At 40.2% G+C, this 144,179-nt stretch overlaps 3 protein-coding genes across 11 annotated transcripts in view; all 3 read left to right on the forward strand.

The window, feature by feature from the left end:
- Positions 1–513: 513 nt before the first annotated feature.
- On the forward strand, positions 514–18,718 carry RIPPLY2 (ripply transcriptional repressor 2). The gene is made up of 4 exons (XM_081140719.1): positions 514–641; positions 14,881–14,956; positions 15,296–15,351; positions 18,449–18,718. Exons 1-4 carry the CDS (start codon positions 598–600, stop codon positions 18,594–18,596), a joined length of 324 nt encoding a protein of 107 aa, XP_080996845.1. The 5' UTR covers positions 514–597; the 3' UTR covers positions 18,597–18,718.
- Positions 18,719–20,741: 2,023 nt separating this feature from the next.
- On the forward strand, positions 20,742–73,429 carry CYB5R4 (cytochrome b5 reductase 4). Of its 7 annotated transcripts, none has more exons than XR_013999048.1 (17): positions 20,777–21,003; positions 23,782–23,900; positions 25,048–25,201; positions 31,492–31,592; positions 32,523–32,604; positions 39,389–39,418; positions 42,611–42,671; positions 44,075–44,132; positions 46,327–46,420; positions 48,513–48,545; positions 50,384–50,506; positions 54,038–54,178; positions 55,618–55,770; positions 59,001–59,151; positions 59,460–59,546; positions 68,296–68,434; positions 72,049–72,734. XR_013999048.1 is itself a non-coding variant. In XM_081140717.1 (17 exons), the coding sequence occupies exons 3-17, from the start codon at positions 25,075–25,077 to the stop codon at positions 72,101–72,103; spliced, it is 1,461 nt and encodes a 486-aa protein (XP_080996843.1). In that variant the 5' UTR covers positions 20,777–21,003; positions 23,782–23,900; positions 25,048–25,074; the 3' UTR covers positions 72,104–72,737. The 7 variants fall into 7 exon arrangements, 4 of the variants coding, with proteins under 4 accessions (XP_080996842.1, XP_080996841.1, XP_080996843.1 ...); XM_081140717.1 differs by having other exon boundaries at positions 68,270–68,434; positions 72,049–72,737; XR_013999049.1 differs by lacking the exon at positions 23,782–23,900 and adding an exon at positions 66,325–66,370 and having other exon boundaries at positions 20,789–21,003; positions 68,270–68,434; positions 72,049–72,640.
- Positions 73,430–120,152: 46,723 nt separating this feature from the next.
- The window catches only part of MRAP2 (melanocortin 2 receptor accessory protein 2), a 32,271-nt gene continuing 8,244 nt past the window's right edge, over positions 120,153–144,179 (forward strand). Inside the window, exons 1-4 of one of the 3 annotated variants that reach the window (XM_081140988.1) lie at positions 120,153–120,448; positions 127,703–127,871; positions 136,546–136,679; positions 143,790–143,889. In XM_081140988.1, coding sequence (XP_080997114.1) covers positions 136,553–136,679; positions 143,790–143,889 — 227 coding nt within the window. In that variant the 5' untranslated portion in view covers positions 120,153–120,448; positions 127,703–127,871; positions 136,546–136,552. Of the gene's footprint in view, positions 120,449–127,702; positions 127,872–136,545; positions 136,680–138,206; positions 138,308–143,789; positions 143,890–144,179 lie in introns of those variants that run through there. The other 2 variants (XM_081140987.1, XM_081140989.1) reach the window with 2 other exon arrangements.

Raw genomic sequence — 144,179 nt, forward strand, 5'->3', positions numbered from 1 at the left:
GCAAACATGCTCAAGGGCAAAGAAAAGAGGAGCGAATGGAGGGCTAGTAACTGACACATGGGGGGGAGGAAAGCGACGCCTAACCCAGCAGCGGGAGAAGGCAGCAACCAGCAGCAAGCTGAGTCATGCTGCAGGGCCCAGGGAAGCCTCCGGAATCCGAGGTGCCAGGTACCTTTGAAGACGACAGTGTGGGGAGGTGCTGAAAACAAGAATTAGTTTCAAGTCCATACTTGCGGCATTTAGACGACGCTCCCCCTTCCCCAGCACATGCACCAGGCAGTCGCCCCTCCCCCGCCACAGCTGGACCCTGGCAGGTTCTGGGTCCGAGGACCACAGGCGCGGCTGAGGGGTGCCTGAGGCACTGTGGGACATGAGGGATTCAATGCAGCGATTACAAGGACAAGTCCTACACTCTAGATACTTTAGACAGGCTGTAAATAATCAGTTGCCATATAAGTTACAAAGTTTTTAATATTTATGTGTCTATCTTAATATAACCTTTCTTAGCTATCATTTACAAATATAACTTCGGGTCCTCCTCTGGCTGAGCCCTGCCTGGCTCTTGATGATCCTCTGCTCTGGGAACAGCATGAATCCATGACTATGAACCCCAGCCCAGGAAAGGAATCCTGCTCTCCAAGGTGAGCCACACAGACACTGTGCATTCTAGTGAGTACTTCCAGTGTTCAGCTCTGGTCATTAATTCTTTATAACCCAGTGGTTACAGAGCACAGTTTCTGGAGTCGAGTTGCTTGGGTTCAAACTTGAGCTCTGCCAGTTACCTGCTAAGTGATCTTAGACAAGTTACTTAACTTTCCAGTGCCTCAATTTCTTTATCTAAAATATTTTTTAAATGCTTGCAAATCTTTGATAGTTATACTATGTCAAGAACTTACCTCAGTTTCCTATAAAAAAGTACTCATAAAAATTACATTATGCTCAAAGGCAGAATTTTAAGAACCTCATGTTTGTATCTCCTCAAAATTCAGATGTTGAAATCCTCCCCCCCCCCCCAGTGTGATCTTAGATTGGATCCTGGGCCAGGAAAAGAAACAAAAGGTATAATAGGCATTATTGAGATAATTGGTGACATCTGAATATGGACTGGGGATTTCATAATTGGCATTGTAACAATATAGGATTTCCTGGTTTTGTAATTGTGCTGTGATTATGAAAGAAATTGTTCTTGATTTTAGGATATACACACTAAAATATTTAGAGATAAACGGGCATGATGGAGGGTGGGTGGGGGAGAAAGCAATAAACCAAGTGGGGCAAAATGTTTAACAATTGGTGAACCCAGGTAAAGTGCATATAAGAACCTATGCAACCTTTTCATTAGTTTAAAATGATACAATATTAACATTTATAAAAAAACAAATATGCTGTGGACAAAATATTTCCTCCATATATAATCTTCTCCAGGTAACATTCAATGATTAAGGCTGATCCCTGTAGGCCAATTTATCCTATCATCTTACCTTTCCAAACCTAGAGAAAACTTGATTTCAAATCATGCCTAGTGCTATGATCAAAAGCAAGTTAGCTCAAGGCTCCAGAGCCCACTGACTCTGTGGGTATGAAGGAAGAAATCAACTAGTTTATGAATTATTCTTCTGATAATATTTCCTGCAGGTAGTTTTAAGCAGTATCTGCTATAGAACAAAGTGTGGCAGAATCTGCTAGTAGTCACACCAATATTCATTCCTCCTTGGTAACAAACCCCCTGATTTTTAGGTAAGGCTAGGGTTGCTTATAATAAAAGCTAAATTTCCCAGCTTTCCTTGCTGCTAGGTGTGGTTATGTAACTAAATTCTTTTTTTAAAAAAATATATCTTTATTGATTTCAGAAAGAGGAAAGGAGAGGGAGAGAGAGATAGAAACATCAATGATGAAGGAGTCATTGATCGAGCCCGCAACCCGGGCATGTGCCCTGATCGGGAATCGAACCCCGATCGCCTGGATCCCAGGTCGACGCTCAACCGCTGAGCCACGCCCGGCCGGGCATGACTAAATTCTGACCAAAGAGACTAAAAAGAAAAGTTAAAAGGCAACTGCCAAGACATCTCCTCAAAAGACATCAGGCATAGGCCCTTTTCCTTTTCCGTGCCTCTTCTACCACATATAACCTGGAATACAGATGGGATGCCAGGATCTCTAGCAGCTGTCCTAGGCAACAAAGGCAAGCTCCACACCCTAAGGAGAGTGGAACAGAGAGAGAGAAGGAAACGGTGCGGGTGCCTGAATAAAAAGAGCTATCATAACAACCCTGGAATGTCTACCTGGTAGACTATTTTATATGAGAGAGAAATAAACTTTCATTTTGTTTAAGTCACTGCTAACTTACGTTTCTATTATGTATCATAAAACAAATCATAATTTTAAAAAAAGGAGATAAGGTCTGATGTGGACTCATAATTTCTATGAAGTTTTCAAGAGATGATTCACTTCACGAGTGTGGATCCCATCAGTGTATCTCTCTAGAGCCTAGCAGACTCTTCACATAGTTTCAGTTGATGAATATTTTAGAACGAATAAAGATTCTTTTTATAAAAAAAATGTTGCTTACTACAACATATAGTAAATATTGATAGGTATAATGCACATAAGTCAAAGGTCTTTTGATTTTAACTTTCTGTTTTAAAATAATTATCCTCAATAATTTTTAAGAGTGTAAAGAGTTCCTGAAACTAAAATGTTTGAGAACCACTGTCTTAGATAATAATACCGTGCTTGGTAAATTTCAATTTTCAAAGGAAAGGACTACTAAATAGCATTTTCTCTACCATGAGGATTTTAAGGATCAATAATATAATTGATCCATTACCTATACAAGGATTGATGTGTTTACCTATTCAAGGAGTATGGCATTGTGAAAACTCAGCCCATTGTTGGAGAGAGTAGTTTGACCATACCAAATCAATTGCACATTCGGGTTACAAAAGAGTATGTTCATTTAATCTACTGAATACTACCTGAGCATAGAACCAGTCACTGAATGAAGGATACATAAAACTGGAAATAACTAAAACTCACTTAAAAAAGGTTAAAAGTAAAATAAGAAAATGCATATTCTCATATAAGAAGTCCATATATTAGATGTTTCCACAGATGGTTATTTGATAGCCTCATCAGCATCAAAATATTCTGGGATCTTTACATCCTTCCAACCCACTAGTTTCAGGGTCTTGGCTCATGTAAGCTCTTGTTAGCTCAAAATCCTGATATCAAACGTAAATACAAGATCAAGAGTAGAACATGGAGAAGTACTGTGTTTCTTTACATGATTTTTTTTGGCAGCAAGAAAGACTTTTCCCAGAAGGACTCTGACACCCTAACACTGATTCCTTTTCAAATATCACTGATCAGAACTGGATCACATGATTGCTCAATCCAATCATTGGCGAGAGGAATGAGGTTACCATGATTGGCTTAGACCAATCACGATTCTCTCTTTGTGGTTGAGGAAGGGCCTAGCTTTTCCAAAAGCACTTGACTTCTTGATATCTGCACAAAATTAGGGTGCTCTGAGCAAAAATGGGGTGGGGCATAGCGAAGGATAGGCAATCAGTAGGTCCTTGCACAATCATGACAACTGAAATTTCTCATTATAGTAGCTGAGACTATTATGGGATAATGGGTAAATTTCAGAAAAGTTTTATAAAAATTATACTTGCCTGTTTTCTTTCTTTCAACTAATCATTAGTCATTGAGAGCCTAATGAATTTCTAGCAGCATTAAAGATATTCAAAGTCTCATTTTCTTAAATCTTCATTGACAGTTCATTTTTTAACATTTAGTCTTTGCTAAATCCCCATATATATTTCATTCAATAACAACAAAAAGTCAATTCTACTCAACCTCACACTACTACATTTTTGTTTTCTTAAATGATCACGTATGTGTTGTTGCTAACATATTATAGTATCACATCTTTTAAACTTAATACTTTCAGTTAAAATTTTGCCCCCGATTAAACTGAGAACCATTCACATATTTAAAGAATTTAAATTTGATTAAATAGTAAAATAAATTATCTAAGTAGTTAATACAAGTCAGAAACAAATGCAAAAAGATACTATTCAATATGTCCTTCCCTTTATGGAACAACCACACACCAGCTGTCTGGTCTCCCCCTAATAGTATGAGCCAACTGGGGAAGGTACATATTTTCTGCTGATTTTGTGTTGTCTGGCTATAGCAGAAATGATTTAAAGATCATTTAGGAAATAGTCCTCTGTCATTTTTCCTTCAAGTTCAGCTTAAATGTCATCTCTTCAGAGGCCTTCCCTGACCACCCTATTTAAAAAAGATCTCCTCTAATTACTTTGTATTAAATCAGCCCTCTAATTCTACCTATAGCACTCATGCAAATCTGTAAAGATCTCCTTTTGCATTTGTTTATTTTATGTTTCCCTTTTTTATTTTAAAATTTTTGTTCAAAATATTACAGATGTCCCTTTTTCTCCCCATTGACCCATTCCATTCCGCCCCACCCCCCTCCCCAGTCCCTCATCACACCATTGTCCGTGTCCTTGGCTTGAGGATATATGCATATAAATTCTTTGGTTACTCTCTCCCCCTCCACCCACCCACCCTCTTCCATCCCTCTGACATTCGTCAGTCTGATCCATGCTTCCATATCATTGAATCTATTCTAATCTATTAAGTTCTTTAGATTCCACATATAAGTGAGATCGTGTAATGTTTGTCTTTCTGTTCCTGGCTTATTTTGCTTAGCATAATATTCTCAAGGCCTATCCATACTGTCTCAAATGGTACTGTTTCCCATTTAGAATATAAGCACTATGAGAGCTGGAAAACATGTTGGTCGTATTCTATACTTTAAGCGCAAAGCTTAATAAATGCCTGGCATGCAGGGGCTGATCAAAAGATATTTGAGTCTAGTTTTCCTTTCTGAATTGTCTCTATTTTATGCTACATTCTGAAAGCAAAATTTAAAACCAGATCCTGGTATTTATCGTATTTTGGGCATTGATGTTTAATAATATACAATATTAAAATTTTATAGTTAATAGGCACTTAACATAAGGTGTCATATGTGGTGAGACACGGTAAAATATAGTAAAATATAGGTCAATTTCTTTTATGTCAAATGAATATTTTTTATGTACTTTATTTTTATTTTATATGGTTTATTAGGTATGAAAAATTAACCTGTTTGGGGTCAACACAGAAGTTTAGAAATGTCTAGAAGTGAAACCTTCAAGAACTCAGAATAGTTTATTTGCCCAAATCTAAACTTCTGCAAGAACTGTGTATCTTCAATATAATTGGAATTGAAACCACCTTTCAGGACTCTCATTGTGGTTTTAATAATATACATCCAACTGTAACTATAATATAAAACATGAAATATTTTAGGCCTTTTAATAGTATACGTTATTGTTGTTATTAACCAAGTAAGAAAGTTAATTGAAGGGTACACCAAAATCTGGCTGTTTTCAATGGAGATATTCCCATGTATGAGTGTGATTAGCACAGACTTGCTAAATCTCTCTCTGGGCCATCTGTGAGCACCTTCTTGGTTTAAAATAACACATGCTAGCTCTGCTCAGTTCTAAGCAGTTTTAACCACAACTGTTATCTTTACTTAAACCTGGGAAGATTCTCAAATGCCTGAAACTTGGAAATGCCACCTTTCACTAAGAATCTGATCCTCAAATTAAAAACAAGTCTTCTATTAAGTCAACTATCTCAAACAAGATGTTTGGGAGGGATTAAAGTGTTGACCACAGAAATTCCCATCCAATTGTAAGGCGAGGGTGGGAAGAGTATTTTAGCTTACTAATAAGTTTAGAACACATTCATGTGTTAACTTTCTAATGATGCAAAATAAAATTCCTAATAATTTGAATATTCTTGGTTGCTCCTTAGTTCAATCTTAAATTAGGGGGATGCAAATGCTCCTTTTATATTGGTCTCAGTGTGAGCTGCTGGGTTCTGGCCTGTCAGCCAATCAGCAATAGTGGAGACCTCACTGGCAAAGACCTGACAGTTTGCCACTGCACTCAATAGTCAGAGGCCTTGCTCCTTACTGCAGACCCAATATAATCTTTTCTGAAGAACTGCTTTGATCAGAGCATCTGATGTGGAGCCTTGGGAGGCTATCCTGCAGTAAAACTACCTACAACTGCCTGGAGACCAGTGTAAATGCAATGGAGGCCTTCAAACAAATTCTAAAGTTCTAATAGACATTATAACAATCACTTCTCCTACCAAACATGCATGTTCTTAAAAACCTACAACCCAGAAACATTTAAAATAAGCTTGATTCTGACTATGTTGTTTAGTTCTTCAAGTCCAGACTGAGTGTGGTTAGAAATCCTTTAAGGTCATATTTAAAGGTGGTTTTTTTTGAGCTATACTTTGAACACTAAAAAATTCACCCATTTTAACTGCACAAGATAATGACATTTAGTAAATTAGAGTTGTGCAGCTGTTACTACAGTCCAATTTTAGAACATTCTCGTCATTCCAAAAAGATCCCTCATACATATTATGTTTAGGATTTTTTATTAGATTTTTCCCCACAACTTTTCTGCATAAAAACAATTACCTATTTGAAATAAAATACTAAAAATGTTAATAAATTTGACTCTGTTGGCATTTGGACACAAATGAAAATTTTCCTACAAAGGGGCATGTTTTGTATGTACAATCTTTTTAAAAGAAGGCTAATTAGGCATATATTAGAGTTTTCCTTAAATAGCTTTCATAAAATCCTGGATAAAAGGGGATGTGTAGGAACTGAGACTGGCCCCACTTTTGTACAAGGAAAATGGGCCTTATTATGTGCCATTATTCAGAGGGCACATGGTGGCAACAGCAGCTGTGAGTCATTATATTCCTCTCATTCCTTAACACCTCTGTTTCTCACCACAGTCTCTAAGTGCAGACTATGTCATACTCTAGCTGAGGTCATCCTGTCAATCAAAAAGGGCAGGGCAACATCAGGTCACATTTAAAATGGGAACCTAGTTCCAGCTTCAATTTTCCTTTCCATTGGTTAATATTTTCTGGGTATCAGGGAGAAGCACATACACATTGCTTTTATGTGCTCTTGGTCTCTTCCATTCTTTATCCTCAGGGAACATCCCCTAGCACCCTTTCTTCATGGCCTGCTTCTTTTTTGTCATTTTATAGTCATGCAAAAATCCAAAGATTAAACATAAAGCATGTTAGGTACACATGCATCATGGGTAAGGTGAATTTATAATATTTTCTTTTAGTAAACTATAAAAGCCGATGGCTTAGATGTCTTAGATCGTAAGCTCCATGAAGGTAGGAAGTTGCTTTTGTCTTGTTTACTGACATACGTCAAGCTCCTGGAACAGCTCCTGGCAGACAGGTGTTCAGGAAATGCTTGTTGACTATATCGAATAAAGTTCTTTTTTAAACAAAGTTTTTAATATTTTTAATCCTAAAAGATTGGGTAGATTTGTCTACCTCACTAGTGTGTTATGAAAAATGTGTTGATATGTTATATAAAGCACATGTTATAGAAATGGATAAATTCCTAGAAAAATACAACCTACCAAGACTGAATTATGAAGAAAGAGAAAATATGAACAGGTTGATTACTAATAAGAAGGTTAAATCAGTAATCAAAAACCGCTCAACCAACAAAAGTCCAGGACCAAGATGGCTTCACTACTGAATTCTCCCAAACATTTAAAGAATTAATACCAATTCCTCTCACACTGTTCCAAAAAATAGAAGAGGAAGGGCTAGTTCCAGACTCATGTTTGGAAGCCATCATTACCCTGATACAAAAGCCAGACAAGGAAACTATAAGAAAAAGAAAATTATCAGTGGATATCCCAGTTGAATGTAGATGCAAAATTCTTCAACAAAATATTAGTAAACCAAACTCAACCATACATTAAGAGGATCACACCATGATCAGTGGGATTTATTCCAGGGACGCAAAGAAGGTTCAACACCTTCAATGTGATACACCACATTCATAAAGAATAAAAATCATGTGATCATTTCCATATATACAGAAAAAGCTTTTGACAAAATTCAACATCCATTTATGATAAAAGCTTTCAACTAAGTGTATATACCACTAACATCATACTCAGCAGTGAAAAGCTTAATGCTTTTACTCTAAGATCAGGAACAGCACAAGAATGCCCACTCTCACCACTTCTATTCATCAAAGTACTGGAAGTTCTAACCAGGGCAGTTAGGCAAGAAAAAGAAATAAAAGACATCTGCATTGGAAGGGAAGAAGCAAAACTGTTTCTTTTTGCAGATGACATGATATTACATATAGAAAACCCTAAAGCCTCCACCAAAAACTATTAGAACTAATATACAAAATCAGTAAAGCTGCAGTATACAAAATCAACACAAAAAACAGTTGCATTTCTATACACTAATAACAAACTATCAGAAAAAGAAATTAAGGAAATAATCCCATTTACAATTGCATCAAAAAGAACAACATACCTAGGAATAAATTTCACCAAGGAAGTGAAAGACCTGTACACTGAACCTGTAAGACACTGATTAAATAAATCAAAGACATGAATAAATGTAAAGACATTCTGTGCTCATGGATCAGAAGAATCCATATTGCTAAAATGTCTGTACTACCCAAAGCAAACCACAGATTTAATGCAATCCTATCAAAATTCCAATGGCAATTTTCACATAAATAGAAGAAAAAAAATCCTAAAATTTGTATGTAATCACAAAAGATCCTGAATAACCAAAATAATCTTGAGAAAGAACAAAGCTGGAAACATCACGCTCTTTGATTTTAACCTACATTACAAATATAAAGTAACTAAAACGATATGGTATTGGCATAAAAATAGACACATAGATCAATAGAACAGAATAGAGAGCCCAGAAATAAACCCATGTATATATGGTAAATTAATTTACGACAAAAGAGCCAAGAATATACAATGAGGAAAGGGCAATCTGTTCCATAAGTGGTGCTGGGGAAAATGGACAGCCACATGCAAAAGAATGAAACTGGACCACTATCTTATAGCTTACACAAAAATCAACTCTAAACGGATTAAACACTTTAACATAAGACAAGAAGCCATAAAAATCCTAGAAGAAAACACAGGTGGTAAGCTCCTTGACAATGATATTGGTGATGATTTTTTTGTTTTTGGGTTTGACACCAAAAGCAAAGCAAAAGGCAGGAAAAACAAAAATAAACAAGTTGGACTATATGAAACTAAAAACTTCTGCACAGCCAAGGAAACTATTAATAAAATAAAAAGGCAACCTACCAAATGGGAGAATATATTTGCAAATTATGTATCTGATAATGCATAAATACCCCAAATATAGAAAGAACAAATACAATTATAGAGCATGAAAACAAACAATCTGATTAAAAAGTGGGCAGAGAATCTTAATGGACATTTTTCCAAAGAAGACATACAGATGGCCAAGAGGTACCTGAAAAGTTGCTCAATATCATTAATCATCAGGGAAATGCAAATCTAAACCACAATGAGATATCACCTCAAAGTGACACAATGGCTATTATCAAAAAGAAAAGAAATAGCAAGTGTTGGTGAGGAGGTAGAAAAAAGGGAACACTTGGCGCTGCGATTGGAAATGTTCATTGGTGCAGCTGCTATAGAAAACAGTATTGAGGTTCCTCAAAAAAATGGAACTACCATATGATCTAGAAATTTCACTTCTGGTATTTATCCAAAGGAAATAAAAACAGAGTATCTGCACTCTCATGTTCACTGCAGCATTATTTACAATAGCCAAGACATGGAAGCCACCTAAGTGTCCATCAATGGACACTTCATCCATCGATAAAGAAGATACACAGACATATGTAACGGAATATTATTCAGCCATAAAAGGAAGGGAATCCTGCCATTTGTGATAACATGGACAGGCCTTGAGGGCATTATGCTAAATGAAATAACTCAGGCAGAGGAAGACAAATATTGTATGATCTCACTTACATGTGGAATCTAAAAAACTAAACAAAACACCAAACTCACAGATATAGAGAATGAATTAGTGGATGCCAGAGAGGCGGGGGTGGGGTGAATGAAATGGCTGAAGGGGGTCAACAGGTGCAAAAATAAGTCCCGGGGATGTAATGGACAGCCTGGTGCCCATGGTTAATGGTACTTCAATGCATATTTGAAAGAAGCTGAGAGAGTAAGTTTTAAAAGTTCTAATCACAAGAAAAAGGAATTTGTAACTATGCATGGTGATGCATGGTAACTAGATTTACTGTGATGATCATCTTGCAATACATACAACACATACAAATATCAAATCATTGTGTCATACAGCTGAAACTACTATAATGTTATATGTCAATTATATCTCAATTTTAAAAAGCACATATTTTAAATGCACTAGTGGGACTCACGTAGAATACTAAAATAAATTTGAAATGTAACATGAATAGGTTATACTGACCTGCCCACACTGGAAAGCAGGTTCAGCATCTGTGTAAATAGGTGGCATAAACAGAAATTATAAATGGAAAATTTGGGATTTTATACTCTAATAATCCATAGTTATATGTCTTGGTTTACCTAAATTTGGCCAATTTGGCCAAATATTTATTAATTGATTCTCCTTTTTTTTTTTCTTTTTAGTAATGCAGTCTTTTTTCCCACAATTTTAAGACAATTAATGTTCTCTCAGACTTATGTCTTATTATTGCATTACACCATTCCTCCACACCAGATCTATTCCCCCTGATTAAACTTCTTTCTCAGATGTACATTATATCATTTATAAATCCATCACTTATACATCACTGATGCAAACCCTCCCACTGCATGAGAATCTTCTTCAGGGCGACTAACCTCACTTCTTCCTTCCTCCCAGGGGCCCATAAGCCATCATCCAGTCCCTCCTCTTTAGAGGCTCTGTCCTCCTGCCTCCTCTCATCATCTTATCCTTTCTCGCACCCTAAAAAGAAAGCCCTTCTACTGACTCACCATTCCCTTTCTCTCTCTTTCCCCCTCTCAAATGGTAGCCTCTTCTCGTTTTTATTTCTTCACCTCTCCAGCTCAACTTATGGTAAAAACGTTTCTGTCACATACACTCAAGATGTTGTTTTAAAGTCACTTAAACCCCTTAGTTGCCAAATTCAATTAACACGTATCCTTATCTTGTTGATCCCTTGGTGGCACTTAATGTCTTGGACCTGTCCTTCCTTCTTGGAATTCTTTTATCCCATGTTTCCACCACACCTGCTCCACGAATGCACCTTCTACCGTCTTCACCATTTCTCTTCAGTGAGATCTTATTTTTTAAATTTATTTATTTACTTATTTTGCATGCTCTCTCAGTTTACAATCAAATACTGCTCTCCAGAGCTCTGTCCTTGGTCCTGTTTTCAAGCTACAAAATTTCTCTGGGAAAACCAATCAATTCCTATGGTTTTAGTTACCACCTCTTCTATTATGATTCCCACATATAAATCTTTAGCTCTAAACTCTACTGAACTCCATATCTCCTATCTCTGGTTGTTCCCTGGGTATCTTCTCTGCCTATGTGTTACTAAGCCTTCTAAAACCTGTTAGATCACGCCTGGGTTCCTTTCTTTGCAGTGACTGTATTTTACATGCAAGAAGGAGAGTTAACTGAATATTTGGTCACAAGAAGGGCAGGTTATGCTACTCTTGTAATGCTGTTTATTTCTGGTTCTCCTCTTTCTGGATACATGGTGAAACTGTACATCTGCTCCTTTGAAATTAGCTGTGTCATATGACTTGTTTTGGCCAGTAAAACATATTGCAGGTGATGTGTGTAACTTTTAGGCAGAAGCCTTTAAAAACACATAATTTTATTCCCTTCCTCCTGTTATGACAAGTGGCAACATTGCAGAGGAAAGTGGCTCCGTCAGCTGTATCCTTATGTGAGGGTGATGTGGAGCAGATCTGCCACCAACTGAAAGTGGACATAAGCACGAGTGAGAAATAAAGCTCTATTAAGTTAAGCCTCTGAGATTTTGGAGTTATTACTGCCATATAGCCTAGCTTGACCTGATTCAAGATCCAAAACCAAATTCATCATTTTCCCCCCTGCACCCTATTAACAGATAAATCAATAATAAAGCATCCGACCTGCCTTTCCTCCTATATTCCCTGTTTTCCTTGTCTTTGAGCCATCCCCACCTCTATCCACTTAACCAGGCTAGAAAACCTGGAAGCATATCTCATCTCCACTTTCATGCATCTCATGATCTGTTGCCTGAACTACTGTGGTGACTTTGTAAATGATCTCCTTGTCTGTATTATCAGCCTTCCCCAAATCCATCTTCCATAGGGCTGCCAGAGTGGTTTTCATAAAATGCAAACTTTGACCATTCCTCTCTTCTGCTTAAAAATCTTCACAAGCACTTACAGAATCAAGCCGAAAGGCTTTGCGATGGCACACGAGGCTCTTAATAGTCCAAGTCCTCTCTATCTCAACCACATCTCTGCTCTAGCAACACCTAACCCTAGGAGCACTGTTCCTTCTGCTCCCACTCCTGCACACACACACACACACACACACATGCACACACACACACACACACACGCTCACTATACTATTTCTTGACTGAACCTTCTAGAAATTCCAGGTTAGGTCCCATTTACTCTAAGAAGGCTTTCACGGTTATCCCAACCAGACATATATATTTCCTCCCTCATGCCACTTCTCTGAGTAAAATGTGCTTCTGTTACTGAATATGGCACTTTTTACAAACTTTTGCTTATGTGGCCATTGTGATGGCTACAGATAGCGATGACCATAATCCCCTTACAGATGGGCGAGGTCTCTCGTTCACCACCATATCTGGAAAGCACAGTACTTAGCATATTACAGGTACCTCAGAAGATGGTTACACAATTGAAATGATAGGCCATTTCATCAGATAGCTCAACATCTGTTAAAGGCTTATGTATTTTAAATAGCTTAAAATTTGTTGGAAGTTCACTATGTGTTAGGCACTGTAGTAAGTATTCTATATGCTTTATTTTATTTAGCCTAACAATAATTCCAGAGCAGCGATTTTGAACTGGTGTGCAGCAAGAATTTTTAAAACATGCAATATCTGACTATTTAGTCAGGGACACTGGACTCTTTTCCCTTAGATTGTCAAATAAAAAAATGACAACAGCCAACACAATAGCCGTCTGGTGTGAGTGAATAAAAATTATACCTATTTTTTTGTCAGATTGGGAAAAAATATATATTTTTTGGTGTGCTGCAGAATTTTAGTAATTAGTTTATGTGTGCTGTGAGATGAAAAAGGTTGAAAATCGCTGTTGTAGGGCATTGTGACACACATTGAGTACCTGTTGATACTGATTTCATTATAGGAAGCAAACCTTATCTCACCTTCCTGATGGGCAGATCCTTATATGCCCCAGGTGGATTATTCAGTGGATTATTTTCCTATGCAGTAACTGAATGAACAGTAGAGACACTACAGCTTACATTCAAGGTTTTAAAATTTTTTTACCTACAACTTTTACAAGGAAGTCAGCTCTATTATTGAAAACATTTTGGAAAAAGTGGCATTTATATATCATCTTTCCTTTGAAGCATAATACTTTTTTTTTTTTTTTACCATGTTTAATGGACCACTGTAGAAGGTGACGGGTAATTTAAACAAGAGAAACAGGGCACAGAGAAGTTGACTAACTTGTCCCATATCATAACTTGTCAAGATTTCATTATCATTTTACACATACTCCACTCCCACAAAATATTTTTCTAATTATCATTGAGTGGCAATGCCAAGTAGTGACCGAATTGTATAGATGAAACTCAAGCCTTATCTTCTGGGGGCTACTAAGATGTTGGGGAAACTCACATTATATTATGAGAAGATAATATAAAAAAGCTCATGAGTCCAATCTCTGGCCCTCTTGGCTGGAACATTCAAAGTTTTACAATTCATCTCTTATGAATTCTGTATTACCTTCAAATGATAACAGGCAGATATGCGAACCCAGACTGTTAATGCATTTTTAAAAAGCCCGACATTCTTTTCATAAGGAGTCCCTCCACTCGCCCATCTTTGTACTGTCCCCTGAAGAGAGTTAAGGCCATTCCTTTTAATATCCTCAGCATCTCCGCTTTTAGAATACAGGGCGCAGGATCGGTTTCATCTGCCAAAGGCTAAAAAGCCAAGAGACTTGGGCGAGTCAAGCAATTACCAACCACCCGGCCTTTCTGCAGAAATACACAAAACGTGTAGAATCAGTTAATTTTATCCCCTCCTAACCTTTTCACTTGGAAATTGGCTGCTCGGGCGAATGTTGTTTTTCTCCCCGCAGCCAAGTGGGAAGAGCGATTAACGCTGGCCGGACAAACGCCCTCGCCGGGCCATTTGGGAGCCGCACGCGCTCACACCGCCGGGCCGCCGCGCCTTCGCGCGCAGCCGTTTTGTTTACGCGGCGAGCGGGGCGCGAGGGGCGGAGGGGCGCGAACCTCTCCCCATGCAGCAGGCCGCGGGCGCTATATAAGCTCGGGGCCCCGGCCGGGTCTGTGGAACCCACAGGCTGTTCCGCGAGCTGGCGGCGGCCGGGTGCCGAGCCCCGCGGCGCCATGGAGACGGCCGAGCGCTCCGAGGCCCGAGCCCGCGACTGTGCGCGCGGCCGCCGCCCGCTGCCCGCGGCCCCCGACGGCCCGGCGCGGCGCGGGAGCGCGGACTCCGGGTACCGCGTCTCGGCGCCGCCCCGCGCCTCTCCCACCCCGTCCCTGCCGCCCGCGCCTCCCCAGCTCCTCCTCTCCGCTCTCCGCCCCTCCCCACCCTTCCCCGGGTCCACGCTTGGCTGCGATCGGTTCTGCTTGTTCTGGGCTCACGTCTCCTCTGCGCATCTTTGCTCCACCCCGCAGATCCGGAGGCTTCTGGAGGCCGTGGGTTGACGCCGGAGGCCAGCAGGAGGAGGCCGGGCACCGAGTCGCGCAGGCGGTGAGTGAGGGCGCGTGGCCGGCCGAGCCCCCGAGGGGCGCCGGTGGCTCTCCAGGGCTGGGGACCCAGGGCCCGAGGGAGACACGCGCCCGGCCTGCCCCTCGCTTAAGATCGCGCCTGCCCGTGGCCCTGCGGTGGCCCTACCGGGGGCCATGCCGGTGCTGATGAGGCGAGTGTGTCCTCCAGAGCAATTGCGACACGGGGGTCGGACCGCGAGCGAGGCTGCGGAGAGCCCTGGGGCCACAGTCCCCGAGGCCGCGAGGAACGCTCGGTCGCTCGCGTTTCCAGCTTCTAAGAAAAGCTGAGTGATAACTATGATTCATCTCCTTACGTCCGCAGATGCCCGGAATGACCGAAGCCTCTGGAAAGCTTTCCCGATACAGGCACCCGGTCAGGTGAGTGACAGGCCACACGGAAGGTCTCCTGCTCCTCCAGCCCCAGGGAAGAGCCTGGACTTCGCACCCCCAGCTCAGCAGCTCGTCCTGCAGTTTTTCTGTTGGAAAAATCTATCTTCAAGGTTATTTTATCTTCCCAGCCCCAGAGGTCCTTTACTCATCGAATTGAAAAATGTAGCTCACGCCCTTACTGAGAACTGTTAATCAGTGCATGCTCTGCAGGAGCTTAAGGGATACAGTATAAAGGGGGAAAGTGGATTATGATACTGTAAAAGTTGAACGTTGATATCTTGTGGCTGCAAAACAATGTTGTTTTTTATGCCAAGGGCTCCGGTTGAAATTGACTTCATACCAGGCAGAGTGTGTGTATTTTTATTCTCTTGCAAACCAGAAAGAAGAAGGGTGTTCACAGTTGCAGCTTTATAGCAAATCGAGCAAGCTGAGCTTGCCTTGTAAGAGGACAGGGAAATGCGGTGGAGATTCTAAAGGCTCCTAAGGATCATCAAAGGGATCACAAGTTGTTTCGCATAACAAAGAGCTGGTTTTCCGTTCTAGTCCCAGGAAGTCAGCCTTTCTGTAAGGGTTCTTCCTAGCTTTTATTCAGATAAAAGGCTAATTTTGCAGTCTGCCTGCTTCAGAGAGCTGTTAGGTGAAGAGCTAGATGATGTTTGTAAAATGTGTGCGTGTTTATAAATAGCATGTTGATTGATTTTCTACCCAGTGCTAGCAACTAGTGAAGGACACAGGAAAAAAATAACCCCAGCCCCGTGGGAAGTGTGAGAGAGTTCAGTTTGGTCAGTTTTACACTTCAGGGCATGACGTGTCTAACTCCAACAGAGGGAGTGGGGAAGGGTGGGGAAAGTGTATATTATAGGTTGCGGTCTTGAAGTTAGCCAAATGGACGGTAGGTGGGGAAGGCCGGGACAGGGGAAACAGCATGGGGAAAGGGATAACAGGCTCCTGGAACAGCGTGCTCCTCTGGAAGCATCGCGTTGCTGGAATTTGGATGTGTGAAGCTGTGGTCATTCCCGCACAGAAGCGAGAGGCCAGGTCCTGTATACCTTGGCACAGAGTTTTGTCCTGCTCCTGTAGGTAGTATTGGGGATTACTCAAGGGATTTTAACCAGAAGAGTGGTGTGATCAGATTTTATATTTCAGAAAAATCACTAAGGAAATGGTTTAGAGTTGTCGTTAGGACACCAGAAATGAAACTGGAAGTTATTGCAGTTGTTCAGGCAAGAATTATAAAGAGCCATTCTAAGGCAACGGAAGTGAGGATGGGACTGGGTGAATTTGGGGAATACTTACAGGACAGTAGATCAGGCTGATAATGTACTGGATATGGTGCATGAAGACTAGGCAAAAAGATAGGATGGCTCCCAAGTTTTCGGCTGATTACCAGGTTAAATAACGGATTGGAAATTAGGGCTAAAACAGATGTGAGGTGCAAGACAATGAGCCCAATTTTCCGTTTATGGTACTTAATGTGCCTGTGGGGCATCCAGCTGACACTGTCCGTTAGAGAACTGCATGTATAAATCAGGAACTCAGCGTCAGTTTCTTAAGTGGAAATGTAGAGCCGGTAAATAAACAGTTGGGGTAATCATGGCAGTGGGTAGGGCATCCTGGGGAGCCAGAGAGGAGAGGTGATCACTTGTGTAAAACCGTGGGTAAGGCCAGCACCCCAACTGCATACAGAGAAAGAAGGCCCATAAGGGAGACAGAAGAATCTCTCAAAACGGGGGTTCAGGGAGGGATCGAGCCTCTGGAAGAAAACGGCTGGTGAGAAAATCTCGAGGCAATACTGTAACAATTAAACAACATTCTTTTGGTTTGGCAGTTCCAGTAACACATTAAAAAATCAACTGCTTCCTATATAAGCAATTCTTTCCTTTTCATTATGATTGTACTTCTCCTAAGTTTATTTTAGTTTTTAAAATTTCTATCTTGAGTAGTATTATGTGTTTCTAATTCTTTTTACTCAGTTATCAACTGCTTGAGTGTAGGGATCATGATTTAGTCATCTTTGAATTATGAATTGTATCTGGCACAAGAAAGCACTAAAATATTTATTGAATGACTGAATTATCCATGGTTACTAATTTGACACCAAAATTATAAACTATTTTTTACCATTTTGCTAAAAAAAGTTATAAACTATATTGCCTATTTTTTTTGCCTTTTAAAATGGAGTATACCAAGCATAATGTACCATCTCTTTGTCAGAATCACTCTATTATATGAATGCATGGGGTTATTTACACTGAAATGACTAAACTGTAGTTGGAGATTCAGCCTTATCCCCCCTCTTTTCTTTTCATTGGATGAAAAATAATAGAAGACCAGATGGCAAGTTTCATATTTTTCAGAAATTTGAAATTCTGAGGTGAACATGTTTACATGGGAATTATTTGTATGAAACCAGTGTTATTCTCAATATCTCAGTATGGTGTCCCCAAATTTAATTGGATGGGGAAAGGAAAGGGAGATGGAATCAAGATTGGGCTTAGAGGTCACCTTTCTGTACCTCGAGTAGCGAGTGCATAGACAAACTTTAAAAAGAATTGCTTTTTGTACTTGTATGAACTTCCATTGGCTACATCTGTAGGAGTTAAATGTGTGAGCTTTAAGCAAGATTCTAGGTGATTTCTGTCTCCGCATAAGGGCATAATATTTTGTTGTTTTTATGCAGTTGGATATCATCAGAATTTTAATGTAGTGGTAGGATTCATTTTCTTTTCCTAAAAAACTGGTAAATTGGAAGACAAGCCTTCCGTTTTTTAAGAATAAATATATCTATAATGCCTGAAGTAAGCTAAATATTGATCTTAGTCTTACACAAGCTTCAGTATGAATTTGTTTGCCTCAATTTACAACTTGGATAAAGATTTAAAGTAATCAACCAGTTATTGATGCTTTGGCAAGTAGACTCCACGAAAGCTAGGATAGTAGCATTTTAAAACTACATCTTAAGGCTGTGTCTAAATGCATAAGTCAATTGTTAAATACAGGAACTCTTGAAATTTGAACATTTCATGAGTATAAGAATTCTAAATATGAAAAAGTTAAAGTGTATTATGTTATCTGCTTTTTTCAGACTATTTTGGCCAAAATCAAAGTGTTATGATTACTTATATCAAGAAGCAGAAGCTCTTCTGAAAAATTTTCCAATTCAAGCCACAATTTCATTTTATGAAGATTCTGATAGTGAAGATGAAATTGAGGAACAGATCCGTGAAAATTAATCTAATTAGTTACTTTTGATGACATTAAACATTTGTAGGATTTAAGTTTAGTGTGTAAATGTATCATAATCCTTTAAACTTATTTATTTGTATGTAAATTATTAATAAAATGAATATTTTGTAAATACTATGGTAGTTGGGCCTTTTTAAAATCCCTACACTATTATTCAATGCTGGAATTTAAAAGTAGGTGACATTTACAGATGTCCCAATTTTATTGTAAACATTTGATCATTTTGATCTCTTCATCAAATTACAAGTTTATCTGTAGTAATAATTTTGCAAATAGTTATAACTTTTCATAGAATGACAATATTTTCAAATTGAACCTTATAACATCTGCTATTTCCTACTGATTTCCATTGGATATTGTAGTTACAGATGAATATTATTAGATAACGAAGAAAATCACCTTATGTTGCCAATTATACATTATTATTATGTACTTGCTAGCAGATGGTGAAAAGCACTTTAAATCATTGTCAACAATTGAGAATGGGAGTCATTGTTAGGGCTATTACATTTTAGGCATTTTTAATGAATGACAAGTCCAGTAATTGTCTTCTGCTGTCCTTAAACTCAGTAGTAAGATAGCATGGGTGTTCAATACTTACGGCAGTACATTGAGGAATCCCCAGAATTAAAACAAAATGTTTAAATGGGCATGACTTAAATGGAGTCTAAAACAGGGCAGCCAAAAGGCAAGATCGTGATAGTATTTATTCCACTTCCTGTCCCAGAGGCATTTTGGCAGATATGAAACATTCTCCAACAACATCACCTTTCTTACCTCTGGTTCCCTGCTCCTCATGTAAACATTTTCTTATGGGAAGTGAAATAAGAAATTCTCAGTGATTAGTATTTTAAAGTAGATTTATAGGAGAATACGTAATCTTTAAATGGGAGAGAAAAGGAGCACTTCTCAAGGTAAAGGTGACATTAAACTAGGGTAATGAAGTTCTTTTTAGCTCAAAATTTTTTCACAATAATCATTTCAATTGCAAATAAAGAATGTTTCTATAATATTTCAGAATGATAATAGCCAGAGATGGTTACCTAGCTAAGAAATGCCTCTTACTTGAATGGCTACTTATATTCCCACACTTTTCCTTCTAATTGAAAAGATCTGATGGACATTAATTTACAGGCACTTTAAGTACAAGACAAGTGACATAGGGCAAGTTCAAACAATGGTTCAGACTCAGGAAAAGTGAGTAATGGAATGAGGCTGGGGAGAGCTATTTAGAACTGTGTCTCTTCTGAAAACTCTCCCCCTTCACTGCATTCTATTCTCAGGATGTGTGTGTTTCCCAAGGAAAATCCATGTCTCCAGTCTGAACCTTGAGCCTTAGAGACTATTGTTTACCTCCCCAATATTTGTGCTTCTCATTGACATGTTGGAATAGTTTGAAGAACCACTGCCATTTATTGAGTGCGTACTTTTAAACCAGGTACTGTATTCTGTAGTTTATATATGACATCTTATTTAATCCTTACTAAAACCTAAATTCATTATGCAGATGGGAAAATGGGGCTTTGCAATACTAAAGTACCTTGCATCAGGCTGCTCACGTGCAGAGATGGCATCCAAACTCAACCTGACTCTTAGATCCTCCAATCGGGGTGGGCTGCAGCAGCGTACGGTTTCCTGTATCTTTCGGGGAAGTTAGATGGGGAGGAAGAACTTGCGAGCTGGGGAATGGAGCAGAAGCCTTTACTAACGCCTTTGACTCATAATGTCAGTCATTAGCGAGGGTTCTTAAAGATGAAGTTTTCTCTTCATCCCACAGGAGCAGCTGTTTGCATTTGACACCTTGGCTTTTAACGTTTCTCTTTCCTGTACAGCCTGGTGCCTTAGAGGAGAGAGTTTCAGAGAAATCAGAATTCTCGAATAGCATTATTGTATTCCGTATTTTAAGCTGTGTAATGGTAGTGCTTAACAATGGGCAGACCCTTGTGGGTCTGTCTGCAAGAATTTATCCTCAGATTCGGTCAGCACCAGGGCTGAGGAACAGCATCTCTCTTTCATCTTTCCGCGGAATAGCTGTCACCTCCTGGAGGTGCTGAAGTTCAGGGCTCAGAACCAACGGAGCATGCGTACGTTCCCCTGGTTCCGCCCTCGGCCCAGTTGGCCCCGCCCATCGCGACTCGACGTGATGCGACGTGATGCGTCATGACGCGCCTCACCCCCCGGGCGACCCCGGAAGTGGGTCGGGGGCTTGGCCTCTGCCCGGCCTCGGAGCCGGAGCGGGAGGTGTAACCGAAGAGGGGCCCAGCCGAGCGATCCCAGCGGGCAGCGGACCCCGGGCAGGGCCCGGCCCAGGGGTCCAGGATGCTGAACGTCCCTTCCCAGTCTTTTCCGGCCCCCAGCTCACAGCAGCGCGTCGCCTCCGGGGGGCGTAGCAAGGTAAGCGGCTGACACCAATGGTCTGGCTCGGAGCTGGCGGCGGCGGGCGTTTCGTGTTCCCGCCGCCTCTCCCACCTCCGGTTCTAACCTGTGGCCCTCCCGCCCTAGCTGGCGACTTCTTACTCCGCCGCCTCCAGTCCTCTAACTCTTCTAACCTCCCTCTCACCTCCTCGTCGCTTTTCGTTCCCAGCCCTTTGGCCCTTTCTGTCAGGTCCCTTCGCCCCCGTGTCCCCGCCGACTGAACGGAGGTGCACGGGGTAGGGCCAGGCTGCGCTCGCGGGATTGTAGGTGCCGGGTAGTAGCTTCCTTCCCTCTCCCTGTCCTCCTCTCCGGCCTTTTGTTCTCCGCTTTCCCGGGAGCTCTGAGTGGTGTGGGTTCCCCAGCGGAAGTGGAAGGTTGGGCAGCGGCGACGGCGACCAGGGAGCGTCGCTCCGAGCGAGCGGCGGGGACTCCCCGCGCCAGGGGAGACGGGGACGGAGAGCAGACGTCGGCGGAGCTCCCGCTGGGTGGGCGGAGGCTGCTCCAAGTCTGGGTGGGCGGAGGCTGCTCCAAGTCATGCTGCCCTTCTTCCTCCCTTCCTCTGGTACTTCAGTGTGTGTTTGTTTTTTATCACCGCCTTTTCTGCTGATATCACTTGATGACTTCGAAGCTACAGTACTCGAAGTTTTTGTTGAACACAGTTACCGTCAGCAACAGGTGGAATACAAACGTATTTTACATTTACACAAGTTAATAGAATTGTCTCCTTTGTTCATGGCAGCTTGAGTCGCTTCCTCCTGCTGGATATGTTGGTTCCTCATTCTGTCACCACATCATGTTTTGTTTTTGAGATGTCCATCTGCTCGGACATCTCAAAAACTCCTTTTTCATTTCTGGACTCTTGGGTCTTAGCATCGTTTGGGACCTTTACTGACTTTCTTTTTTTTTCTTCTCCGTTAAGATCTGGTGTTCGACTCTAGATCAGAATTATGGGTTCAGGGATCTGTAGCTTTCATTAGCTTTTCAAAAGTCTGTCATCCCGACTATAATAATAATACAGCTGAGATTTATTCAGTGCTTCCTGATGGCATGTATATGCTAAGTGTTCTCGTTGCTTTTACGTGTATTAATTCATTTAATCTTTACAGTGATCCTGTTAAGTGGGTGCATTTGTTATCCCCATTTCACAGAAAAGGAAACTGGTAAGGGATATTGCCGTAGATTTCATAGGCTTTATGTGATGTGACTCCGGCTGTGACATTTTATTTATTGCTCCACATATCATCCAGCCATGTAATCATTTGTCCCTGACTTCTTGCTGTTTGACCTATTTCTCTCCTGAAAGCTAAATGTTTGGCTGAGTAGTATAGCCTCCCCAGAGAAAGAATCTATGAATTAGATTATGAGTTTCTGCCCTTATCCATTAAAACTACCAATCATGTTCTTAGCATCCATCTAAAGGAGAAATTTTAGAGCAAAGACTAAAGGTTCGTAGGTCGTGATGGCAAAGGGGTGAGTCTTTGGGTCCAAAAAAGTAACAAAAGATTATTATGAAATTCAAAGGGAAGCTAAGACTGTTGTGTTTGTTTTTTTCCCTTTGAGGAACAAGCTAATCTTGATCATGTTAGGATTGTATGAAATGGGCAGATTGAGAAATAGAACCTAATTGGGGAGGTTGTATATCATAATTGTTAAAAAAAACCCCACACACTTTTGAATGAGAAAGACCCAGATTCTTTTCCCAACTCTGCCACTTAAGCTCTTTGACTCTCAGTTTCTTCAGGTGTAAATGGGAATAACAGTACCCATTTTATGGGGTTGTTTATAGGATTAAATGAGATAATGTTTCTCTTAGCACAGTCTTGGTATATGGAAAGCACTCACTAAATGTAACTAAATACCTCTCATCTTTTATTAAATATCATGGACTGTTGTGTAAAACCCTTGGCCTGGCTAAAGTGTGCACTCAATGTATGATATCTGTTAATTATTTCTACTAACACTAGTAAATAAATATTTATTGAGAACCTACCTTTTCTACAGATATATCTCTATTTTCAAGGAGTTTAGTCTAGTAGGCTGCATGAACTAGTAAACAGGCAGTTATAATGCCATAAATACTGTAATAGTGTGTTAGGACAAGTTGGGGTCTGACAAGGCTTTTGGAGGAAATAATGTCTGTTGTGTGTGGGGGGGGGTAGGGGAGGGTAGGTCCAGGCATGGGGCAAGTGTTTCATAGCAATCAAGGAATCTGTTTCCGTTTTCTCATTTAGCTAAAGCATATAAATGAGAAGGAGCAAAAGTTAGAACATGGCGATGGTAAGGTAAACTATGACTAGATTCTGAAGGGCCTGTAAACCACTGTAGGAATTTAGAGACATTATTATAAGGTAATGTGGGGAACTACCAGAGGAGGGAGGGCCCATGATTAGTTTTGCATTTTCAAAATATTACTTTTAACTACCATGTAGCTTATGGAATCCACATAGACAAGAGAGACAAGTGATTTTGGTTTGGGATAGGAAATACCATATTCTCACAGTTTACTTTGTTTCTTGGGACCAAGAGACCTAGAAAGTTTCTGTGATGGTAAGAATGAGATGATTTAGATTGATAGGAAGGAATATAAAATTGGGTCACCATAGACCTGTTAACTTGGTTATTTTGGGAGTAAATAAATGCCTAAAATAGGTATGTCTCAGTAAAGTGAGGTAAATACATGTCTTAGTTGGTTCAGGCTGCTGTAACAAAGTACCATTGGTTAGGTGGCTGATAACAACAGAAATTTATTTCTCACAGCTCTACAGACTGGGAATTTCAAGATCAGTGCACCAGCCAATGGCCAATTCTGTGTCTCGTAAAGGCCTGATTCCTGGTTCATAGATGACTTTTCCTGGGTCCTCAAAGGGCTGGAAGGGGTAAGGGATTTCTCTCAGGCCTCTATTGTAAGGACATTGATCCCATTCATGAAAACTCTGCCCTTATGACCGAATCACCTACCAAAGGCCTCACTTTCTGATTACCATCACATTAGGGTTTAGGGTGTCAACATATGGATGGGGGGGGGCACAAACACTTAGTCTGCAACAATAAACTTCCTTGTATGTGCCTGGTGCTTTGTATAACAAACTAGTTTAGTTATACAAGTTTAGACAGTAGTCCTATTCCACAGGGATGTCTTGAAAGTTTCTACAAGGTTGTCTTAACTGGTTAGAACACTAGTAAATACCTGTTATCTAAAAGTCTTGAAAATGTATTTTGAGAACAAAACAAAACACAAGAAACCAAATATCCTGTTATTAAATCCAGACATTTTGTTATTAAATCCTCTGGGAAAGAGTAGGCAGACTTTTCTGCAAAGGGCCAGATAATAAATATGTTAGACTTTGAGGGCCACATAAGGATTGGGGCTCTACGCAACTCCCCCCCCCCCCCCCCCGCCCGCCTGCCTGTGAAAGAAATTCTTAGCTCAAGGGCTATACAGAAACAAGTACTAGCCAGTTTGCCAGCCCCTTCCCTACAGTGTTACAGCTTTATTATTTCCATTATTTGATTACTTTTGTTTCTCAGTGGATTCTTAGAAAATTAGCTGCTGCTTAGTGATTTCTAATGTTCTGTGTATATTGACACTCCAGAAAATCAACTTTAGCCAGTTGTTTATATTCTATCAAATCTCTCTTGATTTTCTAGGCAAAGAAATTTTGGTCCACATTGGTAAGTGAATATAACATTAGTGACAGAGCCAGGACCAAAAGTGTTTTCTGACTCCAGGATTAATGCTATTCTTGTTACCATTATGATGAACATTTGTGTGACAGAATTTCTAAGTCCTGCCTCATAGCCCAGGTAGTTTATATAACGTTCTGTTTATAATTCTAGTTGTAAAACATGAATTTGGCAACCCCCTAAAGCTGTAAAGAATGTTTGTAAAGTTGTGAGATTTGTGTTTTCTTCTTCTTTTGAATGGGAATAAATGAAGTAGCCTGAAGACAAGGCAGCAGGAGGGGAAGAGGGAGCCACTAACTTGAAGATGCCACATTTACTTCTTCCCTTTAACTTTCTTAGGTACCTCTAAAACAGGGCAGAAGTCTTATGGATTGGATCCGATTGACCAAAAGTGGAAAGGACCTAACAGGATTAAAAGGCAGGTTAATTGAAGTAACTGAAGAAGAACTAAAAAAACACAACAAAAAAGATGATTGTTGGATATGCATAAGAGGTAGGTGGTATTTATGAAGTACTGCAAAAAATTTGTGCTGGGCCTTCCTCTTGTAATACTCCTGTTACTAGGTGATACACTGTATATTGTAATAGTTCCTGTTATTTGGTGAAATGATTCACAATTAGATAATAAAAATGTGAGTAAAATAAGATTACTTTTTTCCGTTTTAAAAAATGAATGACTGTTTAAAGCAGGGGTGGGGAATATCTGGCGAAATCATTCGGCCTGGCCCTGTCAAGTCCTCACCAAAGAGAAGCACTTCCAGCCATCACATTACGGGTGAGTTAATTAAATGTTTGACCAAATAGAGCAGGCTAATTTTTAAGTTGATAATTTCGTATGGCTCGTGAATGATGTTATAAATACCCAAATGGCCCTTGGCAGACAAAAAGTTCCCCATGTGTGGTATAAGCAAGAATTGCATCTTTGTATTGTGACGTTACATAAAGTATAGGGATGGAGAGTGGTAAGTGGTCCTTATATTAAATGTAAAGGGATATACAATATTAACTCAAGTAAACTGGTTAAAGTTAAGGATATATATTGTAATTCTTCGAACAGCCACTTAAAATATAATGCAAGAGGTATAGCTAAAAAACCAATAATGTGGAATTCTAAAAAATAAAAATAAAAATTGGTGAAACCAAAAGAAGTCAGGGAAATTGAGGAACAGAGACACAAACAGAAAATATGCATGGTTGGGGTGGGGAAGAAAACCTGGGGCTGGGGAGGGAAGCTAATAAAATGATAGCTGTAAATTCATAAAGAATGTTTATGCCTGATAAAGTTTCACAATATATGAAGCAAACATTAATAGAATTGAAAGATAATTAAAATGCACAGTCATTGTTGCATATTTTAACACCCTCTCTTAGCAGTTGTTAGAAATAGCAGACATAAAATAATAAAAATAATGTGCAATTTCTCTACTGAACACAAGATGGCATAGTAGTCATAGCGCTTGCAAAAATGGATCTGTGTATTTGAATACAGTGAAATAAGCTGTTCCTTTATTATGTGAACATACCTCTTTCCTTCATTTGTTTTAGAGCCAACAAAATGAACAGTGGTGATTCATGAAATAAATAGGAATACTGTAGCATAATGCAATAATACTTGGCACATAATAGGCATTAAAGACATTTTGAATGAATATGTGAGGCTTTGAAGTTAAATCTGTGGTTAAGTTTTAAAACAAAAAATATTTAAAACTTGAATTACAAAAACACTGCTTTTACTTAGAGCAGTAGTTCTCAAATTTTTTGGTTTTGAGATCTCTTTACTCTTTTAAAAATTATTTCAAGCCCCAAAGAGCTTTGTTTATGATGGCTCTGTTGACGTTTACGTTTCAGAAATTAAAATTAAGAAATTTAAAGAATATTTTAAAATTAATTTAAAAGTTAAAAATAAACTCACTATGTTATAAATTATTCATATTGTATAAAAATAACTACATTTTACAAAAACAAAAATAAATCAGAAAATTGGTATTATTTTATATTTCACAAATATTTTTACTGTATAGCTTAATAGATGACAACTGTATTCTCATGTCACCTTCTGTATTTAATCTTATGCACTTATGAAAGAATGAGCTTTTTAAAAAATACAGATAGCGTCTTAGTATTACTATGAAAAGGTTTTGGTCTTGGACAACCCAGGAGTCTTGAGCTCCCTCAGGAGTCCCTGGACCATACTTTAGACTCTGATTTACAGAACAGGACAAAGTAAAAATGAAAAATTATTGCTGACTGTGCGGCCTGAACCATGGAGATACAGGTCACTCCTCATTGGAGGGCCGTTAGGGCTCCCATGTATGGTTGCCTAAACTGCAGAATTGTGGTAGTCTCATCTGGGAGATAGATTAAATAAGTAGGTACAAAATGTCACTTAAGTCTAACATTGTATTGTCTCATATAGAGCTGGGGGTTAAGAATAAGTTGGAGCATGCTGTAATCCAGTTCTGAGTTCAGTTATCTGAGAAATGTTGTGTGATTCAGGTTCTATTGGTGGGAAAAGATGTTTCCTCCTATGGGGAGTTGGAGTAGTGACTGAAAAAGAGCTCTCTGAAATTGGAACCTTCACACATTGCTGCTGAGAATGGAAAACAGTCTGGCAGTTCCTCAACAGGTTCAACATAGATTACGACGTGACCCAAATAAATTCACCACTAAGTATATACTCAAAAGAAATAAAAATATACATCCATACAAAACTGGTACATGAATGTTCATAGTAGCAGCATTATTTATAATAGCCAAAAAGTGGAAACCACATAGATGTTTGTCAACTGATGAATGACTAAACAAAACGTGGCATATCCATACCTAGAATGTTATTCAGCCATTGAAAGGAATGAAGTACTGTCACATGCAACAACATGGATGAACTTTGAAAATATTATAGTGAGTGAAAGAAGGCAAAAACAACAGACCATATATTGAATGATTCCATTTTTATGAAATGTCCAAAAGATGCAATCTGAAGAGGCAGAAAAAGTACATTAGTGGTTACCTAGGGCTGGGGAGGGTGGGAGGAATACTGTCTGAAGAATGTTTCTGCATATTGTTAGGTTGTACTATCTGTTGTGGTCAATGGCTCCTACGTAAGGACTCATAATTCTTAACGATATCAGTAGCAAACACTCAAAGGGAGTTTCTCCTTTTTAAAGAACTAATGAATCTCTCTTTTTTTGTTATTTGTTTGCTAGTATCCTTCTAATGCTTTTTAAGATCAGAAAATGAGACCATTGTTACTAGTGTCTCTTTTGGCTTTGGCTGCTAGGAAGTTCAAGACTGCTAACAATCATAGTGTTGTTAGCTAGGTTAGGCAGCTGGTGTATTTTCTTTTCTTTTACATGTTTTGGTATGGTTCTTTAAATTTTTACACACTAACTTAAGTATTTTATTGTAAGATGCCTGTGGTCTTTTTCAGTAGCAGTTGGGATTTTAAATACAACAGATATAAAAAGTATATGTGAAAAACTAGAGGTAACATTTGTCAAGATGGAAACGAGTTCTTTCTGTGTAAAATGGCAAGTTTAGTTTTCAGGTATAAAAGTAATGTTGATCCTTTAAGTTATTAAATACGCAGTGAGCTCCTAGAAACTGGTACTGTTCAAGCAGATTCTACATGGTGGTCTGTCTGTAGATTATGCAGAGGTGAATCCTGTACTGAATGAGAGATCAGACTGAAAATTGCCTTTAGAGATCTCCCAGTCTTAAGACTATCATTCTGTGATTGAATTGGCAGTATAAGTTTCTGACAATACAAAGCACTGAGTGGTAATTTTAAAGTGGGTAATTTTTATTCTAAGAACTTATTTGAGTGCTCAAAGTTCCAGACATATAACACAAAAGAAATAATTAAGTGTGAAACTATTAGAACAGGTACTACCAGGACATTGCCTAAAGAACTCAGTATAACTGTAGTTCTGAATGTGCATTTTCAATTGCGCTGTAACACTCCTAGGATGAACTAGCTATAAAATGTACCCCTGAATATTGCTAGGGCATTTAAAACTGATGTATTTAAACATTAGAGTATATGTTCCTAAGAGAATTGTTGTATTTTAATTTTAATAAGTTGCTGCTGACCCCTTCCTGCACCTTTTCTCTTCCTTTATTATTAAAATACTATTTTCCCCATTTTCCTTGAGATGTGATTGAAAATAACATTGTACAAATTTAGGGTATACAACATTATTGTTTGGCATATGTATATATTGTGAAATTAAGTTGCTCTTCTTGGCATTAATCAGTTCGTTTATTGTATCTACTCCTGGTTAGAGCTTAAAAAACAAAATACAAAACAAAATGAAGTATTAGCATAAAGGAGAGAGATAGATAGTAGATAGGTAAATAGGTAGATAGTCAGACTCCCGAAATCTCCCTCTGCCACTCAAGGTCACCCATGTAAATGATCTAAAAGCAACATTCATGATGTTTCATGAATCTATTTCTGCCTGTTTTTGTTTTTAATGTCATTATAAGGATTTAGGTTTTGCTGAATCAATAGCTTAGCATCAAATTGAGATTGTGTTTGTGGATCCATAAATACAATTTATTTATATTTAATGGGCAATCAGTTGTGCAAATCTGCCACAGCTGAGCCTTTAGAACTGTAGGAAGAAGTTAATTGTATCATTGCAAAATTAAGAGAGTTGCAGAATTAGTTTCTAAAAACCAGGTGATAACTCAGGAAGCAAAAAGCTTGCACAGGAGAGATCGCTGTCTAAAAGCTGTGTGTAGTACTCATAGAATACAGTAAAGCATAAAGGCAAAGCATAAAATTAAGTTCTTTGCATTTGTTTTCTTCTGCCACATTCAGGGGTCCAAGTCTTAGCTGATAGGAAATGATTTGGAAAAGGGAAAAAGGAAGGAGATCTTAAGAGGGAGGAAAGAGCCTCTGGACCAGTGGAAATGCACCAGTTGCCTCAGGGGCAGGGATTACGTGTCCTAATCAGCCAATCACTAACACTGCCAAATGTGGTTGGAGCTAAGTCCTAATTCCTTATAGTGAGGGATTTTATAGGCATTCTAGTTTTTCTGTCTGAAGAGGATGGGAAGTTCTTTAGGTCTGGATCCTAGTCTATCAGAAAGGAAAGGAAGATTACGGGAGGATAAGTGTCAATCTAAAGAGTCTGGAGGAAGCAGAGAGCACATGTGGGACATTTCAGCCTTTATATGCTGATCACTGGTAGATGTGAAAGCTCCCTGTTATCTTCTGCTGGTTGCTGAAACACGTGAGATTCCATCAGGGAAGGTTAGCTGACCGTGTGTTGTAGATTTCATGTTCCTGAGAAACCCTAGAACTCTAGTCAGGGTTTGGTGGCAGAGAAAGTTTGGAATTCTTTTGTTTGGAAGGGTGTTCTCTTTCTCTTAAAATGTTTGTTGGGAATAATTTTGATCCTTTATCTCATATTTGTGGTCAGTAGATTTTGGAGCATTAAACAGTTGGTAAATTCTTTCTAAATTTGGTAGGGAAAGGTATATAGGCAGGAGAAAGGAGGGACTCCACCAGTTGTTTTTTTTTCTCTTTTTCCAGACTTATTTTGAGGACTACTGTAAGAGAGGTTTTGTGAATTTACTTCTTTTTGTTGCTTAAATTGCCTTTGAGCAATTTAATGAAGAAATCCTGACTGGATGGTTATTTTGTAAAACTAAATTGGTGGAAAAACTGCAGTAGCTTTCTTGGGTCTGAAATCCAGTTTTTTTCTTTCCTTCAAAGATTATTATATAGAATGAACATTTTAAATCATCCTAAGTTATTTAACTTCTTGGAAGTCTTCATGAAAGTCATCATATAAAGAGGAAATAGTCCTAGATATAAGAAAACCAGTTGTTCTCATTGCATTTGTGAGGTGTCTATAAGGCTGGATTTGCCTGTTATCTAGTTTTCAAGTAAAGGATTAAAAAGCAACTTGATTCCTTGGTAAGGCTGTTCATTGAGTCATTCTCTATTTGTTGTCCCTGTTCCTTTTTCTGAAAAGATAAAACTATAGTTATATATATGTACAGATGAAATTAATATTTTGGAAAGATAAAAGGATTATTAAGATCTAAACAATAATTTTTGTTCCTTGGACAACTGCGGAAAAGAATTATGCTTGCTTTTACAGAGCAGTGCCTAAGAGAGCTCAATTCTTTTTCATCAGACTCTTTGGCCAGGGCAGTAGAAGATGATGGAGTGGAAATGAGAGAGAGAGAGAAAGGGAGGGAGGAAGGGAGGGAGGGATCCATCGATCTTGCAAGCAGAGGCACTGACTGTCTTTGTTCTGGACAGTCTTTTCAGGAATGTTTGTACAGCCTTGTATCGTAGTAGAGTTAGTGTCTTCCTCTGACAGGTTTGCTTACTGCTCAGTATATTAACGTCTCCCTTCAGAACAAAGGACAGACATATTTACTTCCCATTACAAAGATTCACGTTTCCTAAGCTCAGGGTATCTCTCCTGTCTTGTAGCATATGGAGTATACAGGGATTATCTGGCCCTCTTCACAAAGCTCTGTGAGAATTGGGGTTCAGGGAACTGATGCACATGCTGATATGAATACTAAATGGTCTTATGTCTCTGATTTAGGAGTGTCATGTTTTCTTACAGGACCTGTGAAAGAGGCAGGCTAACTTACTGGCTTGCAAGTGATGTGAAATCTCAGACCCTTTATATTCTTAATACTTTGACATAATAAATAGGATATATTTGGAAAGATTTATTGGAACTTATAATTGTAGTTTGTGCAATTTTTAAGAATTTCATTTAGGTATTATGTCTCCTTGCTTTGAAATAGGGTTTGTATATAATGTCAGCCCATATATGGAGTATCATCCTGGTGGAGAAGATGAACTAATGAGAGCAGCAGGGTCAGATGGCACGGACCTTTTTGATCAGGTAAGGTGCTGAAAGTAATCAGTGTATTACAATGGAAGAGTACTCTCAGATTTAGCAGTGTGATAGTTGCAGAAAAAAAGGAAATAGTTGCGTAGATTTCAGATATGTGGGCTTGAAGTTTGGGAAGATGCTCATGAGTAACAACTGTTCATTTGATTTGCCTTTGAATTATTTTACTAAAAATTTAAAGATTTCAAATCTGTGTCTAGGAGTCTACTTTTAAGTGCTTGCTGCCTCTGCTGGCAGTTGTTTACTCAGTTTTGATCAATTTTAATACTGATGATGACTGACTTATGGGAGGCAGTGACAATCTGAGGAAAGCAAAAGTCACTTCGCTTCTTTGCTATTAGTCTTTTCTCATTTGGGGATTGCTGTGTAATCAGCCTGTCTTGCTATATTGAACCTGCGCGTATCATGTAGAAAGTTAGGTGACTCATGAAGTAAAAAAGATCTGTACTCAAGAGTTGAGATGTAAGAAAATTAATAATATTTTCTACTGAAGGATGTTCTTAAATGAAACCAAATCCCCACCCCCACCTCCCATGTGTCTAGTGAAAAATATAATGATTGAAATCACTGCCTTAATTTCTGCTAAGATGAAAGCAGTTTTACTCACCATTGCACTTTTGACATTAGTGCAAATGTCAACACAGTGAAAAAGGCAAATAAATTTTAGTATATTTTGAAACAAATCAAGACCTCATGGATATCTAAAAGGGCATCAAGGAGCCACCAGAGGTCTATAGACAACACTGTGAGAACATTGTTACCCTATGTATGCTGCCTTCCTGTCACTCCCTCATTGGCAAATTGAATCTGCCTCTTCATTTTTCAGGGCAGTGTAAAAATGTTTAGTTTTTCCCAGAATAAAATCAGAGCATCTCATGGAGTTAGTCATGTTGCTTTTCTGTCATTTCTATCCCATACCAGGTTCATCGTTGGGTCAATTACGAATCCATGCTGAAAGAATGCCTGGTCGGCAGAATGGCAGTTAAACCTGCTGTTCCTAAAGGTAAGTGGTGCCAGTGCTAAGCTGGCATTGATGTGTGACACACATATACTTTTTTTTTAACTTGGGTTTCAACAAATAGATTTAAGAAAATCACTGTATTGTTCTCATTTTCACTGGCCTCCTGGTTTAGCTACTGTAAAGGTTTTACTTTAGTTTTTCTTTAGAATGAAACAATGACTTTAACCTTAAATTTTGGACATGTTTTGAGAGAGAACACTCATAGTGTGAGGATTAAGCATTATGGAAAGTAAAGAACTTTTTTACTCTAAATTTAGTTTTCACTAGTCTTTTATTCTTTTGTTATATAGACAGATTTTCTAGAGCACTTGGTTAGAGTTGATTTTTAGACTAGTTTTTTAGAATTTAATGTTTTGAATATGTAATATACTCACATGACTCAAAAATGAGGAAATATAAAAAATGTTATACAGTGAAATTTTTTCTCCCAGCTTTGACTTCCATTTGCCTTGAACCTTTCCACTCCTTGTTTCATTACCGTAGAAAACCCATGTTCTGATTTCAAACTACTTATAAAATACAACCATTTTCTCCCTTACCTTCTTACCTGTGACTCTGTGATCTGTGTGGTGTTGGAGATTATCTCTTTACCTCCTAAACTTCATTCAGAAGAGTACTCTGAAAATTTTAGACATGCAGTAGGAGTAGCAGGAATACTTTGCCTTAATCCTTTACTACGGAAGGAATGCAGTTTTTTGTTGTTGTTTTTTCAGTAACTCCTGACGTTGACCCCCCAAATTAGGAATAAGTTGGCTTGTTCGACCTGAGTTCTATTCATTTAGTTCAGTGAGTTTTGTTATTCAAGAACTTCTTGCCAGAGGCCTGCATCAGCAGTGTAGAAATAGCACAGGCACACCTAGATTTGAACCCTAGCTTCAAGACCTACTGGCTATGCAAACTTTAGGCCAGTTTCCATGCCTGAGCCTCAGGTTTTTAATCTGTACAGAGATTCATAGGGCTAAGAATTAATTAACATGTGTAAAGTTCCTTGCACGGTGAGAGTAATAGATGCTCAAAAAAAGGATTCTTTTTGTTCCTCTTGCTACAAAACAAATAAGCCATATGTGTATATACCAAAAGCAAACTAGTGTGAACTTTAGTGTTTGGAAATTCTTCCAAACAATTTACTTTTGTAAGCCAATCCCTTTCTCCTCTTAATTGGTTCCTAAATTCACTGATTCACTGCCCGCAGGAGATATGATCTTAACTGAAGTTTCTAAATGAATAATTTTACTTCATCCTGAATGTTATATATCTTATTTGCACAATCTGGTACTAAAAATTCTTCTGTAATACCATTCAAGGTAATCAGAAAGTATGTCAGTCTCCTTAGTAATGGGTTCTGCCAATTAGTAAAAAGACTTTTCTGGTTTCTTTCCTTCCTTCCTGTATATGAAAGACAGATAATCCTCAAAATGCTTCACAAAATATAATACACACCATTTAAAATGAACAGATTAGTTCACAAGGAAATCTCCAGACATTCATAAAAAAGGGTAGTTAGAAGCAGCAATCCAGAGTGATAAGCTAGTTCTGAAGCCTCTGTTCCCCCAAGCACTTACCTAGATGCTCAGAACTTAGAGCTACACAGGAATTTTAATGGTTATACAGGGAATAGGAGACCAGATATTGGGTCTGTAAAGGCAGGAGATCCCTGCCTATAGCTTGGACTCTTGAAGCCTATATGATCAGTGAAATGGGAGGGCTTGGAAAAAAATCTATCGAACAAGAAATGGAACGTCAGGGTGTCTTGTCTGCCTTGACCTTGTTTATGAGGTGATGGGGGAGAGAAAAGAGAAGTTTTCTCTGAGAATTTATAACCACAGTTCTGCCTGTGTAAGAGCTGGGAACTTAAATATATATCAGCTATGAAACCTCAGAAACCTCAAAACAAGAAGTAAAATGGCCTCTTCTTACTGGTTTCCCAGGCTTCTTGGCAAATACGTATACAAAATTTTAATGGCTTTAACCTAAAATCCTCAAAATTCCCACGTACACATCAGACAATTACTAGTGCACAATAAAAAATTAGACAACATGAGGAAATAAACAGAAACAATAGGATTTTACCCTTGGGATTTCATTTTCATATATGAATAAAAATTACTGTATTTGAAATGTTTACGAAAATAAGAATGAATTGGTCATATGAGTAAAAAACGAGATTGCTAAAAATAATTATGTAGAATTGATTAAAAAAACAAGTAGAACTTATAGAAATGAAAAATAGAACTGGTGAAATTTAAAAGTACACAGCATGAATAGTCAAAGAGTTTAGACATAGAAGAATACATTGAACTGCCAGATTCAATAGCAGAAAGTACGTAGAATGTGTCACAGAGAAACAGAAAGATAGAAAAACATGCAAGAGACACAATGGACAGAGTAATAAGATCTAACATTTGTAATCATTTCCAGAAGGAGGTAGTAGTGAGAATGAGGAAAAGGCAACATCTGAAGGGATAATGGCTGAGAATTTTCCAGAATTGATAAGTCACAATTCCATAAATCCAGCAAATTCAGCAAAACTCAAGCAAGATATAAAGAAATTCTCACAGACTCTTAGTAGTAAAACTACAGAACATCAAAGGTAATGAGAAGACATGAAAAACAGCCAGAGAAAAGAGATAGATTTACTAACAAACCAATGATCAGTAAATTGATAGCTACTTTACTAGTGTAATTTGCTAACTATTACAGCTAATTTACTAGAACAACAGTAGAACAGTACCTTGAAAGTGCTGAGAGAAGAAAACTGACAACCTAAAATCATTTGGTAACAAAGATGGATAAAGGTAGTTAAGACTAGAAAACAAAACAAAACAACATCCACCCTCCATGAAACCAAAATCAGAAAGGTTGAGGAAACCAAGGATTTCTAACTAAATCTTAATCATGAGTATTCCTCCTCCTCCTTACCTCTTGATTCAGGGGAATATAAACCCATTTTTACCCAAATGAGATATGGACTCTGAGATACTATGTATTCATAAATTAAGAGTTTCCTTTTTAACACTGGCTCTAGCCCTCATACTGATTACTGAGGCAGCATGATCTATAGAAAGAGCACAATTTCATAAAAACTTTATTTTATTTTATTTTATTGAATTTATTGGGGTGACATTGGTTCACAAAACCATACTGGTTTCAAGTGTATAGCTCAACAAAACATCATCTGCACACTACATCGTGTGCCGAACGCCCAAAGCAAAGTCCATAGAGACTTGATTGACATGGCTTCAGATCTCATCTCTGCCACTCAAAAGCTGTTGTTTGGCATCAATTACCAGATCAGAGTGTTTTTCCTTAGCAGTAGACTGATAAATTAATAGCTACTTTAATAATGTAATTTGCTATTACAGCTAATTTACTAGAACAACAATAGAACAGTATCTTGAAAGTGCTTAAGCATGAAGCATCCTAATGTCATTGTGAGGATTAAAGTAATGTTTGCTAACTACCTAGTGCATAAGATGCACCATCTTTTAGGTGGGGTGGCCTGCCAGACACGCGTGCGGGGGGATCCAGAATTGGCATTTTGTGCCAAGTTCAGTTTCTACAGAGTCAAAGTTTTCTTTCCTAAGAGAATCAGTTTCCTCATGAGTAAAATGGGGACAATTCAGGGCTCAAGTGGGTGGGCAAAACACAAACTCAGAGGCTAATGGTAGAGGGGACACAAGACAGTTACCAGTAGAGGGAGAGGGGCAGGGTGTCATGATGAGATGGCCTTTATTGAATGGGCAAATTTGCTATCTTAGGTTCTCTTAAGTTGCTTTTGCTACTAGAGAGTCTCTTGCGCAAGTTTGATCCTGGCACTTTTCAGGGTATGTATTTGAACTATTTAGTCTTTACTTTGGTTCTACTGGTAAACTGCTTCTAGCATAAGGAGTAATTCGCAGCCTTGAAGTGTGAGAGGTGTGTAACAGTTAAAGATGATTCAGGAGAGGCGTACAAAGCTGAAGGAGGAAAGTGAAAGGTAAAGATAGTTAAGGAATATAAAAATTATTAAATTTTATACGATGTGAGGAATGAGTATATAACTTTTGAAACAAAATCAAGAATTAGGCCTAAGTTGTGTTATGAGGAGTTCTGTTGAGAGATATGGGAGAATTTCTAGAGAAAAGTGCTGTTAAACACATTTTAGAGAGCCAAAGAGCCTTCTGGCAAGGCTAAGCAGTGAAGGGAACACAGACTAAACTCATATCGGATGGTTTCGTGATATCAACCTTTTGGAGTGAGAAGAGAAGAGGAGATGTGTAGCTACAGAATAACTGTACAACATTCTGATGTAAATGCTCAGTATTTGACTTCCTAAAATGCTTTTTTCAGGGCCTTTCTGATGAATGCCTATATAGTTTTAAAGCATAGCTAAAATGTTACTTCCTTAGTGGAGTCATTCAAATTCCTTGTAAGTTCAGATGCCCACCCTCTGTAGGCTTCCATAGCACCTTCTACACACCTCTTTTACAGCGTTTATCACATTGTGCTAAGAAGAACATACTGATGTTTTATTTTTAATTAGGTTTACTTAATTTTTGAGTAAGTAATGCATCTACACAGTTGAAGAATGAGAAGTGCCCTCATCATACTTGTCTCCCTTCTACCCTTTCTCCCTTCCATGCACACATGAAGGTAACCACATTACTACTCTTACTATGAATCCTTCCAAATTATCTTTATGCATGTCTAAGCTAGCTGAATATATATTCATATTTTCCCAACTTTTTATCTAGATTGTTTCTTATTATGTCAGTATCCCTGTTAAGATGATGATCACCAGATACGTGTTCAAAGAATGAGCATACTGGTGAAGCAGAGTTTTTCTTTTTTTACCCCAGGGATCTGTCTGTGGCTACACTCAGCAGAGGTGAACTAGATTGGGGTCACAGTTAAAAACCCTTACCCTCTTACCAAAGAAGAGTAGAGTGCTGATGGATCACAGCGCTAGCCTTCCTAATGATGTTGGCCTCTCCAGGAAGCAGAGGTTCCAATCAGAGTAATGTAGTTCAGACAACACTATGAGGAAAGATAAATGCTCTAGGCCATGGAGCCAACCAAGTGATAGAATTAGTTATCAAGACAGAATAACATTTCTAGTCAGAGAGGAAAGTGTCTCGTGACTAAAATTCAGTTGTAAATATGCTTTATAAGCCAAAAAAAAAAAAAAAAGTTTTTTATTTCTGTGACTCAGTTTTTGAAAAGAGCTGCAAAAGTAGAGTAGTAGAGTTTTTAAAGGTAATTTAGATCATTGAAGTAGAAGTTCTCCTCCTACTGATACTTTTTGTATTAAAAAAAAGACCCAGGAAAAAATTAGTAATTTATCAGGATCCAGAAAATTCGGACAGATTCAAATCAATTCATATCAGGCAAGAAGTAAATACATATTTTTCACTAGAAACTAATTACCTGGGGCAGTTTTTCAAAATCTATGAACCTCTTAGATAAAAAATTATTTTACATGATAAATGAAATTCATCAAGCTGCCAGCTGTGTGGTACACTGAAAGTAGATTTACTTGTGATACTGCTGTTTGTCCTAAGATAAAACAAGTAATTACAACTGCAGTAGCAAAGACATGAAACTGACTGAATGAGAGTAAGTGACTAAGCAGGGACATCAATGATCCCTTGCAAATTGTCATGACTAGATTTTTATCAGGCATTTGATAAACAAAGCTCATTTTGAGGTATAATTTAAATGTTTTTTAGGTCTTTTGTGTTTTCACTATAAGCATTAACTCTAGCAGTGTTATAGTAAGAAGTATGGTGCTAAGTTTCAGAAGAAATGAAATGTCTAATCTTGACTTTGCTGCTCAAGAGCTGTGGATTTCATTCAAGTCCTTGACCTCTGATTTTCAGTTGGAAATAAGGGGATCACATGGTAATTTGCTATATGATGTTAAGATCCCTTTCAGCTATAAAATTATTTTGGAAAATGGGGAAAATCAAGAAAAAGGCTGGCCCCCTTAATCATGATTATTTTATGACAGGTGAGTGAAATAGAGGTAATTATAGGATTCTCTGGTTGATTGGAAATCAGATCATAAAACATTTGAAAACTCTGTTTTAAGTTTCTTTTTCTATAAAACAAGGTGTTATCACATTAACAGATGATGTCTTTCAACTTACTGCTTGGATATTTTGTGTTGGCTTGTCATTCAGTTGTTTTTTAAACCCTGGCAACTTGCTGAGGGTTTTATTTTGACCACATGGTATAACTCTTATAACTCAGATATATAGATTTGTGAGTTGGCTGCCATCCTGCAAGAAAATACCTGTTAAAATTTTTTCTAGGTTGTAACTAATAATTGCATTGTATATTTATGTATATACATGTGAAACTCAACATATTTTCACCATTATGGCCATTTAAATTTGGAGTAACAGTACTGAGATAAGAGAGAAACATAATAAATATTGGTCTTTGGGTTGTTAATATGGATGTTTCATTTATAAAATGTAATCTAATAAATTTTGACTAATTTAGAATATGAAAACTTGGGTTTTTATATGCTTTCTAAAAAATTAATGAAGATATTAGAAAAAATATCCAAAGAAGTAGGAAAAAGTCCAATGAAATGGGAGACAAACACCTGGAGAGATGGCCTGCCAATCTTCAGAGATGAAACTTGTTTGAAACATCGGCCTTAGAAGAAAACCCTTCAAGAAAAAAGGGCTGATATCTTTAAATCAATAATATTAACTGATATTCTCTTTGGCGTTATAATATCCTCATCTGACTTTTTTTTTCCTAAATCACTGTACAGACTATCATGAGGAAAAGAAAGTCTTAAATGGTAAGTCATAAATTTATAGTAAAAAATGAATCATACTCACATGATTATACTGTTGCTTCACAGAATTTTTTGGGGTATTTAGATATTTTTATACTAATAATGTCTTTACTTGCCCAAAGTTAGAGGATTTGACAGAACTTTGTAGATCCCATATTCCAGCCATTACTCTTATAGTAGTCCCTTCTATGACATCCCTAAACATATGTTCATCTGCCCTCAGCTTAAAGACTTGTAGTCATTAGGAAGCAAGACTGAACAAGTCACCTCCCTGAGACATGTGAACTCAACCTCCAGTGTTTGCATGTAGATGCTCAGAGCCTGTTAACCTACTCTTCTCTGGGCTTAGCAGCAGTGGCTTCTTCAACCATTCAGTATGACTTGGAATTATGACTGAACTATATTAGTGCATGTTTAGTAATAGGGTTTTTTTCTCTCTGCAAAAGAAAGTTTTAGAAATTCAGCTAATAAACTAGGTTACCAGATGAGTTACGTTTTTATAACTAGAGAAAATAATCTGTATTGTAGACTAATGTATGCAGTTTGCAATGTAATAACTGAAGTTGCTTGTCCAATATTATAATGCTGCATAAATGAGGCACTGATCCTAAATTTCACCGGATGACTGGGTCTTTTGTGATATTACTGAAACAACCTTCACTTAGACTAATTACTGATGGACTGGGCATTTCATTTTTCATCACATATGGCTTCTAGAACCTTTACTTTCCTATTGCCCTGCTTTGGATGCAACTGTATTTAACTACTATTTCAATTAAAGGTGGCCCTCAAAATGGACTATAGGATATCAGTGGTCTGGCTAGCACAGTTACCTCTTAGACCGTAGATCTCTGAGATTGTTTTTATATATAAATACATACACAAATACATACACACATACATACATACATATATATACATGCATACACACGGGTGGGAAAAAGTAGTTTTACAGTTGTATGGAAAAAGACATGCAGGTTATAATAATAATGATAATAATAATACAAGAATAAACTTTGTTTCAAGTACTCACAACTGTAAACCTACCTTTGCTGTATTAATGCCTCTCTTGTTTGTCTCGTTTAAGTCTATGTGGTAAGTCTATATTTGCAGATGTGATCTAGCTGCCTTCTAAGTCTTTATTTATACAGTTGTTTAAAACACTGAATGGGATAGACTACTATAGTATTCCACTAGAGACTTGATCCCTTCAAATTGATATCAGTCCATCAATCAGCATTTTTGGGAGGGAAAATGTCCATTCAGTCCAGCTTACTTTACCTAATTATTTCACTCCACCCCACATTAATCTCGGATTAAGCTTATCCCAAGGATGTTATGTGTAAGGTGTTGTGTATTATTTGGCCTATGGCATTATTCTCTTCTAATAATTTATATTTGTATGGCACTGTGTAGTTTTTAGAATGTTTGGGCATTGTCTTATTTGCTCTCTATTGAGATTGCAGGACAGATTTCTTTACTAGTTTGAACTTGAGGAAGAGGAAACAGTGGTTTTCATAAAATCACAGTGCTGAGACTGAGCTCAAACGCAGATTTCCTGGTCCTCATCAGATTATGTAAGATCAGAATTGACTAATGATTTATTAGTTCTGTTGATAGCTTCTGCTTACTGAAACTCTTAGGTTGTAATGTGTTCGTTTTTTATTTATATAAGAGGCCTCCAAAAGATTATATATGTCGCTTAATAAAATATCTTTTAGAGCTTCTCAAATAATTTAATAAGATTTTTTGTGTGTCTTCTTAGAAATAATACATTTTAATTATTATAGTCTTATCTCTTTTATTATACCTATAGTTTTGTGGTGGAGCATTTTTCTTTTTTTTGTGGTGGAGCATTTTTCTGCTACTTGCTTCATGTCTTTGGCTTTGTTATGTCATATCTCAGAGACTTCCTTTGTTTATCTGAAAATTAAGTGTATTCTGCAGTTACATGGGAAGAGATGGGCACTGAGTTGAGTAAGGCCTAAATTCAGGGCTCACAGTCAGCCTCATCCAAAAAATATGGCTGTTTGACACATGTGCTTGCACTGAAGCTTGTGTTTCAACAGAAGATTCTCCGACTAAAAAGAAACTTGAAAACTTCTAAGCTAGCTTGTCTTAAAGGTGCCTCCCAACTCTAATTTTATATAATTACTATGACTTCTCAATTGAGAATTTCAAGACTCACCAGAGGCTAAACATTAATTTTTTTTTCCTATGCAGTTTGAGAAATAATAATATAACCAGTGCAGTGATTTTCAAAAGTCTTTTAGCAGCAGTACTCTTTTTCCCAAACAAAATCCCATAGATACAACAATATTCTTCTGTTGTGGGAGGAAAATATTTAATGTTTAAAGAATCTACAGAATTCTCAGAGTTTTCTAATACAATTTGAAAACCACAGCTTTAGTGGACTTTTAGAATATTTTGTTGAAGTATGCCCACAAGAAGGACTGAAATGGAAAAAAGCAATACCACATGTCAGTGAGGTTGTGGAGCAATTAGAACTCAAACACTTCTGGTGAAAAGTGTAAATTGATACAACCACCTTGGAAAACTGTTTAATAATATGTACTAAAGCTAAGCATATGTATACCCTATATACCTACCAGAAATATAGATATATATTTTTAAAGAATATTTTACAAGAATATTTATAACAGCACCTTGCATAATAGCTGAAAACTGCCCAAGTGTCCATCAACAGGAGAATGAAGAAATTCTGGTATATTTATACAATGTAATACTCAATAATAAAAGGGAACAAACTACTGTTGTATTCAACAGCCTTGATAAAATCTCAGAAAGCTCCAAGTTTGACTTACTGCATGATTGTCAAATCATGCTTATTTGACATAAGAACTATAATGTCTATGATGCCGGATTAAAAAAAAAAAAAAAAGCCAGACCAAAAGAGAACATATCATATGATTCCATTTTTAGAAAGGTTAAATACAGGCATAATCCTGATGTTAAAAGTCAGAATAATGGTTATCCTTGGAGGCGTGATGATCGGGAGAGGGTACAAATGGTGTGGCTGCAAGGGTATGTTTTACTTTATGGACATTTATTGAGTAGTAGATCTGTGATTTGTGTCCTTTTATAATATTTCAATAAGTTTACTGAAAAGATTAAAGGAAAGAAAAATGCTACATCAATGAACTGTGACCATTTTGTTTATTTTTCTTTATGAAGGCATGCCTCCCAAGAGTCAAGTGACAGATACACTTGCCAAAGAAGGACCTATTTCTCCAAGGTATGCATTCTTGTTTTACTTTTTTAAAGCTGAATCAGTTCTAGACCAAAATATACACATTAAAAAAATAAAACAGCTATGGGTTTGATTTATTGCTTACTATATTAGTCACGCGTCTCTGACACAAGAACTGTAGTGCTTTATTTATCAGGAATTATTGGAGAATGAACTATTCTGTAAGCATGAGTTTTTAATAAAACTGAAGTTTTATTCATTTTAAACAAAACTTTAATAAAACTATCAAAATACATTTTTGATTATAAAATATACATGCATGGTAGAAAACTTAGCAAATGCAGAGAAATACAAAGAAAGTGATAAAAATCAGTTGTAATCCCATCAACTCTAGGTATATGGTCTTAATATTTGATTTAGTATACCCAGTTTGAGTCATATAATACCTATTTTCATATTATTCTCTTTTAATAATACTGATATTAAGATATATTCTATGACCAATTTCCTATGTTATTAAATATTTTATAAAAGCATTTTTGTCTGGATTCCATTATATGACCATGCCAGTAGTTGTTTATTTAACTACTCTGTTTTTTGTATAGCTAATTTATTATATCATTTTTAATGGAAATCTTCCAAAATATTTATTACACACCAACTGTCTTAGTAAATTAAGCAATTTATATATATATATATATATATATATATATATATATATATATATATTTGTTAATTACATTCCAAATGCTCTCATGGTTATGTGTGTTCTTTGTAGTTTTTTTCTCTTTCTGCCTTTCTCCCTATCAACAGTCTGTATTATATCAGCAGCATCTGCTATATTTGTTACATCTGTTAAATTATTTCATATACAATCTGTTAAATTATTTTATATAAGTGAAGACCCCAAGGATACCTCCTCTAGGATATACTTATGGGTGCCTGTATGTAGGTAATAAGTACAAAACCAGTATCAGTTTGATTAATAGGTATTGCAAAACAGAAGATTTAGTTTTACTGTTTACCTAGTAAACAACCTTGATGAATTAATTTCTTGAGTAATAATATATTTGTGACAGGGAGGAGTAAAAGTAATTATAAGCATGTAGATTTTGTCTTGTTCCTTAAGATAACATACTGTATTTTGTTATTGCTCTGATAAAAGAAGATTTCAATAAAGAGATGTGTAACTTATAAAAAGTGTCTTGTCAAAAATACCTCTTTTTTGTGTTTTTTAAAAAAATCCAAGTTGGACCATATGAAAGTATAGGTGTTTTAAATTTGGAAAAAATTGCCAGTTATATAATAGCAAGACCACAGATTATTTAGAAAAAAAATTTACCTAGAAAATTTATTTCTCACTGTAGATTTTAAATATTTGATGATATAATATGTTAATGCACATGACTGTTGATATAATTATTCATTTTTTTCTTGATATTTTACAGCTATGACTGGTTCCAAACAGACTCTTTAGTCACCATTGTCATATATACTAAACAGAAGGTAAACACATCTTTAAAATCAGAAAAAAAAAGTTAGCTGTGTACCAGGTACTTTTCTAAGCACTTTTCTTGTATTGACTTATGTACTCCCCACAATAACTCTGTGAGGTAAATACTTTTGTTATCCCTACTTTACAGATAAGGAAACAAAGAGAGATTAAGTAATTTACCCAAAGTCACACAGTAAGTGGCAGATCCAGCATTTTGAACCCAGGCAGGCTAGCTCCATTGTGTATGCTTTTAACCACCATGCTATACAGCCTCTTAGAAAAAAACAGACTAGCAAGTATTTTATGTGTCTTTCTATGATCTTCTTTTGGAAGCATGGATGACAAAAGTGACATTTCCATTTAACTTCACCATGAGAACTAATTTCCTCACCATAAATTGGGATTTGAGAGACAGGAGAGACTGTACTGTTGTGGCTTAGTATGCTTAAACCACTAATGGGGTTCAGATGTTCTTTTGAAACTAAAATTCAGGACATAATTCATTCACTATTTCTTGAACACCTACTTTATTTGCAGCATTCTCTTAGATGTCAGGGATCTAAAAATATGCCAGATATAGAGACTTTGCTTTTATTGGGCCTATAGTTCACCTAGGAAATCAGATAAATAAGCAGGCAACTTACAACACCTCCAAACATATCCTCCAGCAACTGACCAGATTCCCACACTTGAACCATATGGGTTTAAAGACAAGTTCTAGCAGCTAGGAGTTTCTGAGAACGCATGCTACTTCTGTAGTAGCAGAACCACGTCTGAGCCAGTGCGTTCCTCTGACTTGCAGCATGATTTGACCATAAAAGCCACATAGAGCCAGGAGTGCCACAACCACTGCTTGTCCCACCTTCCACTCCCTCTTGTTATTGTCTCCTAATTGCACAGTCCAAAACCAAGAGGGCAGAGCCTAGGGAAGTTGGGGTCTACTGCCATTAGTAATATCAGTGAGGTACAGAGGATGGATGACTAAGGGAAGGGGGAAGGTTTCTCTGTGTTAGTGTGTGTTCAGGGTATGCTATAAATCATTGAATCTCAACCTTTTTCTTCTCATGGCACACACAAACTACTAAAATTCTGCGGCACACTGAAAAATATGTTCTATTTTTTTCCGATCTGACAAAAAAAAAGTATACTTTTGATTCATTCACACTGGACAGCTATTGTTGTGTTGGCTGTTGTCATTTTTTTATTTGACAATCTAAGGGAAAAGAGGTCAGCGCCCCTGCTTAAATAGCCAGGTATTGCATGCTTTATTGAATTTTTTTGGGTGACATTGATTCACAAAACCATACAGGTTTCAAGTGCACAACTCAATAAAACATCATTTGCATACTGTGTCATGTGCCCATCACCCCAAGCAAAGTCTCTTTGCATCTCCATTTCCCCCTACCCCCACCACCCCACCATTTGCCCACCACCTAGCCTTCACCTTCCTTTCCCCTTTTGGCTATCACCACATTGTTGTCTGTGTCAAGGTGTTACGTATGTATGTTTTTGGTTAATCCCTTCACCTTCTTTCATCCAGTCTCCCCTTCCCACTCGCCTCCAGCAGCTGTCTGTTCCATGTATCTATGTCCCTGTTTCTTTTCTTGGCTAAGAGCAAGTGTAGGTATTGCATGTTTTAAAAATCTTTCGGCACACCAGTGTGCCTGCCATGGTACACCAGTTGAAAATCGCTGGTATAAATGATAGGCACCAAAATAACCTGCACAAAGGCTATATGGAAATTAGAGACATCTTAAAACTTGGTAGTGAATTAATTTTTTTGATAAACCGAGGTTTAGAGGCTATGTAATTTGCCTAGCATCACACAATAGTGAAAAGATTAAAATGAGCACAAATATCTTGGCTCCTGGTCTGATTATAATTGTTTTTGCCAAATTATTCATTCATTAAATATCTGTTAGGTGCCAAGCAATATTCTATATACAGTTCCTTATACCTAGAGCTTAGATACGAGTGGGTAAGGTAGACAGTAAGCACAGACATGTATGTAATTCAGATAGCAATAAGTGCTTTGAAGAGAAGAACTGGGTTGTAGGAGAGAAAAAATAGGAGTAATGTTTATCTCTCTTCTGTGTTCTATAAGGAAGTGCCATGTAAAGTTCCACTGATCATCTTAAAAGTATATTTGTAGAAGTTTAGAAAAAAATTACCTCTTAATCTTTCTCTCTTTGCTTTCTATTTAAGGATATTAGTTTAGACTCAGTAATAGTTGATCATCAGGATAATTCCTTTAGAGCAGAAACGATCATCAAGGATTATTCGTATCTTATACATATGGGTAAGTACCTATTCTTTATTAGTGGAAACAACTTTGTTTTCCTTTAAGTATGGCAATAACTTGGTCTGAAGCCACGGTACTAAATATTTTATTTGCTATTTTTTTTTTTTTTTTTTTTAGTTTTTATGTTTTAATCCTCACCCAAGGATATATTCTTTTTATTCATCTTTTTTCAGAGCGAGAGGAAGGGAGGGAGAGAGAGAGAAACTTGGATCGGTTGCCTCCTGTACTTGCCCTGACTGGGGATTAAACCCGAAAACTTTGGGTGCACTGTGGACGATGCTCCAACCAACTGAGCCACCCCATCAGGGCTATCTGCAATTATTTTGGTTTAATATTTAATATGCTATCATTTGGGCTTGTCATTTTTGATCAATTTTTCTGATATTTCTTTATGTTAGTGAAATTGCTAGCAAATGGCAGTATAACCTCACCTTTCCCAAGTTTAAACAATTAGATGTAATTAAAATCAATAATAATATGAAATATTTGTTGGCCCAGCTTTGTAAGACTCTTACTTGACACCTGCAAATAAATCTCTGGAAGCCTGTCTGTCACATGCTTCTACTGAGCACTCATAACTGGGTGCTAGTTTCTTTGGCCTGTTTCTTGCCAGCTCTGACACAGGGAAGTCGGAGGCTGCACTGAAGCAGCATGGACTGCACAACTGTATTGTATCCTTTCATGGTCAAAGACTAACCATACAGTTCACTTCTGTGTGTTTTGAGAGGTTACAGATCTATCAGAAGAAAGAAAATCAGGACTGAAATCTGGAATTAAAGATACCAGATTCTGAATCCATTTCTGACTCATAATGAACTTGACTCTAGGATTTCACTCTTCTCTTTTAGGAAGATAATATTCTAATTAGAAGGTAGAAATGAAACAAACAAAAACAACAGCAAGAAGAAAATAATTTCGGTAATTGTTTTAAGCATGAATTTTTAAGGAAAGAACATTTCATTTACTTTTGTAAAACACAGACTGAAATTCTCTAGATCTCAGCTGACTCAGGATTCTGCTTGGTGCTTTGCTATATTAAGAAAGTACCTGTAATCTTGAATTTGGTCAGAGTTGATAAATGTCTTTTTCTTTCTTATTTCCCCCCGTTCATTAATCAAACTTAAACCTATAACCTTTCTCCTAGAAATATGTCCTATCCTATTTTTTGTTAGCCTAAGATCTAATGTAAATTGCTTTGTAAGGGAGATGTCTAGAAAACACTTAGATGTCTAGAAAAGTATACTTTATTCATTAGCACTGTCATAATATTTCTTTAAGACCTCTTTGCCCGCATCTATTATGTTTCAAACATTATGGATAATTTTGTTCACACTGTATGTAGCTAACTTATCTAGCACACTTAATTAAAAAATAAACAAGCAAAAATTCCACATTCAAAAATATGAAACCCTTGGTTGGTAATATTGGATCAGAAGACTAAAATAGTATAAAATTTTAAGTTCTAGATAACCATGTTAACACAGTGAAATTTAGAGCAAATGTTTGTAAAAATATTTCTTGCATCTCCTCCTTCTGGAATGTAAATTCCATAAGGGCAGGGATTTTTCTCATTCACTAACTGTTGTACCTGTAACACCTAGAAAGTGCATGGCACACAAAAATGTGCGGTAAACTTTTTTCAATAACTGAATGAACATTCAACTTTAGAGAACAGTAAGAAAGGGAAAACCGAGCTAGACCCGGGCCTAGCCTACATTCACATATGCACAGGAACACACTGGAGCACTCATGGCCTGCTCTCTGTTCTGCTCTCTTGGTTTGTAGGATCGTCTTTCTGGGACCACACTTGGCATAGTGTGGGTTGCCACCTGTGAGCAACTGAGTGCTTACTCTTTAATTAATAGGGAGAGAGTTATGGAAAAATGAAGAAATGTATGTAATATGTTTAAATGACTTGACTCTACATTTTGGTTGTATACAGTTTTTTTCTTTTGGTCTCTCAGAATATGTTTTACTTATCTTGAGAGATTTGAAATAGTACATAAAAGAACCATTTAAATGATCTTATGTTCATGAACTGTATGAATTACAATTGGATTTTAACTAAATATATATTTTTCTTTTCCAGAGCTAAGCCATGAGATTCAAGAAGATTTTTCTGGTAAGCTTTACCAAGAAATAATGATGTATATACATTCAGATACACATACACACATACATACATATGAAGGAGGGGGAGTCAGCATTTATTTTATTTTTCATATGTATGGATTCCTGTTGCAAAACAAAGATGTGATGTGTTTTAGATAAACAAGTGCATTCATTTTTAAATATACTCTTCTCCCTCTGATTTCAGGCCCCCCCTTTTCTTTTCCCTTGCTCTTCCATCTCTTTACCCTTCCCTTTTCTTCTCCTTAGGAAAAAATTGTCTCCCTTTTATTCTCCTTCCTTGTCTCTGCCCTCCTCCTGACATTCAGCTTGTAGAAATATACTAGACCAGACAGATTTTTCTTAGGTGTATATATGTGAATATTTAATGTTGACAGAGCACGTTAAATTATGACTATTGCTGTATGTAAATACACAATGTGGATTTCACACAGCTGTTTAATAACAGAAGGCTCATTATAGAATGGTGGTTTCTTGAGATTTTTTTAGCTTTATTTTAAATATAATAAAATTATATTTAATGTGTACAACATGATTTGATACAGGGTATATATTGTGAAAGGGTTTGCATAGTCTAACACATCCATCATCTCACATATTTACCTTTTTTTTTGGGTGAGAACACACGTTCTGCTCTCAGCAAATTTCAGTTATACAATACGGTATTATCAACCATACTCACCATGTTATACTTTAGATTCTCAGATTATTCATCTTATAACTGAAAGTTTATACCTCTCCTGATTGTCCCTGGCAGTCACCATTCCACTCTGTTTCTATGAGTTTACCTTTCTTTCTTTTTTTAAGATTCCACATAATAAGAGATATAATGTCATATTTGTCTTCTCTGTCTGGCTTATTTCACTTAACATGATGCCCTCCAGGTTTACCCATGTTGTATGGCAGGATTTTCTTCTTTCTTAAGGCTGAATAATATTTCATTTTATATATATATATATCTTGTCTTAAAGTACTGTCAGAATACCTTACACTGGTTCTGTCTCCCCTTTTCTATGTACTGTAGTAACTATAAATTGCATAAATTTAGCTTTTTAAAGTCACTAACCATGTTTTCATGTTTAGTAAGTTTCAGATCAGTGCTCATTGAATTGAATTCATTTGACTATTATAAGTTGTTAAATTGCTATGAAATTTTGTTTTCATGGTGAGGAAGAACAGACAGATTATTTCTAAAGACAAAATGAAATATACTTTAGGTCTTTAAACACACAATTCATAAAATTTAATCAGTGTATAAAAGTCTATAGTTTATTACTTTACCCGTATATTCTGAACTATTTCAATCATTTAAAAATAAAGATAATGTATAAGGCTTTTAATTATCAAATATTCACATGCATGTTATGGGGACTCATCTATTGAGGTGGTTCCTGTGTTTATTAGGCTCAGTATTGGTCTTCTGAATTCACTCATAAGAGCCTCTCAGATCCCAACTAAGAAATGTTAAAAGTGTGTAAATAAAATATGCTTTTATTGGTCCATTCAATGACTAATCTGTATATGTCAGCCCCCCCCCCTTTTTTAGCTAAATGTTATTAAGCTTGTATGAAAACTAGTAATACATATTAGTTTGGTCCTTGATGAATTAGCTTGAAAGAAGTTAATCTGAATCTAAAATAAATTAAGTTGGATTTAACATCACAGAAGATATAAAAAATGTTGGTGAATATGTGCATAATATTGTATTTATTTTACTAATTCTCGGTGTCATTCATACAGATTGGGACATTTGGATTGTTTGAGAAAGATTGGTTTTAAGTAAAATTTTATATTTAGTATCGAACATAAATAAATTTATATTCTTTTCAGTGCGGGTTGTCGAGAGTGTTGGAAAGATAGAGATTGTCCTAAAGAAAAAGGAGAATACTTCTTGGGAATGTCTTGGTCATCCCCTGGAGAATCACAATTCACTTATTCCAAAGAAAGATACAGGTATGCTGTGCTGTTATTTTGAGTCCTGTGTTTAAGAAATTGTTGTGTTGGTGGTACATTTATTCCAGAATGTGGAAGGCACTTTTGGATGGGAGAAAGGGTTCTTGTATCTTCCTCTAAGAAGCTGAAATGGGATGGTGGAGGGATTGAGCAAAGGAGAAAAAACGCGGACACAGATAACAACAGCGTGGTGATTGTGGGGGAGGGCGGGGTGGGAGGCGGAGGAGGGTATGGGGAGATAAATGGTGATGGACGGAGACTGGACTTGGGGTGGTGAACACACATTACAGTGTACAGATGATATGTTGTAGAATTGTGTTCCTGAAACCTGCATAATTTTGTTAACCAGGGTCACCCCAATAAATTCAGTAAAAAGGAAAAAAAAGAGGTGAAATTGGTCAACTTTTTTTTTTTTAACTGAGATTAAATTTCAGATTCTACTATCTAATGTTTAACATGACAGAGTCATTAGGTAGTGATACCTGAGTGGAGAAGGCCACTGTGCTTAGACTGTTGTCCAGTTGTTCACTTCTTCAGGTTTCATTTTATAAAAGGTGCCAAAACAAGTTTAAATGTATGCCTTGTACGCACATCTAATTTTTTTCTGCTAAACAAGCCCTGCCTATTGCTTTTCTGCTTCCTAAACCAGTTTCTCAGTTTACTCCTAAGGGATAGAATTCATTTCCTTCTTCACCTCATTCCCTCACTCCCTTCCTCCCTTCCTTTATTTTTAAGCATTTTATCAAAGTATAACGTATTTATAGAAAAGGGTGCATATTATGTGTTCTACTTGATGACTTTTCAAAGTGAGCACACTATGTTTTCTCTCTGGAAATCGGTAGGATTTGCTCCTTGTTCCACGTATTTTGAAGTTTCACAGTTTGATATTCCTTAGTGTGGGTCTCTCCATCCTTTGGGCTGGATGGTCACCCCTCTGTGCTAATCCTTATTATGGAAACTTACAACCCTCAGTTTTGGGAAATACTGATTTTTCTTCCCTCCGTGGTCTGTTTTGTCTTTCTAAAAGTATTCTTATTTTAAACCTCCTTAACCAGTCCTCTAATTACCTTATCTTTTCTCTCATTTTCAGTTTAGTCCTTTTGTTCTACTTTGTGGGAGATTTCTTCAGCTGTGTCTTGCAGCTCTTCTATTGAATTACTTATTTCTAGTCTCATATTTTTAACTTCTAAGAACTCTTGATTTTTCTTTCTTTGTTTTAGTATCCTAGTCTTACTAGCTTCTTTTATCTTTTTAAAAATTACCATAGCATCTGTGTGTAATCTCTGTGTTCTCAAAAGTTGTTTTTTTAAAAATGATTTTATTGATTTTAGAGAGAGAGGAAGGGAGCAGGAGAGAGAGAGAATCATTGATCGGTTGCCTCCCATACACACTCTTACCAGGGATTAAACCTGAAACCTGGGTATGTGCCCTGACTGGGAATCCAAAAGGTGATCCTTCCATGCATGGGATGGCGCTCAACCTGATGAACATATGGGCTGGCATGCTCACACCTCACTCAGGGTCAGAGGTGGGTTGAGAAGAGAAGGGGGCAGGCCATAGACAGTCAGTGGGACTGCAGCTCTCATCCCTTTTCCATTTTCCTGTGTGGAAGTCTGAGGGGTTCAAAGGAATCTAGAATTTGAACCTAGCCTCCTAGGACATTTATGAAGGCATCTTTCAAGATACAGCTTAGAACGTAATTTTTTATTTAATTTTAATTTTTTAAATATATCTTTATTGATTTCAGAGAGAGGAAGGGAGAGAGAGAAAGATAGGAACATCAATGATGAGAGAGTCATCATTGATCTGCTGCCTCCTGCACACCCCCTAGTGGGGATTGAGCCGGCAATCCAGGCATGTGCCCTGACCAACCGGGGGAATCTAACCTCGATCTCCTGGATCCTAGTTTGATGCTCAAATGCTGAGCCATGCCCAGCTGGGCTAGAATATAATTTTATTTAACAGTTATTAATCTAATTTATAACTTAAATGTTTAGGCATGTAGTATGTGGGTCTCTGATTGTATTCTCACTCTGGGTCCCAGAAGGGTCTGGAAGAAGTAATAAGGAGATCATTTGAACCTTCATGTCTCCTTGTGGGTGATCATTTGTCAGTCCAGTATGGATTAGGCCTGCAGGGTAACTTTAGGAAGGTACTCTTAGCTGTAATCTGCTCCCAGCTATGCCCTGACACTAGAATGAGGTGACGTGAATGATGCCTCAGGTTTCTGTGTACAGCGATGCACTCTAAACTTACATGCATACCAAGCTACCATGGTAGCAGATGGAAAGACTTAGTGATTGGGGACTTTGGGGCACCAAAGGGACAAGGGAAAAGGAGAAATTGGGTGAAACTGTGGCCAAAATGATTTCCTAGGATTGTGAATTTAGTTTTCCACTAATCATTAATTATTATTTGATATTGGACCTTCATGTCCTGTGATCTGGATAAATCTTTTGGCACATACTTAAAATTTTTTAAGATTAAAAAAAAGCAAGAGAGAATAATTAAGTGCTTTTTCAGGGTTGATTTCTGATACATCACTGTAAATGCTGTTTTATAAGAGAGGAAATAATGAAATAATCACTATCATCAGCCTACTCTGGTATGCTGTTCACATCCAGAAGAGAATTTACAAGTGAAAATATGCATGTTTTGAAACCTTCTGTAACAAGTTTTTCTAACCCGAGTGCTATTATTTTGCTCTGTATACAAATAATATTTTCTGAGCTTGGAATATTAATTTCAAATATTTCTAGTGTTTATAGAACTACTTGATTCCTTTGATTCCTTTTGTTTATTTATATTTTAGTACTACACACTTGGAATCTTCAGTTTTTCACTTAAATTGATTTTTTAGATAATCATTACTTACACTCGTAAACATATCTTTTGTTTTAATCATTTTTGATAGTTAAAATGCTCTATAATTCATATACATATAATACATATATACAAACAGAGATGCAAGAATGTATATTTTTCCAGCTTTTACCAAAGAATTATTTCTAAAGTTATTTAATAGTGCTAATATTGTTAAACTTTTAATCCTTGAATGTCAGAACTTTTTCATTGTGTAAGAAAAGAATTTAGAATGTAGATTTGTTGCTTGTCAGATATTTTTTACATCTGCAATTTAATTATATAGCTTGTTAATATAAGGCTTTAAAAGATGGAATTATAAAAAAGTAAATTTAAAAAGAAATTAGGTTTTAATTTCTTAGAATATAATTTCAACATGCTATAATAATAGACATGAGGAATGTAATACTCATTTTATAAAGTTTATTTTCAAGTTATAGAAATATTCATAGGTTTTAGAAAAATAGGTATCTCAGGAAATAAAATGGGAAATAATGTAACACTAAGATTTTCAAATTACTGATGAATTTTTTAAATATATAGGCCTTTTAGTGAAATTCTAGCTGAACCAAAGAGCAAAAGCTGAGTCTGTGCTTTCAGATAGTGGGTATAGTATTATTATTCTTACTTAACTTATTCATCAATAAGATAAAATGAATCACTTTTTAGGTTTATACTTCAGAAAGTGCCAGTTAATTTCCAAGGAAGATGTCACTCATGATACGAAGCTTTTCTGCTTGATGCTGCCACCAAGCACTCACCTGCAGGTGCAAATTGGGCAACATGTTTACCTCAAGCTAAATATTACAGGTAAGGCAAGTAGTTTCTTTTTTAATAAGCAGTTCAAAAATCAGCACTAATCTCTTTAGGAAGCATCCATTTAGGCTATTATTAAGTGTTTCGGGGCAGCTAGATTTAGGGATGGCCAGATTCTAGGTTTGTGGATGCAGTGTTCCTACCTGTTGGAACTACAGCCATGCCATAGTGTTTCATGGAGCGGAGAAATTGCCACTAGTCACAGTGATGGTTCCATCATTACTTATTACTAACAAAAGCCTTAGAGGAGAGAAGTGGGGGAGTGCACAAATGCCCCTTGTGAGGACAACTCCTGGAAACACATACCAACTTCTCTTAGAAGCCACTTGCAATGTGTCATTTATGAAATTGAATTTTAAAAGTTTCAAGATGAGTGGATGATTATAAATGATTTCCTTTTATGTGCCCCCAGTATAAGAAGATCTGTAAATGTGTTCCTTACTGTGTGAATTCTTTTCTCTCCTTTTCATCCTACAATTGCCTGTTATTTGTTTTAAATACCCTTCTTACTGATGTCTAACATTTTCTTGGCCTTTTGGAGCTGCAGTAGATAACATTCTCACGTCAGTCAAGGTGTTTCCAGCAGTCAGTCTAACAGACTACTGGCCAGGATCTAGTGGATGTGGTCTGTTACAATGGCCTGTGAAGTCTTTCTCTTCATCGTGTAATGCCAGGTCATCATTCAGTAGCTGGTATCTTCCCCAGTGTAGTTGTTGCCAGTGTATTAAAATTTACAGATATTCATTTTGTATATGTCAGGCAGCCATGTGTAGTATTGTGGTCTTTTAAATGTGTGATGATTCCTCTCTCTTTGGAATTTGGCTAGCTAAAATATAACATGAAATATTATTAATTTTACCCTATTTTTTAATATTATATTCTTAAAATAGATTAATATTCTTTTCCTTCAGTTACAAAAGCAATGCAAATATAGTATTAAACATTAAAACAATTTAAAATTTATAAAGTAAAATGTGAAATTTTCCCTTTCTCAAACCCAAATAAATGATCAGTAACCATTGCTAAAAATTTGATGTGTAATCAAAATTACCATGTAAGTACTTTCTTAAATCTCTGTGTCAACTTTTGATGCCATTTTTGTTGTGGCCTATTACAAAGTTTATATGCTGATGGAATAGATGATTGCCTGAGTTTATTAACAGAAATCCCGACCTTGTGCCACACTTAATAAAAACAGATTATTTATATTATGGATAAAATATTGATTTGTTAAAATTATTTCAGCTCATATTGGCTTGGGGTACATATACATCTGCACAATACACATATAGAACATATAGTTAGAATTATATAAACATTAGGTGTACAGTTTTAAATATAGACTGGTTGCATCATAAAATTTGTATGTTTTATCTTCATTGAGAGCTTTTTAGATTTTTAGAATTGAATTTCTTTGTTGTGACTTTTTCTAGGTACTGAAATAGTGAAGCCATATACACCTGTATCTCATTCCTTACTCTCAGAGTTTAAGGAACCAGTTCTTTCCAGTAATAAATACATCTACTTTCTGATCAAAATCTATCCTGCTGGACTCTTTACATCAGAGCTTGATCGTCTTCAGACTGGTTAGTATTTTGTGGTTTTGTTTGTTTGTTTGTTTACCTCATTTGTGTTCTGTGTTGGATCACACGTTATACTGCCCTCGCGTTATCTCCATGTGGGAGTCTATCGAACATCTTAAACTCAGCATGTCTGCTCCTAAAGTCATGCTCTCTTTGTCCCACCCAAGCTGTAATTACTCCATGCTCATCTTTATTATTTGCAGCATCACTCACTATTCATTCTTGACCTAATTGGGAGGCTTGAGCCATCTCTGAATTTTTCCATTTTCTCCCTCCCAGTCCAGTCAGGTACTGTGTTCTGTTGAGTCTACCTCCCAATGACTTTCTAATCTTTCTTTTCTGTCCCTTCAGCTGCCCTCTTAGATCAAGCCTTCATCATTTCTCTCTTGGCCCTTCACTGGTCTCTCTTAATTGCCTCTAACTGGGGTCTTTCTCTTTCCATTGATCTGAAATTTCTGGTCCTTTTTCCAAACTGCCCTGAGGATGGATTAAACCACGTTGCTCTGAAACTTTGAAACCTCTGCTGAGTCTCCATTACCTAACTGATTAAGTCCCCTGCTTGACCCACAAAGACTTTCATGATCTGTCCAGCCTCATCTCTCGATGTATAGATCCTTGTGCTACTCAGAGTTCCACAAGCTTGTCATCCTCACTCATAGGTACATACAGTTTTCTCACCTAGGGTGCCCATCAACCCTGTCGCTATCTATAAAGTGTCTTTAAAAAAGACAAACAAAATATCACTTCTTTTATGAATCTTCCCTCCTCCTCTGAACCCTTGCAAAACCTGACATGTTTTTCTTAGCTCTGGGACAAGAATAAATAATATTTTTTCTTTATAAGACTTTGAGTTTAAAGGTAGAGTGTCTTACTTATCTTTGTATTTCCTGCACGAAGCATGGTAGTTGGTACCTAATAGGCTTTCAATAAATGTACTTTGAAAGAGTGACTAAAAAGACTATAATTAAATTTATTAAGGTTTAGAGAACCTTCTTTTGGCGTTTACTCCTTTTTCTGTGTCTTCAGCTTTTCACTGCCTTTGCCTAACAGTAAAAGTATTCTTCCCCTTTTTAAGGCAGTATTAGCAGTATATTGCAGTAACAGTGAAATAAATCACTAAAATTTAGATATAAAGAAAATGATGTTTTCTGAAAGTTAAGCTTAGAAATCTATGTGCAGTGATGTGATTAGTCATCTTTGGTTACATAAATCAAAGTATTGACTACAAATGTGAACCTGAAGAATTTTGGAATACTCACAAATCTAGTGAAGGCGACTATCATCTTGTGAAGGACTGACACACGATTGTAATATAGCAAGTGGAAACTTAACCAATGGCAGTATAGCCTGTTTATAGAGTGAGTGAACAGAGCAAGGCGGAGAGTTAGCCTAGAACATGGAAAAGGAAAGCCTGAAGCTCAAGATCAATGTTTTTTCAGCTTTATCCAGGGGACTAGACATGGCACGAGCACTTGTTCATTTAGAGGAATGTATACTGGCATGGTAGTGATAACTCTAAAGCCTCACCATGGCCTTAACAAACCACGCTATAACATTACCCACTACTTGGTACAATCCTATGTTCACCAGGCCAAATATGATTCTTTTGGCCCTTCAAATGTCAAATGAATGAGATGCCCTAGGTAGGGTGTGTAATGTTCAGGTGACTAGATGCGGAGAGCCTGGCTGTAAGTCCGTGACCTTTCTGGCATGTGCACTTTCATCTCTGGTGAACTTGATTAGCATCATGTACCTTGCCCGAATCAAATCAGTTTTATGATGTTGGAAGGACCGGACTGTGGGCAAAAGTTACCAAGTTAGTATCATTCTGTGAGGCTTCTTTAGTACTGTCTTAGGGATACAGTGGTACCTTGGTTTTCGAATGTAATCTGTTCTGGAAGACCGTTTGAGTTCTGAAACATTCAAAAACTGAGGGATCAACAGCCGACAGGTAGGCCTCAGGATCTTGCCCTCAGTGGAAGCTGTGTTCGAGGCGTGTTCGAAAACCGAGGCATTTCCTTCTGGATTTACGGTGTTCATAAACTGAAATGTTTGCCAACAGAGGTGTTTGAAAACCGAGGTACCTCTGTATTCTGATCCTATGGTCCCTTTCAGACTATAACAAGGAGCTCTGTTACTTTGCTATGCTTAATTCATCAATTATTGCAAGATTCTTATCATCATGCTATGGAAAACAAAGGAAAAATTATGAATATCCAAGCATTTAAAAATTTCAAATTGTTTTTAAAATATGGACGGGTTTAATTTTTTCTTTCAAATTACATTGAAAATATCTGAAATGCCCTAAAAGGCATGTTCTCTTATATGAGTGGTACATAGTGGTTATATCAACTGCATTTCAGAAAATGGTTTTCTCAGCTATTTTGATTCTATCTTGGCTCCAAGTACAGTTTCTGATCTTTGTTTTTATAGGAATTGAGTTCAGAACATGCTCTTCTTGCTTTAATCCATTGTCTTTTCAAAGATTTGATGGAGGTGAAGTCAGCACTTTTACTAACAAGATTTTACAATACTTTTTAATTTCAGTATTCTCTTCTACTAGTCTTATTACTATGGTTAAGAATCAATATGTAGACCTGGCTGGGTGACGCGGTTGGAGCGTCATACTATACCCCAAAAAGGCTGAGGGTTCGATTCCTGTCAGGACACATACCTAGGTTTTGGGTTTGATCCCCGGTCAGAATGCTTACAGGAGGCAACCGATCCATGTCTCTCCTCCTCTCTTTCCTTCTCTCCCTCCCTCCCTCTCTAAAAATAAATAAACATATCCTTGGGTCAGGATTTGAAAAAAAGAGTCAATACGTAAGTAGCAAATATCTTTTCTATACTGTGCAAGACAAGTAGACATGGACTCTGTGTTGTTTTTTTTTAATTTAATTTTGCAATCTATTTAGAGACTGTATTTATTGATAATTTGTACTTAGATTCTTGGCAGTAGTTTGGAAATTAGAGACTCCAGATGGTTTTGGAAAATAATGTTGGGAAGTGAGTAATAAAATCTCATTATTAATTTGATTATAGTGATATAATCCAGGCATGCTTGGGGGCCTAATGAGTACTCTTAAACTTCTTATATACCTTAAAGACTGAGATGTGGTCTGAAAGTTACGCACTCATCCTGTTACTCACCAGTGTTCTAAATTCAGCTAGGTGTAGCCTTTTCAGTTTCCCTGTTGTTGTTTTTCTGATTTAGTTTATATTTTACTGTTTAGGAGATTTTGTTTCTGTAAGCAGTCCTGAGGGCAATTTTAAAATATCCCAGCTTCAGGAATTAGAAGACCTCTTTTTATTGGCAGCTGGAACTGGCTTCACACCAATGGTTAAAATACTGAATTATGCTCTGACTAATATACCCAGTCTCAGGTATGTAATTTTATCTTTAATCACTATCCTTTGTGAAGCTGTGAGATTAGTATAAGGTATTCTAAATTATTTAATTACTCAATGGACCTTAATAGACATGTTCTCATTCCCTCATTCATTTCTTGACTCTGCCTCCTCAAGTCCTAGCTATTTTATTAACTTGATTCTTTTTATTTCGATTCTTTTGGTTACCTAATTGGCACTAAAAGCATTTATGCTAGTTTACTTAGATCCATTCATGCTTATTTTAACTATAATTGAAATAGTTCTTTTTGAGTTGTTGCTTTTTTTTTTTTTTTTCTTTTAAGGAAAGCGAAGCTGATGTTCTTCAATAAAACAGAGGATGATATAATTTGGAGAAGCCAGTTGGAGAAATTAGCATTTAAAGATAAAAGGTATCAGACTGGTACTAGCTCTACATTTAAATATTCATACTTGTGTAGTCAGTCTTGGCATTATTTCCTTTGGGTGGAGTTTTTAATTGACCAGGAAGTTTCTTCAAAGAAAAAATAAACTAATCAGTAAATAATGTTAATACCTCTCCCCCAAAGAAATAGTTTGGTAAGATCAATGTGACATCATATGTGTATCAATTTATGGGTTTTATGTTTACATTGTTATTTATACTGAGTTGGATTTCAGTGTAGCCAATTTGGTAATTGAAGATTAAAATAAATTTGGTGAGATGATTACACAAAAATAAATACATTTCTTTACTTCAGGATTTCTTAGAGCCTTTAATATGCTAATGTCCACAGTGACTTCCCATTGTTCAGCAAGCTTCTTTTCATTTTTGTTTGTTTACATTAACATTTACTGATAGCTGGATCACTAGTGGTCCTCAGTGCACACTTTGGGAAATGCTGGTGTAGGCAGTAGGAAGAGTCTGAGTTAGGCTGAACTCAGTGGTAGAATGAGGCAGCAAGGAGAGCAAAGTGAAAATTTGTTTCATTGAATAAAGATCCCTAGCACAGACAGCTGAAGTAAGAAAATTTAAGTGGATGTATGCTCCATTCTTCCTAAGAAATTGGAAAGCAGTAGGAAATTCTAAATGAATTTTTTAGAAGAGTGAATTGGATAACCTAGCATTCTTTCTGTAATCATCAAACGCCATTTCTAATAATTTCAGAACTTTATAAGCATCTGAAGTAAATGTTTATGTTTATGCTAGTATGGTATAGGTAGTTCTAGGCTTTATAAAATTAAAGTTAAAGGCCTCACAAACTCAGCTGTGTCTCGGGGGCTCCAGGTTCTTCTGAGTATTTTCTGAATATTCTTACTAAGGTAGCATTGTGGTTTTTCCAGTGTACTGCTTCCTGCTGCCTCCCATTCTCTTCCTCTTCCTTTTCCTCTTTTAATAAGTGACTTTCACAAATTAAGGATGACCTGAACTTATTTATCCTTAAATATTCACTCTTCTTACACACTTAAGACATAAACATAAGGATATTTACTGTACATAGGGAATTGTATGGCAGTTTAGAGCATGATTTAGAAAGAAATACAAATTCCTAGGTTTTCAAGTGTCTTTTACACTAATTTTCAAAGTGGAAAATCAGAAGTAGCACCTACTGAAAAGCCTAAAGACCTAAATTCTAGTTTTTATTCTGCCTTTACTAGCTTGAAACTTTACTGAAAGTTTATTTAACTCTGTGGGCCTGTTTCTTTAACTTCAAAATAAAATGACATCTTTCCTACTTTCCCACTTACTTCATAAGGCTGTTGTGAGGATTAGAAAAGTATAAATGCTTTGGAAACTGTGAACCTACCTCAGACACCTGAACTGTGGTTATAGAGGACCTCTGTACACATGTTTCACTTCCGAATTAACTGTTTGAGCTCCTGTTTTGCTAAACATTTAAAAGAATTGAAACACATAGGTAGGCTTTTTTCAAGCTCGGTTTTTTAAAAAACATTTTTGGCAGTGTTTTTATGTTGTTTAAGATAGTTCCTTATAAAAGAAAAATCCACTTACCAGTATTTTGATGAACAGACACAGCACTTTGTCTATTAATAGGAGTTTAACTTGATTTAAGAATTGGTAAAGCGGAATGCATTGATAGCCTCTGAGCATAAAGTGTCTTAACAAAGTCCCGTGTGTGTTCTGTCCTGTTCTGTTCTGTTTTGGTCTGCGTAATCTGGGTTGGTGGCGTTGCATAGGCTGCCGGGTTGAGGATGAGGAAAGGCCCCTTTTCCCCACCCCTGGATGCCCGGCTCTAGCAGCACTCACCAGGTGAGTGACGCTCGGCTTCCCGAGAGAAGTGGTTGTGCTCCGGCTTCCGGCCTGCCCTTGTCCTCGCTCTTCTGCTCCTTCTCTGGTCTCCGTGCTCTCACGTGCTTACCTGCTTGCTCCTGTGTGCTCTCACTCTCCCTGCTCCCTGACCTGTCCCCTTTCTGGAGACACGCTCGCCTCGCTGAGGCACTTCACTGGCACCGACTTGTAGCATTGTATAATTTATGCTCCTGGAGACTCATGGGCAGGCCCTCACTGGGAAATAAAAGGCCATGCTTGTGGCTTTGGAACATTTATCAGGAATTTTAGTGTTCTGAGGCTTTATGCAGATATAGGAGAAGCCTAGCCTTAACGGCTTTTTGAGGGGTGTTTTAGTGCTCTTTATTCAAAAACAGAATTGTTGAGTCTCACACATGAAAAGTAGAAGCTCTGATTTAATATAAAGTAATTTTAATTAGTCACATCTATATTTTAGTTAGCATTTAGAGCTAATTTTTATATATTAAATCACCCTTTTCTACATCTTGACTCTCCCATGTCACTTCTAGTTTTAGTATTAAAGTTTCTGATGACAAAGTGACATCTGAATACATCTTCTTGGTTAAATTATTTTTATTGGATTGTGAATATAAATTTTTTTCTTACATTCCGTAGTTAAAACAAGTAAAATGTTTTATTGTCTGTATGAGGCCTCAGCCTTCCGCTCAGTGCTTTGTGGAACAAGGAGGGATAAGAAGGATGGATAATGAGGCTGGGATATAACCTAATATTTTCATTTTCAGCAAGCATGCTGTGCTTGTCCTCAGAGTTTATCTTGATGATAACATTCATTAGAAAGTGAAATTCTTAGACTTGTTACTGTATAATGGAAACTTATTAACCTGTGACCTAGGCAAGTTACTTGATCTGACTGAGCCTCAGTTTTTCCATCTGTAGAACAGGGATGTCAATATCTACGTTCCAGAATTGTTTGGATATGGGAGCAATGAGTTAGCATATGGAGGTGCCTAACCCATAATTAGCATATTTGTAACATTCATTCATTCATGAAACACGTATGAGCATCTACTGTGTGCCTGTATACAGGGCACAACAGCAAACAAGATACTGTGCTTATTTTCTTATGCAACCCAGGGAATACATACCTTCATTTTCCCACATTGTTAAACACAAAGCAAATTCAGTGGTACCTCGGTTTTCGAATGTAATCTGTTACGGAACTGTTCGAGTTCTGAAACATTTGAAAACCGAGGGATCAACACTCAAAAGCTGAGCCTCAGGATCTTGCCCTTAGTGGAAGCTGTATGGCATGTTCAACTTCCGAGGCGTGTTCAAAAACTCAAGCATTTACTTCCAGGTTTAGGGCGTTCATAAACCGAAATGTTCTTCAAAGGAGATGTTCGAAAACTGAGGTACCACTGTATGTACAGTAGCAGATGTAGCTAATTACTGTGTAAACTGAAATCCAAATTAAGTTTCACTCATCTCTTCTGAGCAGTGTTATGAGACCCAGCTGACTCAGTGTTATACATTGGTTCACTCCCTCCCCTCAGTAGCATACACTGACTGAGGTCTCGGCCTTTGTAGAACTAGTTTCAGGGTACTGGACAGTTTGACAATGAGGTTGAATTCTGGGCAACATTTATAATATATAAATATAACAAGTATTTTCCTCCCTTTCAAAGAAGTCATTTTGGAGATAGTAACCTTATTTTAGTAAAACTAGTAGCATATACTCTTATATAAAAAGTAGAATTTGTTGATTTGCTGATTTTCCCCTTCTGTTTAAAATATTAATACATACTTATTATATAGAAAAATGTAAGGAAAAGTCACCCATAATCCTACCATTTAGAGAACAATTATTAACATTTATGGTCTGTATCTTTCCATTCTGTCCCTCTCTCTTGCTTTCTGACACACACACACAGACACATACTTTTTTGTTTTGTATTTTTTAAAAATAAAATAGTTATACTGACTGTACTTTTTATAACTACATTTTCCTGTTGTGTATATTCTATGTATAGAATAATTTAAATCAGTGATTCTCAACCTGGAGTGATTTTGTCCATCCCTCCCCACCCCCATACCCTAGGGGACATTTATTCTGGAGACATTTTTTATCATAACACCTGATGGAGGAGGTTCAACAGGTACCTAGTTGGTAGAGGCCAGAAATGCTGCTAACATCTTACAATGTACTGGGCAGCCCCTTACAACAACAACACATCCAACCCAAAATGCCAACGGTGCCAGTTGGGAAAACCTGCACTATACCATGATTTTTATAGCTGCATTTTGTTCAGTCATGTGAGCATACAGTAACTTATTTAACCAATCCCCTACTGTTTCACAGTGAAAAGGCTTTGTTCTGCACCCCTCTAACTCGGCAGGCTAAAAATTCATCATCAGAGTCACCAAGTAAAAGTGTACCGAGGCTATTGAAGCATTTTGACAAATAGCCTCTAGAATAGTAAGGAAAATTGCACCCTGCACACTTGTACTCTTAGTGTCCTTATTTTCGCTCCGGAAAGGATGAGGTTAATGGTTGGAGCATACTGGGAAGAGAAAACGAAAGGATTCCATGCAGCAAGGGAGTGGGGCACAAAGGACAAGGGACCATGTACCCAGTTATATGCACCAACATATCATGTGCATCACTTCACGCATCGTGTGCTCACTTTTTCAAAGTGAGTTTGATGTTGGAAAAACATGTGCAATGAGTAAGACTATTCTAGTGAGGGAGGTGCTCTGAAGTGCAGCAGTAACTGTAAAGTGTGTGCTTTGGGAGGAACAAATCCCAAGTTAGAGAAGTCTAGGGAGAGGAAAGGAATTGTTTGTGAGGGGAGATCAGAGCTTTGTGGAAGAAGCGGCTTCTGAGCTGGGCTTTGGGAAACAGTATTTTGTGAACAGGAAAAGAAATTTGGGTTGTAGAATTTCATGAGCAAAAAAACACAAAGGCCAGGATGTTCAGAGTGCTTTAGCAAAGGAGAAGAGTCTAGTTTCGTTGAAGTAAATACAAGGAGAACAATGTGAAATAACTTTGTAAAAATAAAACCTTCTAACTTTATATGCACATTAGAAGGACTCTGAGTGGCGACCACCTCTAATCCTCTTGTTTTACAGTTGAAGAAACAAGGTAGGCTAAAACCTGGTGATGGGAGACCTTGAATGTAATTCATATATTAAATAAATGTGTATTAGATGGATGTGGGAAGGCCCAGCAATACTCGGCAGCTTATCTCCTTTTATTACTGACGGGCTCTGTAGCTAATGACCCACTGTGTTCCTGTGCACTGGTGTCAGTGTCAGAATGGGCACTGTATTATTCCCATTTAAGATGGCAGAAGCCAATGATTGCAGAAGCATATCGAACAGTGTGCCTTAACCCCTTTCTTTTTCCCCAGCTTGTGATGCTCACAGATATGTGGGCCCTTAATCTAGACCCTTCTGCCACTTTCTGTTCCTCCTGTATGCTCCTCAAATGGTGTGTTTCATAGAACTTGTTTCTTGAATGTTCATGTGCTCCCCACTAAAGGGCTGTGTGATGAAATAACTGTGAGAAAAAGTGTGCACCAATATTACCTTCTTGAAGATTTACTCTGAACTTAGCATATTTAAGGCTTTGAGAAATTCTAAATGAATCTGTTTAACTTTTTTAAACCTCAGTCCTAAATTTACTTGATCGTTAGCCTTTTTCATGGAATGCCACTAACATCTGGAGGAGCATTAGTGTTTCATATATTCATTTTGAGAAATGTTCTCATAATATGTGTATTTTGTATAATTTTAACTCCTAGCTGTTTATTTTGTGAGCTATTTTTCCTGCGAGCAAATACCTAGTTTTCCTGCTGTTTCTAGTATTTTCCTTTAGCTTGAGAAACCAGAAAAGGCTGGGGCCCCAAATGCTCTGAAATGCTCTTCCTTGGGCAGTGACAAACCACTGAAGCTTTTTAAGCACAGATACTGTAATTTGGGATATGGGTATTTAGGGGAACTACTGGCAATGGTGTGTGGGATGGATTAGGGCTAAGGCTGTTAGAGCATTATTTCAGACAAGAAATCTAAGGCCCTTATTTGGAGTTGTGGCAGTAAAAGTGGGAAAGTAGGGGACATATGGAAGAAATATGACGGAGGTAGGTTTTGGAAGCTGATTGGCTAGAAGACAGTTGTTGGATGACTGCAGGCTCTGCATATGTGCCCTCTCCTGCCTCAAGGCTATAATTGCTTTAGACAGTAAGTTGGCCTTCATTCAGAACACTTCAGGAGAGATGACTGATTCCACAGTAACCACCTGTATCTTGATGTGGTATATAAAATTCATTAAAGTATTCTTGAGCCTTAACTTGGGATGGCACCTGCTCCAGTTAAGCTCTTTTCTAGTCCTGTGAAGGAGGAGATAAGCAGGATAGCAGGCTCTTCACAGTTTTCTTTAAAATTGCATTAATGCCCCTCCTAACTTTTTCTATTGAGTGTCCACAAGCTACAGTAAAAGGACCATTATGTGAATAAATACAAAATGCATGAGAAGTTCACACCATTTATGTAAGGATCTCAGGTACTTATCATCCTTTAGCAGATGCCTGCAGAAAGTATGCCACTGACTAAGGTGTGTGTTTTTTTAAGCATCTCAGTAAAGGAAAATTGTGAATATTTTCAGATGACAGCAATGCCAGTATCTAAGATTTATATGTCTTAGCAGTTTCATTCCAGTGATAGACTTGTTGGAAAGAAAGCCAGCGGAGATCTTTATTTTTAATTTAGCAAGGTAATTGCTATCTTTTATCCAATTGCCTGTGTATAATTGGAAATTTCTTAAGATAGTGGTTCTGCAGCTGCTTCTGGGTCCCCTCTGATGATCTGATGAAAGCTGTGGACCTTCTTCCTAGAAAAAGGCACATGGGAATTCACGGACATTTTTATGTGTGATTTCATAGATGCCAGCCTGTGGCTTTGTTCTTCTATTGACAGTTTTCATTTTTAGTAAGTATGGCTTCTTTGTAAATAAATTTCTTTATTCATTCAACAAGTATTTTTTATGCACTTACCTTGAGCGAGGCCTGGGTACAGCATTGAACAAGATAAACAAGGACCTCACCCTCTTGGAACAGTAAACAAGTATTATATTCCAAATTTATTGAAAACTATCTTAATTTTATGTGCTAGAAGGGAAAAACAAGTTAGCAAAAGAAAGTGTTTAAGGAGACTCTTGTGTAAGGTGAATTAGTATACAGGGTGAAGCAAAAGTAGGTTTAGAGTTGTGGGTACTCAAAACAGTTTATTCTTTATTCTTTATTAATTATTGTATTATTTTCCATACAAACAACTGTAAACCTACTTCTGTCCTGCCCTGTATCTGCTAAAACTAAATGGGAACCTTGAAGGTAAGAAATAAAACGTAATTCTGTCGAGTTATTTTTAATGTGAAATGAGAACATTAGAACTGTAAGAGATGATGTAGTATTCCCACCTCGTTCCACAAATGGACAAGTAAGACCGAGAGGCTGGGGTCGAGGTCAGAGCGGGGGCTGGCTCTCTGTCCCTGGCGGGTGCTGAGTTGGCCTGTGTGCCTGTGCCAGGCTCAGCAGCTCGCGGGAACCTTAGCCCAGCTGCCCGCCGGCCACATCCTGGTTCTGTTCTCATGTTTGACTCCCCGGGTCCCCCCATAAGAGCAACTGTTCAACTTTTTCTTGAGATTGAGATTAATGTATAATAAATCCCTTGTACTCTTGAGAAAATATGCCAGTTATGCATTGGAAAATATAGAAATGCATTTGATCCGATGATGTTGCAAATGTGAGAATTAAGTGTTTTGCTGAAATGGAACCAAGGGGGCAGGTGCAGCAAAGGATTTTGAGTTGTGTACTTGGCTCGTCACCAGACATTCAGCTAACAGATTACAAAGCAGGGAAAGTGGTCTGCAGTTCCGTTGTGAAGCTTGGCTGATGTTCTTTCTCATTTTCATTCCTACCCTTCTTTTTCCTTACGTTTCATTCCATAGTGCTTGAGTGCCGCTGGTGTGTTGGCCACCAGGGCCATAGTGATAGCCCGAGCGACATGGTCCCTGCTCTTATGGAGTTTCTGGTTAGTGGGGAAGGTAGACAATAAAATTATCATCATGGTGACCCTGTATTTAAACCCGAAGTAAGGTCTATGAAGAAAATGGAAATATCTCCGCAGCACAAGGACCCCAAGGCCACAGTGCTTCCCTGTGGAAATGGTGCTTAGCTAGGAACTGAAGAGCGGGTATGACAGAAGTGTTACAGGGAGAAGAACGGGAGTGTGGCTGCGAAGCCGGAGAGCAGGGGACAGAGAGCTGGGAGCTAGGTCTTGGGGAGGATGTGGGCATGGGAGGCGAGCAGAGAGGTTCCTACAATAAACCCGGGCTGCCGGCCTGTGCAGCAGGTGGACTGTGGCACCATCCACAGAGAACACTGTGATGGGGAGGTTGAACGAGGAGGCGGAGGCCTCTGAGGCAGCAACAGTGTGAGTCACGCAGTCTGTTGGTTATAAGGGTCTAGAACTCAGAAAAGGTTCGAGTCAAAGATTAAAATGCACATGTCACTGGTGATTGCTTTTTACCTGACTTATACTACGAATGTGTAATTCTCTGAGATTCCTTGGAGCTCTTGCTAATGAGTTCAGTAAAAAGTGCCAAATTACTCATCTCATCTGTAGTAAAAACTAATCCTTAGTAAATATGGATTTACCTGTATGTTTTTGTTAAATCTTTGCTTATAATCTATTCCAGTGCCTTTCTAGCAAGTGTGTCAGTTTTTACATGTGTCATTTTCAAGGGAAAAAAATATGTTTTAGTGAATTCGAAACATGTTGGTCACATGTTAAAATAAGAGACTTTTTAAAAATGTTTTTTTTCTCTAGATTTGATGTTGAATTTGTTCTCTCAGCACCCACTTCTGAATGGAATGGCAAAAAGGGACACATTTCACCAGGACTTCTTTCTGAATTTTTGAAAAGAAGTTTAGGTAAATCCAAAGTTCTCATCTGCATTTGTGGACCGCTGGCATTTACAGAACAAGGAGTAAGGTGAGTAGCAATGTGGTAGAGAAAAGAATCCTCGAGAAAGTGAAATGAAGATCTTCCGTAGCTCTCAGTTCCTCCTTCATATAAACCTGCACTTTTAATAGCCTGTTACAGCCTGAGAAAATGACCAAGTCTTTACTCTTTAAGCAGGTGAAGGGTTGGAAGCTAAGATAATGTGTGGAGTTAGATGTGAACACAAAAGTAAGATACTACCAGCTCTCAGTATCCCTAATTGCTGGCAGTATGGGTACATTCACAAGGTTGATGCCACAATCTTATTTGACACCCTAGATTCAACCTCTTCTTCCATCAGAGCTTTATAATATGTAGTAATTAATAAGCAATGTTGATCTCATTGTAGCTCTCCATCTTTCTTTATTCTTTGCAACTGGGTGAAATTTAGTAAGTAATACAGTGATTAAAAGCCAGACAGCAAGACAAAAAGAAAAGACTAGAACATAATAAGCCAAGATGAAGAGTTGAACTCTAGAGAATGAAAAGTCAACAGTCATGGCCATCTTATTTGAAATTTTCCTTGACCTGATTTAACTCTAAAGTGACACTAAAATATTTGGTTAAATATAGCCGCTCTTGATTTCTAGATGACTTTAAAATATGACTGCCTTAAATGCCCTGTTTTTCCTTGTTTGGTATATTACTCAACCTAATATTTTCTAGATAATTTTCTCTCTTGCTATTTTATTTAAAATTTTAATTATGAAAAAGATTGACCTCAAAAGTAAATAGACACTAAGAAATGTTTCTCTCCATATTGTATTTAAAAGGTATTTTAATTAAATTGAAGTGTATTTCTGGATTTTAATACTTTCAGGAAAATGTACTTCTGCTTAAGCTCTCTCAACTTAAAAAATTTTAAATTACTGTTAAACTTTATTTTTTTAAAGCTCAAACAAAACTATTAAAATTATAGTGAAGACTAATAACGTGGTTTGAAGTAAAATTCTGCTATTTTAGAAGTATCTGAATGCTTGCTTTATAGATGGCAGTGTAATAATTCTTTTAAGTGGTGGGAATCATAAACTTTCTTAAGAAAGAGACTGACTTAAGGCCGCTTAGTCCAATTTCCACTGACTTGGGAGGAATCCTGCACAGCCTCTTGAGAGAAGAGGGCCGTTTTCCCCCGTGAGTTATGGGCTCCTTGAGGGCTGTTCATGGTGGTTCCATGAAAAGCTTAGCCCACTTTCTTGCATACTGGAGCCTCAGACATTGTAATCGAATAGGAGGCAGCCAGGGTTCTAGTATTTTTGCATTTTTAAAATGGACTGTAACCTCTACAGCTTTATTTTCTCAGCTTTACCTCAGAGTCAGTCTTTCTGTGCTGTACTGGCTGTCTTGCCCAGAATTGCTCAGGAGTATTATCAGTCATCAAACATGGACCCCTGCTCTTGCTCACCCTTAAACATGGTGCACAGAGTTAACTTGTGAGATGTGGCTTGATTCACATCAGTCCTTGCAGTTCATAGCCCTTGGGAATTTGAATCTAGGACTCTTACTTTATTCCCTGTCCTCACCCTCTTCACGGATGGGGTGTATCTCTCTTACTTGGAAGGTACATGCATCTCATTATACCATAGTTTTTTCTGTCCTGAAAGATGACTCTTTCTTTGGGATACCCACTCCTAGTGCTCTGCGACATTAATTTCATGTCTGTTGCATAGGTTATAAGTATAGGCATTTCAAACATATTCTCCATATTTGGTGAAAATTTGTCAAATTTATATGTTGTGATAACTCAGAAACCTGTTTTTTAGTATTAATAAAAGCTTATAATTATTTGGCCACTAAAAGTTCTTTCACCCATTAAATCCCCACTTTGTTTATTACAGAGATGAATGAGAGTCTCTGCTTTCAAGGGCCACATTGTCTAGTGATGGAAACAAATGCAGAGACCAATAAAATATGACCAGAATGTCATAAATACTCTTACTAGAGATGAAAACATCTCTAGTTACAGAAAGAAAAGTTGGGATGTGTATATTGGTGAGGACTCCCCCTTAGGCCAGAAAGATATGTGCTTTGAATGATGACAAACGTTGCCAGTCAGAGGCGGTGGGGAAGGATGGTACAGGTAGGGAGGGAACATGAAGGGTGCAGGTGTTCAGAAGACTAGACTGGGAGAGACAGGAGGTGTGGCTGGGAAGGTAGGACGGGCTTGGACAGTGAGAGGCTTTACTGCTGCACCAAGTTGGCTTTTGTGACTCCCGTGCCGCATATACTGTCCTTTTGTCTGAATGTGTGTATCTGCTCAGGAAGCCGCCAATTTGGGTTTGAATTCTAGCTCTACCACTTAGAATCATCTGACAGTCATTAGCTGGGTGTCCTGGGGCCACTTACTTATCCTTTCTAAGCTTTGGTGCACTCACTTGTAAAATGAAATAAATAATACTTATGCATGTGGAGCGTTTAGCACAGTGACTGCATATAGTGAAGACTAAATACATGTTTATTACGTTCAGGGGCATTTTTTTTTATTTTTTATTTTTTTAAAATATATCTTTATTGATTTCAGAGAGAGGGAAGGAGGGGAAGAGAGAGAGGGAAACATCAATGATGAGTCATTGATCGGCTGCCCAGCCCGCAACCTGGGCATGTGCCCTGACCGGGAATCGAACCCTGATCGCCTGGATCCTAGGTCGATGCTCAACCGCTGAGCCACGCCCGGCCGGGCTCAGGGGCATTTTAAACAGACCCATTTCTATGATTTCAGTCTTCGATTATAGTGTTTTCCAAGTTGAATTACCCTTCAGCAGTATTGCTGCCTTTTCTGTTCAGTGGAAAGAGTAAAGATAGGATGCTGTGGGGATCAACTCCTTCCTTTGAGAACTGGTGAATAAAGGAGGAAGAAATTCAAGCATTTATTTTGCCTTTTCTATATGAGCTATATTACAGGGTAACCACATAGTAAATGAGAAGTTTTTCTTTACAGAGTTCCTCAGCTTATAAATGAAGTAAGAATGATAGAAGTAGAATACAACCAATTTCAGTCCCTAATGAACTAATAATGGATCTACTATAGATGATTGATAGTTGTTAGCATCCAACAAGAGAGGCAGCCAGGTATTATGTGCCGCCTGATGGGAGAATACTACCTATGAAGTAGTCTTGTCAAAAGGAATTTAAGCTGTGTCTGATTTAGCCTCTAGATCCAATGATTAAATTACGGGCAGTAAGAGGATATAAGTACATATTATTAACATATACCACAGGATGCAGCAAAATGAGGACTGTGGGTCACTCGGCACATAAAGATCTAATTTTGTCAGATAAATTGCAATACAGAGGGAGAGAGAGATGGAGGGGAACCTTATGAAAAGATATTATCAGCTCATCATAGTGGGTAGACTTTAATTGGATATTCAAATAAACTTTTAAAAATTATGGCCTTTATGAGAAAATTGAACAATTGAACACTAGATATTTGATTATATTAAAGAATTGCTAATTTTTTTAGAAGTGATAATTGTTGGGGTTTTTAGTACATAGTAAATGGGGAAAATGAAAAAAAAGTACTATGTTTATTATGTTAAACTTTGATTTTATTTCTTTATTTTTAAACATTTTCTCTAAGAGACATGTGCTTTGTATTTGTTTTTCAGGATGCTGCATGATCTTAACTTTTCGAAAGAAGAGATTCATAGTTTTATAGCATAACGAAGACCTGTCATTGTCTTTTATGAAACTGTTTTATCTAAATTTGTGATTGCCTAGCGTTTTTAAGACATTTTGTATATACCAAAAGGTTAAATAGACTCCTTGCTTCAGTTTCTTAAATGAAATTAAATCTTCCTTCACTATCGATAACCTGTTGACTTTATTTTATACCATAACGTATTTTACTACTGATATTTGACCTGGAAAGTCAATTATGGTAACAAACACATGCAGGTTGTTTGTTATGAATCACACAGTTTCTTACCATTTAAACTGTATCACTGTCCTACAATGAACTCTTGTGTTTTATGAAATGGTAAAGTAAATGATCATTTGGATCATGTTTCTATGCTGTAAAATGTCTTAGCAATACAGACTAAATTTTACATTGCACTGTTAACTCAGGAAAAAATCATTTATGTTCTTGTTATTAATATTAAAACATGGAATGTTATAACTTATTAAGTGATCTAAACATTTTGTGTGTGTGTATGGCATTGATACAGAGTAGAATAAAAATATACTTACGTACTTTTTAATCTTTGTCTTAGAAATGTGTTTGAATGCACCAATATTGGGTCCGTGTGTAAGGGAAATTTTAAAAGGCAACAATAAAAGATATTGGAAATGCTACACACATGCAGTTTGGGTCAGGTGTGGTAGAGAGCTTAAGAGAACCTTGACAGCTGTTTCTGTTCTCAGCCAAAGCCAGTGGCATTGGGAAATTGAATTAAAGTTTCGGAATGGGTTAAACTTTAATTATTTCTGCGTCCATCCAGATCAGCTGGAAAAGTGAGGAATGCTTTGTCCTGAAGGGTACTTTCCCAGCTGGGTCCTTCCCCACAGGTGGCAGTTCAGCAGGGAGCCCCTGACCTCGGTGTGGGACACCTATTCTCCCTGCCTGCTGCTGTGTGTGCAGCCTTCAAATGCCTTCCCAGGTTGGGATTCAGAAAGGGCATCAAGACAAACCTCTGTGCGCTTTTATGAGGAAACTGTGGAATGTAGAGCTGGCTAATGCATAAGCTAATAGCTTTTTCAGTCTTGTTTAAGATAGCAGCAATGTTTTCACAGAAATAGGGGGGTGGGAAGAGTCTACAATTTCCCTGCAAATAATTCTGTAGTAGCTAAATCTTCACTGAATGAATAATGCGCCCGAGAGGAACACAGTATTAACATTCCTCAAATTGCAATAACCAGCTTAAGAAGCTCCCTGTGTACAAGTGGCTGGTTGAACACTGTCATCTTATCCTGTGCTCGCCTCTTCCTTTTCTTTGAGTTTATTGGGGTGACATTGGTCAATAAAATTATATAGGATTCAGGTGTACAATTCTATTATACATCATCTGTATATTGTATTGTGTGTTCACCACCCAAAGTCTGGCCTCCTTCCATCACCGTTTATCCCCCACGCCGCTTTCCTTCTGGCAATCACCTCGCTGTTGCCTGTGCCCGGAGTGGCCCGTTCTACCCACGTGGTCAGTCGCCCGGGCAGGGCCTAGCCGTCCAGGCTGCCAGTGCCCCCTGGTGGCTAAGAGGAACACCCTCTAGCCTCACACCTCCCTACTGCCTGCGCTTACTGCCCTAAGAGGGATCATGTACTTTCTGGACACTTTCTCATCTTTTCTAACCCCTTTCTTTTTCCTCTCTCCTCCACTCCTTTTCTAATTACCTCAAGCAAACAAAATCTCTGTTACTTTCTATATGTACCTCCATTCCTTTTCTTATTATATTGTAAAGTAAAAGAAAACCCATAAGCATCTTTGCGGTTATCTCATTTGCTCACATGATTTTATCAACCTGTATGGTAATGATTCCCAAATTGAGAATCAGCTGAGCATCAGCTTCCAATATCCACTTCCCTGCTGGATACCATCTCCATGTCCCTTCCACAAGCCCTCAAACGCTGCATGTCCCAAACTAAACTTCCACCATGATCATCTCTCCCCAAGTCTGTTCCTCCTCTTTAATTCCATCTTTACTTCACTGGCACTACTTTCCACCTCCCCAGCCTTCCCAGACCCATTGGGTACCAGTGTCTCCCTCTCCAACCTGACCTTCTCCGTACCAGCTAACCACGCCCATCTCCCCTCCACTGGGCCAGTGCAGGAGCCTGATCGTTGGCCTTCCTGCTGCAGTCTTGATCTCACTCAAACCCATTTTCCATGCCTTGGAGAGAAAATCCCCTAAATAGAGCCTCCGTCCCCCGCAGAATACAGCCATACACAGTGGGGCACAGATGGGACTATAGATTGTAACTATTGTGCTTGAGCCATGAACTCGAAGACTCCTCATCCTATAATTGCAGTGAGGAAAGAGATGATAGTCAAAGTCACTGTTGCTTAAGAATTCTGCTTGCTGCTTTTTTTTTTTTTTAAAGTGTTAATGTATTAGTTTTCTATTGTCCCCAGGACAAATCAACAAACTCAGTGGCTTAAAACAACACCCATGTATTATCTCATAGTTACCTGGCTTAGAAGTCTGGGCACGACCGGGCTCAGCTGGGTCCTCTGCCGACCTCACAAGGCTGGAATGGGGTTGTCGGGGCTGGGCGTTTCTCTGGGGGCCCTGGGGAGAGTGCCTCCAGGCTCATTCAAGTTGCTGGCAGAATTCGGTGCCTTGCGGCAGCAGGAGCTCCCCATTTCCTCGCTAGCCGTCAGCTGGGGACCAGCCTGCTTGTACTGCAGCCCACATCCCTTCTCACGCAGTCTGCTTGTCCCCTGCAGTGTCAGGTGGGTCCAGGTCCTCTCTGCTTCTCATCTCCCGAGCCTCCCTTCTGCTCTCTTTCTCGCCCCAGCTGGAGAAAGTTTGCTGCTTTTAAGGCCTCACGTGGTGAGATTGGGCCCACCCAGGTCACCTGGGAGAACCTCCTCCTCTGAAACTCTGTAACAACAGCTGTGAAGTCCCTTTTGCCATTTAACGTTTCCAAAGGTTGCAGGCATTAGGGTGTTGACACCGTTGGGGAGCCATTCTGCTTACCACAGTCTCTAAGAACAGAGAGAAACTCGTCCACGGTAAGATAATTGTTTTTTGTAGCTATCGCTATGGGCCCTCACGGTTCACCTTAATTAAATGGGAGTAGCGAGAGAAGCTTTCACACTCCGAAATACAGGCATGCCTCGGAGATACTGGGGGTTTGCTTCTAGACCACTGCGGTAAAGTGAGGAGTAATATTTTCGCTAGAGGAGGGTCTTGCCTTCAACTTGTAAAGAAAAATACAACACCTGTAAAGCACAATAAAGCGCAGAGCAGTAAAACGAGGTGTGCCTGTGCTCAGCTTCATTATGCTGGCAGACACCGGCCTACAGCCTCCTCTGTGGTCCCCCTACTCTGCCCCATGAACTTGACCTAAACTAGTTTGGGGCTGCATCTGTTGATAGCCACAGACCCGCACCTTTGGGCCGATGAACCAGGCTCCGTCTGGTCTATAATATTTAGAATTGGGGCTAAGCTATTAAAAAGGAAAAGTGAAACCTCCACGGGTCCCAGTCTCTTGGTATCTTTCTGCTTTGGTTTTACTGTGAATTATCCTCACCCAGGGTTGCCAGCATGGCAGACCTCAGACAATGCCAGAGTGAGCTATCTAAATGCAAAGGCTTGTTTTCTTTTCTGGTTCTGTTCTGCTGCCCGATCCCCACTCGTGGAATGGGGGCCCTGCGTAGGGTGCAGCACCCCCCCGGGCCCTGCAATGAGGCAGTGGTCCTGGGCCAGGAGAAGCAAGCCGGGTGGGCCGGGCCGCTGCCCCCAGCCCGCCAGCAACTGCTCGGCTCCTGGAATGGCGTGCCGCGTAGAGAGAGGCTTCCCATTGCCCCCATCCCGAGCACATTCGTGTCCAAATCTTTGGGGGGACATGTGTTTACATTTCTCTTGTATGAATAATCAGAAATGAAACTGCTGGGTTCTATGGTAACTGTATATTTAACTTTATTTTAACCCTAATTTTATTCTGCGTATATTTCTAGGTCAGATGCAGCTAAGTATGCTAGTTAGATAATCATGCTTTTTGAATATACTATTTCAAACTTTTAAGGAAATGCCAGAGTTTTGTTTTGTTGACAAACTATCATGCCATTTTACATTCCTGCCAGCATGAGAGTTTCAGTTATTCCACGTTCTCACTAACTGAATTATTAATCTTACATTTTAGTGTTAGTAGTACCTGATTGGGGTTTTAATTCGCATTTGTGATGTCCAGTGATGTTGAACATATTATCATGCTTATTGGCCATGGATTGTCTTTTGTAGGGTGTCTGTTTATCTTTTACTATTTTTAGGTTGAATTGTTTTTCTTGTTACTGAGTTGTAAGCGTCCTTTACATATTCCATGTGCAAGTCCTTTATCAGATATGTTTTGTGAGCACTTTCTGTTGTGACAGTAAATCCTATTTGTGCTTTCACAGCTGTTCGTGTGCAGGGCATGAACAAGCTTAGAGACATGCACCGATTTAGTTTTGAGCAAAATAAAAGTGTCAAGTAAATAATAGTACATGAAGTAACTGTAAAGTTGACATGTGAATGACTGAAGTCCTAGGGAGAGAACTCTGGTGGCAGAGTGGAGGGGACTTTCCGGAGGGGACAGGCCTTGGAGGCAGGCGGCTAATGGCAGCAGGACAATGATGTGACACCTTCAACTCTGCTTCACTGGGAAACACAGTAGATGATGGAGGTCACAGCTCAGCCATGAAGGCAATGGGACAGACCATTTCCATGTTGTAGTACACACTGTCTGTTGCTCTGCAGCAACCGGAGACTTGGAGGTAGACCTGAAAGTGCGCTGGTAACTGTCTTTCTCGAATTCAAAGAGCTTATGTTCTGACTTAGGATTTTCTAATTAACTGTCTCAGCCCCTGGTGATTAGAATAGCGAGGGGCGGGTGTTTATTGTAGTATTTGCCCAGGCAGCCTGCGAAGACCTCATTAGGATTCTATTTCCTCTCATTTAGACTGTGCTGGGAAAAGCCATTATTCGTGCTCTGCGATTGCTCCTTGAGCATGTCTGAGGGAAAAGGCTGCTGACATTTTCAGGAAAATACATTCAGGTGTTTGTTATGCTGCGGATTTCTCACTTTCTGAGCAAGTTAATGTTTTACTTATGTAAGAATTGTCACAAGGTAATTCTCAGACTAGCCGCATTCTTGTGCTGCTTAGGAAAAAAAATCACAGAAATCATTATGCAGCATGTAGATTTTCATTGTTACCATTCAGATATTAAGTGTGGTGTTTGTTAATATAGATACTTATATTTTTAAATCTTGAATTTGTTATTGTAAACCTTCGGCGAGGTGGGAATTTTGCACAACCAACTATTAGAAGCAGAGACACTCACCCAGTTAGGATGCGGAAAGGAAACCGAGGGCCCAAAGGTGGGATTCCCTGTGCTCAGCAGGGTTTCAGGAGCACAACACAGTCTAAAGTTAGGAGGGAAGATACCGCCTCCTCACTCAGCAGCACAGCCCTGGAGCTCTGCCCCTTGTGCTGGCTGACTCTGGGAAACTCCTGGTTTCTTGGAGCCCCACCGAACTGGCGTGGACTGCAGAGGACGGCCTTCACCTGGGTCCTGCACAAGGTGTTCTGTGAGATGGAGAAAACATTCTTGTGGTGGTGTTTTCAGCCCTAAAGTTTCTCCTTTTTGTTCTCTTGGCCATGAAAGCTTATATATATTATATAAATGTTACATATGTAATCTAATACTTATATAGTGCTTTTCAACTGGCAAAGCAACTTCCAACAACACTGCAGTGGTTACTGGTAAATGTTTAGCAACCAGTTTTCACGATGGCAAATGTCAGTATGAGGTGACTGAATGTGGAGTTGGGAAGAGACTACACCATTGGCTCCGCCCATTTGGTGACAGTCTCAGAGAGGGTATGGACCAGCCACTGTGTGTGTTTCCATTTAACTCCCCCAGACAAACACAGTGAGATAGGCATTAAATACTCTATTTTGCGATGAAGGCTCAAAGAAGCTAAGTAAGGTAAAGTGGTGGGGCCAGCACTGGAATTCAGTTTGTCTGATGCCTGGGCCCAAGGTCACACAGCTGGAAGGAGTGCCACAGGGCCCCAGAACCCAGTGTTCTGATAGGGAGGCCCCCCTTCTCCCAAGGGAGTCCTCTGCATTTTGTTTTCCAGTCTGTGAAATTAGAAAGATCCCATTATGGAGAGGTCTGGAAGCAGTCTTATTTTATCTATACTTGTTTTAAAAAATTACTCAGAAGGGAGACAGAAAAATAATGGCTGCTCCAGGAGGGACAGAAGAGGGTGTGGAGAAGTCTCTGGTTCCTGCTCTGTCCCTCATGAGCTGGGTGGCTTTGGGAAATTGACTTACTCTGTTGGTGCTGTGGTTTCCTTCTATGTACAGTGGGATGATGGGCACCTGGCCCAGAAGAGTTGCTTAATAAATGTTAGCCACTAATTCTATCTCAAAATGTTCTAGCTTTTTATGTATTTGATGAAACAAAGAAGCTGAGCTTTTCAGGGAAAGCTTACAAGTTCTTTGTAAGTTCAGAAACATAGGGAATAATTATTTATTGGACAATCTATGAACCATTGCTCTCTCATACCAGCTGTGTGTTACAGGTTCTTATAAACACATTTCAGAGTTGTGATAAACATTAGGATAATATTTTTAGTTGAGTAATAAAGTAATTTGATGTCAGGACTTTCTTATCCTTTTATTTATTAAATATGTTGTTATTGATTGTAGAGAGAGAGGAAGGGAGGGGGAGATAGAAACATGGTTGAGAGAGAAACATCAATATCGATCGGCTGCCTCCTGCAGTTCCCCCACTGGGGATCGAGCCCCAAACCAAGACATATGCCCTGACCGGGAATTGAACTGGTGGCCTCTTGGTGCATGGGTTGATGCTCAACCACTGAGCCACACTGGCCGGGCTGTTATCCTTTTCATAAAAATCAAACATATCAGACACACAAAAAGGCAGAGAGAAAATGTAATGAGCAGGCCAATATTGCCTACCTAGCTTGAGAAACAAGCCTTTAAATGTTGCCAAATGCTCCTGGGACCTTTCCGTGATCCCATTTTCCTCTCTACCAATCCCAGGGTCACTGAATTTTGTGTTTATCATTCCTGTACTTGTCTTTATACTTTATTTATATGCACAGTCCTAAACAATATCCCCGTGCAAAATATGGAATTGTCTTTTATGTTTTTAAACTTTATCTGGATGATATTATATTTGGCCATCTGCTCTTTACTTAGTTTTAATGGCGTGGTGTGGGGGATAAATCCATGTTGATACATATATTACTACTAGTTCATTCATTTTAACTGTGATAGAGTATTTTATTATTGTATGAGCATATAATTTAAAAAAGTGTTATATTGATGGACATTTAAATTCTTCTCAATTTTTTACCATCCCTAAATAGTTAATATTCTTGTACATGTCATCTTGTGCATATACGTGAGAATTTTCTCTGGAATTTATACCTAGGAGTAGAATTTCTAGGTTACAGATGTGTACACCTTCAATCTTACTAGAGATAAGCCCCATCCCCCAGAAACACCTATTTTCAAAATTGGTGTGTCAGTTTATCTGCTTACTACCAATGTATTAGAAGTCTCATCTATTCATATCCTGAAACTGCTTTTTATTGTTTTTTCTTTAGAAATATTCCAGATCTAATGGATATGAAGTGGTGTCACTGTAACTTTACCTTTCATGCCCCTGGTGTGTTGGGCATGTTCCTGTTTGCTCTCGGATCTTTCCCCTCTTCTGTCCTGAAGGGGACGCATCTCCGAAAGGACAGTTCCCAGGTCCCTTGTCCACCAGCGTCCATTTACGTTGGGCTAGTGTGACTAGGAGAGAAGCCAGGTCTTTCTTTCCAGCCACTCTGTTTCTGGAGGAGCCTCTGTCAGTGCTTCATCTCCTCCGCGGTCCCGGCTCCCACTGTCCATTCCCTGTGGTGGCTGCAACTCTCCCGCGTGGCGCCCCCTCCATCCAGTGCCTGCGGGGTGGCCCCAGACCCTGGCTTCAGAAAACACCGTCTCTTTCCTTTCCAGCCCGGAGATTCCTGCAGTTATGTCTCTCGGTTGTCTTACCTTTGGGGTTTCCATAGCCTCTGCATTAAAATGCCTGTATGAGCCCTGGCCAGGTCGCTCAGCTGGTTAAAGCATCGGCCCTGATAAGCCCAAGTTTGTGGGCTCGAGCCCCAGGCAAGGCACATACAAGAATCATCCAGGGCGTGAACAAGTGGGAAAACAAATAGATGTTTCTCTCTCTCCCTCCCTTCCTCTCTCTCAAAAATCAATAAATTTTAAAAAAGTTTTTTAAATGCCCGTATTGGAAGACTGGATGTCAATGTTGCTTTCCAGTCTGAACCCCAGCGAGAGAGACTGAGTGTCTTTTCCGTCTTCCCTCCCTCCCTTCCTTTCCTCCTTTTTCCTTATGTTGCATTGAGATTTTCTCTGCTCTAAACTAAATGCATATGTTTTTGTCTCTTTTTCTATTGGGTTATCTTTTTCTCATTGATTTGTAGCAATTGTTTAAAAGTTTTGAATATATATGAGTTGCAGATGTTTTATCCTGGTCTTTGACTTGTCCTTTCACTTTTTAAGTGAGGCATTTAAAAAATGCTCAGAAATGTTTATTTTAAATGTAATTAGGTGATGTATCAAGCTTTCCCTTTGTGGCTTGTGTTTTTCATACCACCTAAGAATGCTTTCCTACCCAGGGATGAAAAAGACATACAACTTTTTTTTTTTTTTTTTTGAACTTTTCTAACTTTTGCTTTTCATACCTACCTTTGCTTTTTACATGTCAGGTATTTAGTTGACCTGAAATTAATGTTCACATATGGTGTGAGGTAGAGATCCAATTATTTCTTTCAAATAGGTGGCCAGTTATCTAGAATCAGTAGTGTTCTGGAGCTGCCTCATACCAGCTCATGGAAGTCCATTGTGAAATTCTCAGGAATTTCTTTAGCTGGTTGTTAAACAGGTTGCTAGCTTGTATCAGTATGGTGGGAATATTTATAGCATAGAAATGATTTTATTGTTTTTCTCTTTTAATCTGCTAATGTGATAATAGATAAAATATAGACATAGATAAAAACAATAGATTTTTCTAAACTTAACTCATATTCTTGGACTAATCCTATTTGCATCAAAATTATTATTGTTTTTTAATCATTAAGTTTCCTTTGGTTATATTTAGGATGCTTTTATCAATATTCATAAGTGAGATTAGCATGTTATCTTTATTTTTTAAATAAAAGTAGTATCTCTTTTTGTTTCTTTGTTTGTTTTCAATTCTCACCCAAGGATATTTTTTCCATTGCTTTTCAGAGAGTGGAAGGGAGAGAGGAAAGGAGAGGAGAGAGAGAGAGAGAGAGAGAATCATCAGTGTGAGAGAGACACAGCGATTGGTTGCCTCCTGCACGCACCCCAATGGGGGCCTCCAACCGAGGTACATGCCCTTGTCTGGGAACGAACCCCGGACCCTTCAGTCCTCAGGCTGACACTCTACCACTGAGCCTAGCCGGCTAGGGCAGTAGTACCTGGTTTTAATGTCAGAGTAAAACCAGTCATATAACATGTGTTTTGGGGTGAGCAATTCTTCATCGTCTTCTATTTTAAGGTAAAACTCCTATATGGCAGGTATCTGTTCCTTCAGCAGTCGATAGATCTCATTTGTAAAACTGTTTTTTCTCCCTTCCCGATTCCATGGGCAGATTTTTATATTCCTGATTGATTGTCTTTAATATTTTTAAGTTTATCTGGGGTTGTCTCAGCCCCTTGGGGCTGCTATAACAAAAACCACAGAGTGGGTAATTTATAAATGACAGAAATGTATTTCCCACAGTTCTGGAGGCTGGAAGTCGAACATCAAGGCACCTGCATGGTCACATTCTGGTGAAGGGCCTCTTCCTGGGCCATAGGTGTCACCTTCTTGCTGTGTCCTCACATGGTGGGACGGGCTAGAGATGTCTCTGGGCCTTTTCTGTAACAGCACTAATCCTGTTCAGGAAGGCTGCACTCTCAGGGCCTAAGCCTCTCCCAGAGGCCCCGCCTCCTAAAACCATTACCTTTCGGGTGAGAATTTCAATATACCCCGTGAATTCTGGGGGAGGTTAGGAGGAGGGCACACAGTTTAGACCGGAACAGGGATTCTGTGATTTTTTTTCCTTTGAGTCAGTTTACCAATGTATTTACCTAGGATTTGTTTCATCTAACTTTTCTAATTTACTAGAAAAATTTGTTCAAAGTATTCTCTTGTTTTTCATATATCTGTAGTTAAGGCCATTTCCCCCATTCCCATTACTTACTAGTTCTCTTATCAATCTTTTCAAAGCTTTTATTAGTGTTTTTAAAGAACGAATCTCAGAGAGAAGGCAGGGGTGGGGTATTGGGTGGGGAGATTAACCAAAGAATGTATATACATATATGCATAACCCATGGACACAGACAATGGTGTGGTGAAGGCCTGTTGTCTGTGTCCATCGGTTATGCATATATGCATTTTTGTTCCCAGTCTCATTACTTTTGCTCTTACCTGTATTAGCTCCTGACCGTGGATGCGTTACTAGGCCGCCTTTTCTTCCTGGGACTAGGGAGCAAAGGGTGAGAACAGAAGACAATGGTCTATTCCTGAAATGAAATTACCAAGAAAAATCGAGACTGGCATTTCCTCAGAGAAGGGCTGGATTCAAATTGTTCATTAAAGGAAAAGTGTTTGAAACCCTTCTTCTGAGCGATTTGGAAAGCGCTAGAAGGAGTGTTCTAGGGGAATGTTTTCAGAGACTATTAATGTTTTTGTTGCATAATGAATGCCTGTGAAATCTCAGAGGCAAAGGAAAAGAAATTTTTTTTAATGCTGTGATTCACTGCAGAACTCATTCATTGCATAACAGTCAAGGAAAAAGAAAATAAGGAAGCAACAACTGTCTATATAATTTATTTCTGAGTCACAATCCATGGGCTGAGCTCTTTCAGCATCTGGCATTTTGCCTATTTGATGAGCTCCTACCCACATGTAGCCAGACCCACACAGTTGGCAGGATGTCCCTGCCTCAGGTGTCTGCAAGCACTCAAGTGCTATGTTTGGGGAGAGTTGGTGCATATAAGTTTTTATTGTCACTCATCAGTATGGCCCCTTTGGTCCTTTCTGATGTCCTCTGAGCTCACTCTGGACTGATTCTTCCATCCCTCAATATAATGGAGTTTATTTTTAAGTCAAGAAGCTCCTAGTTTAATGTGTACAGATAAGCTGGCCAGCAATTATGGTGCATGACAATAAATGCCACGTTAAAATGTGCAAAGGTTGCTGTGAGATGAGTAGAGAGAATCCCTCATTCAGCCTTAGGGAGTCATTACAGGATTCCTAGAGGAAGAATTGAAGTTTAGGGTTTCAAGCTGATGGAATCTCTTTCAAAGTGGGCGTGGGTGGGTAAGAGAAGTTAGTGCCAGAGAGGTGACAGGATTGGTGGGCTGGATAGAGGCAGTGAGGCCAGGCCCACAAAGGAGCCAGTGTTCCCACTAAAACAGTCTAGGAATGGGAAAGGAGGCAGGAAGGAGGGGAGGGGTGAGCGGGGAGGTGAACCTATGTTAATGGGAAGGGCTGGTGGTGCCTCAGCTCTCTCCCAAAGGGGAACAATGCCACTCACTGCACCAGGGCCGACCAGAGCACCCCAAGAACGGGCCATCTGCTCCCATCTAACCTGACTGGTTTGCCACTGCATGTGCTTTCAAATGACTTATTTGGAGATAAGATCTCTCTCTGTCTGAATCTGGACCATGCCATTTGCTGACAGACACTGTCATTTCTAGAAGAAAGTATCAGCTAAGTGAGACCAGGTGGTTGGGGATTGGGGCCTAGGCTGACTTGATCTGTAAAACCAGGTGTTAGGACATGAAAACGGGATGGAATCTACGCTGGTTTACTCGCAGGCTGACCCCACCACGTGCTTAGAGTCAGCACAGAGGAGGACCTAAACTTCAAAGCTATTTCTGTAAGAAATATAGGAACATTGTATTAGAATTTCTTACATTTATATCAGTTCATGTGAAGATGGTAATCTGGCTCCCCTGAGACTGGTAACTGATGCACAGCACTCGGCTTGTCTGTCTGTCTCTCTCTCCATATATAAATATGGATAGATAAATGATAGGTAGATAGATAGATAGATAGATAGATAGATAGATAGATAGATAGATGATAGATAGATAGATAGATAGATAGATAGATAGATAGATAGATAGATGGAGCTGTAGAGAAATAAATATATATTTATATGTCTTCATAAATATATATTTATATCTTTCTCTCTACTAATCTATATATCTCCTGTTGGCTCTATTTCTCTGAAAAACCCTAACACATACCCCAACTGTTTCCAAAAGTATTTTCAGATGACTAAGCAGCCACATTCAGTACAATTTAGCTTTATATTTTGTAGGTTTAAGCAATTTATTTTTAGGGCAATGGATATTGCTTCCATAGATTTTTTATTATTTCCCTCATTTCCTCCCAATCTGTTGCTTACTGCCCCAGGTCACTTTCCCCCATCTGATGATTCTTACAGCAGATACATTAAAGGAATAGAAATGATGGGTTCATCAGACTGAACTCTGGAATCAGGAAATAAGATTTGATCTGCAGTTGACACTAATAAGCACGAACGTCACCGCCTACACTGCTGTTCATTCTGCGGTAAGACTGAGATATCACACGTGTGTAAGAATGGGGTGGCCGCTCTGAAAGAAACAAAATTTGTGGAGTAAAATGTAATTAAACCAGGGTAAGCAGAGATCTTGGAAGCTTACAGAAAGTTTCGGTGATGTCGATAAGGGAGAGATGGAGCATAGGAGATGGGACACTCTCCAGGGTTGACAGACCGGGGCGCTAATACGGACTGAATGCCTGGCTTCTGAATGGCCCTGGCCCTCTCTCTCTCTCTCTCTGTCTCTCTCTGTCTCTCTCTCTCTCTCTCTCTCTCTCTCTCTCTCTCTCTCTCTCTCTCTCTCACACACACACACACACACACACACACACACACACGCGTCAAGATTTTCCGTGACGGGGAGGACATCCTTCCTCCTCTTGGAGCCCGGTGTTCTGGTCTGTGACATGACAGGGCTGGGCCAGGTGATCTCTGGGTTCCTTTCCAATTCCATCGTCTCTGACTCTATCATCTGTTTTCTCAAATCAGCTCTGTGATTTGGAAGAGAGTGAGATGATATTCCAGTGGGCTTGGACAGTTATTTAGTAAATTAAAATAGTCATGTTTTGGTATTCAAATCCACCTTTGTGGGCTCTGATTACTTTGGACAATTTCCCTCCCAGTTACTTCCAGGCATACTTATCAAATCACTCACTGGCCCCTCTCATCCTTTCTTCAGCGCATCCCAGAGCAGCAGCCAAGGTGTTTGCACAGTGACCATTGGGAATGGGGTCCCCTCCCCACAGCGAATAAGGAAAATAGCTTTCGAATGCTGTAAATAATACATGGTAAAAAATTCTTCTGTAGACAATACAGAAGAGTATAAAGAAAAAAAAATGGCTAAAGTTCCACCTCTCAGAAATGAGCACCATTAACATGTAGTGACCATGCTAACATGTATTTTCTCTGTTTAGATAAACACAGATATATAATTTTGTATAAATGAGACCATATATGTACAATTCTGTAATACTTTTAAATATTTTATTGAAAACATTTTAAGTTTTTATTAATATTTTAGAATTTAGTAATTTTATTGTAAGATAAAAATTTATAATATAGCTCTTACATTTAAAAAAGAGTTAAGGGCATAAAATGATTAGAAGATTTGCTTTCTCAACCCACAGTTGTACCATTCATTTCTAAAAATGTTGAAAACTGAAATACAGAATTCTCTGACTCTCCATAGAGACTGTGCAAAACTGCAAATGGAACAAATCACAAAAGCTATGTTTCCCCCACTTTATAGATGTTAATAATTTGCCAGTTGTGTTCTATGTAACAGGAGCTTTTCAGATAATATAGACAGCATCAACTCAGTTGTTACTCTCTATTGCTAATTTTGAGCTGCCAATTTTGAGACCAATAACTCAGAGTTTAAAGAAGAAATAATTGAATATTTTAAGTGTTGACTTGAAGAGCTCTTTATATACCAAAAAGTATTTGTTACAACTTTTGGAACTGGAAATGAAAACTTTGTAAATCATCTTCCAGGACCGGTCATGTGACTGGAGGAGCAAAAGCAATAACTGAGCGACAAGTAGGGCCTTTAACAATTTGACAGTCAGACAAGGCTGAGTACCTGTGGGAGGAAACGCAAGCAGAGGAAAGCACAGCAGTTCCAGTTTCCAGTGGGCGGATTAAAGATTTAGCTACAAACACGAAGGTGGAGTTAGCCTCTCCTCTGCAGACTTGTGCTTTTGCCTTCTCATCTGGTATCAGCGCTAATAAGCACAAAGAAGAGGTTTTTATGTGACTGTTCAGCACCAAGCCACAGTGGCACTGAAATGTTCAAAGTGTTGGAAAACTTTTTTGAATCTTACAGTTTATCCTTGGAACAAATGTGTTGGCATTTTATTGAAGACACAAAAGCAGTGGTGGGTAAAACTGCTGGTGCTTTAATACAAATTAAGGTAATTGCCCTGCACCAGCTGGGATATTCTTCAACATCACATGCGCCCAAGAAAAAAATGCAATTTCACGAAAGGGCAGAAACATATTTGGGTGACAAAATGGTGAGTATACGTAACACATTTCTGCTGTATCCTGACGGAAGACAGTTGTTTCAAGGAAAAGCACTTTGAATTACAAGCTGAGCTGGCTCCTGAATTTATAGAAGACCATTTATACTTGAAATAACAAGAGACATAAACACTACGGTTATTCAGACAGGTTTATTTTGCAGACATTTTCTGGAAAATTAACAAAGTAACCTGTCACTGCCAGGACTGACAGTTTTTGCTGATTTTGTATTTAATTCACCATTTTTGCTAATGAGTAAGTTTCAACTTTCAAGAGATTAGAATCTTGGAAAACTTGTATCTTCTACTGTGACTTTGACAGCTTCTCAATACGATATTTTTGATGAGATTGATGGAGATATTAATAAATGTGATTTTTTCTATATTGTATAATTTTTTTATATCAACCTTTGGAAAACCTGCACAGTTTAGTGAGCTAATATTTACCAGTATGTGATCTGGTGAAAATATGCATGAGTAAAAGATCCACTTAAAGTGCAAGGTAGACCAGTGGGTTTTAATGTTGCAGAGTCTAAAAAGTTCATTGATATTTCAGATTCCACAGTGCAGCTTTCCTTTAAGAAACTGCCGCAGTTGAATTTAGGTATTATATCAAAGCAGGCAGTCCACAGTTATTTAAAGGCTCTTTAGATGCTCCTCTGATTTGAAGGAAAGGGAACCCTTGTACACTGTGGGCATGTAAATTGGTGCAGCCACTATGGAAAACAGTATGGAGGTTCCTCAAAAAATTAAAAATAGAGCTACCATATGATCTAGAAACCCCACTTCTGAGTATATATCCAACTGGAAAACTGGATCTTTGCATTCCCATGTTCATTGTAGCATTATTCATAATAGCCAAGATATGGAAACAACCTAAGGTCCATCAATACAGGGTATGGCAAACACAAGGTTACAGTTGTTCATATGGAAAATAATCCAATAAATAATAATACAAGAAAAAACTGTGTTTACGTACTTACAACTATAAACCTACTTTTGCCCCACCCTGTATATAAATAAAGAGAATTCCTGTTGGACCATAGACAAACATTTCTTTCTATCTCACATTTTAAATTAGCCTTCATTTTTTATTTACAAAAAACCCCCATCTGAATGTAAATTATTCACTGGGCTTCTCAAAAAGGGATTACTTTCATTTAGAGATATTTTTATATCTTAAATTTGTTAGTGTACAGTCCGGTTTATTGATATGCTCCCTTCTCTGGCATTTAGCAAAGTTGCTAGCACATATGGCACACTCAGTAAATGTTTGTTGAGTGACTGACTGATTCACCAAATCAATGATATGAATGAATGAATGAATGAATGAATGAATGAATGAATGAATGAGAAAATGGATGAATGAGTGGATTTCTTAATCAAAAGATCAGGTTTAGCCCCCTGGCCAGTGAGGCACAGTTGGATGAGCACTGTCCCGTGCACTGAGGGCTGCTGGTTTGATTCCCCATCAGGGCACGTGCCCAGGTTTTGGGTTCGATCCCCGGTGGTGGGTGTGCAGAGGCAGCCAATGGATGTTCTGCTCTCACGTCAATGTTTCTCTCCCTCCTTCTCTTCCTCTCCCTTCCTCTCTCTCTCAAAATCAATTTAAAAATCTTAAAAAAAAAAAATCAGATTTAGCCATGTGCATATAAAACAAATTAGAATCAAGGATGAGGCTTTGAGTGCCTGTGCCTGTCAGGCAGCCCTGGTTCAGAGCTTCCTTCCCCTTGCACGTGTGCACTGGCCTCAGAGCCTCAGCCCTGTTCCTGTAATTCAGCAGACTTCCTTTGTACCCTCCCTTAGCCCGGACGTCTGGGTGCCGCCTGCTTCTGCTGACTCTGCCGGGACAGCTGCCACAGCCCATTGGCCCCCATGGTGGGCTTTTCTTGGAAGCAGCACAGGGAGGGATAAAGGGTTTGGGGCTCTTCGAGTACCAAAGCCTCCCCCAGCCCTGCCTGCCCAGTGGGCAGCTCTCTGGACCTAAGCCCTGGCTCGTCACAGGCAGCCTCAGCTTCCCCAGTTGGGTCACATCTGGCTGCATCTTCAAAGGAACCATCCTACCCAGAGGACAGAAATTTCCACGTCTAGGACAAATGAAATGACTGCCTTTCCAACACGACTGTTTCATGAGGTCTCCTTGCACCTGTATAAAAATATCCAAGGTGATCACAAGCAGCTGAGAAGAGCACCTTTCAGAACAGAAATTACTCAGGGGAACAAAGCAGGAGACGGGGGAAAAATAAGTTCACGCTGGAAATAAACATCTCTGGATTATGTCACAAACTGTGTGTTGTTGGGAAAAGTCAACAAGGATTTATAAATCTTTTCTGTCTTATGTACACCCTTCTGGGCACCATGAAGGCAACTGGGAAGGTTTGTCTCCTGAAAGCACATACTCTTTGGCTGTAGTTTGCTCAATAGAAGCAGGTAACTGTTATACATTTGAATTAGGTGGATCATGTCTGCACCTTCAGATCACCTCTGATCGGATCAATTGCAAACATTCCTTTTTCCCCGAAGGCTTAAGAAATGTCATGAAACTGTCATGCCCTAGAGATAGGACCCAGTCATTGTAGAATAGATTGAAACAGGTGTCGTTCACATGCTTTATCCATCATATTTTTTGTAGATAGGAAAATGTCAGTGAACTACATTAGCCTTTAAAAAGTAGGTGGTCTTCATCATTTGAGAAGACCCTTGGATTTCTGCATTTGCCCATGGAGAATAGTTCACACTGGTACTGTAGCAGGGGCCTGGGACACCCAGGCTGCTGAAAGATTAGATTTCTCTAATTAATAGGCTCCACAAAGGTCCATGAGAATAAAAAGAAAAGCCATAGACTGGGGGAATCGGTTTGCAAATCACGTGATGGATGAAGAACTTGTATCTGGAATGTAAAAAGAACTCTCAAAACTCACAAATAAGAAAACACACTATTTAAAAAGTGGGCAAATGATCTGAACAAATGTATCACTGAAGAAAATGTATGGAAAACAGATAAGCACATGAAAAGATGCTCAATATAAGTCATTAGGGAAATGCAAATTAAAATCACAATGAGATACCACCATGCATCCACTAGAATGCCTAAAATTAAAAAGACTGACCATACTAGGTGTTGGCAAGTATGCGGAAGAGCCAGAACTCTCATTCACTGCTGGTGGGAATAGAAAATGGCACAACCGCTTTGGAAAAAAAAAGCATGCATCTATTGTATGACCCCACCTTTCCTTTCTTAGGTATTTACCCAAGAAAAATGAAAGCATATATCCACAAATATGTCTAAACAAATATTCATAGCAGCTTTATTCACAATGGCTCCAAACTGGAAACAACCCAAATGTCCATCAACAGATGAATGGATAAACAGCCTTGGCACATTCATACAATGGAATACTACGCAGCACTAAGAAGGGAATTCAATATTAATACACACAACAACATGAATTAAATCTCAAAATAAATTTGTGGTGTGAAAGAAGCAAGGTAAAAAGTGTACATACTGTATGATTCTATTTTTAGAAAATTCTAGAAAATGCAAACTAACTAATAGTGACAGACAGCAGATCAGTGGTTGCCAAGGAATGGAGAGGGAGGCTGTGATTACAAAAGGCTACTACAGTGGTACCTGGGTTTTCGAATGTGATTCGTTCTGGAGACCGAGTTCTGAAACGTTCGAAAACCGAGGGACCCACAGCCGACAGGCAGGCCTCAGGATCTTGCCCTCAGCAGAAGCCTTGGGGCATGTTCGACTTCCGAGGTGTGTTCGAAAACCGAAGCATTTCCTTTCAGGTTTACGGCGTTCGTAAACCGAAACGTTCATCAACGGAGATGTTCGACAACCGAAGTACCATTGTATGTACAGGTACAAAAGGAAACTGGCTGGTGGTGCACAGTTCACTGTCTTGATTGTGGTGATGGCTTCCCAACTGTATACATATGCCCAAACTTATCAAATTTACACTTTAAATACATTCAGTGTATTCTATGCTAATAACCTCAATAAAGTTAAAACTTTTTTTAAAGGAAAAAAACAAAGACAAAAAGAGGACACTGAAGCAGTCTGACCTGAGTGGTGCCTACAGCATTCTCAATAAACAGGCCACTGTTTCATCTAGTCACAGAAATGCAAGTATTTTTAAAGAACAATTCCTAATTTGTCTTTTCTGTCCATTTGGACTACTTGTGATCCATTGCTCAGTTGCTCACAGACCTCCCACAACCAAATAACCCTGCAAGAAGCCACCACACTCCAAATCAGGCTCAGTGTGCCCACCATTGGGCTCCTCCTTCCACTTTTGAATTTGAATGAGAAAAAGACAACATAGAATGTCTATTAATTTGGATAAGATCAACTTCAACTCCTTCCCCCCTTTAGGGAGGGGGACCATTTCATGTTCTTCTCTAACCCTGACACAAACCTTTCTTTGATGTACCACAGCTCCAGGCAATATGTATGCATAGGAAGTTTTCTGAAAATAGCTTTTTATGAACTTTCTTCAGCAAATTTCAAAATTAGTTCATGAACTCAAGAGATTAGCCTGACTCAAAATTTATGCATGATCAATAGACATCATAAACAAAAAAATCAAGACCTCCTAAGATCCAAGCGTCTTTGTTGAGCTGCTCAGAGGGAGATTTTGTGACATCTGTTCTACCCTCTTGGCAGCAATAATACTGAATTCTGGGCTGTGACAGAGGCGAAGTCAACAAGGTCCCTGGAGGAGAAACTAAAGGTGTAGAAACAAATTTCAGGTGTTCTGATAAAGAACTAAATTTGATATATAATATGAACATCAGAAAAACTATTTTTAAAATGAAAACCTGAAAATAAGGCTTTGGTCAGAAAAACACTGCAAAATAAAGAGAAATACATTTTATGACCTCGAGTATTAAATCCTTGTTCTAAAAATTGCAAAACCAAGTAGAGGAAAATCTCTCAGGTGTAATGCAGTAGAAAACTCACTCATTCTGGTGGTTGTCTGGTATATAAAGAAAGATAGACGAGTCCAATGGGAAAGAGCAGGGATCTTTGGCTCCCGAGATTTGAGTTCAAATTCTGTCTCCAGCACTCAAGCTACTTTGGCTAAGTCTCATTTGATCCCCCTTGAAACAGGGATCAGAAAACACCTACCTCATGTGATTACTTTGAGGTGAACTAACATAGGAGAACAGTCAGGAGAGTGTTCAGTAGTAAGGACTCAGTTCTGTCAGCTTTATTATTATCGAGTCTTAACTTGAGATGTGCTTTAAGCAACTATTTATCAGAGTTCCCCAAACTTGCCCCATCACAAAAATCACTTGGGACACTTGTGAAACACGATTCCAGGGCCCTGCCTCAGACCTGCATCTCCAGGGAGGAGCCTGGGAGTCTGCTGAACAAGAACCTCAGGGTCCAGGCACATTTGGGAAACACAGATGAAGTTATTAAAATCTATATTCCTAATATCTATGGGTCTCAGATTTTAGGATCTGGTTAAAGTACACACTCCCAGCATCCCTACCTCCCTCTACCCTTCCAACCCTCCCCCTCCCCCTAGCCCTTCCCCTCCCCCCAGTGATTCTGATTCAGCTCTGGGATGGAGTCCACAAAGTTACACTTAAAATAAGCTCCCTTGTGATTCTGGGAGAAAGGGCTCTTAGCCCACACTTTGGGAAACACTGCCCAGTGTTGTCATAGTCCCATTTAGAGTAAAAAGAGAGCTCTAAGAATAGTCTGTAATCGGGGATGAGGTGGGCTGGTTTATAGCTTTGCTTCACTTTATCTCTGCCAACTCTTACTCTTTCTCGTACCAGATTAAAATTGGTCCCTCCTATGCCAAGTTCTCTGGCTTGGGGTCAAAAAAGTAACTCAATCTATGATGCATTTGACGCGTCTGTTCAGGGTTTGCGTGGTTGTGCTGGTGCAGGCCTTTCTCTCTGCTGATCACCTAGTCTCTTAGTGCCTGTAGGCACCCTGAAGGTAAAATTGCACTTGCTTAACTTGTGTGTGATGCTGGGCACTTCTGAGGCATCTCTGGTGCGTGGAGGGACTCGGGGGAAACGTAAACACAGCCAGCGGTGAGGGGCCTGCGCAGAGGGGAGCATGAGCGCCCGGTTCCCAGAGACCTGGTAGCACTGATCCCCAGCCGGCCCGGCCTCTGGGTTCACCTAGGGCACTGAGAAAGCAGCAGGCAGATCCTTAGAGCGGAGTCCGGCGACGTGGATGTGACGAGTGTGGACCTCATTGCAGGACACTTGCTGGGTCAAAGATAAACACAAAATCGTGTAAGCAGCCAAAAGACAGGCCTGAGGAGATGTGCCGGGAGATCTGAGCTGGGGAGTGGTGACCCCGGGAAGAGAAGCCCGACTCCAGTAGAGAGCAGCAGCAGCTTCTCTAAGCCTGTGGACCTCGGCCATGAACCCTGGAGTCATTTCACTGGGACAGGTGTGTAGTCATCCACAGAAAATTAGGAGCCGTAACAAAACAGAACTTAGGGTGTAAGTAAAACCAAAAATGTGTCACCCACCTGGGGGAGCATCACCAAATGTGTGTGAGCCTGTGTGGCCAGGTGGGCTGGGGCTGCACATTTCATCCATCGTCTCTGAAAACGGATTCACTCTGTTCTTAAAAGCCAACCCCGGCACTCAGGGTTCCTTTTCATAACGTTCCAATTCAGAACTCTGCAATTCTTGAAGCTCATCTAAAATAATGATCAGGAAACTCTCATTTCTGTAGCTGTCTCCTTTTATATATGACAATATAAAAGTTAGAAATTTACCTCGGATAAGCAGCAGCATTTAGAGAGATTTAGGATGAAGAATAAAAATTTGAGGAGCACTAAAGTCTATTCCTATAGATTTCCGACAGGACATTTCTTCCTAAAATGACATTTAATTTCTCATTTGCTGGGAGAATTCTGACAAGTGATTTTCACTCCTAGTTTCTGAATTTCTTCCCTCCTGGTCCACAGCCAGTCACTGGGCAAGTCACGTGCACACTGCTCTCCTGAGTGAAGATTAAAGTCTCTTTCTACAACCCCAAAGGGATCATACCTGCCAAATGATGAAAAGATAAATAGCTTACATTTAGAATTATAGGTAATATTGGGAACTGTCAGGATGTAAGTCTTCTTACAGAAGTTCCAGGAATCTCGGCATACTGAATAAAGGCTTTTGCTTGTTTGTTTTTTAATGGCCACACTGGATGACACCAATAAACAGAAAATTTCATTAGTATCCTTTTGTCCCCACATACCTGCTCCAAATAGCTTAGAGGCAAAGGAGGGATTATTGTTTCACATCATGAGCATGGAGGTCTTCACAAAATTAAACCATGGATCAGTGTGAAACAGTCAGAAGTGATGTCATCATTAAGTTACTGTTATTAAGTTCTCTCAGTCACACAACTCCCCTAACTTACAGAACTCGAGTCAGCTTGTAAACTTTATGCATTTCTTTCTTCCCAATCTTTTATCTATCCTTATTTCCCTACATATTGGTTAGAAATGCTTTTAGCTTCAAGTAACAAAGCCCAATAAGAGCAGCTTAACTCATGAGGCTATTTGTTGACTTAATGAGTCCAGAAGTAAGCGGTCTCGTGATTGTCTGGCATCTACCTCAGCAGCGCCGTGAAAGGCCCGGGCCATTCATCCTGCTGCTTCCCCGCCCTTAGAGTGTTGCCCTGTCGCCTCTTGTTTGTCGTCGAATGCTCATCAGACGGCGGGTGTGACCCCAGCATCACATCCTTCCCGTTATTTTCAAGGGCAGAAAGCAAAAGATAAGGGCAGGTGGCTTGGCCTTGATGGAAAGAAGACGACTGGCCCGCAGCGCGGTGTGGGTGAGGGAAAGGCAGAAGCAAAGGACGGTGACATCCAGCGCCCGGGCCAGGCTTCGGGCTCTCACAGCAATGCTGCGAGACGGGCACTGTTACCATCCCATTTTATAGAAATTAATTTTTGATGTAACAAAATTAAAAGTGGTTTTTACCAAAAAAAATGTTTTGAAGTGACATTTTCTACAAAACGTTTTTGTCCCAGATGGGAGCATGTGTGGCTCAGGTTCCCCTTCGAGGAGGGAATTGCAGGCTCGGCTTCCGGGTGTGTTGTCAGCAGACAGGCCTCAGGGGAGCCTACGTCCAATGACCGGGTGGGGTGGCAGGCATTCTGGCCCAGTGGGGGACAGCTCTAAAGGTCCAGTTCAGCTGACTTCTCCTCTGCCCACCCTGCTCCTGCCGGCTCTTTTCCCAGGTGTTGAGCCTGAGGGCTCCCCGATAAACGTCTTGAATCCAACTCAGTCTCAGAGCCTGCTTCCCAGGAAAACCAAATTGGGACAGTTCTTAATATCCCTTCCACTTCTTGTCTACATATATTACATTTTTATTTTATGTTTTTGCAGACATACTAAAGTACTACTTTTATTCTAATTTTAAGCTTAACATTCTGCCATGAACAGTTCCCCATGTTATTACATAGCCTCCATAAGTACTTATTCAAAATGTAAAGCTAAAGTAATATACCCATATTACAGAATCTTTGAAAAAGGGAAAAGAGAAAGTTACTTATAACTCCACTACTACATAGTTGACTTCATATTTTGGTATAATTTCCTTAATATTTTCCCCTATAAATCATTGTTACAAGGTTATAATCACAATGTATAAAGTGTCCTTTTCACATTCTTTAAGATTCATTTATTTATTTATTCCTTCGGTGCTCTCCCTTGAGCCAGAAAGGATTAAAGGTAGGTTATGAAATGACATACATTTAGTAAAGTATAAAGCTAGACCTTAGCTAGGGGGTCCTATTCTTGATATTTATGTAAACATACAGGCAACACAGGAACACACGGCAAATGAGGATCCAGAGGCTTCTACTTATTTGAGGATACTGACTGCTTGCTTGTTGATATTTTTCCCCAGCTCCTTGTCCGTGAGGTAGACAACTGGCTGCCCAAGTCCTACCATGTCAATCTGGACGATATGCACAGCACTTTCATTAGTTGCCCCATACACACAAAAACCCCACAAAATAAAACCAAAATCTACTTTCTCCAGACACTTTGTGACTTTGCCCACCTCACTAAAGTTTTGGGGGCTCCAGGGTGCAGAGGTTTCTGCCCTCTTGCTGGCTCCTGCGTCCTTCCTCTCCTGCTGAAGCAACAGGCGCACCCCCTCACCTCACTCAGGACAGTTGCACCACCTTGTTGAGAGAACAACAAGATGGTTCTTGCCCTACGAGGAATTCTCTTTTTCAAGGCTGAGAAAAGAAAAATGTTTTTGGTCTTCTGCACTAAAGTCAGAGGGTGAGGCAATAAGTCAGAGCAGGAATGAGAGTAGAAGATGATGCCAGGAGAGGGGCTAGCTGGTGAAGTGGAGCTCATGAAGTCTCTGCATTTGCAACGTTGCTGGGGAGGCAGAGAAGGTGGAAGTTGAGCAGCGTGACAAAGGCCTGTCTGCATAACGTGGCAGCTGGTGAAACCTGCGGAACAGAAGAGATGGAGAAGCAAGATGTGACACCACAGTTAGGAACCTGGGACTGAGGAGAGTGGCCCCACCTTGAGATGAAAGGAGAAACTTGGAAATAAGGCGGGTTTGCAGGGGAAGGCGATGCATTGGCCTTCACAGGTAAGGATCCAGTTGGGCTTGTTTATGAATGGACTTGGGGTGTTACTGGGGCTGTCCTGGCCCCTGGCTGACTATGAACATTTGTGAAGAACTATGGAATGACACTGTCACTAGCAATTCTGTCCAAAGAGACAGGAGATTTGTAGTAAGAGGTGGGATGAACCAAAAAATATTTTTGGTAGGGATCGGGAGTGATGGAGTGATGGAGTGATGTGGGGAATTGGATTAGGTGAGTAAGGAAGAGATTGTATCAGTGAATTCTAGAGTGTCCACAATTAGGTCTTTTTTGTTGTTTTGCCTGTCTGGGTGTTGGTAAAAGCGGAAGGCATCAGGCTGGGGATGAAAAATGAATTTTTGCCACTTGCTGCTTTAACTCTGTTACCATGGCAACTGATGGTATCAGCCAGGAGGGAGGAATTTACTGCATAGACACCCTATATTGGACTGCTGTGATTTTAAAGGGAAATATTTACAGCTCTGTCAGTGTAGCTGTTCCAGCTGAAATTGTGAGGCATGGACCATTCAACTTGATTTCTATGATTTTTAAAGAGTTTACTCTATCGACACCAAGTAATGTCACTGTTTTTGACTAGTTACCAAGAGTAAACCCCCGATGGATAGATGTGTGTGTGAGTGTGTGTGTGTGTGTGTGTGTGTGTGTGTATAGCCTCTGTTGGTTGGGGTAAGTTTATCTTTTTCTCTCAGCTCTGTCAATAATGAAATTCATTGATCTCCTTTGGGGTTTAAATCAAACCAAAAGATTAAATAATTGTGTGAGACATGTGACTGGTCCTGTGGACAGCTTTGGCCTCGCCTCATTACTGTCTGGGAGCAGAACTCAGAGGGTCTCCCCATTCTCCAAATAAAGAGCCTCTCCCTCAGGCATTGGTGAGAAATGGACATGTCAGTGAAGGCCTGGTGGGGAAGCTGGTCTCTGTCGCAGAGCTCAGAGCCTTTCACCTGCTCCTCACTGTGGACAGCTTTTCCTCTTGTCTATTGTAGCCTGCCAGAGTCTCCTCTCCTCTCCTCTCCCACCTGCCTCCAGCCCTTCCTTCCTCCGCATCTCCATCCTTAGGCAGATCCACAGGGTCTGGGACAAACTCCTCCAGCTGGGCCTTCTCACACTCATCTCTTAAAACCATCTTTTAAGGAAGCCAGATGTCATCATATTGGTGGCTTTGTGTTCCACAAATAAAATCCTTCACTTAGGAGAATCTTCTTTTCTTAGATAAAGGGGGTACTTATAATTTAAAAAAATCTTTTTTTTTTTCTCTGTTTACTTGTTTGTGTTAAAAACTATATGAGGGATTTTAGGTTTCTGCATGTGTTTGGTTTGAAAACCACGCTTTTTTGGTGTTTGAAGTAGAGCCCATCTCCAGAGCCCTCCAGTAACAAAATCTCGATATACTTACTGTTCTGTCCCAAAAGTATAAAGAGGGAAAATAAGAGCCTGAGCCTTTCAGACTCAGATTTGTTTCCTTTCTTCCAGTGTAAGATTCCCTCCAACCTTAGTTAGCAAGGTGTGATTCCAATTCAAATTGAGTGCAGAATCAGAGTGTTCAAATATTGCCTCGGGTACTTCTCTTCCCATCCTGCAGGGGTGTTTCCCATCTGAAAGATGATCCTGGTGATTAAATTAACCCTAACTGATGAAACATTTGGGTGTGAAGAGGGATTTGAAGGGAGAAATACTGAGGATTCTTACATATTTCTAGCCCTGATCTGGAATTAGCATCACTCCATCCTCAGTGAATCAGAGAATCTTCATCAGAGAATCTTCTTAACCTTTCTCCCAAAGTTTCCTTAACTTCACCTAAAACAGAGGGTCTCTCATCCACTCTTTATCTGTCTATAGATTTTTTGAGACACTGTTATGGACTTTGGACATTATGGACATATATTCTGGGCATTGTTCATGTTATGCTTAAATCTGCCTATGATGGTGTTGCCATTTTATTTTATTTATGTGGTAGTCAAAGAAAACTAGATCCAGAGTCTGAGGTTCTTTAGATGAACAGAAAAGTATCACCATTTTATTATTTTTTAGAAGAGAAATGACTAATTTAGAAATTTAAAAATGTTAAATACTTGGCACAATAGGAAATCTCCCTCTGAATTCTTAATCAAAATGCCATTAATGCCTAGTTTCTTTTGATTTTAGCTGTCTGAATTAAAGCATTTTAAGAGCCCTTATTTTTATTTCCCTTTCAAATGCAGACATGGTGCTAGAAGTAAAGATGTTAAGATAACACAGATCATGACACAATCTCTCTTAAGGAACTTACACTGGAGTAGGGGGGACAAACGAATAAATAAATAGTATATTACAGTATGTAATAAGGACAATGACAAAGGTAAGCAGAACATTCAAGGGTGACTAACCTGGCCTGGAGGAGCAGGAGGGAGTCAGGAAGTTTTCTCTGGAGTTGACACTGCTATTTAAGGACCAAGAAGAGTTTGCGTGCTTAAGTGAGGTAGGGATGGGCAAGGGGTGCTCCAGACTGAGGAAATGACAATAAGGCAGAGAAAATATTGATTGGCAGATGAAACCATAATATATTTTTAAAAGCCACTTACTGTGAACCTGTTACATGCCAGGCACTACATGCTACCAATTTTTTTGTTATCCATAACTCAAAGCTTTCTGTTTCATATTGTTATTACTACTACTCTTTCATAGGTGAGAAAACAAAGGTTTAGAGGGAATAAGTGCTTGGCCTGACTCCAGACGGGTTTGATTCTATTTCTCTTGTGTAGATTCAATATGAAATTGGACTGAAAGAAGGCATATGTTTTTCTGGTTGATTCAATTTCCTGATAAATGATATGCTCATTTATGATAATTACGGATAATGTGTTCAATTAAAGATAACTGAAATGATTGCATAGGGACTCAGGTGTTTGAACAAGCCTTTGGATATAAAATGTGAACCTGAGATTGAATGATAATTGGAACCTTTTTATGAAACATAAATTAAAAGCCATTTTTTTCTGACATGTAAGAAACCCATTTCCAAAACCAGGCTTCATAAAGAAGTCCTACATCTGTTTGTTTTCTGATTGGAGATGTAGAGGTTGGTGTTGGCGAGGTCAAGGCAGAAACATTTGTGGGCTTTGGTTGGTTTTTCTCTTTAAGGAAAGTAAAACAAAATGCTAAAGTAAATTAATAGCACATGAAGTTTGGAAATTTTAAATACAAGAATTATCAGCCCTACTCAGCTTTGCTCAGTGGTTAGAGCGTTGGCCCGTGGACTGAAGGATCCCCGGTTTGATTCCGGCCAAGGGCATGTACCTCCGTTGCAGGCTCGATCCCTGGCCCCGTCGGGATGCGTGCGGGAGGTCTCTCTCTCTCTCTCTCTCTCTCTCTCTGTCTCTCTCTCTGTCTCTCTGTCTCTCTCTCTCTCTCCCTCCCTCCCTCCCTTCTACTCTCTCTGGAAAGCAACAGAAAAAATATCCTCGGGTGAGGATTTAAATAAATAAATAAATGAATGAATGAATGAATGAATGAATGAATGAATGAATGAATGAATGAAAGAATTATCAGAAAGAACACATTCAAATTACCGTCTTCTTCAGGTATAATATACAACAGATGGAGCTTGTGCACACTTATATTCTCCACAGTGTAACTGCACCGATGGCCAGCTCACTGTCCATCTTTTGAAATGTAATCTATTTCACTGTGTTCAGGATCTATTTAGTACACCCCAAGGATTGCCTTGGATTCTGTCGCTGGTGTTGTAAACATAGTAGAGCAGACTAGAAATTATTCTATTTCCTCCAAGTGTTTGAAATGCGTAAGCACAGAATGAATGCATGGATTTTCCGATTCCCAGTTATGTTTTCATACCTCATTCTCCATGCAGTCAGCATAATTTGAGGCCGCCACATCGGTTTCTCTAGGCCACATTTGGTTTCTAAGGATAAAAAGGTAACATCTGACATCTGCCAGCTTTAATGGGGCACCAAACATCTATTCCGCTAATCATCATAGAGCCTATTGAAGAATAAAACAGAGATATGGGCAGTTGGTGTGGGAAGTCATAGAAGGGCACAACCCATTATGCCATAATTAGGGAGGGCTCCAAATATCTGCCACAAAGATGTTACTTGCTGGGTCTCCAGAGTGAGCAGGAGCTCCTTAGGAAGATACATAGAAGGATGTGAGACCTGCAGCATCAAAGGCATCGCAGGTAAATGCGCAGACATTAAAAACAGCAAGTTACACCCTGGCTGGAAGTGAGAGTGGTGTGTGGAAGGGGGAAAGCAGACAGTGCCTCACGGTGGCCACGGGCTGGAAGGAGGTGCAGATTATAAAGGGCTCTGCCACTCTGTTCTGTAGCAACTGGGCCAAAAGCCAGTGCACTGGGAGTTGTGTATTTCATAAAGTGGTTGGCTTTAGAGAAGGCAAGCCTATATATCCTTTTGATAACTTAGCCCTGTGTTCACAGGCTATCCTGACTTGAATATTCAAGCTTCGCCATTTGTGCTTTAGCCCTACTGCCTGCTGTTTGCAGGGAGGTGGGACTGCGGCCAGCCCTGTCGCATGCAGTCCTGCTCTCACTTCTCACCTTCCTTCTTGTAGCCTGAGTGGCAGACTCACTCCTCACACGTCTTGTTCTCGGGTCTTTTGATAGTTCCTTTGTAGCATTCCACCGAACTTAGACCAAATTCCTTTCCTCCACAAGTCTTCTTCATTTAAAAAAATCATTTATTTATTTTTGACCAGGCAATGCAGTTATATAATTCAACCATAGAAACCAGCAATATCTTTTCCACCCTGCCCTCCCTTTGCCCATTTCTTACTATCCTTTCCCCAAAATCACCATTATTGTTAGTTCTGCATGTGCTTTTTCCTCTTTTCAAACAAATTCAATAAAAAATAAATAAATAAAAATAAATGTAAGGAATCTTTAACTGCAATAAAAAATATATAAATGCTATTTCTCTTTATAAAGTTCTGCGCCTTTCCCCCCCCCACTTAAAATCTTGAAAATACTTCCAAAGCAGTTCATAAAGCCTTTTTTAATTCTTTTTCTAACATGCATAATAATCCATTGTATGGCTCTACCATAATTTGTTTAACCAGCCCCCTACCAATGAACGGCTTGTGTGTAGATGCTTGCTATTAAATTTCACATGCGTAATTGCATCTGGAGGGTAAATTCTCGGAAGTGAAAATTCTGTGTCAAATATACATATGTGTGTATGTGTGTGTATATATATATGTGTGTGTGTGTATATACATGTATATATGCAATTGTAATACTAATAGCTACTGCCAAATCGCACTGTCCTACTGTAACAGGACAAGAGTTCCTGTTTCCTCACAAGCTCACCAATACAGTGAGTTGCCAACTTTATGATGTTTCCAGCCAATGAAAGCTGATACCTAAGTGTGCTTTCCATTTGCATTTCTCTTCCTGTGAGCATAAACATCCTTCATATAATTAAGAGGCATTGAAGAGGCATCCCTTTCTGTGAACCGTTAATGCACATCTTTGCCTATTTTTCTGTGAACTGCTGTATCCTTTGTCATTTTTCTGTATCTAATAGACAGAAACTGTTTATATATTTTCTATTCATGCTGGATGTATTGTTTTTTGGCACCCAGCATTCATTTTCACCACTGGTTATACCAACTCCTATATCATGGAAGCTAGAAAGTATATTTACTAGACTCCCTTTTTCCCTTTGGAAGCAATTTACACAATAGGAAAAAATGCACAACTGTAAGATTTTAGAAGATGGAAAGAAGGCAGAAGCCATGTTATCTTCCAGAAGCGAAGGCAGATAAATGGGCTTAGGTGCCAGGAGTCTTTGCAGGGACCTCTAGGATCCCCTGCTGGCCACCTTCCTCAGGACTGTAGGGGTCCTGTGAAGTTGACTGCAGTTTCCTGGTATAAAACAGCAAAAATCAGCTGGAAAATTTTCTCCAGTTCAGTAATGGAGATAGTATAGAACTAGTATTTAGGAATTACATATACACATATATAAGTCTCTGTATTTACATATATAGTCTGTATAACAATATAATGAAATGAAAGAGCGTATTATCAATAGTGACGAATAAGATAAAATATGAAGACGTAAATATAATAATAATTAGGAGTAAATGATAAAACACTCCTGAAGGGCAAATAAAACTTGGACAAGTGGAAAGGCATTCACTTTTTTGGATGGCAAAACTCATTATCATAAAGATATTTATATTATTGGAATTTCCTTTGTGGCCTCATCTGGTCCATTTTGGTGAATGGGTGAGAAGAAGTAGTCTCTATTTTTAGGGTATTAATTTATTTCCCTTATTAATTTGTCATTTAGTTCTTCTATATACTTATATATTTTTTTGCCAATTTATCTCTCATGGACTGAGAGATGAATTAAAGTTTCCTACTAAAAAAATGGTTTTTGTCAACTTTTCTGGTTTCTCCTATAATTTCTGAATTATGAAAATTTATGTGGTTATTTTGTGCTTAAGTAAATATTGATAGCTGTCATATATTCATCATTAATTGAAAGTTTTGGGATTATAAAATGCCTTTTTACTGTCTTATTTAATGCTCCTTTTCTGGTACTCCTTCCATCCATCCTGATATTATAATCGGGCCCCCTGCTTTCTTTTAGTTTATATTTACCTAATGTAACTTTCCCCACACTTTTACTTTTATTTTTTCTGAATCACTTTGTTTTAGGTGAATTTTACACATAGCTTGGAATTGTGTGTTACTTTTTGACCCAGTCTACAATTATTTTTCTTTTAATAGATGAGTAAAGTTTATTTGTATTTATTAATTTAAAAGCCATATGTGGTCTTAATTCTATTATATTTGTTGTTTTTATAGTTTTTAAAAAATATTTCACTCTGTGATCTATTTTCTTTATTTTATGCTGTGGATGATTTGTTTGATATTTAGGAAACTTAGTGTTTTGTTTTGAGGTTACTTGTGTAATAATAGATATATAATACCCTTAGCTCTTAATTTTTTTAGTGACAGTATTTCTTTTTCTCCTACCATGTGCAAATGGTAAAGCAAGCTATTTTCACATCCTTCCCCCAACACACTCCCCCTCACTTCCCAATTTTGGTCAATAATATATTTTTTAAATTCATATTTGTACCATTTATATATACTCATTTATATTGCTTTATTTTACAGCTTTAAATTATATCCTTCATTCTGATATATTATAGATCATCATACTCACTCTCCCTCCCATCTTTTCTCCATCTTCCCGTTTGTCTGTGGTAGTTAAATCACTTATAACATTTACAATGTCTCTGATGTTTTCCATTTTGTTTCTGTCTCTCTAATCCCCATACTGTTTAAGTCTTTTTCCTTTTCTTATTTGGTAATTCCAACTATATGTTGGATTTCCTTTCCCTGTTTCTTTATCATTTTTTTTCAACTTTTAATGAAATAATTTTTGTTTGTTTGTATTACTTTACAGTGTCTATTTTGAGTTGTGATCCCTCCAATTTTGCTTTATTTCTATGATTTGTTCCCTTCCAGTTCTCTGCTGGTTTTCACCAGCTCATGTTTCGTCTCCTACCGTTGCTTTGCTGTCTCTTCCCTCAGTTCTTACATTTTTACTTTCTGGTCTCCTAGAGAGGTATTTGCTTCATTCATTTGTTAAGTTTATGAATGGCTTCCTGTCCTTGTTATTGCTCTCTATTTAATCAATGAAATTCTATGTTTTACTTCAACCTTTTTCTGTCAGAATAGGGCTGTTATCCAGGCAATGCAGAGCAGCCCATGAAAATGGATGGGGCAAGAGTGCTTTCTTTTTTGATGAAAAGGAAGAGTTTGACAAATATTAATAAAATATAAGGTTATGCTTTATGGGGTTTTATTGATGAGACCCAGAATTTAAACTTGTATTTGAAAGAGGATTATACTATAGGTAGGTTAGTATGAGAGATGCCCTGGTAGAGATATAATTATTGTCTTTGGAGAGAACTTGCCAGCACATTCAGTGTAGTTATAAGACAGCTGGGAACCCCTGAGGCCTGAATTTTGAAACAGTAACAATCCAAGTTCTTATATACATACCCAGGGAGGGATAAGTGCCAATATCTGTCAATAAGATGGCTTGATTTTTTTTTTTTATATTTCATTAATAAAATATCTTAATGTAAACTTTACAACCATGCCTGTCTTGTATTTTAGATATTCACTGAAATATTCAGGAAAAAGCATATGCTACCTGGCCACTCAGCATGAAATGAAATATCCTCCCGGAGGTGCTATGCATTCCTCCACAAACGGCTCATAGGTGATGTGGGCTATCCCACAGTTTAAAAAGAAATCCCTAGTTAACAATATGTATGCTGAAGTATTTAGGAAGATATGTACTGATGTCTGTAATTCACTTTGAAATGCCTAAAAATCAGATCGATTACTAGGTGGCTAGAGGGCTGGACCACTGGAGAGGTATATGAGAAAGCAAGTGTCGTGAAATGTTAATGAAAGACTCTAGGTGACAGTCACTGGTAAATTCATTCAACTTTGCTGTACCCTTGAAATTTCTTGTTGTAAAGTGTTGGGGGAGGTTGTGGAAGTGGCAGCAGTCACTGTGCAGTTGTTGATTTCACGGCATCTAAAGCCTTCCCAAATCAAGGGCTTCACGTATTTAATTCCAGCAGGTAAAGATGGAGTCCGTCACAAAGCCTGATGATTTCTCTCTATGCTGACTTTTCCCTGAAGCTACCTGATCGACTTGTTAAGAGGCAGAATGTCTTAACTTGAATGTATAAGGTAAGGTGCTCCCGGCCAGGACCCCTCCAGGAATGACAGGAACACCACCAAATGAAGCCAGTTTCAGGGAACTCCTGCTAAGGCAATTCTCCTGTTACTATCTTGAAAGCAGAAAAACTACTTTCCAAGCAGTTTTGTCTTGACATTCCATTGGCAGCAGTCCAAGTTTGGTGGGTCAGTAGGGGACTTCCAAAGTGGTATCCAGCTTTGTGTTCCCCATCTGGGCATCCAACACGTAAGCTGCATAAACTCCAACACCTTACATTTTGTTCTCTCATACAGATAAGTCTGGATGCCAGAAGTCAACTTCAAATAGGCTATTTCTAGAGACTGCCCAAGTGTAGCAACTCAAATGAATTATTTTAATGAGACTAAAGGGCACTGACTAGATGGGACTCTCTTAAAAAGTCACTTGTCAGTTTTGACCTTCTGTATAACACATAACTTGCTGACATCCAAATCTCATAGGTTAAGCTAAAGGTTTACATTTTTAGAGGTGAGATAATTTATACAAAATGGTTTCTTGCCCTTTAGTCATTTTTGTTAAAGTCAGGAAAAAAAACCCAATTCTGACTGTTGTGAGTTGCATTGAGTCTCACAGAAAGTATGTCCTAATCCCTAGTGCATGTGAATGTGACCTCATTTGGAAATAGGGTCTTTGCAGGTATAATGAAAATACAATTTAAGATGAAGTCATACTGGAGTCGGGGGGGGGGGCTTCTGAGTAGCATAGTTTTAAGAAAACACACACATATACCCAGTGAGGAACTCTATATGATGATAAAGGCAGATATTAGAATGATGGATCTACAAGCCAAGAAATGTCGAGATTACTGGCATCCCCTGTAGGCTGAGAGAGGGGCACAGAACAGGCTCTCCCTCAGAGCCCTCCAGAAGGAACCAAACTTGCCAGTACCTTGATTTTGAACTTCTAGCTTCCAGAACTGTGAGAAATAAATTTCTGTTGTTTAAAGCCATCAAGTTCATGGGGTTTTGTGATGGCAGTCCTAGGAAACACTGACCAAAATTATGGAGTCCCATAGACACAACTTCAAGGGTCAATATGGTCATAAGTAATTTCTTCCTGTTTTCTACAATCTCACCATTCATTTCTTTATTTCTTAGAGCCGCACCATGCTGTAAATGATGCTTTCAACTTCAGTTAGGAAAGACTAAAATAAAAATACCAGTGAAGATTCACCAATAGGAGCAGTAACTAATTGTTGGTCACATTTAGGTGGACTCCAGCAAGACATTCTAAGTCAGATTTTGCTTTTGCTCAGAAAGGATGCTTATAATTCCCTTGGTAAAAATTCATACTCTCCCTGCTAACAGGCTTGCTTTCTCCAAATGAAAGAGGTAATGGGAAAAATAATTTTCTAAAAAGCCAAACAAAATTTAAGTCAGCCTCTGGCTTATTTTAAATACATTTTTCTACCTTTGTCCTGGATTTTCTCACTAAATTATATTTTCCTAGTCTTGGACTTGGAACACAAATACACATAAAGCTTCGACATAATTTTTCTCTTAAGAAACAAACTGAAAATTTCTTAACCATTTAGAACTGTGGGCTTAATTTCCTTCATTTGTTGTGATTTTGTGGTAAAGTTCTTAAAATTTGGCCAAAGGATGAAAGTACAAGAGTAAAACTTCCATTGCCATGTTCCTTTTCCTTAATTAATTGAGCCACGTTGCTGAGAACCTGTGTTTCTGGGCATCAGGAAATGAGGCAGCAGACTTCGCCTTTCCCAGAATTTAGGGTCACTTCCTGTTAGTTGGGTTACACACAATAACTAATTGACTAGAAGGAAATAATTTGTGTTACATGGTCATTGCAATGAGTGTGGCTCAGGACAAGGAGGGTCATCCTGAGCAATGACAGGAGCCAGAAATTGCCCAGTGAAGAGCTTTAAAATAATGCTTTCTCAGACTCTTACAGTTGCTATAAAATGGCTTTTCTCTGTTGCCACACAACATAACCTTGTGAATCTGTACCTCCTCCTGTCTTTGTAGCTCTCTCAAAGGAGGTACTAGCGCTCTGAATCACAGCATCAAAAGTCATGATTGAATTTTTCCCTCTCTTTCTGTTCTATGCGCTTTGGATTCCCTTCTAAAGAGACACATGGGACCCCAGGCAATGTGCTGGCTGCTTAGGAGTAGTCAGGCCAGTGAAAAAAAGTGTGAGCTCATAAGTGTACTTCTCTGCTAGGAAATAAAAGTGCAAATGTTATAGCTGAAGGGGAATTTGATGGAACCATTATACTGGTTGGTAGTGGGAGAGCTGTGGACACTATTTAGTTGGGGAATCTGTAAACCAGGCGGTCTTCCTAATCCCAAGCCATAAACCAGTCAAAGGCTATGTAACCTATTGAATAGCTTTAGGTTTTGCCTCCCAAATCCTTGTCTATATTTCCACTGGGGTTGGAAAGGAAGTATTGATGAGCATCTTTTCCTTGCCTGTCTTTCTTTCTTATACACTATGAATTAAAGCCCTCATGTGTCCATTAGAATGGAGTTTTAAAAAAAATCTCTTCAGATCTTTCTTCTCAGATGGAAATGACATAAAAACCATTTATGAGGCCATAATTACTTTTTTCTGTGGTCTCTTAACACATCCCATTTAACAACACGTTGCCTATATGTAACTTTGAATCGCCAGAATGGGGATTCGACACCAACAGTGTGGCCAGGTATTGATATGGACAATTGGTTTTTGCTGGGGGTGAGGAAGTTGGTCTATTGATGAAGTAAACCTGCCCGCTTGCTCCATCAGCATGAAGCCTGGGTTTGTTTTTCTGTCGCTTCATTGCCTTTCCCCCTGGGTTTCACCAGCCTTCCTCTACTTGCCTGAGGCGTCATCTCCAAACCTTGTTCTTGGCACACAGCTCTGGCAATTGCTCTGTGGTCACCGCAGGGCACTGCTCAGCTCTCTCTTCCGAGCTCCCTTTCCAAACTGCTGCTGTTGTCCCAGAGAAGCAAATCCAATGGCTCACGGTGCCCTGGACCATGTTTAATCAAGTTCTGAAAGCCTGCCAGGGTCCCTGAGCACAGAGGCCTCTAGAGCTTTTCTTTAAACAGACGTGTTCCGTCATTAGCCTGTGGCTGTGCCAAGGGCTTCCGTCCACACTATTTAGGGCATTGAGATTCTCCAGGCCAGGGATTCTTTAGTTGTGCTCTGTCACACTGGTTGGCACATTTATCATTTACTGTGCATACTTAGGCAAGTTTCGGTAAATATATATTAAATGAATGAAGTCTTCCAAAAGATACTGGGGCCTTGCCTAGAGAGTATGGAAATGAAACTCTACCCATCCACAATGCTTGAGGCTATAGCAAGGGCCATGTTGGTTGGAGCCAAAGTGCTCTTCCAAGAGGAAATGATGAAGCTGAGTGAACTGAAGGCTGCTTGCTTGATGAGATGGTCCGTCTCCAAAACATGGGCCACTTGCAGCTGAATGAAGCCAAGAACACAGAACACAGCTCTGGGAGAAAAGTGGTAAATATCTCTTGGGGTCTCTGCTTATCCAGTTTGGCTAAATCTGGTTAGGAAAAACCCACTTTCTCCAGGAACATATATAGAAATTTACGAAGAATACAGAAAGAAATGATAGCCATCCTGTCTAAGAAGAATAGGCAGGCTCATTACGCTTAAGTACAATCTGCAGAGACTGCAAAGTGGGTCCAGGCAGCAATCGCCGCTTCTCATGCTTGAGAGAATGGTAATGACAAAGGAAGTGGTCTTGGTGGCAGGAGGGTCTGGACTCACGTGTGTGCCCTGTGGCTCTTGGCCTCCCCATCTGTACTGGATTAATTTCTGCCTTTTGCTCAGGGACCTTTATTACTAAGTCTTTGTCTTTAAAAAGTTTAATGTGCTTCAATAACAGAGTTTATGTACCGAATCTTTGTCAGTTGACCTCTAAGGGAGGGTTTGCTCCCCTCCAGCATGTTCTGGCTGTGGCTGACTTTCTGTCTCTAGGATCTTTGGCAGGAAGAATCCCTCCCCACTGAGAATCCTCTGGTGCACCCCACCATGATACTGCCTGGGTAACTAGTCAATCTTTCTTTCCACCCAGCTTTGGAAATTACAATTCAATTGCTTCATACCCAATATCATTCATATTCCACAAACTCTAAAATGAGGAGCTGCCTGACTGGATATGATGCTCCTGAGAATTTAGCTGCCAGGTCAGGGAATCTCAGCATCTGATTAAGTCAAACCTAGAAAGATATTTAGAATTTGAAAATAATTTATGCTTGTACTTGTAATTGCTTTTTTAATGGCAGCCTTCTCCAAAGTCTGTATGCTTCATGAAGCAGGGCCCGAGTTTATCTTGTTCACTAATATATCCAAAGAACCTGGAACAGAGCTGGGAACATAAAAGCAGTTAATAATATTTGTTTTGATTCACAATTACACAGTGTTTGGAGCTGTTGTGCCATAAAAATGGAACAAAGAGATGGCCTTTGATCTGTCTGATATATGCTAGATTAACTTGCATTAACTTCAGGGTTTTTCAGTCCCATTTTTATTGTATTTCTAGTAGCATTCTCCTATATTCACTCACCTAGAAGATGCTCTCATGCTCTCAATGATTCTTCCTGCAAAGTACAGGCTTGGCACATGAAAGAAGTTTATGGAATGAATGAATAAGTGTTGCAATGGGCAACAATAATGTGGGAGCCTGGGCATAGAACAGGGAACAGGAAACAGGTGGGACCCTCTACTCACAGAGGCAGAACTGGGACAAGAGGGAACTTTGCAGGCTTCAGGAAGATGGTGGACTCAAAGCAGCAGGGCCTACTTTATTCATCATCTTGTGAGTGATCTCTGCCCACTTTCTACTGAGACTCTTCAGCCCACATGCAGAGCTTTCCATGCACTTATCTTTGTAGATAGAGAAGGAAGATTTTAAGATAGGGAATAAATTAAATGCTTTTAAATATTTTTCTTAAGATATTTTAAAAGACTGCATAGCAGAATGTATAAGAGTATAGATTCTGGAGCAGACTCTAGTCTTTCTTTTTTTAAAAAAATATATCTTTATTGATTCCAGAGAGAGGAAAGGAGAGGGAGAGAGATAGAAACATCAATGATGAGAGAGTCATTGATCAAGCCCACAACCGGGCATGTGCCCTGACCAGGAATCGAACCTCGATCGCCTGGATCCTAGGTCGACGCTCAATCGCTGAGCCATGCCCGGCCGGACAAGACTCTAGTCTTGAATCAGGGAGGCTCTGTGACCTTGGGCAACTTATTAAAACTCTTCATGCCTCAGTTTCCTCAACTATAAAGTGGGAATGGCCATAATAATACCTATCTAATTCATATGGTTGTTATGGGGATGAAATGAGTTAATTTTCATAAAATACTCATAACAATGCACAGACCTATAGCAAATTATATATAAATGCATGTTAAATATAAACAAACAGCAGTCTTTGGGGAGAGGAAGATAAGGATGTTGCGTTGTATGTTAGTCTCCGGTCTCTGATTCTGTTGCAAATATTCTGTATTTCATGTCTTCTTTAGAGAATGCAGAAACCCATGATGTCTGCATGAGATTTAAGGAGCATGAGTTCGATTTAAACCTTGCATCTGGTGTAGAGTTAAATCTCTCCTGCCCAGTGAGATGTCTGACATGGAGGCACAGTTGATTGCACTTTGATGACTTGGTTTCCATTCTGCTTCCAAAATCTGAGGGAACATCCATTAGAGTGTGGCGGAAACTGTTCTCTCATCAGCACTGCAAGCCTTGAGTTTTCATCAGAAGCTGGAGGGAAGAACTGGTTTTCTAACAATTTAATTGCCCTCTAAGGACATACCTTGCTTAATTTGTCTGCTTTTTGAGTTAAGTGATTTCACCCAGTCCTGGAGGGGCCTGACAGCTCAGGTTCTCATCTCCACTCACTGGTAACTGTTTCTGGTGACTAAAGCAACCACATGCATATTCATGTTCTGAATCTATCGGGTGGCACGCTGCTTACTGATTCATTTGAATTGTATAGCAGGATGACTTCAGGAGGTCTAAAGGAAACTAATGCTCCCTCCATCATTAGGAAGGAGTTCTTGTGAACTTTGTTTTTTATCTTTTAAGGCAGGTATCTTACCAAGGCTGAGCCAGAGGGATGAAAATAAAAGTAAGAGAAAATGGGTATAAAATCATAATGGTTGGGAAGTCTGGGGACAAAGGTGAACTATGTAGACTCAGTGGGGATGCTGGTAAGTGGCAGAGCAGGAGACAGGATGGAGGGATGTGTGCCTAGGAACACACTGATGATCCGCATGCTACCTGGGAAATAGCTTTACTCCTGCTTGGCATGGGTGTCTGGTCTGATTGACCACTTTTATTCAAATGTTCCATCCATCTGGCAAGATGTGGCAATGTTTGGCATCGCCATCCTTGCTCTGACATTATGGGCTTTGCTGAATTCAGAGTCAAAGAACAGTTTATAATTAAGGCCCTTTATTTTGAATTTGAGAGAACTCTGTGGGATGGGAATGACTACACCTGGGTTTATAAATTCCATTCTATTATCCTCTTGTTAGTCATCCGGACTCTCTCTTCTTTGAGGACCAAGTCCCAGTTCCTTATATATTGCAGATCCCAAAGGCAATGCCAAATGGATACCCGTCTTCAGTTTACGGACCCTCCCAAGAAGGCATGCAGCTTCCCCCACAGCCTGATATCTGCTATTGAAAGCCTGAACACACCCTTCCCTCTTTCTTTGCCAGACTCCTCATGGATCACAAGGATGGGACTGTCAAATCAGACTCATACAAACCAGAGCTTTACTAAGAATTTCAAGGAGACAAGTAGTCAAGAGGCAAAAAAGCAAGCAGGAGCCTGTCTTGGATGTCAACTCCATGTCCCTAGGCCCTTTCTCAAAGTCCTGGGTCATTTCTGCCCCAGTAAATGCATGCAGTCCCTAAGCAATGTGTGCTGGCGGAATCACTCATGTGCCAGAGGGCCGTTTTAGTCTTGAGACCTCTGTACTTTCTATTCATCTGGCTCCATAGCTTACAGGACTGTTCAGGGCACCCTGCCCCAGAAATTCACAGATCCCAGTTCTGTTTAGCAGAAGCGATGCTGGGCAAGCTGGTACACATGGCTAAGCCTTTCCTTGGAGAAGGGCTCTCCCACAACTAATTCAATTACTTTGCTCAGCAGGAGACCTGCCGTTAATATCTTTACAAGGATATTAGATCAAGTCACATTCTTTATTTACTGCAATCCATTCTCCCAGCCTACTCAACAACAGGGAGAATGGCTGCAGACCTGCCAATCTTGTCCTTGGTGATAAAGTGGCTACTCACTGGGAAGCCTGGGGGAGCAGGGCTCTGGGGAACCCACGTTAAAAGCAAACATCAGAGTCCACTCTTCTCATCATAGGAAAGAGCCACGTTATGAGACCTCCCTAAACAGCAGATAGTGAAAAACTTTTCTGTTTGAATTGTAATAATTCTTCCAGGCAAATTTTCCTTCTCATTATGATTTGCTTTGAGTTCCCTAAGCTGTCACCATTTCTTGTGAGAAGGAAGTAACCCAGCCTTAGAAGATGCTCTCGGGCACAGAACAAAACCACAACATGACCACAGGAAGCAGCTGCAACATCTCCCTGGGAGATGCTCCAGTTTTAGTGAAAGTCTATTTGAGGCAAAACCCATTTAGATCTCGTGGTGATGCTCCTTTGAAGCAGCCCATCCTTGATTACATTTTTTATGTGACTCTGGGATTGAAACAGAATTAGCTGTTACTTGTGAAGATTGGATGACTGAGGCTTTGTCACCGAAAGGAGCGGGAGCAGATTCATTGATGTGCACTGAGTACATTAGTTACTTTAGGACTCAAATTCAAAAGTCCAGGCTCAAAATCTTGTCCACAACAGACTGTGGCCATGTGATTGCCGTTAACATCAGGCATAACCGAGAGTGACAACTGCCGCCCTGTGTCTTTACTCTGTGACAGACCCCATCCAAAGCCCTTTACATAAGTAATCTCATTCTAGTTGCAAAAATTCTGGAGGCAGCGCTTATCCCTACTTTGCAGATGAGAAAACTGAGGCACAGAGCCAGTTAGTTGCAAAACAGAGATTTGATCCTAGGTTTCTAACTCACCTCCTATTACTTTTTTTCCCCTTAATTGCTTGAATCTCACCAAACAACTTTGTTTCATTAATCAATCTTAAAATTTTTTTGCAAATGAACAAGGGAGGCTAATTGTTTTGCCAGGGCACAGACACCATGAGTCTGGAGCTCTCTTCAGGACTGAGCTGCGGCAGGTTTTCTCATCTACCTGGATAGATGTGAGCTCTAAGTTATTTTCACCCGATGTCCTTTCCCTTCCACTTCCAATGTTCTTTCATGTGTTACATATATTTATAAATACATGACGTTTATGTTACATGTATATATGTGTATACATATTCTCTCTCCTGCCACAGAGAAATGTGTTTACTTTTCTTAATTTACAAGGTAGAGAATGCCCACGATGCACTGTCTCTCCCTCTGGTAGTGTACAATGTATTCTCGTTGACATTTCAGAGTGGCTGGCAGCTCCTTCTTCCTGATTGAATGCCAAACATGAATTAAAATACATTCAATGTTTTGTCTGCCTGGTGCCATGCTCTGTGGGTGGAAGTCTGTGCAGTTCTGCCTGAGGAAAAATAGGATGAACAGCAAGAGGGAAGGAAGGTCTAAGCAAATAGGGGAGCATTGGAAGGGGGGGCGTGGGAGGGCTATCACGAGGAGGGGCCCTGTCTATGACGGTGAATGCCTAGGGCGTTCCCTGTTGTGTGCCTCCTCCACGGAGCAAAAGGAAAGCAGTTTACATATATTCAGGAATAATTGTGCTAATTTGACAAGAGCAACAGTATGAAGCCAAGATAAGGCAGTGAAATCCAATATATGCAAAGAAAGAAAAAGGAGATGACTCTCGGGTCACCTAAGAAAGTAGGTGGAGAGCTTCTACCATTAACGACTCAGGAGAGATTCACAATTAGAACGTGGCCAGCTGTACTGTGTGACTCACATCTTAGAAGTTCAGATTTCTGAACATTTACCTCCTGTTTATTTTCTGAAACTTAATTGAACAACCTTATCGTTGAATCGAGTTGTCCTACTCCCTCAGATAACTTGCATAGTGGAATACCAGGTTGAGAGAGTGTGTGTGTGTGAGAGAGAGAGATTTGCCTTAGGTTTGGATGGAAGGTATTACTTAAATGAAACAATTGAATTAGAGAGGTAATTGTGTTGTATTGTGTTGTATTATATATTTTAACACCTGAAAACAATGTCAATTTCTCTCTCTCATCATTTTCTTGAGTTGGCCCTTGCCTTGTTTTTGGACTGAAACCCTGCCATGTTCTCCCCACGCAGGCACATTAGCTATGAGGGATGCGCCCTCCCTGAGACAGGCCTGGACTTTACTGCTTCCTGCTGAGCATGTTGGCATGGGTCCTAGTCAACTGGAAAATAATGGAGCTGTCCCAGGTCTTGGGCCAACATCACCTCTGATCCTGAAAGCCTTCCAGATCCTGAAAGCTGCCAGCTGGCCCACTGCCAGCAGGCGGTGCCAGAGCCCACAGTCCCTTATTTACTCTCTACTCCCTTTAACCTATCTCCTCTCCAACTCGACAGTAGGTTTACCTAATGCCTCCAGGTTTTCCCCCCTAGTTCATTCTGTTTCCAAATCTTTCTTTATTGCTCAAACACTTGCTAACACCCTTACTGAGCTTCATTGTTTATCTTTTTCCGTGAGAGCTTTCTTGACTAGATGGTCACCTTGTACAGCTGGAAGGGCAGGCATATCTCTTATGTTTTCTTGTGTATCTATCTTCCCCTCCCCCAAAGTTCCCCATCCCACGTAGGGTCCAGGATAAGGCAGGCTACTCACCATTGAATGAACAAATAACTGAATTTCTCAAAGGATGATTCTGATATATTTTTTGCCTTCTGCAGTTACCTTGATTTATTTTCTTATTCTGTTCTCTGGTACTTTATTTAATCATTTATTTCCTCTCAACTCTGACCTCAGCTTCTCTCTTCCTTATAGGTCCTTGTTCTCAATCTATAAACATGTTTAAGTCTCTCTCATCTGAAACAAATAAATGAATAAAGATTTTAAAAAATATCCACAGTCTTTCTCTTAACTCCTCAGCCTATTCACTTATTCAACATATGTTACTATGCCTACTACGTGCCAGGTATAGGTATGTGCCTACAATGTGCTGGTGCTGGATGGAGACAGGACAGTTGCTACTCTCATAGAGCTAGTGAGGGGACTCAGATAATCAGTATACGAACAACAAAAGCTCTGCTGCAGCTCTATTATTCAAGGCGAGGACATTTGGTGCCTTTGTTAGAAGACCTTCCATTAGCCTCCCTGTAGGCTGATATGACCTTGGTAATAGAGTGTGGGCTGGATTTCAGTCCCATGGACTTTCACAGGCTTGCACAAAAGTCCTTGGCAATTCACCCTCCCCAGCCTCCTTAGAGGAGTAGCCTGTAATTACAGCCTTACTCCTTTACCAGCAGCAGTCTGGCCTCAGTTCCCACCCCATGACCTCCATGCAAAAGCCAATGGGCTTCAGTTCTTAATCATGACCTTGCCCCTTAGACACTACTGCCCACTTCTCATCAGGCTCCACTTTCTCTTGTTCACCTTCTATTTCTCTTGTCTCCCTTTCAGGTTCATGTTCCAAGCTTCTGACATCAGCCCTCTTCACTTCATATTCCCGTGGAGCAATCTCACCCATTCCCACAGCTTCTGCTGCATCTCTCCACTCACGAGTCCTGAGTTGTTTTCAAATGGCCATGCCCATATTCGCAAGACCTGGAGTCATGGGCATGTGACCAGCGCCGTGGCACAGGACCCCCTGCTTAGGAGGCCCCTCATTTGAGATTTAATGCTCTGTGGTCACCATACTCAAATTCTTATAAATGTTATTTTTGAACTTTGAATCTGTGTTTTGTAAATCTATTCATTTTCTAGTCTTGCCATAACAAAATACCATAGATTGGGTGGCCTAAACAACAGAAATTTATTTTCTCACAGTTCTGGAGACTGGAAGTTCATGATTAAGGTCCCAGCAGAGTTGGTTTCCTCTCAGAGCCATAAGATCAGTTCCAGGTCTCTCCCCTTGGCTTGCAGATGGCTGTCCTCTTGCTGCCTCTTCACACAGTTGTCCCTCTTTTTCTTGAGTGCTCCTGGTGTCTGTGTCCTAGACTCCTCTTCTAAGGATCAGTCACATTGGACTAGTGCCCACCCACATGACCTCATCTAATCTTAATTACCTCTTTAAAGGCCTTGCCTCCGAATATAGTCACACCTTGAAGTACTGAGGGTAAGGAATTCAACACAGGAATTGGGGGACACAATTCAGCCCATAAAAGTAAGTGGAGTCTGGTGGGGCAATGGAGCATGCGCCGAGGGCTTACAGCCTTGGCTCACCACGGTCCTGCTTTCTGTTGCTTCCCTGGGGCACGGCGTCATTTCCCAGCATCCTGCCTCCTGCCTGCCAGTGGCCCAGCTATCCTCTCCTGCTGCCCTTGGAGAGAATCCTGGTGCAGATGCTGCACAGGTTGGGATTCAGCCATCCTTGCCCTGGCCTGGCAGCACCACTGCACATTTGGAGGTGACTTGGCAGGGCCATGCCTCACACCCACTCCCAGGTATCCAGTGCATTCTGGTGTATGTTGCAATCCGTAGGGAGTTACCTGTAGTCCATGGGTTGGACAGTGGCTATGGCAAGGGAAAATCACTTCCCCACCTCCTGGCCCTGGGTCAGTTGGCACCTTTGAGATTTTGACTAAGATGATCAAACCTCTCCTGTGAAAAATTCCCATTCATAATAACATCCATGATTGTATAAATTTTCAGGGAGTAATGGATTCCATAAAGCTAATTTATGGACCCTTTGTGGTTTGGCTCTGTTTACCTTTCCAGTGGTATTCTCTCAATACCGCTCCCACCGTGCTGCGGCCCTCCTGAATTATTGTAGTCTTCTCTGAATGCATTTGTTTCTTTCATGCTCCTATGCTTTGCATATAATTTTTACTCTGCCTACCATTTGCTTTTCTTCATGATCATTATAGCAAATGACTGTATCTCCTTCAAAATTAAAATTACATTCCATCTTCTCAGTGAATCCTTAGTGTTGTTTCCTACTCCCCTATCCCCTAAGGTAAAACAAAGTGCTCCTTCAGGCCTCTATGCATCTCTTTGATAAGATGTATAACATTGAAGTCTGATTATCTCCTAACTTGTTAGACCCTTCTGCTAGATTGCAAACAATTTTGAAGGCAAGGACTGTGGGTTTTTCCAAGTTTTATTGAGATACAATTGAGATATATCACTGTAAAGGTTTAAGGCATACAGCATAACAGTTTGACGTCCATATGTTGTAAAATGATTACCACAGTAAGTTTAGTTAGCATCCATCATCTCACATGGATACAATAAAAAGAAAAAGAAAAACAAGAAAAAAATGTTTTTTCTTGTGAAGAGAGCTCAGGATTTACTCTCAACAACTTTCCTGTATATCACACAGCAGTGTTAGCTACAGTCCTCATATTGTACAGTATATCCCCAGAACTTATTTATCTTATAACTGGAAGTTTGTACCTTTCGACCACCTTCCTCAAATTCCCCAAGAACTGTGTTTTAATCATTGTTATTTTCACAATGGCTGGTGCAGAGCTGAACTCAGTAAATGTAAGTATTTGTTGAAAGCTCAAATAAATGCATGTATGAATGACTGAATGAGGAGCCACATGAGGCTGTGGTGAAGAGCAGGCACTTTGGAGTCAAATGGTCCTAGGTTTAAATTTTGGCTTATCACTAACTAGCATTGTAACCTTGGGGAAATTACTCTTAAACCTCAGTTTTCCAATTTCAGAATGGGGCAAATAGAATTTATCTCAAAGTAAACTGTTGTCAATTTATATTGACAAACAACAACTATAGCTGCCTATAATTCAGTCCTATCACTAAATATCTGTGAGCATGAAAGTTATTTTGGAATGAAAAGACAAAATTAAGGGACAATGAAGCTGTGTTCTTATAATTTATTAACAAAAAATACTTATTAAATGTCCACTGGATGCAAGGCACTATGCTAAGACCTGTGGAGAAATTAAGTATAAAGCTGGCCTCTGGAGGAATAGGAGGAGCCCATTTTTAGAGTTAAACTCTAAAATGACAAGTGCCATAGAGAAGTATCAGATTTTAGAGTAAGAGTTCATTTGTAGCTGGGACAGTGAGGAAGGCTTCCTGGAAGAAGAGGCCTTTGAGATGGACCTTGAAGGGAAGATAGGAAGATGTTGCTGGCACCAGGAGAGGGAAGAAGGAAATGGATGCGGCCATGGGCAGGCGGACATACCTAGGAAAGAAATGGAGTCCTGCCATCCTCTTGATGAGGCTGCTCCCACAGGGCGCTGCAGTTTCAGCCTCTGCAGCTGATGGATAGTGGCCTTTTCCACATAGTACAGTGTGCCCTGTTCTCTGCCTCAGGAGCCATTGGCACTCTGCCCAAACGAGGCCATCTGATTCTAACAGCTAAGGCAGAGCCTGGCCTTCCAGCAGCAGCAGTTTTGTAGCTCTACTCTCTCTTTTTTAAAAAATAAAATTCTCATCTCCCATTCCCTTCCTCTTTGGCAACCATCAACTTATTCTCTATATCTATGCGTCTTTCTGTATGTTTTTTTTTCATTTATTTTGTTTCTGTTTTTTAGATCCCAAAGACTGTCCTTTTCTGACTTATTTCACTTAGCATAATGCCGTCTAGGCCCATCCGAGTTGTCACAAATGGCAATATTTCATTCTTTTTAGTCATTCTTTCCCTCATTCTGTTGCTCATGTCTCCCGGCCTGCGGCACAGGCTCTGTGCTCTGGGGGTGGATCACTTTCAGGCGAACAGGAATGTGCCGCTGAATGGGTGCAGAGAATTAGCGAAGGACTAATGAGCCTCACCACAGATGGTCCAATTATGTCATCTAGAATTAAACTGCCTGTGAATGAGGCTGAGGCGTATGCACACAGCTGTACAGATGGTTTGCAAAATATTTCATTTTACATGTAATAACGACACAAGCTTTTTAAAAAAAAAAATCAATGAATCCGATGTCATCTCCAGGAATTCTTTTCTGGCCCCAGGATACTGAGTTAATCACATCTTTGGCAGCCTGGTGGCTGCTGCCGATGCTCCTTTTTCCACATTGCACTACGGTCTGGTTAAGCGAGGGCTCTGGGGTGCAGGGCTTGTTGAGCTTGAAGGCGAGCTCCTCCGTTTATTACTGTGTGACCTTGGGCAATTCATTTAACCTCTCGAAACTACAGTTTCCTCATCTGTGAAATGGAAATGGTAATGATATTGCCCGATACGGTGCCTGTGGTAGTAAAAGAAATGACCCATACCATAAAGAACAACTTCGGGGGTGGAACACTTTCTCCCAGACACCAGTGTGACTTGGGGGGCTCATCTCCAGTTCTCTACTCAAAAAGCCCTCTTCAGTGGGAGGCCACCTCAGGCAACCAGATTTAAAACTGCGCCCCCACGGTCAACATTCTCTCCCCGCTGCTGCCTGAGTTATTTTTCTCTGCAGCACTTGGGGGGCTGTTTCCCACACGACCTATTTTATTTATTATGCACGCTCCTGTCCCTTCCTATTACATAAGCTGCAGGAGGCTGTACCCCTAGCGCCTAGATCGGTGCCCGAGTGGAACGTGGACTCAGTGTTTTCTGGAAGTGACTGGAATTCACTCCTGGCCCCCTCCCGTCCTCTGGGCCCCGACTAAGGAGCACTGGACTGTCGTTGGCACCTGCATGTACGAGGAAGCAGAACTAAAACCGAGGTAGCAGTTTAAGCACATGATGGAGGACCTGACCTCGAACCCAGTGCCAAGGATTTCTCCTGCGCTCCCTGGCGCCGGCCCTCCCCGTCTGGCTGAGCGCGGCTGTGACTCAAGTTGGCGGGAGGACCGGCTGCAGAGCCGGGGCTGGAAGCGGGTGCTAAAGGGTGTTCCCAGCCTCCCACTGCCGTCTGCCCCGCACCGCCTGAGGCAGGGAGCGGGAGAGGCCCCCGCAGAGCTCACCGCTCCGCGGCCGGGGAGGCGGCCCCTGCACTTCGCGCCGCCCCCGCCTCCGGTCGGGAGCGCGCAGCCCGCCCCGCGTGGCGGACCCGCAGCGCCGCCAGCCATTCGCGCGGCCCCGGGCAGCCCAGGCGGCGCCGGCGGCGCTCACGCACCTCGGAGCAGCTGCGCCCGTGCCGGGGTGCACCAGCCGGTAACCGCGGGAGGGAGGCGGGGCGGGAGGCAGGGGGCGCCCGGGACGCTCAGCCGGGGGCTCCGAGTGCAGTGACTGAGGCTCTGGCCAAGGCAGTCGGCTCAATTGGGTTTGGGGGTGGTTTTTAGTTTGTTTTTTGGGTGGGGGAGGATGGGAGTGGGAAGCGGAAAACTGGGGTTCGAGGGTGCCCAGGGGGAAAAGTGGGGCCTAAGTTTAAAACCATCCTCACAGCCCGCGGATGTGAATTTCCAGCGGGGGAGCTTTGGAAAAGGCTGGAAGCGGGGGCGCTCGGGGCTCGGGTGGGTTTCTTCCTCTTTGCCTAAGAGCCGGGGCACGCCTTCTCCCCAAGGTGAGCAAACTTTCTACGCCCCGCGTGCCTCACACCATAGTGTCCTGCAACTGAGAGACCTGGGCGCGGGGTCCTTGCGGGGCCGCCGGCGGGGCGCGCGCCCTGCAGGGGCGGGGTTCTCAGCATGAGCCCCGCTGGCCCGTGGGTTCACTGAGCTTGCCCTGGAGAGCCTGCCCGCGGTCATTTACTGATGAGAGGGAAGTAGCGGGTGCCCCCCCCCCTTCTGCATAATTAATTACGGAAGACAGAGTCGCCTCCTTAGAAACTAGTCCTGAAGCTGGGTGGTTTCCGCAGCAGAGATGACAGGAGGGTCCCCCAGTGCCCGGGACTTACTCAGAAAGCAGCACCACGCTCCCCAGCGCTCTGAGAGCAAAGGGAGCTTGTGGGACAGTGTCTGCTCCTCTGGGGAAGAGAAGGGAACTCCTATAAATAAATGAATTCTTACAAAACCTCTAAAGAGAAGTGGTAGTATTTCCAGTTTACACGTGAATAAAATTAGGTTGAGATATTAAATAAGTTTTCCAGCTGAATCCCCCCAGTTAATAGTAGGGTCTGGGGGCTAGGGCTGTGAGGCTAGAGTCCCTTAGGTACATCACACGGGGCGCATCAAGAACTTGGGGAGGAAGGTGGTCCGGTCCTGCAAGGATGAGTTCCAGAAAGCAGGAGGCCACCATGAGCTCCGGTGCCCACAACAGAGTTTTGTTCTGATCAGCAAGATCATTCGGTGTTTGTGGAAGGTGAGGTGATATTAACAGGTGACGGGAGAAAGAGTAGCTTCCAGTCTATTTCTTTTCAGAATGGGAAGGCCAGCCCAAACCTTGAAGTGGCTGGATTGTTCAAGGCCCAAATACCAGGCATCCTAGCGTGTGAAAGCTTTCAGGGAAACCTCTGAGCAGGCTTTCAAGATGAGAGCAGACCAGGGAGACCTTTCAAAAGAAGGAAACATTAAATATTGGCAGCATTCCAAAATAAATTCTTAAAGAAGATAGAGCTAGATCACCTCGGAAATAATTTACGAAGACAATTTATGCCAAACTAACTGCTTTATCTTTTCCAGCAACCAACTGGTCTGTAGATTGGGGCATGCCATATCCTTTGCTTTTTGCATGTGGGTTAGGACTCAGGGTAATGACATCCGTGTAGTGAGTCGCACCAGCATTTTTTAGAACACGAATCATTAAAAGGGAAGAAAAAACATCAGAGTGCATTGTATATGTGCAAAGCTAAGTATGTATTGTTTTGTAAACGGTGTGCATGTGTGTTAATTCTTTTATTATTATTTTTTAAATCAGCCCCAGGGATGGGGGGCAGGGGAGAGAGGAGGAGGGGAAGTGAGGCCCCAGCCTCACAACCCCCCTCTGTGTGTGTGTTTTCCACTCTTTATCCTGCTGCTTCTGCTTGGTAGCATACCTATTTCTGGCTGCCCCATTCATTTTCTCAGGCTACCCACCTTTGCCCACAGTGGGGGTCACCTTCTTTTACCTTGTAGATGATATCCTCAGCACATTCTGGAAAATGTACCTTCCTCTTCCCCATTTCTCTAGGCCCCCAGATGTGGAGGTGTTTCGCTAATCAGAATTCATCTCTGATTCCTTTTTCTTTTTCCTAAGCTTTTAATGTGCTGGTGTGACGCAGTTAGGTTCTTTCTGATACACACCCCTCTTTGGTCCTCACAGCTAAGTGGCTGTTGTTATTTACATTTCCCAGTAAGGGACCTACAGATAATTCAGTCACTGACCCCCTCCCCATCATGGACAATCTCAAGTGAGTCCTGCCTTTGCAGAGGCATTTGACAAAGTCTTATACTGTCCCTAAGGATAAGGCGGGGACGGACAGGAAGTCTCGTTACTTCTCCCTGCACCTCCTAGGTATCACTCAGCAGGAGAAAGACACAGAGGGGACATTTGTCCGAGTTGCAGCAACTACAAATCTAGGAGGATACTCTACAAGACTCATGTCATATCTAGACAAGAGATCCTAATACTAGAATGTTGAGCTCACAGTAGGGTTGAAGGTCTAGTTCCACATTTAGGTTCAGAGTCAATTGGGGGTGAGGGGCTGGATGAAAAAGGTGAAGGGATTACGAAGAAAAAAAATACGTAGACGAGGACAACAGCATAGTGACTGCCAGAGGGAAAGTGGGGTGGGGCAGGCGGAAGAGGCCAAGGGGGACGTATGGTGGTGGAAAGAGACTTGATGCTGCAGTGTGTAGATGCGTTATAGAGTTGTGCACTTGAAACCTGTGTGGTTTCATTGATCGTTGTCACCCCAATAGATTCCATTTAAAAAATAAAAAAGTAAAGGAAGGAGTGGCCTCGGTGAGCAGCACTTCATGTGAGAGAAAATCCTGGGTGTTCAACAGATTTCTTCAAAGGGATTTTTGTCACTTCTATTATCCCAGACCTAGTGTGGGGGGCTGTGGTGGGACCACTACTTGAGCTGTACATGTGTTTCCTGCATTGGGGCTCATGTGGTGGCCTGGGCAGCAGGATCACCTGCCTTCCCAGTTTGTCAGGACAAAGGATGCCTGAGGATGTCCTGAGGACCAGGTGGGGCCATGTGGGAAAGAGGGCTGGCCCTGGGCCACTCAGAGTTCAGCTTAAGAGCAAGGGCACCCAGCAGCTGCAGTTTCCAGAAATCTAGAGGCTAAGGTAGGAGTGAGCAGCCTGTTGAAGGAAAGTGAATATCACTAACGCACCCATAAATAGTGAAGACAGTTAATACAGTCCTGTCCTCTTGCTTTGATCTCGGGGTGAGAAACTGTGCAGCAGTTGGGTATAAGGTAGAGACAGAGACAAGAGGTCAACTGCCTTCCAGTCCCTGAAGGACACCAGTGGGCAGTAGGACCTAGCTGGCACTGGGCAGGAGATTAAGTGTTATAACAAGGTTGGAGATTTTTTTAATTTTAAGACTGCACATTTTAATTTTTTTGGGACTTTGAAGTTCTTGCTTGAGTAGAAAAGTCATGGGACCTGCTCAAGTGTTCGTCTGAGGGCAGAGAGGATGACTACAAGAATGCATTTTAAGGGGCAGTGGGAGAGAAAAACAAAAATTATTGATCCTGTCCCACACACTGTGCCAGTTCTGAGGATGGGTTATATAGGCTTCATTTGAAATAGTAAAGAGTAGCAGTGTGTTTGCTTGATGTCACATGTATTTCAGACGGCGGAAGATTTAGGGGTAGGAGCACTTAGAGTGCAAGGGAGTCAGGCTTCAGAAGACTGGCTCATCAGATAAAGACATAATAAATACTTAAAAGAAAATACCCCATAAAATTACCAGGGTTCTCAAGTGGACATCAGTCTGTTGTTCATGGTTGAAAACAACTTTCTCACGCGATTACCATATTCCCCAAAGTGAGGGCTTATCTCCAGACGTCTTCATAGCAGGCAATTGGGAAAAATTGTTGTTTTCTTAGGAAGCCCAGGCTTATGGGACATGGTCGAGGTTTTATTATTTTGGATACCAGCCTTTAGACAGGACGGTCATGTTATTTTTATCTTATTTCAGGATGCAAAGTGATTTTTTTCCTTGACTCGAGTATGAGAAGTGCTTAGTCTTGTTGGAAAGAAGGGAAAGTGTATGTTTTTGCTTTTCCTTCCTTGAAAATGTGATTCTTCAACCCATTATGTTGTTGCTGAGACGTGAAGTAAAAAAGCAGAAGTCGAGAATGTACAAGATGCTAACATTAGGGATGTTAAAGTCTGGCTTTAACTGTTGCTTATATTTGTGTTTCCAAAATCTATGCAAGTTTCACCTGACTAGAGAATATAAGTAACTTGCATAACCCTTCAAGGGAAGACATGAACTTCAAATAATGTTTCTCCTCAAAGGTGCATTTGTTTTCCCCATGCATGGCCTTGGTAACAGCACAAATGACAGTTGAAGGCAAAGGTCAGGCAGGCTGAGGGGGCAGCTTCCTATGGGTTGGCTCTGAAGTTGCCTCGTTGATGGAGAAAGGAAAATTAGGAGATGAGTGAGGATATGTGGTTGTCAACATAATCTGTCTCTATACAAACCTTTGTGTTGATTTTCCCAGAAAATGTAATTCCATCTTGTGTTGAAAAAAAAAAAGGAAAGAAACAAATTTAAGATGAAGATCTGAAGATCTGGAAACTGTACCATGTAAACCTACATATGTTCCTATCAGAGCCTCTTTAAAATTTCCACTAAATTACCCCAGTGGGAAGGGAGAGTACACCCATATTTCTGGGAGTTTGAAGCAGAGGCAAAGACTTCCAGAAGCAGTATCTTGAATATTTATATTGATTTTTGCTGTTTGCTCTGTAACCTATCTGTACTTATTTAATATAAAAAGAATCCTCCAACTCTTCTCTTAAAATTGATGCTCCAGAAAAACATGCCAGATTTGCCAGAGGCTTTGGGGTTTATCTGGCATCCTCAGTCCTAGGCAAGCAGATGGGGGAACCTACTTTCTGCCCCTCGCTTTACAAAGCCCCCTCTGGCTCTTTCCTGGCCAGACCCCTCCACACAAGCAGAGGAGGCCCAGGGTGCCTGGAGCCCACTGCCTTCCTTTTACCAAGCTCTGGTTTTCTGGTAATCAGGGCTTGTGCTAGGGCAGCCGTGGGAGGAGTAGGCAGAGAAACTAGAAAAGACACACACCCCTAGTTTAATAATCCCAGACCCAGGGGGATAAGATGATCGTCAGAAAGTGTAGCTTTCCTGCTGCTCTGTCTCCAGCTCTTAAATAAATCACTGCTTTGGTTGAAATTTCCCTTTCTGTGGAATAGAGATGGAAATACCCCATTTCTCTCCTTTTACCTTGGCTGTCAAAAGAATGGCTCCGTGCCGGGCTGTAGAGAACAGTGTGTGCTGCTTGGAGACAGATATCATGAGCAATAACTACAAAGTAGGCTTGTTTACAGAATCATCCCCTGAGCATTCAAGAGATTGCCCTCTCACTCTCCTGAGTCTTACTGTGCTAGGTGTTTCAAAAAACTCCACCAATTAAAATGGAAAGGCTGGTTGTTTCCCAAGTATGATTAAAATGCTAATTCACCTGGCTGTGATGTTTTATAATATGACAGCTATGTAAATCTCTATGAAGGTTCAGTGAGAGGCAAAGTCAGATCCTTAGGCAGTCCAATTTATATTCTGTCCTTATTAAAATGATTCAAGTCATCCCTGGGCTGGGATCTCCGAGAAAGGAGAGAGTCCTCGTGGGCTGAGATAGTTGGACAGAACCCCACGGGGGAAGTGGTGACTGAGCCCTACCCTCAAAGGTAGGCAGGAATCTGGAGAGGAGGGAGGTGGCAGCCCAGGCCGGCAGGTGGAATAGAGTGGGCAAGGGCTCAGAAGACCATCTTTGAGGTCCCTTAGCAGGTCCCTATGCCATAGTGAGCCCTTCCTTTCTTAAGGAGACTTTTGCACCTGTTGTCTGTTTGTGTCACCAGGCTTTTGTATTGTTCCTTAACCTGTTCATGCGTGCATGTGTGTGTGTGTGTGTATCTGAGAGGACAGAGTTCACGCCGGTAGAATAGGTAATCCTATCCCAAGACAAGCATGAAAGTTCAAGCGGGTAGAGTATGGTTCCAAAAACAAGACTGAATTCTTTGGGGTTATAGGCCTTTACTTTTCAACTTCCATTAAATCTCTGATAGCCAAGTTCATAGTGTTTAGAATATTCTTGTTGGGCTGAATTGACTTATACTAATTTTAGCACATTCAAAACCAGTGCTCTTTCTCCTTGAAGGACATGCTGATGAGAATGGAATAAACATATTTGTTGAAGATGTTATATACTGGGATAGATTAATGGCACTTTGAAAATGGTTTTCTTTCCAAAAATATATTTGTTGTTTAGTTATAGTGAGAGTGATTGGTATAAAGGAAGTCATTTTAATGGACTCTCTGGGACAGTTTATATAATTACCTTATCAAAGAGAACATTGTTATTTAAAAAATTAATTCCAGCAGCTCTCTTAGTTTTCCAGGGCTGCCATAACAAAATGCCAAAGACTGAGTGCCTTAAACAACAGAAATTTATTTTCTCAGTTCTGGAGACTGGAAGTCCAAGATCAAGGTCTCAGCAGAGTTGGTTTCCTCTGAGGGCCAAGGTTATCTGTTCCAGGTGTTTCTCCGTGGCTTGCAGATGCTGTTCTCTTGCTGTCTCTTCTAGTTTGTCCTGCTGTGCACAAGTGCCCCTGGTATCTCTCTCTGAATCCTTATTGCCTCTTCCTGTAAGGACAGCAGTCAGATTGGATTAGGGCCCACCCTAACGGCCTCATTTTAACTTCATCACCTCTTTGAAGACCCTTTCTCCAAAGACAGTCCTATTCTGAGGTACTAGGGATTAGGATTTCAACATATGAATTTGGGGGGGGGGCACACAATGTTTATATTATACTACATATACACACAGACACACACACAAACATAATTTTTACAAATAGACACACACCATTGAGTTTGTGATACATGTGGAAAGCAACTTGGTATTTTATTAAGTTACAGAATCATAGATCTGGAAGGGAATTTCACACATCTCTTTCAGTCCTTTGCTTTCAGAGAGAGTGAATGTGTGAACTATTTCAGGGAGCTACCATGTGGATGTAGTGGACAGAGACAAGGTAATGCAGACCCACATGGAGGTAGCGGCTTGCTGCGAAAATACTAATGCCAGATGGCTAGCTGTCCTTTCTTGCAGAGAAAAGACTCCATTTATTGTGAAATTATATCTTTCCTACTTGGGGGGTACTTGAAATGACTTTTTTTGCCTACAAAATGATAATGATAGTTGTTTTAAAATTTTTACTTACTTGGCAAAATAAAAATGTTGGCAACCCTGTTTTCTAGGTGCATGAATTCTAGCTGGTCTTCAGAAGACCTTCCCCAGACACTGGAAACAGTTTTATGAGATTAAGGTGCTTCCTCTCTGTCATCAGGAAGCAACTGACTAAATGTAACCCTCGAGAACGCCCTGGAAGCTTTGGATGATGACACATAATGGACTTCTGCTGAAATGAAGTGGGCTAATGACAGGGACAACAGAAGGTGAAGCTTATCAAAAGGACAGTTTGGGAAGGATTCAGAGTATTTCCAGAACTAGTTAAGGTGAGAGGACCATAGTTGACACAGTACAAATACTCTCCCTGGTTTAGAAAAGGGTGATTCCTCACAGCCTAGACAGAGTATTGCTCTTACATGGAGAGGAATCACTGAAAGAGCTCTTGAAAAGAGCAAAGCTGGATCCTTGAAGGTTGGCCATGAAGGGAGGACCCACTGGGAGGGGTGTTTGGATGTCCCAGCACCATCTTTTCTCGCCCGGGGTGGTCCTTTGCTTTGTGGAGTTCTCAGTTACCCTCCCTCCAAGAACATTGGTCAAAAAGTACTAATTTTTAATTATTTTAAATTATTAATTATTTAATTTTTAATTATTTAAAAGCATTTTACCGTTTTTAAGTGTACACGTCATTGGCGTTGAGTACATCCACTTTGCTGTGCAACCGTCATGGCCATCCATGTCCAGGACTTTTTCATCTTCCCAAACTGAAACAGTCCCCGTTAAACACCAGCTCCCCATTCTCCCCTCCCCTTAGCCCTCGACAACCACCATTCTGCTCTCTGTCTCTATGAACTTGAATAGGTACATCATTTTAGTGTAATCATGTAATATCTGCACTTGTGGGTCTGGCTTATTTCACTCAGCATAATATTTTGAAGGTTCATCCATGTTGTGGCATGTGTCAGAATTTCCTTTCTTTTTAAGGCTGAATAATATTCTGTTGCATGTACATACAACATTTTGATTATCCATTCATTTGCCAGTGTCCCTTTGGATTGCTTCCACCTTTTGGCTCTTGTGAGTGGTGCTGCCATGGAGATTGTTGTATGAAAAATGTTGGAGACCCTCCTTTAATTTTTTATAGGTATATACCCAGAGGTGGAATTGATGGATCATAAGGTATCCCATGTTTACATTTTTGAGTAACTGCTATACTGTCTCTCACAGCAGCTGCATCATTTTACATCAGCAACACAGAAAGGTCCCAATTTCTCACATCCTTGCTGACACTTATTGTTTTCTGGTTTTTTTTTAATTTATTTTTATTTTATATAATAGCCATCCTAATGGGTGTGAAGTGATATCTCACTATGAAGCACTGCTTTTTAATAGTTGGTCATTGACTTGACTCCAGGACTTTTAAACATACTTTGACTGAAGGTCAGGAACAGAGCAAAAATAAGTAGAAAATATTGGGAGTCCAGAAAACCTACCTATAACAGAGTGGCTGACTTGAGGTTCCACTGGTGTCCTCAAGCTGCCTAGAATTTTTTGAAGTCCAGACCAAGAAAAGCAAGGTCCAGAGAAGGGCAGGTATTAACCCTGTAACACTTCTGTGGTGGAGACCCTAACCCCACCGTGGGGGTGGCCTCACTTTGTGGCTGCAGCAGGACGTCTGTGCTGGGAAACAAGACAGCACAGCACCCTGGCATACGTGCAGTGGGGTAGAGGAGGAGAGCCCTGCTTCATTATATGGCTCCTTTGCCCTAATTCCACACTTACCAGCTTCTCTTCTGATCTTAAATTTTATTTCCCAGGCCATGTAAAATATGCTCTGGTCCACTTGGGCATTTTATTCCTTATTGTAATTCAACAAATTGATGCTCTTATTGTAAATCATTCTGCTGTGCTTGGTCAGAGTGACTCAGTTCCTAAGGGCTTCCTTGCCCCTAGAGGACTGTGAAAACCCAACTTCCTAAATTTGCAGAGCTGGGGCCAGGGTGTGGTCACTGGGGGCAGTGTGCCAGACACCTCCACACATATCTCAGAGCCATGCCTCATCAGTTCTCCGGAAATCCTTTCCAGGTGGAGGTTTTACAGCTTTTCTCTAGGGTGTTTTTCCCCTGTATGGGCAACTGAAGTCTCTGTTAGAATGGGAGAACTGTGCTCTCAGGTTCGGGATTGAGAAAGAGAGTGAAAGAACATAATTTGGTGGCCTCTCTATATTATAGGAAATTGATTCAAGTATTTATCGCTTGTCTGCTATGAGCCAGGCCTTGTCTGGGTTGCTGGAAATACCGCAGTGAGCATGCAGGGAGCCCTGACCTGATGGTGCTTACGGAAAAGAGTCAGGAGGACCGAGGAGGCCACTGGAAGACTGGCCTGAATGGCCTTAGCATCTCCTGGACTGTGGGGTACTGCAAAGCTCTGTTACTGCCTCCAAACATCTCCAGTGTCTCAAGGACAGTCATTGTGTCCCAGCACCTAGTAGTTCATGCACTAAGCATTAGCTGGACTCAGCCAGGGAGTAAGACAGAGCCAGGAAACACTGACTTTAAAAATTATTTTCTAGCCTATTCACTGCTATGTAGGTGCCTAGGGCATTACTGGAGGAGGTGGGCTTAGGAGTCTAACCCCTTATTCTCTTTGTTGTACCAGCTGGCAGAGGAAGGATGTCCACTCATTAATTAAGCGTCTCTCCATTTCGGGTGTTGGATGAATATCTGGCTCCATGAAATACTAAGTCCTTGTTCTCGTTTTAGACGTTGTCCTTCTATTGGCATCAATTCTGATTTTAAGACAGAAGAAATTTTCAGGCTTGGGAGCACTTCTTGTTCCATGTTTTGCTCCTAGAAATGAGTAGCTGCTGTGCAGTGATGTGGGACTAGACAGGAACATGCCCCCAGAATTTCTTAGCCAGCCATCATTCACCCTGTTTTTGAGGTCTGCTGGATGACTGAATACCTTCTAGGAAATATCAGGGAATGGCATGAAAAAGTCGATAGTGTAGAGAAATTTGGGGAGTACCTCCCTTTGCAAAGGGGCGAGGAGTCCAGTGTGGTCAGAGTGTCAGACTTTAAGTCAAAAGATAGTAGTCAGGAGGAGGAGAGGACTCTAGGGTCCTGGGTACATGACCCCTGTAAGTGGAGGAAGTAGAAATGCACATCCTGTGAAAGGAGTTGCTGACTTAAAGTGGACTCACAGAAAGGGGATCTGCAAACGAGAATTGAAGTGACAAGTGCAGGTAGCAGGTTGTGGGTTCGCATGGAATCTATAAAAAGGAGAAAGCCAGGGACGATCATGTCAGCATTTTTAAAGCACCGCCCTGGAGGAGTCTGCAAAGGCTCTGATTTTAGAGGGTCAGGCGTGGTTCTTTGCTGGGATGGGTTGCCTTATAGAGATGCTTTAGGATTACTCAGCTGGCTCTGGTCTAACCATGAGCCCAACTCACAATCTTGCAGTCTCATTTGATCTGTGTGTCCCTACCCACCTAGATGCAGGTGAGCTGGGTGCGCTGTCACTTCTGATGTGAGCGCCTGGTCACATCTCCATGCAAAGCGGGAATTAAGATTCTAAAGCTGTGATTCTGAAGTTCCAACCTTGGGCTTCTCAGCCACTAGAGAGAAACCAGCCACTGGTTTCTCAGACGCCTTTGTGGGAGAGACATTGGGTGATGGGTCATGAGGATGACTTCTCTGTGTTGTGCTAGGGATCGTTGTTTCTAGGAATATGAGGAAGAAAGACATAAGAACAGGTAACTGATGAGGCCTTTATGGCCCAGGCCAGAGCAGAGGCTGGTGTCCAGGGTGGCATGCCCACTTTTGGAGTTTATGGGTTGAGGAGGAAGATGATAGAATCACACTGTAATTGGGAATTTTGATCAAATGGGCCATTAGGTCTTCTTCCTCTTACAAGCCAGACACCATGGGTCTTTGGATCTGTGGCACTGACTGGCAGCTTCTGGAGTGCCTTTCTGGGTGCTCTTTCTGGCTGGGCTGTGTGTGTGTGTGTGTGTACATGCGCATGCTCATTTTTCAGGGTTTAAAAGCATCTTTTGGAGTTTTCCTTAATGTGCTAGTCCTGTGCTTGAATTGGCAGTCACTTGGAAAACTCATCTTCTGATGTTTACCCCGTCACATGGAAATAAAGGTTGTCCAGCTCCAAGGTAACAGCCCCCTTGGTGTGTGTACCCATCATAACCCACCAGGGATATTGATAAAGAGCCTTTATTCCCCCCACAGGAGGTTGCATGTCCCAGAACATCTCCCTAAATGTGGGGGATGGAAAGAATTGCTTGACCTGTCTTTATGAAGCAGAGTGCCCAGGGATGGTATGGGAACCTGGGTTGGAGGAGGGAAGATTGGATAGTCTAGAGAAGGGATGAAAGTGTGGGAACATGGGTGGGAAAAGGGGTGATGTTTAAGCAGCCATGAAAGGCATCTGGGGCCTCTAATCACACTCCTTCTTTGGGGCTTGAGATATCTCTGTGTCCCTCTCCCCGCAGAAGTCGGCCTATACAACCCGTGGACAGGTAAACTTCCTTTCGACGTGTGGCTTTGAGGCGGGGTGGTAACTTTTCATTATTGTTGGCAAGGGTGCTTTCAGCTGCTTAGAAGAACAATTCGTCACTTACTGCTGCTGCAGGAAGCTTGGTTAGGATGTTTCCTCTTGACGAAGTTATTTTGAATGATGCCAGTCTCATGAAGAGTCCAACATTATGAAACCATGGGGAGGCGGCTGCGCGCAGGAGCAGCGGAGGCAGGGAGAGAGCGGCGGCCTGGGCTCAGCACCCCCCCCCCCCCCCCAGTAAGCTGGGGCCGGCGACCTTGCCCTCAGCGCCTGCTGTGACCCAGATGCTCCTCACTGTGGAGACAAGCAGGCTCTGGGGCCGCTGCCCAGCCGTGCCGGCAGCTTGCAAAGGGTGAAACGGTGGCAGCTTATGTTCCTGCAGAGCTCCGGGAGGCGGCCTTGGGTTTTGGTGGCGGGTGCTGTGCCGGGTGCTGCCCACTGCAGCCTTCCGCTCGCTGTGCGCCAGGGCGCGTTTGATGGCCCACGCCGATTGCTCTGAGACGGATGAAAAACACCGCCTCGTGGACTTTTGCCAGGGTGCTGACTGCTTTAAAGGAGAAGCCAGGGCTTCTGTCTTCCAAACCCATCTTTGGGATTCAAGAACTGAAAGGGAAAAGTGGTGGAAACAGGAGTCCCTCCTTTTATGTGGAGGCTGCCCGAATGGTGACTGCCAGGGAGGGCTTGCCTGGCCTTTCTTTCTGCTTCCCTGTTACTCACTCAGAACCTCTGGCTCTGTCGTTCACTCTTGTCTCTGCATTCAGGGTCTTTGCACAAGGGACTTTCATTACCTTAGGTCTCTCTCCATCCCTAAATGGTTCATTTAGATGAACAGGAGTGGTGTAAGGGGGAGAAAATGGAAGAATGAAAAAACTCTTCCTCAGTGGTAGGGAAGAGGTTGATATTTCTTGTATCTGACTGTTTCACAGATATATTTCCTTTGCTAGCGCCTGGTCAGCCCTGTGAGGGGGGTGTCAATGTTTCTGACCCTAGAGAGTGACAGGAAGACCACAGCTGGGGCCAGCACTGCGCACAGGTGTGAGAACAGCATAGCCAGGGGGCCCGCTGCTGAGACAGAACAGGGCAAACACTCTCCCAGCTTTATTTTCATTGTTTTCTGTACTTTTTGCTATTTTCCTATTAACCGTCTTGACACCGGATGAAGCCTGGTGCTCCCCTCTGCCCTGCTTATTACCTTGTCTGTAATGCTGATTTCCAATAAAAATGATATGATCAAACCAGACTTCATCTTATTGCCCTTAAACTGAAAGAGAGATTATTACCATATTTTTGATAGATGGGAGAGCATGAATTCCATGACGTACATGTTTCTCATGATAACTTTTAAGCCATCTAAATAACTGCCTTCTGAGTTATTTTTATAATAATTTTATTCATTTGTCCAGAATACATAGATCAATTAACTACATGGTGAATTTGGCAGAATTGGCTAACAGGGGAGTTGGTGATGTCTGAAGAACAAATCTAGGCTTTTCTGTCCCCGACTAGCATTTCTTAGGTAATAACAATAGTCCTGGCTACTATTTATTGATCTTAACCTGGGTCCTGGCTAGTCACATTTTATGCAATATCACATTTAATCTTTAACAGTAATTCCCTGAAGTAGGTACTGATATCATCTTCATTTTCCTGATGGGAAAACTAAAGCTCAGATAATTTTCCCCCCATGGCTCTAGAGGATGAGCTGGCAAACTCTTTCTATAGAAGACCAGAAAGTAAATATTTTAAACTTTGGGCCACACTATCTCTGTCACAACTATTCAGCTCTGTTATTGTAATACTAGAGAAGCCTTAAAAAAAGTACAAAACCAAATGAGGTGTCCGTGTTCCAATAAAACTTTATTTATGGACACTGATATTTGAATTTCATATAATTTTCTCATGTCACAAAATATTATTATTATTATTTTCAACCATTATAAAAAGTAAAGATCATTCTTTACATGCAATCTGAACTGGAGCAGGTGGTGGGCAGGATTTGCCGACCCTGGATGTAGATGTTGAGCGTAGGCAGGGCAGGAGGAACGGGTTGGAACTGGGTGGTAGGAAGGGCACTCCTGCCAGAGGGAACAGCACATGTGCTCGTAGCAGAGAGCAAGTATTTGAGGAAATGCAGTCGACGCTAGTACAGTTTGATAGGGTATGTGGCACTATCAGAAGAGACATCAGGACCCAAGTCACGACCTTGTAGGACATTTTAAGGATTTTAGACTTTGCCCTTAGATTAATGAGAAGGCATTAAAAGTATTAAGCAAAGGGATGACAAGGGCAATTGTGTGTTTTTTTTAAAAAGATCATTGACTGTTGTATGGAGAAAAGATTGCAATGGGTTAGTAACAGTAGAAGCAAAAAAACCCCCACACACCCAGTTTTGAGAACTGGGCCAGAGGGGCAATGATGGATGTAGCTGGACCCATTGCCTGACAACACCATCTTCGGGCAGAGAGGACGACCAGGTTTGCAGTGAGGAAAACAAGGCTGGGAGAGATGAGCGTCTGCCTGGCCACATAGCGAATGGAAATAGAGCAAAGATGAAGACCCTGTCTTCTGACTTCAGACCCGGTGACTTTTTACCGGTATGGTGTGAAATTCTTAACATTCTCAAATTGAAATTACATTTATCTCTGAACCTTACAACTGAAGAGCCCCTTTCTCTTTCTTCTAAATTCTCATAAATGAGGATGGTGCCTCTTAGGTTTGAGTTGTTAACTCTCATTTCCTGAGGAAATTAATTTTGTTGTTGAGGGACCTTGTTCAAATAAGAGAAAGGCCAAGGATGGTACTGTGGGGATGGTTTCATGTTATTTTTGTACTGGCGTTAGAAAGGTAGCTGAAGATTTATTTAAAGGTCACCTTTTCTTAAAATTTGTGTAGCTTTCTTTCCCGGATAAGAATTGGTACATTCTCTTGGAGCTTTGCAGGAATAATTCATCTGCCTGGGCACTCAGAGTTGTGTCATTTCGGACACAAGCATATAACTCTGGGTCAGAGCCCTCCATCTTTTTCACAATATGATGCCGAGGGGTTGGGGACTGCTTCTATGGGGATGGGGCAGAAAGGAAGAGGGAAAGGCGAGACTCAGGCCTTGGAGCAGAGGGTGGTGGCGATTTTGCTTCAGCCTCTCTGGGGCTGTGCCTTAGAGGTGGCGGTGGGTGATACTGACCTCCGGTAGGGGTGGGGGAAGGGGAACTTCAGAAAGATTTTGGTGGGTGGGCCCCAGTGGTGGCAACTAGTCAGTGAATCTTGGTTTTGGCTGGTATTTCATTCAAATTACTGTTATTTGTCACTTATATTCTTCCCCTATTTCAAGGGAAGGTCTGTGGTGTCCTGGTTTGTGTCTCAAGCATCTCCTCCGATCTCATGTCAACTAGGTGTTTCATCACCAAAAAGCATTTATTTGGAAAAAAGAAAGGGTTGCAACCCAGGGCATGCAGACAGGGCAAGCGCCATGCACACTCTGGCCTGCGTGCCAAGACGGAGGGGTATTTATAGAAGGGAAAAGGAAGTTGGGGGGGAGTTAGAACCTTAGAGCTCCGTTAAAAACATAGAGTCCTCCCCAGTAGGGTTCTCACGATTACTTTCATAAGCCCGAGCTCCTTGCATAGACCCTCCCAACTTAGGTTTGCTCAACGTGCCAGTGAGTCTTTATCACCCACAATGGGCATTGTCTTGCACACAGTAGGTGCTCAGTATTGAATACTGGCTCTGTTGACCTGTCACCTTTGGCATCCATGCTGCAGAGTGCAATCTCTCCTCTCAAAAAAGGTCAGAGTTTTCTAATCTGAAATCATCAGAAAGAAGATACTTGGGATGTCCTGAAAGCAAGACAAATTTTAGGAGTGGGCAAGAGTCAGACTTCCATCGAGGATCTCCTCCCATCATGCAACTTTTGCTGTCCACTTCTCTTTTCTTCACCCTATTTCATTAGACTTAGTCGCATGCCTTTATTGTTACATAGTAGATGCCCAGTAGAGATACACTGAGTTAGTTCACTTCTGATACTGATTTTATTTGTTCTCCGTAGGCTCTTTACATACACAGGTGTAGGTGGTGAGGCTGAAGTTGTAAGCTCAGAGGTATTGATTACTTCTCTCCCTCCTTTCTTTCCTTCTTTCATCAGTCATTCAAAGTTGATTACGTGTCAGGCACTGGGTTAAGTTCTGGGAGGGCAACAACAGAAGAAGACGTGATGTCTGATATGAAATACATTCCAGTCTAGTTGAGAGAGAAAAGGAAATAATGGTCACTTGGTGCGAGGTGTGGGCAGCCGGTGAGGCCTCCCCCTGACCTCGTGGAGAGGACCTCCCTGAGCGCTTTCCCGGCTGAACTCCAAAATGTGGCTAAGAGTAACCAGGGTACCTGGGCAGCAGTGGATGAATTAACAGGTTCTGCACTTGCCTTTCTCCATTTGTGCAGGCTGGAGATGTCTGCCCAGAGGTTAATGTCTAACAGAACGTCTCAGCAGTCTGCATCTAATTCTGATTACACCTGGGAATATGAGTATTATGAGATTGGACCAGTTTCCTTTGAAGGACTGAAGGCTCATAAATGTAAGTCTTACACAATTCTCCAATGTAAGCATAATATGTATTTGTCATAACCTGTGAAATCTCCAGTGATTACTTTTCCTGAATATTATCTTTTTACAGAACTCTGTCCTCTACACTCCCTAAACCCTAGAAAACATCCCCTCCAAACATGGACTGATTGCTCAGAAGTGGTCTTGCATGAGGACCTTGATGATTCTGAGCGACAAGGAACTTGAGTCCCTTAGTGGGGGAACATGAATTAATGTCATTCTTAAACTGAGATATTTTGTTAAAGCAGTAACAATTCCAGCTTTCCCAAACTGTATGAACATTTGGACTATCAAAAATGTGAAAAAAGTAGAATCTGGAACTATTAATTCAAGAATCTTGTTTTGTAACACATGCCACTGAGCTCTTTCAGTCCGTTGGTTTTCTGGAGCTGGAGCTGGGAGAGGAGTCTGCCTGTGTGTGTTCATGATGACGGACAAGAATAGCCTGAGATCATTCCTAACTCTGTGTTTCGTGAATCGTGTGTCGTGTTATTGGAGCGATTAATGATCCAGCACAGAGCAAGGAAATAGAATTCTGTGAACAGTTACTGTCCAATTCCAGTCATATCTGAAAGCTGACCGGCCAGCATGAAGCGTCTGTGTTTTCTTAAGCAGAGTGGACGTAATAAGCGGGACCTGCTGCTGCCCACTCCCAGGGCCAGTTGTGGCTACACCATAAATATTCCAGAGATCTTTGTTTGAATGAAAATCTGCAGCATTACCAATATTTTAGGTTTTTAACTTTTTCAGATTAATGGGGCACATTAGGAAATATAAGACAGATTAGAATTGGAGACACAGGTGTGGCAAAGGCAATGCATTTGCCCCTTTAGTATTTCCTGGCTGCTCCCACACTCACCTGTCTTGGCTTCACCATCCCTCACACCCACCTGCTGCTCCCTCGCAAGGAGAACTTTATTTTTCTTTTTCAGCTTTATTAAGGTATAATTGACAGATAAAATTGTAATATACTTAAAATGTACATGAGGATTTGATATATGTATAGATTGGGAGAGGATTTATCTCAATGAGTTATTAACATATTAATAACCTCAGATTTTTTTTTTAATTTATGAGAACATTTAAGTTCTGCTCTTGCAAATTTCAATTGTACAATACGGTGTAATCAGCTATACTCGCCATGATCCTCAGCCCTTATTCATTTTATAACTGGAAGTTTGTACCTTTTTACCAGCATCTCCTTTTTCCGGCCACTCCTCATTCAGCCCCTGGCAACCACTTTTCTACTCTGTTACTATGAGTTTAATTTTTTAAAAGATTTTAAATATAAGTGGTACCATGCAGTATTTTTCTTTCTCTGGCTTCTTTCTCTCAGCATAATGTCCTCCAGGTTCATCCATGTCATGACAGAATTTCCTTCTTCTGAAAGGAGAATAGTATTCCATCTTGCATGTGTATGTGTATGTTGCTATGTGTGCACATCTGTGTGTGTGTATCACAGTTTTTTAATCCCTTCTTCCATTGATGGACACTTTAGGTGTTTCCATATGCTGGCTATTGTAAATAATACTGCAATGGACATGGAAATGTGAATATCCTCTTGAAGATAGTGGTTTTGTTTCCTTTGGATATATATCCGTAAGTAGGATTGCTGGATCATATGGTAGTTCTATTAATTTCTTGAGTAACATCCATATTGTTTTCCATGTGGCTGCACCAGTTTACATTCCCACCAACAGTGCGTAAGGGTTCCCTTTTCTCCACACCCTCACCAGCATTTATCTCTTGTCTTTTTGATAATGGACATCCTAACAGATGTGAGATGATATCTCATTGTGGTTTTGATTTGCATTTCCCAGATGATTAGTGATGTTGAGCACCGTTTCATATACCTGTTGGCCATTTGGATGTCTTCTTTGGAAAAATATCCGTTCAGGTCCATTGTCCATTTTTAAATTGGGCTGTTTATTTTCTTACTATTAGTTGCATGAGTTCCTTGTATATTTTGGATATTAACTCCTTATCAGATACATGGTTTGCAAATATTTTCTCCCATTCTATATGTTGCCTTTTCATTTCATTGATAGTTTACTTTTGCTGTGCAGAGCTTTTGTTAGTTTGATATAGTCCCACTTGTTTATGTTTATTTTTGCTTGTGTTGCATTTGCTTTTGGTGTGACATCCAAAAAATCATTTCCAAGACCTATGTCAAGGAGCTTATCCCCTATGTCTATTACCATTATTTTGAACTCTGTCAGGTAAATAACTTATCTCTATTTAATTTAGATCTGTTTCTGGAGATTTATCTTGTTCTTTTGTTTGGAACATATTCCTCTATGTCTTCATTTTCCTTGACTCTCTGTGTGATTTCTGGGCATTAGATAAAACAGCCACCTCTCCCAGTCTTGACACAATGACCTCCTGTAGGAGATGAACCCTGTCATTCAGCCAGGCCTGAGCTCCTAGTTGTCGCTCAAACTTTTACAATTGTCCAAGCTGCCTTCTTTTTTCTAAGTGGCTCCCAGTATTTGAGGATGTGTCAAGACCTGTCTGTGTCCCAAAGGGGGTGGGGGATCATGGCCAGGAACTAGACGCGGTCTGATTAGAAGCCAGACCCTCAGGCAGCACCTGGGAAAGGATGGGCATTTTTGTCTGCTCCCTCTGTGCTGGGCCTGGTGTGTAGACGTGAGGGGTGCTCTGTGCTTGCTAAGAACTGCATCTTTGTTTACTACAGTCCTGTGGGACTCATGAATGCAAGTCCCATTGTCTGTCAGAGCCAGGAGATCGGTGGCCTGTCCCTTGGGTAGCTGCTGCTGCAAAAGCTGGGTCACCAGACTGTGTACAGCTTCCTTCCAGGGAGATATGGCAACATGATTTTATTATTGGAGTGGGTGGAGCGAGAAGGGTGGGGAAGTGTCCAGAGGCCTCGCTGGTCTCTGGAAGGACCACAGCCAGCCCCTAAATGCCTGCTAAATTAGAAGCCTGACCCTCAAGCAGCATCTTTTCAAGTAAGCAGATAAACCTCTTTCAATGAAAGACTGGGAGGTGGATGTTTTTTCCTGTTCCTCCTGCACTGAGCCCTGCGGGGGCAGCTGTGATGAGGGCCTGAGGGCCCATAAATAACTGCTTTTTTGTTTGCTGTAGTCTTGGAGTTCTCATGGATGCAAACCAGAGCTAGATTTTGAGGGGACCCATCTCTCTAGTGGGAGTCTTAAAAGTTGGGGCTCAAGATACATGACCCAAACCCTTCCCTCTTCAGGGGGAAAGTGTGAGTTGGGGGTTCCATCCCCATTGTAATGCTGCTGTGCTGGGGGTGGGGTTTGTGGCAAGAGTGTGTCTCAGACTTTCCTACTCATTTAGATGTGGCTCTTTTCTCCTTTGCCTGATGTGTAGGAGTTGATCAGCTGCTTCTGGATCTCTTTCAAAGGGAATTTCTCCATATGTAGCTGTATATTTGGTGCATCCATAAATTTAGGAGAAGGGGAGCTCTGGAGCCTCCTAAATTTCCTTCATGGTCAGCTCCCCATTCCAGCTAATTAAATGCTTTAACCATTGCCCCTATTCCCCTGCTGCAGGAAGGACCAGACAGCCCAGGCTTCATGTGCAGGTCCCAAGGACTCAGGTGCCACTGTTTGCTGGTGTCTGTGGCAGAGCGTTCAGCTGGGCAGTTAGAGGGAGGGAGGCAGTAATACTCTGCTGATTCCCACCTCTGGTCTCCATCTGTGGGTCTGCAGAGGGCTTCAGAGTTACTCATTTCCTGGATAGAGGACGTTCTATTTTTGTTCCTTAAAAAAATCGTTAACTAAACTTCATATCCTTTCCCCCTGGAGTGAATAGTAATAATTAAATGCTTTCACTCGTTCTTTTATTGATGTCTGCTCAGCAGTTCTTTGTGGAAATAAAGAAATTTTTAAAAAAGCACTTAGAATCCATTAGGATATGCTGTTATTGATTATCTGATGGAAGGCTGTTGCTGTCAGGTGTGAAATTACTCTCCTTTGTTTACTTTAATTCTTTAATCTGTTGTTTCTCTGGGACAACCTTCAAGTAAGGATACTTGCTTGTTAGGAATTTTAGTGGAAATCAAAATGACTGGGGAAACTGCCATATGTTTTCCTGTAATATGGGCTTTTACACTTTGGTGGCACAAATTTTATTTTTGTGTCAGTTTGCTCTCTCCTCTTTTCCTTAATGTAAGGGGGAAAGAAGACAGAACTGCTGCTGTAATTTTGGTCGGTACATTTCCAGAGTCAAATGAAAAATCTTTTTAAAGCATATTACATTCTAGAAAAAATTATAGCTAGAACAATTCCTGCAAAACATAGGCAGGAGTGTGACACATTGCATACTTACTTTATGCACTCTGCCATTAATAAGGAGTGTTTTTGTTAGTTTTAACATTCACATCAGGAAAACCCAAAAATGCCTGGTTGAGTCTTTACTGTTCTGATTCAGTAAGAGATTTGGTTAAAGCAGAGGTCCTTAGCTTCAGGAACCTGACACTATATGAGAGACATAGAAAAGGATTTAAAAAAATTTTTTTAAATCCCCCATACATGCAGGAAAATAAAAAAGATGAAGTGAACTACTGCATTGTGTACATTGGTATAGTCTCTTACATTTTAAAATGCTGTGATTCTGACCTTCAAGTGTGTCTCTTTGTTTTGCTGAGCAAAAGTCAAAGCCAGTTAGGTTCAGGTTCAAAAGAACAGAAGCAAGGCATTTCAAGGTGAGGATATAAATATTCCTAGCAGTTATCTTCATCTGTTTTACCTGTAAGAAATCATACTTGGTAACAATAGCTGCATCTTTAATTAGATTAAGTTCTTCTGTCTTAATTAGATTAAGATTCCTACCTTCAAAACAACCTCTGATAGTTGTTTGAATTTTACTTTTGCCCTTAGTTTTTAATTTGGTGTTAAACCTTATAACGTATCAGAAGTGGACATATGTCTGATATACACTTGGTACGAGCAGAATGGACAGTTATTCATTCAGCACCTATTTATCGAGCACCTGTTTTGTGCAGTACTATTTTGAGCATTGGAGATACAACAGTGAACAGAAAATACAAAAATACCTCCTTTTATAGATTAAACATAGTTAATTGCCAGTAACGTCTACATTATAAATCCAAACATTATCAAATGTTTCCTTGGTAATGTAGATGCCACATTCTTGAGGAAACATTTGGAAATACTATTGGATCACAGAGATTCTCAAACTCTAACCACAGAACCTCCCCACCCTGCTCCCCCGTGACTCCCCTGGCGGCTGGGGCCTTCCTGTGCCCCACGCTATTGTTGCTTTTGGATCCGCTCCCTGGGGCCCGGGTGAGGTGGGGGGAAGGGGCCGGGCTGGGTGAGGGTCACCCCTTCCACCTCTGCCCGCCCTGGGTGTGGGAAGCAGAGGAGTGGTGAGGATGCAGTGTGAAAGCTGTCCCCCCGAGAGCCCCTTCCTAGTAAACAGATTTGAAAAGTGAATCAGTGCAACTAGATTCAGTTCTCAATTGAGGACTTAAGTACTGTGTGCTGTCATTTGTTTGTACAACAGTTTTTCGCAGTCCATGGCCCCCACAATCGAGATGTTATTGTTACATGTCAGTTGCACTTGTTTACTTGTGTTTTTTGGGACTTGTCCTTATGTCTTTTTAAGGCCTCATTTCCATGTAAGGCAAAGTCTGCAATTTCTATTTCCTTGGCACGCTCCACCCCAGGAAAGATACATTAGCTTTACATCCAGAGTGCTGATTATTCAGCACACTGTTGAATAAAAGCTGTTAACCTTAAGGCAGTAGTATATGTAGAATGAAAGTATAAATTATACAGAGTAAATTGCTAGTCTGATTTCTTTGCTTCAGAAAAAATGCATTAGAATTTAATTAGAATAACACATTGCATTTATACATTTAGCGTATAAGCCATTTGTTTTTCAAAATTGCCGAGCATTCTCACTGTATTCCCACATAGGTTGACTTCTAGAATAAATCAGAAAATGTAAAATAATTCCACTTTGTTGTCTCCCACAGATTTGAGACCCTATTATATATGTGCCAGGTTCTGTAGACAGTCCAGGTCCTCCCTGTCCCAGAGATATACCCTTGTGACTGCTACCCAAGATAGGGTCAAGGAAGGGCCCATGTAGAGAAGCTCAGACAAAAATGCCTTGGGGTTCAAAGGCCGGAGAGAACTCATCAGCTGGAGAAGTTAGCCCAGGCTTGGTGAAGGAGATGGTGTGAAGAATAGGCTTTGAAGGGTAGATGGACTTTCATCAGCTCCAGGTTGGGGAAAGTTGTTCTAGCCAGGTAAAGGCAAGAGCCCCTCAAAAGGCATGGGGATTAGGAAGTTGTTGCTAAGAGTTAAGGTAAATGCGGGGACTCAATGTCCCCTAGTCTGATTGGAAGCATGGGTTTTAAAGTAGGGTAAGCTGGGAGAAAATAATTCTAACAATAATAGCTGACAAATGTGGGGTACCTTCTTCTCAGATGTCAGGCATTATATGAAGTGCTTTATGTATGGAATCTCTTTTAACCTGGAGAAGGTCAAGTCTATCTTTGTTGAAGAGTTTTTCATAAAAGAGAAATATTATCAGAGCTGTGATAAAACAAGTTCACACAGAGATGAGGCACACAGAAAGATAGATGACAATGGCATAGGAGGCCATTTGTACATTCTCAGCAAGGCGTAATGAGGACCTGAGCTATTCCAGCATGAACAGCAATGAAAATATAAAATTGGGTTGGTTTGAATAAGAATTCATTTTAAACTTTATATTGTAATTTCTGCTAGAAACTGTATTTTCTAACCCAAGACACTTCACTGGAATCTTGGGGACCTAGATGACTTATGTCCTGGGTTCCTTTATTGGGCTATGGAAACCAATGGTCAGTAAGCTAAAGTCCCTTAGTGTTACCTGAGATGAGAACCTGGAGGGGACACAGATTCTTCTCTCTCCCTCATCCCCTATGTCTTATCTGTCCCCAGTTGATGGATGGGTCAAGATTGTCTCATAAGATTGTTCACATCCTGTCTCATTTCATGTACCATAAAGCTCAGATTTCTTGCATGTTCAAGTTTTTGGCTCCTGTGAAATACTAATCCCAGTATTAACTGTCTTGCAGATTCTATTGTGATTGGATTTTGGGTCGGTCTTGCAGTCTTCGTGATTTTCATGTTTTTTGTGCTGACTTTGCTGACCAAGACAGGAGCACCCCACCAAGAGTAAGTTTGGACTGTTCTTAAATATCTGTTAAACTCCACAGGGAACTGAAGAAACAGGAACAATGTCCAGGGCTGGGGTTACTTCCAGGGGTGGAGAGAAGGGCCTGGTTGTGGATAGTGGCCTGGACCCAGGCGCCTGCGGGTGGGATCTGTCCTACTCCTGGCCTCTTGACTTGGCGGCAGCTTGTTTTCAAGTGGATCCTCATGAACTTAGGTTTCTTGGTCCTTTTGTATAGTTTAATGCTGATTCGGGCCTGCTTTTTATGTTGAAATACTTATTAATTAGGATG

The sequence above is a fragment of the Miniopterus schreibersii genome (assembly GCF_964146895.1).
Source record: "Miniopterus schreibersii genome assembly, chromosome: 6".
Taxonomy (NCBI): domain Eukaryota; kingdom Metazoa; phylum Chordata; class Mammalia; order Chiroptera; family Miniopteridae; genus Miniopterus; species Miniopterus schreibersii.

Excerpts from the sequence above, each read along its gene's own strand:
- RIPPLY2 (XM_081140719.1), top strand. The coding sequence starts at position 598 with ATGACTATGAACCCCAGCCCAGGAAAGGAATCCTGCTCTCCAAG. Across the intron at positions 642-14,880 it reads AAGGAATCCTGCTCTCCAAG|ATCCGGAGGCTTCTGGAGGC; the intron begins GTGAGCCACACA and ends TCCACCCCGCAG. Across the intron at positions 14,957-15,295 it reads GGCACCGAGTCGCGCAGGCG|ATGCCCGGAATGACCGAAGC; the intron begins GTGAGTGAGGGC and ends TTACGTCCGCAG.
- CYB5R4 (XM_081140715.1), top strand. The coding sequence starts at position 20,929 with ATGCTGAACGTCCCTTCCCAGTCTTTTCCGGCCCCCAGCTCACAGCAG. Across the intron at positions 32,605-39,388 it reads TAAACCTGCTGTTCCTAAAG|ACTATCATGAGGAAAAGAAA; the intron begins GTAAGTGGTGCC and ends ATCACTGTACAG. Across the intron at positions 39,419-42,610 it reads GGAAAAGAAAGTCTTAAATG|GCATGCCTCCCAAGAGTCAA; the intron begins GTAAGTCATAAA and ends TTCTTTATGAAG.